Below are 122493 nucleotides of genomic sequence, written 5' to 3'. Positions count from 1 at the left end.
TCGAACCCCGGCCGCGTCATACCAAAAGACGTTAAAAGACGGGAGTTGTTGCTACCTTGTTTGGCGTTCAACAATAAGGGATAGAGCAACGTCGATCTGGCGCTGATCAGTGGTTGCCGGTCTCACGATCAATTGGGCAAAAGTAATTTCCGTTTCGGTTTAATAAAATTTGGAGTGGACTATTAGGCTATTATTATTATTATTATTATTCTTACAGTTGAGGGCACTGTTATTATTTCCATGAAACCCAAACAATTTATTTTTATTTCTAAACTTAATAGGTACATTATTACGGGGTATCCAACTCTCAAGAGTCAATGTTCTTTTCAACCACATCGTCATTTGACGGTTAATCTCTTGAACCTTTTCTTGATAACTATTATTAACCATTTCTGATAATTTTATTGAAAAATCTATGCCCAAGTACCTAAAATATCCTTCAGATATCCAGTTAAGTTTGTACTCGTATAAAATTTCTTTTTGAAAGTTCTTTTCTTCCCAATCCATATCACTTGAGTTTTAGTTGTGTTGATTTTGTAAGTATTGTAAGGGCATATTGTAAATCCTGCATTAAACCGTTTAGCGTCAAAAGGTATCATCTGCATATAGCAACAGTTTAAGCGTGTTTCCATTCATATGCAATCGAACTTAAGAATGTGAGTGTCGTATTAGGATACAAAGTATCTCACTGACTAACAAAAAGAGGTAGGGAGACATCATCCCGTTTCAAATCTATCTGTACAGTGTCCGTTAACTAATACACAAGAGGATGCATTTGCATAAAACAAGTTGATCCATTTCTTTACAGCTGGACCGAAGCAAAAGAAATCCAGGACATTGAATAGAAAATTATGAGATACGGAATCGAAAGCTTTTTCAAAATCAACAACAAGAAGCATGCCAGCTATATCATGTCATTTAGTATAAAGTAGCGTATCATGTAAAAAATAACGTATGTGTTCGCCAATAAAGCGACCACTCAAAAATCCTGTTTGATTTTCATGTATTAAAAAAGACAAAACGCCCTTGAGTCTGTTTGCGATACAACTGGATGCTAATTTATAATCTGTATTCAGTAAGGAGATTGAGCGCCAATTTTAAAAAATGTCTAGGTTTGTTTCCTTTCGGAATCAAAGTTATTATTCCCATTTTTTGTGAGTTTGAAAATTGCCCTGTGAAATACGCATAACTCAATGATCTTACCAGAAAGTATTTAAAATCTTCCCAAAAGTAACAATAAAATTCTACAGTAAAACCATCCTGTCCGGGAGATTTATTGTTTTTCATGATTTTTAAGGTGGAATAGATTTCGTTAACACGAAGTGGGCCTTCCAATATTGAGGACATTTGTGAGGACAATTTAGGGATGTTAGGATATTTTAATAATAATTCCAGATTAATTCCACCAGTTTCTTTTTCTGCATAAGAGTAAAAATTTAACATTTCCTTGCAAATGTCACTTTGTCTGTGGATAACTGACGAATTCTTTATTGGTATTATTTTGTTTTTCTAAATTTAAACAAGATTTAGAACACTTTTCCCGAAACTCCATCCATTTAATCCTGATTCAATCGCAATTCCTTCATTAGATTAAAAACGGGATGCTTCCAGGTCAATGCTAATATATTGTTACGGACTAGGACAATACAAAAAAAAAATCCAATAAAATATATTGAATTTAACCCAACGAAAGAAAAAAAAACGTTTATAATTCATCCATTCCAACCATAACTTTGATTCTATAATATTATAATATGTTATCACTGTTCATCGTTGTGATCTTTCACCAGTATTGATGCTTTGGATGATCGTGTGAGAGTGAGAGAGAGAGAGAGAGAGAGAGAGAGCGGCAAACCTTTTCTTGTTGTTATCCATCAGCTTAACCCACTGGAAAAAGAAACGGTATATTCAGATAAACAAATGAAAATAATGAAAGAAAGAAGAAAAAACGAAAACGTTTAAAACAATTACAAAAAGTAGGTGGCTACATGTACTTGTATCGCTCTTATGCCCCCCCCCCCCCCTTCCCCCTCAGCACTCCTACTTTATATATAATGATCATAGCCCAGCGGCTAAACTATACAGCGCTCTACCATTTTCGATACCCGATAGTAACGCCTTAGTACAGAATGGAAAATGTAGATTAAATGTCTTGCAAAAGGATTTTTGAGAATGGGACCACCAACGTATTGATAAAAAAGTAAACGTACGAGGTGATTATGAACGCATTGGGAGAACTTTCGAAAATTTGTTACAAAAAATAATGCGTTAGATTTTCATTAATCCTAATTTCTGATTAGTTAACGTCCTTCCAAATCAATTTGCAAAGGAATGTGTGGGAGTGGGTGGGGCTGGGGTTGTACTGGGTATGAATGGAAAGTCTTTAACTAAAAGAAGAAATAACGTCGGAAAATCTTTAAAGGTAAAGACCAGTATTGGAAACGCCCCAATTTCAAAAAATGAAATGGAAGCTCTTATTACCAATCATGTGATAGAATATGTTTTTACTAATACAATGATGATAAAAAATTTGCCGGAAACCGCCTACTAATTGATATATTTGGTAAATTAGTTTATCTACATTGTCTGTGAGAGATAAACGCACGTGTCGCGCACGTGTGCGTATAGTCCCATATACATCTTTCTGTGTACAGTGCTTGTAACTTTACGAAGACTGGGCCAAATTTCTTATCATTTTAATGATTCCAGAACCTTGCAGTACACACCAATACTTATATGCTAGATGATCAACCTTTTCTGATCGATTCCACAACGTTTCTTTCACAATGCAATCGCATGACCATAACTGGTCTTTACCTTTAACACAAACAAATCAGAATGGTATTAAAATGTACAACTTACTTTGGCACAAGTTCTCAGAACACCCACCAAGGTAGCCGTTAGGGCATTTGCTACAAGGCGTCCCTTGTTCGTATGGTCTTTCTCCTCTGTAGTTACCTCTAAAGTATCATTTTGTAGAAGAAGCAAAGATATGGATATTTACTGTGTAAAAAATCCATTACTATTAAATTTGAATATTTTGCGTTTTTATCTAATTGCAACCATGGTAGCTCTTGAATCATCATAAGCTAGGAGGGAGTAGTAGAAAATATTGACTACTTTGAGGGGGGTGTTTATCTCTATTGCACGAGGAGATCCTGAAACCATGTGCTATGCCCCGAGAAACAGTACCAGGAAGTGAATGGATTTTTCAGATAATATATACTATTTAATGGTCTGTAGAAACTTCTAAAATGACATGATCATGTAGAAGAAGCAGATATAGGGATATTAACAAGAAGGAAAACATGCAGTATTCCATTATGGAAGTTGTTCGATAATTTTGCGTTTCATTTGATTACAACCATGGTAGCAGGCGCGGATCCAGGGGGGGGCCGAGCGGGCCTTGGCCCCCCCCCCCCCCCCGCAAAAAAAAAAAAAAAAAAAAAAAAAAGAGAGAAGAAAGGAAAAGAAGGGAGAAAGGGAAAAAGGAGAAAAAGGGAAAGAAAGAAGAGGAAGAAGAAAAGAAAAGGGGGAAGAAGGAGATCGGGGGGCCGAAAGGGCCTTGCCTCCCATGCTGTTAACCCCCCCACAATCAAAAAAAAATAAGAGACAAGGAAGGAAAGGGAAAGAAAAAGGGAAAAGAGGAGATACTGGCGTACTGATAGGGGGGGGCTTGGGGGAAATCATATTCAAACGTGGTTTATTTCTAATTCCACAACGGTGGATTACAAATACTGCTGAAATGACATAATTTCCGAAATTTTTCCTCACTTTTTAGTAAATTATACGTTTGTATGTGTTTGTTGGAAAATGACAAATTCCTAAATTTACAACCAGGCAAAAAATATGATTCTTGAGATTCCTACATGTCAGGGCCCGAGGTACGGCGGGGATCGAGAGCCTCGAGCCCCCCCCCCCCCCCCCCCCCCCCCCCCACTTTTCTTGAAAAAGTATTTTAAAGAGAAATGAAATAGAATGAGAGCAAGAAAGTAAGAATAGTTAACTGCCAGTGTTAACAAAATAATAAGGCATCAAAATATGCTCATCTGACCGTGATTAAATGCCTAAAACCCCTAAGCTTCCGGGGGCTTTGCCCCCTGGATTCCATTTAGGGCCCTACGGCGGACCCTTAGATGATCATCTGACGGTAATTTAATACCTAAAACCCCTGATTTTTTGGGGCTCCGCCCCCTGGACCCCACGCCAAATAGTGACTCGCCAGTGTCACAAAATAATAAGGTATACACAAAAATATGCTCATCTGACCTTAATTAAACGCCTAAAACCCCTGAGCTTCCGGGGCCGGCTCCGCCGCCTCGACCCCATCAGGGGCCCTAAGGCGGGCCCCTGAATGCTTATCTGACCGTAATTTATCGCCTTAAACCCCTGAGCTTGCGGGGTCGGACAAGGTATCAAGATGTGTTTATCTGACCGCAGGCGCGTAGCCAGGGGGGGGGGTGGTCCCCCCAATCGGAAGAAGACGTAGGAAGAAAAAGGAGCAGACAAAGAACATATTTAATATTCAGACAAGGATTAAGGGTATAGAGAACGGTCTTTCTTTTATAATACTACGTCCAAGCCTCGCGCAGGAGGGGAGGTGGGGGGGGGGGGGACTGAATTCAGACGAGCATTCAGAGGCGAGAACGGTAATACGAATCTTTAATGATTTAATGAAACGTAAAAGCTTCTGCGCTTCGCGCGGAAAAGGGGGGAACTGAATCAGACGAGGATAAAGAATCGAGAACTCCACAACGAATCGTCTTCTTTCTCTAATAATTTAATAAATCGTAAAATTTTAATACGAATCTTTAATGATTTAATAAAACGTAAAAGCTTCTGTGCTTCGCGCGGACAAGGGGGGGGGGGAACTGAATCAGACGAGGATAAAGAGTCGAGAACAGTACAACGAATCGTCTTCTTTCTTTAATTGTTTAATAAAACGTCAAAGTTTCCGCGCTTCGCGCAGGAGGGGGAGGGGGGACTGAATTTAGACAAGGATTAAGAGTCGAGAACAGTACAACGAATCGTTTTCTTTCTCTAATGATTTAATGAAACGTAAAAGCTATCGCGCTTCGCGCGGGAGGGGGGGGGGAACTGAAATCAGACGAAGATAAAGGGTCGAGAACGTTACAACGAATCGTCTTCTTTCTTTAATAGTTTAATAAAATGTCAAAGCTTCCGCGCTTCGCGCAGGAGGGGGGAGGGGGGACTGAATTTAGACAAGGATTAATAGTCGAGAACTCTACAACGAATCGTCTTCTTTGTCTAATAATTTAATAAATCGTAAAATTTTCCGCGCTTCGCGCGGGAGGGGAAAAACTAAATTCACACGAGAATTATTTTCGAGAACGGTACAACGAATCGTCTTCTTTCTCTAATAATATAATGAAACGTCAAAGCCTGGGAGGGGGAAACTCGCCCCCCCCCCGCATTACGTCACTGTTGGTCACCATAACGTACCAATATTTGACTCGCATAATTTCAAATTTTGGGCCCCCCCCCCCTAAGAAATCCTGGATCCGCGCCTGCATGGTAGACCTTAATGGCATTATTATAGGGAGTTATAAATATATATATTGACATATTGATTGCCTAAGGGGGCATATAAATCAAATATACCATGCACTGAAAGTCTTTATATAATCAAGTACTTATAGTTAAGTTTCTGATTAAACTATGGTACCCTCTGTTCGGTGATGACAGCCATTTTTATTCGGACTGCGCTCGCCTCGGGCACCATAGTTTAAACCAGACCCTCTTACCTCGGCGCAAGGTAAAAATGTCAGAGGTAAAAATGTCATAGGTAATAATGTCAGATGTAAAAATGTCAGAGGAAAAATGTCAGAGGTTGAAATGTCAGAGGTAATAATGTCAGAGGTAAAAATGTCAGAGATACAAAAAAATGTCGGGGTAAAAATCAGTGCCGTCATATTATCTCAGCACTTTATCACAGAAAATGTCGAGACGTAAGCTACTGGCTAGTCTATCATATTTCTTCTTTCCATATCATAATGTATATTTTATCAATTACTGTGTATTGTACTTTGTACATGTCCTGAGGATAAGAAAACGTGGAAAATTAATTTGAAACTTATGTTTTGTGATCAGCATGCATAAATGAATTTCTAACATTTTTCGATATTTTAAATTGGTTGATGTTTTAATGTTTATTTTGGTTTGGGGGAAGTAAATACATAGAACATTAACATTGCATGAGATTTAAAAAAAAACAGTGAATCAGTCATAAAGATTGCACAGAAATTCCACTAATGTAGTCATCAGAGCTATCTTTATGTTCATCCCGGCAAAGAGTTTTATGACAACAAAACATTAAGCAAAAGACATGGATGCATTTCCCCCTCATCAATACTATATTACAAAAGTTTAACAAGCAATATCAATGCTTCGCTTGCAGAATGTCAGATAGTAGGCATACATTTAGTTGAGACATATCTAGCCAGTCATTCTTTCATGTGCTTTCGACTTTTATGCAGTACCTTTCAAAAGGCGGAAAATGTTGCATTTGTAGGGTGAACATAACACAGTTTAACTTTATACATTAAACATCATGTTTGTAATTAAAAAACGTGAGAGAAATGCAGTTCAAGTCCCTAAGATTCGAATGTTTTTTTCCTTCCAAATTCATGATGCATTTTGTTTAATGTGTAGACTTGTAGGAATATGTACCTGCTGGAAACTGTCGTATACAGTGTGTGCCACCACACCTTTTATACGTCCTGCACCAAATATCCTTCAAACATTATTATAATAATAGTGTATACTTATACATCGAACACAGCGTCCAGGGACGCTCAGGGCGATCATGTATACAAGCAATCTCACGATGCTATACATTTTTACAGTAAAGCAATGTTTCTGATTATGTTGCTCATGAATTTGTCGATTTCAGAGTTTGATCTCTCACAGCAAATAAAACTCTCTCATAACAATTATTTTTTAAGAAGAGTTTTCTATTTCTTGTACATAGGAAGATTGGAGGGATGTTAAACCTTACGTACCTTTGAACGTCGGATCCTACCCCCTTGCCCTATGGATAATTTATATCAAGTTTGGTGAAATTCTAACAATGCTCGTCTGAGAAGAACACACCAATGTCACTTTCCCTGAACCTCATCCCCCACCGAAAGGGGCCACCATGGAATCTTTTTTTATTCTTTACCTCTCTATAACTTATTTTGCAAACAATATTTGACTGCACTGTCTGGAGTTGGAGAAGGGGAATGTATATAGTTATGGTCCTTGGGGCCCTGTTTTTGAGCCACCATAAGGGCCATATATCGACTTGGACAACCTTGCATTATCTGCTGCTATATAAGGATAATTCTTGCCACATTTTTGAAGAAATAGATGAAACCAGGGGCGGCGATTTCTTTTCATGACCGGGGGGACGAAATGAGAGGGAGCAGTGGCGTAATGAGCAAAAACGTTTGGGGGGGTAGGAAAAAATCCGCATCACCACCACTTTTACATGTTACGCAGGCCCTGGCAACGTTTTTTTTCAAAGTGGAGAGACGGGGGGCGAAAGTATTTACGATCAGGTAGAGCAAAGCGAGCGAAGCAAGTGGAACGAAAATTGGCGTGGGGTCCAGGGGCAAAGCCCCGGCAGGGGTCAAGGAGCAGAGCCCCATGAAACTCAGGGGTTTTAGGCATTTAATTACGGTCAGATGAGCATATTTTGATACCTTATTTGTGACTTGCACTGACATGCAGGTCACTAATTGGAGTGGGGTCCAGGGCGGAGCCCCCAGAAGCTCAGGGATTTAAGGCATTAAATTAAGATCAGATGAGCATCCAGGGGTCGCCTTACGGCGCTTGGCGGGGTCCATGGACAGAGCCCCCGAAGCTCAGGCATTTTAGACATTTAATTACTGTCAGATGATCAACCAGGTCCCCGCCTTAAGGCATTTGGTGGGGTTCAGGAGACATAGCCCCCGGAAGCCCAGGGAAACATGCAATTTCAGCATCATTTGTAAATCACTGGTATCGAATTAGAAATAAACCACGTTTTAATTTTATTTTTTGGAGGGGGAACTTCCCCCAAGCTCCCCCCCCCCCTCCCATCAATACGCAAGTGCGAGGAGGCATAGTGAATAAGAGGGGTGAAGGTGACGGAAGTGACTACCCACTCACAGGTTTCGAAGTTTTGGCTGTATTAAAAAATTACATTCCTTAGTAAAACTATAGTATAAAAACAAGCATTATACTTTTTCACACTTCATTTTTCTCGGTATTTACTTGGACATTTTGAAGGATATTATGCGAGGGAGCGTAGCTACCGAGTGAGAACATTTTTGCATTTTTTATTTGTCTAAACGCTGCACGGTTGGGCCCTCCAGAGCCTAAAAGTGTGTTGCAGTCTTTAGTCAGTATTTGCTATACATTTTGGGGGCACTTTTTCATATTTTGAGGGGGGACGATCCCCCCTAAAAAATTGAGGGGGGACGTGTTTTCCCCGTCCCCCCCCCCCCCGGGATCGTCGCCCCCCCCCCTGGATCATGAAACAAGTATGTTTTTTCGTTGCACCCCTCCCTATATGTTATCCTCTCGTGGACAGAATTGGGCCACCCAAACTGTCATGGATAATTTGTATTCTTCAGTTATTAAAGGTAGTGCATCCCTTTTGTAGCCAACATCGAATTTTGTAGAACTTGTGCAGGAATTAAGAATATGTCACGTATGCCCTATCTGTGAAATTTAAACGTTATCAGTGTCCTAGTATTCAAAATATGTAGGGAAATCCGTTTATTATCTAGAGTTTACTGTCAGACACTATTGAGTGACTGACTGTCTTCTTTTTTTCTTTGGTAATAACATACATAAAAAATCTGTAAAGGGTACATGAGCATTTTTCTTAATCAATACACAGTAAAAACGCTGCTTAAAAAAGTGATGTTCACTTACAGTTGTACACTATCTTAAACAACAGTTAAACAAATTGTAAACAATGTTGCTCGAAACGAAAGTAATTTTGTTAAACATTCGCTGTTTAAAATTTAATGACTGCTATATTTACTATACGAGAGCTTTTAGACAGTGTTGTTTACATATGACGTCATGTGTCTCGTGCCAGTAAAGTGCGCGTTGGCTAAAAGCTTTATTTCACATTGTTATGTTTAGAAACAGGTTCCTTGAAACTAACATGCAATTGAAATTAACATGCCACTTAGAAATGCAGTGCAGCTGTTTAGGCACAGCTCATTGTTATTCATATTAGATGCATACACACAATGCAAGTGTATGCAAGGGTCTTCTGTTGACTACACAGATTGATACATATGTAAAAGCACATGGATATTGGGTCTGGATTAAACTACCAAGTCAACCACACGTGTTTCTGCAGGCTCCATTTTGTTTGTCTCTATACTTACATTTATTAATAGCTTAATAGTTATTACTTTCCAACCCACAACAACAAAGCCGAGATATGAGATCATTATAATGACCTGTTACATAATTTATACATTGATCCTACAATTACAAGCATTTAACTTCGTACTGAATTTCCTTTACAGCTCACTTCTTGAACGTTTGTAATACTTTATAATTCTACAGCAAGGTTTAACTCATACAGTCTCTCTACCAAGTTCTATACATGAATAATTAAGATCAAGTTGTTAGAAATATGTAATTATATGTTTGATATATTTGCATGTAAATAACATGGATATATTCACATAATGCTAAAAAAAAGAGCATTCCAATAAAACCTTGCCAACCCATGAATACTACCAGTAATGAAATTGTGACTTCTACGTACTGTAGTTTGCTGTTCCATCTGAGTATGTAGCCTAGCCTATATCAACCACAAGGATAAGTAATAAAGACCGTTCTTCACCTTTAATAAGAACCGATGGAAATTTGTAAAATGTACCCCCTAAATAAATCAAAACCCCTCGACCATATTCCCTAAGCAAGGTCTATCTTAACTGAATCTCTATGAAAGTAATTGTTAGTAAAAAAAAAAAATGTATCTCGTGCAATTCGAGGGTGCACGAAGTCCAGGCTAAAGGATTTGGGTTACCGAAATGTCCTTTTTACAAATTAACCTTAAAAACACCCTTTTTCTAGATTTTTGGCAACGCGTCAGGTAACAAGCAAAATTTTTCGTCGCACGCATTCAGCAATATATGTGATACCCCCCCCCCCCCCCACACACACACACGCGTACATGTAAACGCCTTCAATCGGGGAGGTAGGCAAAACACCATGAAACTGTGGAGGTAATAAATATAGGCTTTATAAGCAATATTTTATCAAATTTGAGGAAAGAAAATCACAATAAGCCCATTCCAATGTCAAAAGATACTAAAAAACGTTTACTTCTTCTTACACATGATTCGTCTGAATTTGAGCTATGAAAGTGCGGTGTCTGCATCTAGTCATTGTCAATCGGGGAAGTAGGCATAAGACCTAGCAAACGTGGAGTTTGTCGATTTTTATCTTTTCCTTGTAAACTTCGAACTAACTCATGCAAAAAAGGATATTATTATGTTTGCTTGTATTTAAAACAATGAAGGCAATACTGTCTTTCAAATCTTAATTTCCACAATATAATATCAATCTTAGAAACAAGAGTTATGGTCAACAGTTGACCGTTGTGTATCATGTAAAAAGTCTTGATAAATATGATCTTGATTTACTGTATGGAAGCCAGTGGCGGATCCAGCCGGCGGGAAGAGGGGGGGGGGGGCCCAATCCGTGAGAAAATATTAGTTGCGACTCAGCCGTCGGTGAATAAGCGGGGGGGGGGGTAGGAAGCATTTTTTTGGGGTGCAATTTTTCAGGAAATATTTTGCGCCGACTTAGTCAGCCGGTGAATATGAGACCACTATTTTTTTTTTGTGTGACCTAATTCGTGAGATTTTGTTGTTGTTGACCCGTCACCCCCCCCCCCCCCCCCGTGGATCCACGCCTGCAGAGGATCCAGCCGGCGCCAATGGGGGGGGGGGGTAGCCAAATCTTAATACAAAATTTAGTGCCGTCTCAGCCGGCCGGCGAATAAGCGGGGGGGGGGGATGGGGCGCTTTTGTTTTTTGTTTTATAAAGGTTAACTTTACGTTATTATCCTATTTTTTTTTATCGTTTTGGGGGGCTGGGGGGGGGGCGGGCCGGAAAAATCGCTACGTGGATCCGCCCCTGATGGAAGCCATTACAAATGTAATCCTAGGAATCCCAACATCAGTTCCACTTACTCAGGTTCAATAAAAATGTTGGCTTAGCTTTTATCAGTGTCAAGAGATCAAGGTAATTTAAAGGGATTGCCCATGAACTGTCACACTATATTGTGTGGCTCAGAAAGAAAGAAAACCGGATATTTCCAATTACAATGACATAATGACTCAAAGTTGATGATCTTGACATCATTTTTTATCATTTCGAAAAAGAATGATCTTCTTAATGAAGTAAGAATTAGGTCAATGATGAAGTTGTAATTGTAGATCGCAGGTGTTCCGTTCTTTCTAGCCCCCCCCCCCCCCCCCCCATGTATATAAAAACCATTATTCTATCATAAGGATATTTATATTTCTTTATTTTTGTTTTCGGGGGGAGGGGGAAGATTTCGGCAATTCAAGGAAAGAATACAATTCATATTTGTAAATGTTTTTAAATTAATCGTTATCACTAGTGGTATAGAGTTTGGATTAATATCATTGCTTCTTTGTATGAGATTCCTTTTGTTCTCTTACTATCATCAAAATATGTTTGTAACATTTATTCTTTTCTTATACATGTTTGCATTTTGACGTATCGACTTGTGAAAATGTTATGTTTTGTGAATAACGTTTATGTCTTTTGAAGAAAGAAGACACATATACAAAATAAAGATTGAGCTTGTTTGTACTATATTGCGTACTGATATGTCTTCATTATTTTAACTGTAAGGAATCACTATATCGCAAATGATGTTACAGTGCTTGCACACGTTGAAATTATTAATAGATAAGCTGGGAAAGATATAATGAAGGAAATTAACTTTAATAATTCCATCCACTGTACGTACCAACGGAACTTAATGACACCACCACACAAAAAGTTTGCAAAACTTTCTCCTGTGCTCCTCTCTTTCTCTCTCTCTAACTATATCTTCATTCAATTTAAGGACGAAACTGTCATCTTTTTCAACATGTTTTAACAATTCCTCGATCAATGTGGTATCAAACCACTTTCCCTGAATATTTTCTTTCCTTTCATCCTCGAATTCTATTAAATTCTTTAACACACCTCCTGCAAACATATACATACTTGCCACTATAAAATTGGATATAATTACAGTTTTAAAACTATGCAGTATTATCTAGCAAATCATTTTCTTTCTTAATTTTAAAATATGACTTATGTTAAAGAGGGAAAACAAAAATCACAGAATTATCATGTTATTTCTATAAATATCTCATACACCAGCAGGTGTATTGTACTACAGAGGAAAAAGACGAGATAGAATCAAATAAATGCCAATTGTAATAAACAATAGTTTATCTTCTTTGAATTTCTGTAAAATATACTTTATTTCGATACAATTATTTGACAGTCTTCAAAGGCACATGCACATCATGAAATTTACAAGAGACAAGTTAAACACGTCCAGCGATGATATGCAATTAGGAGTTAAGTCCGAACGTGTACATAAAAAGGGCATTAGTACCAATCAATACAATTGAACCACAGGCATTGCACCACATTTGCAAAAATCTACAGATTAAACATGCATGTAGTAGAAAAATGTCTTATAATTGTGATTACGAATAAACAATTATTTCTAACATCACCTGGGTAAAAGAATGGTGCAATATTGTGAAGTTGACATTGCCACAGAAAATGAGGTTAGAATACAAACGAAGGCAAAATAGATGATATTGATATCATTTACTTGGAGAATTGATCAACTCAGCCTACGCATATTTCATGATTTCTTTGAGGTCTTGTTAAAATAACAGATCATATTACTGTTCATTCTTGGCCGGCCATCCTTAATTTATACACATGTATAGTATATTTGTGTGTTTGGAATGATATGAAAGGTTGAGGCATAAAATGAATTCTGCCACTTAAATAAATGGGGTTTACTACCGTAAAATCCCCAGGGATTCTAAAAAAAATCTAGAATTCTAAAACCTAAAAAACAAAACCCACCTCAAACCATAACAAGAAATTAAGCAACCAATTAATGAAAACAAAAGATAACATCTGTAACAACTTTGAACAACATAACTCATAACTAGAAATGAAGAAAAAAAGAGCCCACTGCTGTAAACACACAGCAAGAAAGCCAAAAGCCCTCTCTTGGATCCAGGCAAACAAAGTCTCCTTGAATATTAAACAAACAAAATAATTAAATGTTATTTAGCAATACTCCCATCAGCCATAATTGAACGCTTTACAAAAAAGGATGCTTTACACACATACCAAACACGACATGCAACATGTACAAACTATCATCCTCCCTAACCAGGGCAGTTTTCGCCATAAAAACTATTTCATACACAGGACCAAACTACTGAAGCACCATTGATCCGAATCTCAAATAGCTTAAGAACTGTTGCAGCTTTAAAAAACATATCAAATTGTTAGTATTAAATTTGTACATGTAATGCACAAGTATACTATTTTTTTCTGGACTGTGAATCCCGACCTTGAATATTCTATTCTAAAAACTTCCTTTTCTCTCTCCTCATTCTTCTCCTGACCCCCATGCTTTACCTTCCCTTCCTAGTTCTCTTCTTTCTTACATCCATCATCCATATCATTTCATTGTTTTATCTGTATACTCTGATTTTGTATCATCATACTTCTACCTTATAATGAATGACACTGTGTCAACATTATTTTGAGGAACTTAAATTCTACAAGCTATATGCTTTTGATTAAGTTCCTTTTTTCACATGTAATTTCGAAATTATTTAGTGTGAAATAAATGAAACTAAACTGAAACTGAAGGTCAAGAGTCACTACTGCTCTCTAAGAAAATAGCAGCCCCTAGGTAGAGTACTAGCACACCACACAGTTTGCTAGAAAGTCCTGATTTATATACCATTTTATTTTCTTTTGTTGTAAAATCATGTGATACATATAAATATGAATGCGTTAGTATTTGAGGGATAATTCCCTTTTCAGTCTGACAAATTAATAATATCCATTTTCCAAGTTTCTCAAATATTATATATGAATATTTGTCAGTGGTAACAATAGTACATTCCAAAGATACCATTTAACATGATGGAGTTTGATTTGGGGGCAAAATGGATGTAAAAGATTCCAGATATTAGTTTGATGAACATAATTACGTAGAGTTTAACAGTACCTAAGGTTAAAAAAGCTACACAGCATATCTGTTTTTTACATTCCTATCATAGCATCATCATTAGTTGTGTGCTATACATTTAACACAAATCTGACGCAATACAAATTTGTTGGAGAAGCCAACTTTTGAACAATGATGAAGAATGAAGGAGAACTCACTGACATCACAAATCCCCCCCCCCCCAAAAAAAAGGGACCAGGGATGAAATTGAATCAGCAAGAAGTAAGGTGAATCATATTAATATTGTAGGTTTATATGATTATACTGGAACCAACCCTTTATTATAGCCCTTTTTATTTGTTTTGTTGCAAAGGTATTACAAAAAAAAAAAGGTTTTGGGTCCCCGACCCCCATCACAACTAATTATTCACATTACAACCATCATCTATAGTCTAGTGCTTAAACACTAAATTGACATATTTTATGTATGTGGGAAATCTGAGAATAATATTCAGATCTGTTCTTATTAATTCACAACAAACATACATTCGGTTTACTTTTTAAAGGGGGCACTGATCATTGACTCCCCCTCTATTTTTTGCCACAATTATACTAAATCTGCAGAAACTACTGCATTGCTAATTAAACAAAAGTGTACAAATTCTATCTCTACACTATCCCATATTAATGGCTTGTACTAAACACTCAGGTCGCGGCTCGTTTGGCCATTTAAACAAAATGGTGTCTTCAAATCGGTTTTTAAGGGGGAAAATATTATTTCAAATTAGTGACTGTTTTTACACTCAGGTCGCGGCTCGCTGGGCCATTTATTCAATGATGTCTTCAAAGGGGATGCGTAGGGAAATTTTCTTAAAAAAGAAGTTGGAAGTTGTGATTATTATTTTTTTAATGATAGACAAATAAGAAGATTAGAATTAAGGCTGGCATTGGGAAAGACAAAATACTAGGTGATTAAAGTGGATTTTAGAGAAAGTGTAATACTACAAGGGAAATGAACTGTATATTTGATAGAAACAAGGAATAATGGATAGAGTGAGAAGATGAATTGTGGGAAATTAAGAACTAACAAGAGAGGATTACATAAACAAAGAATGAAAGAAAACAAATATTTAATAAAAAGGGAATTGAAAGAATTCATTGGTCAAATTTAACAGTGATAAAGATATAAAGAAAAGAGTGGAGGAAATAAAGATTTACATGATAGAAAAAAGATGAGAAATAAAGGGGTAGAATAAAATTTAGAAAGAATATTTTTTAAAGACTGACAAATATGAAAATAAAGCGAGGAATAAAACTTGATAGGATATTACAAGGAATGATGGAAATATTCATTTCATTCTTTCATTCTTTGTTTTTGTATTCCTCTCTTGGTAGTTCTTAATTTCCGACAATTCATCTTCTCACTGTATCCATTCTTCCTTGTTTCTATCATATTAATAGATCATATACCTATGTACTATTACACTTTATCTAAAATCCACTTTACCCACCTAGTATATTTGTCTTTCCCGATGTCAGCCTTAATTATAATCTTCTTATTTGTCTATCATTGAACAAAAAACAATCACAACTTACAACTTCGTTTTTAAAGTAAATTTCCCCACGCATCCCCTTTGAAGACATCATTGAAAAAATGGCCCAGCGAGCCGCGACCCGAGTGTAAAAACAGTCGCTAATTTGAAATAAGATTTCCCCCTTATATTAAAAAGCCGATTTGAAGACACTTAAAAAAAGATGGCCAAACGAGCCGTGACCCGAGTGTTTTTCAGCGCGCCGCGACCCGAGTGTTTAGTACAACCCCATAATAATATCAGAAACAACACAAGTTCTGTCCAAAATGAAAAGGGGCACCCTTTACACATAGTAAGGGCACTCTCCCTTGATGATGATATTAATACACTATACTGAACGTGTTCTCATAATAAATGTTGTTTAAGTTTTAATTGTGTCACAAATGTACAAGCATTACACTAGTCAATTCCCCTACTGCCTTCTTATGCTGCCATTATGGTATGTAAATGCAAATACTTGACTGTTTGATTACAACTTCCACTGATTTATTTCGTTAAAAAATCTATGGGTTTTTTTCTTGTTCAAATAGGATATTTCCAACTCATGCTGCAAAATTCTCATTGTAATCAGTACATGTTGCCTAAACGATATGCTCCCTGTCATTGATATCTGGGAGTGGCCAAGCATAGGTCCACTAATAAGACCCTAACACAATTACAAATTGCCGGATGCCTACAAAAATGATAATAAAACCTCAAAATAACAAATCCTTTGCCAGTAGAGTGGGTAAACATTTTATGAATACATGGAGAAACCAAATATAAAAGAATACACATTTTAGACTGTAATAACAAGAACATGCCTTGTAATTTATGAGCATTTTCAGCAGTTTGGTGACTCAAAACAAAAGCATGTGTGTATTCAATATAAAAATGGTGATTTGATATTAAAGGGAATGTTTTTACCAAGGCTGTGTTTTTCTGCTTTTGGTAACCTTCGAGTTTCTTACGTAGTCTTTGATGTTGACCCACGTTCTGTGTTTCAGCACAGCTTCAGCTTTCAAGCATTCGTCTATCGCTCTCTTGCCAGGTAGCTTAGAATGAACAGTCATAAAGGCTCCTAAACGTCTCTGGACAGCCGACTTTTCCGCATCGCTCCATGCTGTCTTTCGTTTCTTCCTTATTGGCTGTTCATCAACCTCTTCCAGTACATGTTGCGTTTGCCTTTGCCTTTTGGTACCTAATGAAAGACAATAACAAAAAAATGTTGCAATTATACTATGCAGAATAATAAATGCAGTATCACATACTGTTTCTCTGAGTCTCTGACCCATGAACTTGAAGAGTGCATTACTGTTATGAGGATGGAAGGAGAGGAAGAATATTTAAATCCTCTTTTGCAGTGATGCAGAATAGAGTGTGATCCTGGGAGGAATACACTTAAACGATTTTTTTTTGCGGGAAGAAAGCCATCATATAATTTTGTAAAGCTCATATTTCGTGAAATTATGGGCATCTACCGTTTAGGGGAGTCGGGCACAAACAAGTCTTTAAATTATCTGACAGTGTCATGACAGATGGGGTTATGTTTCACATATTCTACCCGGTTTCTATTGGTCATTTATTTTGCTAATCTAGCTCAGTTTTGGGTTTATTTGGGAGGGGCTCCTGGCTGCCTCCATTTTCATCCATTTCCTAGTATATTGTAGTGATTGCTGTGTGCATGAAAAAAAGTACATTTTGTATTACCTTGACAACCCCTGACTCCCAGTCTAGAACAAAAGGGCCACGATCACATAATACTTTCTGAGTCTATATTATTGTATGTACACAATTTTTTTTTAGTTTAGAGAAGTTTAGATATAGAGACCAATTAAATTCACTAATAGATTTTCTCCGTCATTGGCAACAGCCTTTTTTTGTGAGGCTACATTACAATTATAATTGTGCTATAATTTGTAACAATTCAAAATGCACAAATATTGGTACGTGGTGATTTCAACAGGAAAAAGTTTGGTTTCACTTTGGCTTTTGAGGATGATTGAGAGTGCGGTACAATAGGCAAAATTAACATTTAGGTTTGCAAAAAGAATTTTTTTAGATGCTCTCATTGGACTTAAAGTCATACCTTTTTGGGAGCATCCAGGTAGCTGACGTTCGACATCATGATCACCAGAATCAACATCGCTGTCACAATTGTCATCACATGATTCAGGTCCCTGTTCTCCAGTGTCGATCTCTGTACATAAAATAATAATCAATAATATTCACCAAAAAGAAAATCTGGGTCAACTGCAAAGAAAACATACTTGTAATTTAAAACAAAAGAATATAATCAACTATTTCTAAATACAACATGGTAGAATTGGCACCAGGTATATGCTACATATGTGGATCGAGTCAAACAAATGCCTTAATTACCCCTAATCTAAATAAATTGAAACAAACAAGTGAACAATATAGTGAGGAATATTTAACTGCATGGTTCATTTGAAAACAACACTTTTCATTAATTCAATAATGTTGCAGCATGTTTATCAATTTACATATTTTGTATTTGATAATTGTCAAGTTGAGTGGAAATCAGAAATACTTGATTCTTAAAATGAGTACATGCTACATGGTTTGTTATTCATCCCACTCATCCCCCCTCAATGTGACTACCGCATGACCGTTACCAAAATCGCGGAAAAGGGGTCAATTTCAAGCATGTCCGCGGACATATTCCTCGAAATAAAGAAAATTGCACAGGTGTCCCCGAAATTGATAAATAGGGGTCATAAAATTCTCGGAGCCGAGTCTTGTCCTTGTAATATGGTAAAATAGGGGTAAATTTGCGAAAGTGTCCTTACAATCTTATAAATTATTCCAAAGTACGATTTTGTCCTTGTTTTGACGTAAAAAATTAAGTTTCACATGTCCTTGAAATTGACCGCAAAAGGGGGTTATATGCATTGGTGGTAACGGTCATACGTGTCACTCTTTGCAGGGGAGTGACCCCACCGGCTCATCCCTCGCCATGATGTTTCTCATCTCATTAGGGTTTGGATTGAGATCCCCACTGTATAATTCTACCCTCATCACAAATTTACCTTCATCTAACTTGATTTGAAGCTCATCCAGACTTTTTGCAGTGCCAATCAGCTGGACCGGGTTCCCAGCTTTTCCCTCCATGGCGAACAGGATCTTTGATATTTTGGCCACCTGCATAGCAGCATCTGGCAGTCTATAATACTCCCTATGTATCCTAATATCGTGGCCCATGAAGTTTGCTAAGGCGTCCATCTCATGGTCCCTCAAGCTCATTAGTTGTGACATGGTAGCTACATGCTTCCGTAATTTTGTGGATCGAAGTGTTGAAGGATTTTGTGCTCCACATGCTTCTGACAGCTCACGGAGAGCATCTGACCCTCGAACATGAGATGTAGTGTCACTATTGGCTACGGCGAACAGGTATTTGTTGCTTGGGTTTACACCTGCTTCCTCCCTGTGGGATACAAGGGTGTCTACACATGATTTCATGGAGTCTGTCACAAGGATCGGCACTGTCCTGCCACGTTTTCCTACTACCTCAACTCTCCAGAGAAACTTTACAAGATTTTTTTCCCAGTCTTTCAGCATCTCTAGTTGTCCTTCCACCATATGAGATTCACCTTTCTTGATTTTATTGTAGTCATCAAGAGTCATCTTGCTGATTTCCCCTTGTCTCCTCCTATTAAACACAATGAGATGAGCCAGCATGGTCTTGTTGAGTTCTCTCCATGTGCTATGGTTTTCGATTGCGGTCCCAGATGACAGTTTGTCTACACAAAGTTCAGCCTGTACCTCTAGGTGTCTTGACAAAGCCACAACATCACTCGTTAGGGGTAGGAGTTTGGGCTGGTTTCGTTTCCTCTGGTACAAAGTTCGTAGAGCATGAGTAGAGATTTCAGATCCCCAACAAGTGTCCAGCAGCTTGATGAACTTTTCTACAAGTTTCTGCATGTCATCCCCATCTCTGTCCATCAAAGCCTTACTCAGGAGCACAAAGGCAGCCTTTCTTAAGGTATGTCCCAGCTTAAGTGCTAGACTTGGTGTATTGAACAAGTGGTTCTCCTCATCAAAGCCTGCCACTTTCTTGACAGCACTCAAGACAGTCATAAAACCATTTGGTGATATCAGGGAAGTCAGACTTGCCTTGCCATTGCAGCTGCAACGTCTGAACTGAAGTACAAGTCTTCCTAGTTCTCGTAACTTGCATCTGATGTGGTTGTGCTGTTCTTCGTCATGGCCCAATTTCTTAGAGTACACCTTGGCCAATTCTAGAATCAACTGATCATTTAGAATGCAGGCCTTGATTTCATCATCGCTGAGACCACTCAGTACTTTGTGTGTTATAGAATCTCTTGATGTGCAGGGCACTGGTGGAAGCAAGAGTCGACCTTGTGCTAATAGTCTTCTTCGTTTTTTCTTTTGCTCCTTAGCCGGCTCTTCTTGCTTCAAAATGCAGCGGTGTTTCCACAATTCGGCTTTCGCAAACCATCCCAAACAATCTTTGCAAGGCTGATAATCACGGGGCTTTGCTTCACAAGAAGGTCTATATACGACCACAAGCTCTCCATGACCCTTTTCGAAGACCCTGTAGTTGTGCATGTGATTTCCTTTATTTCTTATCAATGTCAATAGCTTATCCTTTTCTTTTCGATTCGTTGCTGCCATGTATTGAGCCACCTTTATTTCATTGGAATGTTGTGACCGCAGGTGATCAGGAAGTTTTTTGTGGGGCTTCTCACACATCATGCAATAAGCTACCTTGTCATATTTTCGCCCTCCTTGATTGTTGGTCTTCATCACAGTTATCCCCTCATGGTCAGCATCAATGCCTCCATATCTTGATGATGCCTCCAATGACTGATCTGATGACAGAGATTTCAGTGATCGAGTGATGCCATTTATTGATGTACATTTAGCCTTAGGCAATGATGCTTGAGAATTATTTAATGAAGTCTTCCCTGAAGAGTCAGAATCTCCTTGAGAATCACAGACATAGTCTGGATCATCATCACTATCATCATTATGGTCAGATAATATGTCCTCATTATCACTTGAAAAAATATTTTGTGAAAGGGTTCCATCTGGTACCATCAATGCTGGTGTGGCAGGCTCAGGGAATGGTTCCCAGTGCTCTCGGTTATTAGGGGGGTTTCTGCATAGATCATCAGATGTGTCATCATTATCAGCAAGAAAATTGGACAGTGAAAGGTTTCCATCTGGTTCCATTAAAGGTTGTGTGGCAAGCTCAGTAAATGGTTCCCAATGCACTTGGTTATTAGGTGGGTTTATGCATGGATCATCACATGTGTCATCATTATCAGCTGAAACATTAAACTGTGAAATCTTTCCATCTGATTCCATTAAAGCTTGTGTGGCAGGCTCAGGGGATGGTTCCCAATTTGTTTCGTTATTAGGGGGGTTTCTGCATAGATCATCAGATGTTTCAGCATCATCAGTTAGAACATTGGAGAGTGGACGGTTTCCATCTGGTTCTATTAAAGGTTGTGTGGCAAGCTCAGTAAATGATTCCCAATGCACTTGGTTATTAGGGGGGTTTATGCATGGATCATCACATGTGTCATCATTATCAACTGGAACATCAAACTGGGAGAGCTTTCCATCTGATTCCATTAACGCTTGTGTGGCAGGCTCAGGGGATGGTTCCCAATGTTCTTGGTTATTAGAGGGGTTCCGGCATGGATCATCACATGTGTCATCATTATCAGCTGAAACACTGAACTGTGAAATCTTACCATCTGATTCCATTAAAGCTTGTGTGGCAGGCTTAGGGGATGGTTCCCAATTTGTTTCGTTATTAGGGGGGTTTCTGCATCGATCTTCAGATGTTTCATCATCATCAGCTCGAACATTGGACTGTGAAAAGTTTCCATCTGGTTCCAGTAGTTCTTGTGTGGCAGGCTCGGAGAATGGTGAACAAACTTTTTCTGGGTCTGGTGGGAGGTTTGCAGAATTTTGCAGAATTTCAGGTTTTTCATCTTGGACTCCACTGTGTAATTGAGTAGGACTTGGGAATACAAAATTATCTCCCACCCCATAATCATATAACACTTCTTCACCTTCTTTGATTTTCTTCAATGAGAAGAGAACCAGTTCTGGTTCATTGTGAGGGTTCTCTCTAATCTTCATTCTGCTGTTGACTTCACCCCTCCAACCATGGTTGACGAGTCGTCCCAGTTGTTGTTTAGTTGGTTCGACTGATGCATCCCTACTGGAAATGAAATTGAAAAAAAATGAAAACATTAGATTCATCAATGTTTAAAATTACAATGAATCACTGAAACATACAAGTATATGTGGGTTACAATTTGTGATTTCACTTTAGGTTTTCTCTGTTGTCAGATATTATTTGATTAACTGTTACTTTTCAAGTAGCTAGGGTATCACTCAAAGAAGAATCGTTACAGTCATGATTTTTGTTAACGCATGGTTAATTTTAGGAGGAAATTTGAAATACAAGTAACATAGGAAACAAATAGGTAACATTACATGTAGGCATTGGAAATCATAACCAATATCATGAACATTAAACATGCATATGTTTACTTTTCATTTGCCTTAAAATTGTAATGCTACAAAATGTCACCGTGCATCAGACAAGAGTACCGAGGCGAAAAAAGACGACGAACTAACCGTGGAAGATTTTTTCAATATAAATACAAATAACAAAAACAAACAAAAAAAACACAAAGGTCGAATAACGACACGCCCTACAAGCCACGGGCAACAGCATTGCGAACAAAATATATCCTCTCAAGACCCTCTGAAATACGAGAGCCAAAGACATTACATGGTATAACAAAAATAACAAAAAAGAGAGAGAAGCGATCAAATTGGGGAAAGGGCAAGGAGAGGCAACAGACTAAAGGGAAAATGTACAATTTCGGACATATCTATCCACAAGATGTTTACACCGGGTGGGAGAGATGGAAGAAGGCTTCGGCAGGGGAGAAGGAACATGCGGAGAAGAAAGATGAGTCCAAGGAGAAGAAGGGAGGGAGAGATGAGGAAAGATTAAAAAATAGCATGGGAAAAAGGAAAAAAAGCATTATGATAAACAAGAACAGACGTGTAGAATGAGGGGGGAAAGAAGAAAATAATCTATCTAATCTTTAAAAGTGGAACGTAGCTCCAAAAAGCAAATAAAGAATACAATATAAAAAGTGGCTACTAGCACAAACCTGAATTCATATCAAACGGACCAAACATGTATGCAGTGTTATATTATTTTAGAATGAGCAAAGAAAGCAGGAAATCCAATGCAGGGTTTGAATTGTGCATTGAAAACTACATCCTCAATGAAGATTATGTTTACCAACTGTATGATTTTTGTTCTCAAGTTTTCAAATGATTTTTCAATAAATCTTACCATTTGACATATGTTGGCCCATCTCAGATCATCTTCCCAGATTATAAAGAAGAGGAAATTTGGGAAATTACAAAATGAATGATGAACATTTAACAAAGAAGGATAACAGAAATTAAAAGCAGAAGATGTATAAAGACAACAAGCAGGAGTAGCGAAATGAGAAATCCAGCTACAATGCGAGGATGACGCTGGACAACAGACATTGAAAGAAATGAATTAGGAGGATGGGAAGGGAGAGGAGGAGACAAAGCAGATGAAGAAGTTGAATGAGGAGTTGATGAGCGAGGGGTTAGGAGAGGGGTTGAGGGAGGGGTTGGGAGAGGGGTTGGGAGAGGGGTTAGGCGAGGGGTTGAGGGAGGGGTTGTGTGAGGGGTTGATTGGGGGGTGCGGGGAGGTGTTAGGGGAAGTAATGAATGAACAGATGAAGTAATATCAGACTGAAGTGAAGATGAGGTGTAGAAGAAAGGGGGAGTAGAAAAAGAGTCTTCCGATGACATATTGCAGGGAACTGATGAACCAGCATCATTTAAAACTTCACTGGAGGGAGAGGGAGGTGGTGCAAGCTGCGTAGAAATTTCCGAATCTGTTTCATCATTTAAAACTTCACTGGAGGGAGAGGGAGGTGGTGCAAGTTGCATAGAAATTTCCGAATCTGTTTCATCTGTAAGATGAAATGTGGAGTGTACAAAAAAAAAACATGGACTTTTCAGTGTAATGCACCTTTCTTTTATATCCAATATTTGTACCAAATATTGTTTTATATTCTCATTTTATGCTCTCCAAAATGGAATATGATCTGTTGGACTGACAAGGTAGAATAATTGTCATTGGTAAGATTGTGTTTTTTGTATGATAGCTAAAACAGGTTTGAATAGATAGAGAAGAATATAAGTTGCATATTTGTTCTATGCTGTCCTTGCCGTATTGATACTTTCTGCAGAAAACTGTATGTGTACTGTATGTGGTCAGTCCACGGGTTTATTCAAAAGCACGGAATAGAATTTGACAGACATGACTAGCTTTCGATCTTTCTCTAGGGAAAAAACAAAAACCACTGGTAGAAAATATGTTGCCCTGTCAACCCACATGTTTACGACTACGTCATAAGCATATAGCCTTAGGTTTGTTTTCAACACCTATCATTACAAAATATACTTTTCAATAAATCAAGTCGTCATAGTATGTAGACTTACCACCATTTCGTCCCTTTCCATGTGAAAAAGTATCTGAAGCAAGTTTCACAGTCTGCATCTCTTCTTTCCCCCACATCTCTGGTTACCAGATCTCCTCTGTACCACAAAAGGAATTCTCCCTCTTCAAACGTTTTGGTGGTAAAGACTGCTCTACCTGTGATTGAAGAAATACATAATCTTCATGAGATCAATCATGCGAGTTTAAACATTGTGAATATGATGTTACAAGTATATTTGTCTGTCATTTAAGATAATGCTCAGGTGTGATAAGTAACTCGGACTCGTACTTGTAAGAAGGCACTTATTTTCAAAATTGGTTGAGTTTTAAATAACATTTGTGTGTCTTTTTGGTCACATTGCCATCAAGCAGACTTTTAAGCAACACACTGTATTTAATATTAGTATGCTGCAGATATTAAATTACAGTGTCATGCATGTCATGATGAACATGACGTTTTCTCTAGATTTTCTAAAAACTTTTTGACATTCAACCCCATGAGGAGGCATTAAAATTCATTTCAAGGTCTAACCTTTAAACACTTAACCAAATCAAGTTTAATACCTCCTGCTTTACAAAAGAGCCCTGTACATACAAATATTTACAAAAAAATAGAATACATTGTAGAAAACATTAAAAAAAAAGCTTTAAAAAAATAAAAACTAGATCAAAATGAACAAAAGGCCTTAAATATTAAATATTTAAGATATTATTGATACAAAGAAAAATGACCAAAAAAATATTTTAAAAAATACACATGCCGTAAAAATAGACTACACAACTGCAAACAGACAAACAAACAAAACTAACTTATGGTAAAAGTCATGATATAACATTAGGTACCAGTGCATGCATTAAAGTGATAGAGGGAGTGACTTAATTTGGTTTTTTAACATTTGGAGTGAAGTTGCCGTGCGAATATGAGTCGGTAGATTGTTATAGATGCTTGGAGCAGTGAAAGAAAAAGAACGTTTTTTAAATTCAGTCTTTGGTTTCAGGATAAATAAGGGATTTAAGGAAGAATGACAAGTAACAAAGTAAACTGGACGATTATGACCAAAAGATTCTAAATAAGGGGCTAGATTATTGAGTATTTTGTAGACGAAAATGCAGTAGTGGTAATTGATTCTATTTTCAACACTTTGCCACTGAAGACTGCTTCACGCAATTAAGTGTTGAATTAAGATTATAAAAACAGAAAAATATGAGGGAAAGCATATCAAATATTCTACTGCATGAAATTAATGAAATATACAGAAAGGGTATAGATTTTACTAAAGAAGTTGACCTGTTTAACTGCGAAGGGTTTCAAAGTTACTCTGAGAAGAGCTGGTGATTTTCAGACAATAGGCGATGAGGTGTGATCAAAGAACCATACCAGGCGTTCCTTGCATAGTCTAGCTCTGAATCAATATTTTATTGAGCATATTAATGTTAGATATCTATGCTACAGTGAATTTTCACTATTAATACAATCTACATGTACATGTATGTAACCTCACTCACCTTTGTCAGGCAGCTGTTTCACTGTAAATCCTTCAGGATCAACTTCACTAAAAATATCTGGAACTGTCTGTCTGGTTTGACTTCTGAGAATCCGATTCTGAAACAAGTCAAGTAAATATTAGTAATATTATGCAGAAACACAGCTGTGAGCAAGCTGGAAGAAAATATCTAAATATTACACCCCCCCCCCCCCCCCACATCCTCCGCCTTATCATACTGGAATTTGCCAAAATATTGCTACTCATATCCATGCTCAATTTTATTATATTATTTGTTAAAATCATGAGGTATTATGAAACACATCCATTATGATGTACATGTACATCAAGGGGGTCATGTAAATACATGGCTCCACATTTCCCATGCACACATCTTATCATATTTGACTCATTTGCAATAGATATAGATTGCTCCACATTTCCTATGCACACATTTATACATATCTAGCCCATATGCAATAATAAATGTGGCTCCACATTTCCCATGCACACATTTATACATATCTGGCTGATGTGTAATATATATAGATATGGCTCCACATTTCCCATGCACACATTTATACATCTTCAATCCACCTTAAGTAGTTGAGATAAACATGGCTCCACATTTCCCATGCACCCATTTATACACATCTGGCCCATATGTAATATATAAATGGCTCCACATTTCCCATGCACAAATGTATAGACATCTGGCCCATGTGTAATATATATGGCTCCACATTTCCCATGCATAAATTTATACATATCTGGGTCATGTGTAATATATATATAGATATGGCTCCACATTTCCCATGCACACATTTATACACATCTGGCCCATTTGTAATATATATATATGGCTCCACATTTTCCATGCACACATTTATACACATCTGGCCCATGTATAATATATATAGATATGGCTCCACATTTCCCATGCACACATTTATACAAATCTGGCCCATGTATAATATATATATATATATATATATATATGGCTCCACATTTCAAATGCACACATTTATACACATCTGGCCTATGTGTAATATATATATATATATGGCTCCACATTTCCCATGCACACATTTATACACATCTGGCCCATGTGTAATATATATATATGGCTCCACATTTCCCATGCACACATTTATACACATCTGGCCCATGTGTAATATATATATGGCTCCACATTTCCCATGCACACATTTATACATCTGGTCCATGTGTAATATATATATGGCTCCACATTTCCCATGCACACATTTATACACATCTGGCCCATGTGTAATATATATATATGGTTCCACATTTCCCATGCACACATTTATACACATCTGGCCCATTCGTAATATATATATATGGCTCCACATTTTCCATGCACACATTTATACACATCTGGCCCATGTGTAATATATATATATGGCTCCACATTTCCCATGCACACATTTATACACATCTGGCCCATGTGTAATATATATATATGGCTCCACATTTCCCATGCACACATTTATACACATCTGGCCCATGTGTAATATATTTATGTGGCTCCACATTTCCCATGCACACATTTATACATCTGGCCCATGTGTAATAAATATATGGCTCCACATTTTCCATGCACACATTTATACATATCTGGGTCATGTGTAATATATATATAGATATGGCTCCACATTTCCCATGCACACATTTATACACATCTGGCCCATTTGTAATATATATATATATATGGCTCCACATTTTCCATGCACACATTTATACACATCTGGCCCATGTATAATATATATAGATATGGCTCCACATTTCCCATGCACACATTTATACAAATCTGGCCCATGTATAATATATATATATATATATATATATGGCTCCACATTTCAAATGCACACATTTATACACATCTGGCCTATGTGTAATATATATATATATATATATGGCTCCACATTTCCCATGCACACATTTATACACATCTGGCCCATGTGTAATATATATATATGGCTCCACATTTCCCATGCACACATTTATACACATCTGGCCCATGTGTAATATATTTATGTGGCTCCACATTTCCCATGCACACATTTAAACATCTGGCCCATGTGTAATATATATATGGCTCCACATTTCCCATGCACACATTTATACATCTTCAATCCACCTTAAATAGTTCAGATAAACATGGTTCCACATTTTCCATGCACACATTTATACATATCTGGGTCATGTGTAATATATATATATATAGATATGGCTCCACATTTCCCATGCACACATTTATACACGTCTGGCCCATATATATATATATATATATATATATGGCTCCACATTTCCCATGCACACAGTTATACAAATCTGGCCCATGTATAATGGCTCCACAGTTCCCATGCACACATTTATAAGTCTTCAATCCACCTTAAATAGTTCAGTTAAACATGGCTCCACATTTTCCATGCACACATTTATACATATCTGGGTCATGTGTAATATATATATATATATATATAGATATGGCTCCACATTTCCCATGCACACATTTATACACGTCTGGCCCATTATATATATATATGGCTCCACATTTCCCATGCACACATTTATACACATCTGGCCCATGTGTAATATATATATATTTATATATATATATGGCTCCACATTTCCCATGCACACATTTATACACATCTGGCCCATGTGTAATATAGACCTATATATATATGGCTCCACATTTCCCATGCACACATTTAAACACATATTGCCCATGTCGATCTATATATATATGGCTCCACATTTCCCATGCACACATTTATACACATCTGGCCTATGTATAAAATATATAGATATGGCTCCACATTTCCAATGCACACATTTATACAAATCTGGCCCATGTATAATGGCTCCACAGTTCCCATGCACACATTTATAAATCTTCAATCCACCTTAAATAGTTCAGTTAAACATGGCTCCACATTTTCCATGCACACATTTATACATATCTGGCCCATGTGTAATATATATATATATATATAGATCTATGGCTCCACATTTCCCATGCACACATTTAAACACATATTGCCCATGTAGATCTATATCTAGTTATGGCTCCACATTTCCCGTGCACACATTTATACACATCTGACCCAGATTATTATGGCTCCACATTTCCCATGCACACATTTATACACATCTGACCCATGTGAGTTATTTACAGATAGGCCTAGACCTATGGCTCCACATTTCCCATGCACACATTTAGGCTAAATCTGGCTGATGTGAAATAGACCTTCAAATCTAACGTTACTAGATATTCCTTTAGTTTAACTCTAAAGTTAGGCCTATGAAGAACTTATACTAGACCTAGATCTACTACTAGTAGCCTAGACTAGTAGTACTAGTCTAGGTCTAGGCCTAACGTTAGGCCTAGAATCTAGATCTACATCTTACTTAGATCTAGATTAGACTTAGATCTAGATCTAGACTAGACCTATGTATGAGTTTTTTGTACCCAATATCATGAATAGAACTAGATCTATAGGCCTAAGGAATTCTTTAAAAAGTTGATAGAATATTAATGGGCCTAGACTGGATTAAAAATGAAAGTAAACTTTCTAGATCTAGACAAGTTCTACTTACTTTTGCCAGTTGTGGCTGTACTAATCCCGCCATGACATGTCCATATACGTTAACAGGCACGTCGCAAGGTGCACTGCACCAGCACTGCGCATGCGCTGCATCTAATAAGATACAGACTGTGCAGTGTGTATCCTCATGCTGGCGCTCTTCACTTGATATTATTCTTGAGATCGGAAAATAATACACATATTCAGGCTGCAAGCTATGACTCCAAAGTGGGAAACCGGGGATGGAGTTAAATCGCAGCCGAACGTTGATGGGGTACTACTGAGATGTCCCAAAGCTGATTTAAATCTCGTTTTAATGATTCTGCAACTGTGGAGCTCCACGGTTTGCTGTGTCTCCACAGTTGGAAGTTGTGTATTCATATGAACCTCCCCGATTGACGGTCATTACAAGTGCACACACACGCACACACACACACACGCACACACACACACACACTTTTTTTTTTTAATAGTTTTTTTATTGATTCCAAACAATACAAATTAATTTTTAGAAATAAGGTACATTTTTTTTTTCCTTGACATAATTCAAAACATTTACATTACAAACATTGTACAATTGATGAACACAAAAATGAAATCAGTTGTATCAGAAAACAAATAACCCCATCCAACCAAACACACTACTACTGCTACCCCCCCCCCCCTCCCCATCGTGCGACACACACTCCACCCGACCACACTTCCACCACACACACACACACACGCACACACGCACGCACACTCACCCTTCCAACCCCCTCCCCCCACCCCCCCCCCTTTCCTAGCTACCGGGTGGAAACTGCCTGTCATTTTAGGTCGGGACCGAATCAGATAGAACGCGACCCTTGATTAATATAACACGATTAATATTAAAACGAATCAATCCAAGGCAATTTAAGGCTCTCTTGCGTATCGTATTCAGACACTCATCATCAATAGTGATCTGTCAGTTTATGACTGGTTCATTGACCTATTATATTAAATTCTATATCAAGTGTCTCTCCAAGTTTCTCTCTAAGTTCCTCGGTCTTGAGTAAACCGTTTCATCGTTTCATACCTTGTTGCTCCACATTGTGTGATTACATCGTCTAGAAAGCCTTTATGAGGTCTTCCCCTCTTCTTCTTACCATGAATAAGTCCTTCTATGACTCTGTCTCTGAGCATCAAGCCCTCATCATGCCGCATTATGTGTCCAAGCCATTTCTTCTGTCTCTCTCTAATCGTTTGAATCAGCACCCGCCTTTCTTGAGCTCGATGCAACTCCTCTTCATTCGAAAATCTGTCCCTCCAAGACACACCTAGTAATTTGCGCCAGCACCACATTTCGACCGCCTCCAATCGCTGCATGTCCTTTTTAATGAGTGTCCACGTCTCAGCCCCATACAACAGTACACTCCATACTAGAGTCTTCACAAGACGCTTTCTCAAACTAAGGTCAATGTTGTGGCTCATCAGGATATCTTGTCTTTGTAAGAAGGCAGCTCTTGCCAGAGCTGAGCCCAAGTTGACCTCTTTGGCAGACTTGCCATCCTCAGTCAGCACACTGCCTAGATACTTGAAGTGGTTGACATGCACTAGTCTGTTGCCATTTAACATGATAGTTATTTCTTTTGTCTTGCCTTTACTTATCATCATCACCTTTGTTTTCTTCTCGTTGATTCTCATGCCATAGCTCCTAACCACTTGATCCATCTGAACCATCTGTCTTTGAAGACCATCGGCAGTGACAGCGAGCGTGGCCTGATCATCAGCATACCGTAAAGACCTAATCAACACTCCTCCAACGATCACTACTTCTTCTAACATTGCCAGAGCTTCTCTTACCATTGCCTCTGCATAGATATTGAAGAGAAGAGGAGACAGAAGGCATCCCTGACGTGTTCCACGTCCAATGACGGCTGGTTCAGAGACCCCATCTCCAACGCGAACGCTAGCAGTCTGAGCCATGTACAAGGATGCAAGCAATCTACGGTCTTTCCAATCAACACCAATGGCTGACAGCACTTCCATCAACCTAGTCCAATTGGCACAATCAAATGCCTTTTCGTAGTCCACAAAACAGATATATAGGTCCTGATCATGCTGTATACATCTCTCACTTAGTATTCTCATCACAGCGATTGCTTCTCGAGTGCCGACCCCTTTTCGAAAGCCAAATTGGTCAATTCCAATATAATCTCTAGACCTCGCTTCAATCCGATGGTTGAGTACCTTTAGTAATACTTTTGAAGCATGTGATACCAGGCTGATAGTGCGGTGATCCTCGCATCTGATTGCCTTTGTAGGTTTTTCCTTGTTGGTTTTTCCTGCCGAGACCCCACTCTTCAACAGCATCATCATGTTTGTGTGAGCTTCCAACAACAGCATTCCAGTCACCGAGAAGAATACGATAGTCATTTCCTTTCCCTTTGTCCAGCTCCTCATCGATCATGTCGTAAATATCCTCCACATCTTTGTCCTCAAAGTCACTTGTAGGCATGTACACAACCAACACAACGATGTCAACCGGTGATCCTTTATTCTGACTGCTAACAGTCTATCGCTTACAGCCTCTATCCTACATACATTCTTTGCTGTATGCTTGTCCAGCAGAAGGGCAACACCACGTTGTCTTGCTTTCCCTCCAGAGTATATCACTCTGAATTCATCACTCATGAAGTCATCACTGTCAAGCCATCTAACCTCAGTAAGAGCAAGCAGGTTCATGTTATAACGTCGCATCTCACGTTTGATGGTTTCTATCTTGTCGTCTCTCATTGTTCTAACATTCCAAGTGCCTACGCGCGAGTGAGAACTTTGCTGACTGACGACCTGACCATCCTCACTGCTGGCCCTGCCGGACGCGACACCCTGGCATCTAGTGTCTAGAGTCCCGTTAACGTCTTTGGCTTGATTTTAATTGACAACTATCATATCATATATATTGGGTCATCCTGAGGATATTACTGCGGTGGGTTCCCGTTGCCTTCCGCAGGCACAATTTTCATCATGGCTGGACTCCATTAGAAGGTTTGCTTTTACTACAGCTGACGAGTACCCTCCACCCGGATTTATGATAAACTAGCCCCCGCTGGACATCATCCCAGTATTTCTATGGTCTCGGGGAAGGCTGTCAGGGGCTACACCTTGCCCAAGGGGGACCCGGAACTTTGCATTAAAGGGTAGGGATGTTCAATGCTCTAAGGCCCTAGAGGCCCGCATACCCAATGCAGACACTGCAATACGTTATTGTAACATTCCTGCCTCTACTCACCCACGCACACATCAGAGGCAGCCCTCCCGGGGGGGCAGGGGGGCACAGTGCCCCCCCCCCACTTTTTCAGATACCCCCAAAATGCTCCTTTTTACATAGGAAAAGTGCCCCTTTTATTTTGTAAGAAGTGCCCCTTTTACATGGGAAAGGTGCCCCTTTTACTTTGACAAGTGCCCCTATTACTTAGTAAAAGTGCCCCTTTCCCCTTTTCACCTCTGACGAGTGCCCTTTTTATTTTTGACACGTGCCCCTTTTCCTTCGACATGTTCCCATTTTCCTTTACAATAAATGTTCATTTTCCATTCTCATGAATCTTGAAATTATCTTGAATAAGTGCCCTTTTTAATCTCTAGTAAGTGCCTCTTTTCAGGTACGAGAAGTGCCCCTTTTCACTTTTAATAAGTGCCCCCTTCACCTCTGATGATTGCCCTATTCAAAACTGAGAGGTGCTCTTTTTACTTTGACAACTTCCCCTTTTTTCCTTTGTAAGAAGTGCCCCTTCTCCTTTTAATAACTACCCCTTTTTAAACTCGGATGAGCGCACCTTTCATTTTAACATGTGCCCCTCTTATTTTCTAATAAGTGCCCTTTTTCCGTATGATAAGTGCCCCCATTAAAAAGAAAGAGCTCCTTCCCCTTCTCATAACTTCCCCTTTACCTTTCTAATAAGTGCCCCTTTTCCTTATGATAAGTGCCCCCATTAAAAAGAAAGAGCTCCTTCCCCTTCTCATAACTTCCCCTTCCCCTTCTCATAACTGCCCCTTTTAAACATCTGATCGGTGCCCCCTTTTCATTCAACAAATGCACATTTTCCTTTATTATAATTGCCCCTTTTACATTTTCATAAGTGCCCCTTTTCATATCTGGTCAGTGCCCCTTTGCAACTCTGATAATTCCCCTTTTAATAATGATACGTGCCCCTTTTCCTTTCTAATAAGGGACCTATCCCCTTTTCACCTCTTATAAATGATCCTATTAAAATCTGATGGGTGCCCCTTTTCCGTCAACAAATGCCTATTTCCCATTCTCGTAAACGCCTCCTTTTCATCACTGGTGAGTGCCTCTTTTCAAGTGAAAAAATGCCTCATTTTCACCTCTTATAATTATCCTTTGTACTTATACACGTGCTCCTTTCCTTTTCTTTTCTAATAAGTGTCTTATCCCTTTCGATAATTGTCCCCTTTTCATGTAATCATTAAACGTGCCCCTTATTTAAAGAGACTAAGAGCAGTTTTCCCCAAAGTTCGCTCGCTGCGCTCGCTCGCATTTAAAGATTATATAATTATGTTACTTATCAAAGGTCTTTTCAGTCTTCCCTTATGAGAATGTGCTTATAACCCCATCAAGATTGGCTTTTTTTCTCTTTATAAGATGTAATGTTTCGCACTGCGACCTCACAGATCTTTAAAAAATTTCTCGCTCGCTTCGCTCGCTCGTAAATGCATATTCAGACATCACACTCAACTGTAAAGTTTGATGCTTAAGCGATATTTTGTATGATGTATGAAGAGAAACAATATTGAAATCATCCCTGATAATGTAATCACAATGTAGGGGTATATACCAATGTCTAAAAATTGTATATTTTCGCTTTGAGATTTCCCACTGTAGGTGCCCTTTTTTCCAGAAAGTGCCCTTTTTTGTTGGTGCCCCCCACTTTGAAAGTCGCTCGGCCGCCCCTGGCACACACACACACACACACACACAATAGCGGAGTTGGTATTCCGCACAACAATGCCTCGTCCTGGGGAATTCCAACTCGAGCCTCGTTCTGGGGAATTCCAACTCGGGCGCTGTACCTGTGGGTGAACTATGAGTTACTGTTATTTATGAAAAATCAATAGACTGTGATGACGCGTTAGAAAAGCACAACACCATCTTTTTACAGGCTGCTATTAGAGCGGTAGCCTAATTTCGAATGCATGAAATATGTCGGTACGTACGGTACGTTGCTCAGATTAAGCCCAACGAACATCTTTTGGTGAACAGCAGACCTATCACGAACTCATCTCCGGTAAGTGATATCATTTTCCTTGTCAAATGTAAAGCTTAGTATAGCAACTGATCATGTGAATACATAGTGAAGAAACTGTTTGGTAGCAGTTGAGAAAATTTGATTATGTACATTATAATTTATGTTTAAAGATAAAGTTCAGTTCTGCTAATGCGATTGCATTGTGAAAGAAACGGTGTGGAATCGATCAGGAAAACTTTATCATGTAACATATAAGTATTGGTGTGTAATGCAGATTCTGGAATAATCAAAATGATAAGAAATATGGCCCAGTCTATTAGATGTAATAAGAACTGTACACAGAAAGATGTATATGGAACTACATAAACATGTGGCATAAAAAGGGGGTCCTCATTATTGCCCAACTCAACCTACTCTTTAAGGTTGAGTTCTGGGAAGAGGTGACAATTTGTGAGCGTTATCATTGTTATTATGCAAATGTGGAAGAACATCTGATAAAAAATGTTGCCTAAAAAGCATGGCTCTTCAAATTCCTTCATATTCTAAATATGGCATGTAACAACATAAAAATCGGGACATATTTTTAATATAACATGTTCGTGTAGTCCCATATACATCTTTCTGTGTACAGTGTTTGTAACTTTACCAAGACTGGACCAAGTTTCTTATTGTTTTGATGATTCCAGAACCTTGCAGTACACACCAATACTTATATGCTGGATGTTTTACCTTTTCTGATCGATTCCACATCGTTTTTTCACAATGCAATTGCATGACCAGAACTCAACTTTGTCTTTAAGCATAAGTGTGAAGTTTTGGAATGAGACTCAATTTTGCTTAAAACCAAATGCAACGCACATAAAAAATGGATTTAATCTTAATGTGGTATCAACGTTTGATATTCAGGCAGGAACTTTAGGTTGACAATAGTTATTAACTTTAAAATAGAAAAGAAAAAGGGATCGGTTCGAAACAGTTAGAGAAAAAATCAGAAAAGGTTATGGATATTTTTCGTAATCATACGGTGAAGTTTTAAGGGAGAAAATGTAATACATCTAGATATAGTGGGTACCATTACTATTGATATTTGTCTAAAAGTAGTGTTCAAATGCAAAGTGGAAACACACATATATGGATCACGTATTTTATACACTATTTTACGCAATGTGAATTCACTGTCAATCCGAAATACACCATTATTCTCACTCGTGATATTTCGTAAACATGAATATGAACACAATAGAATTTCGATTCTCTTTCTCTATTATTTTTCATTCAGGACTTAAGTTACAAAAAGTGAGACAGACATGGAGAGGAAACGCAAGCTGACATTATATCCAGATATGGCTGAACATCTCATGTGCACTATCTGCTCCGACACCTTCGATGATCCCCGCAATCTCGTATGTGGGCATGTGTTCTGCAAGAAATGCCTGGATATTCTTGATGAAAGTCAGCTAGGGTCGCCATTGAAAACATCTATTTGTTGTCCCACTTGCAGTAGAAAGACCAAACTACGAGAGAGTCGAGTGAATGGATTTAGTCGAAACCTACCCATCAGAAAGCTCTTACATCAGGACTTGAGTGAAGAGCCAGGGCCTTCGGGTAAAAGACCCAAAAGAACTCCCACATGCAAAACGCATAACCAAGAGCGCAGAGACATTTATTGCAGCACCTGCCTGGTCTTCATATGCTTTAAGTGTTTCCAAGAAAAACACACCCATCATGTAACCAAGACAAGAAACGAATTTCTGGGAGAGCTCAGTCAAATGACTAAAGATGCCAAACAGCGATATCAGGTTCAATTAAAGACCTTGGAGAACAATCTTCTTGAAGCTGATCAGGGGGTATCTAAGTTGATTATTCATCATAACAATGCAAAGCAATCAATTGAAGACGAGTTTAAGGCTGAATTAGCACAACTCAACAAAAACATAACTTTCCGCTTGCAATCATTGACTAAATCAACAAAGAATTTGGAATCAGATGTTGCTCGGTTCAAAGAAAAGGGGAAACATTTTAAACAGAGTCTGGCGATTGCTGTTCCGAAGTTGGAAAGTAAGACTTTAGAGGAGCTAGATGGCGAAGACCTCAAGTCCTACGTTAAAACTGTCGACACGGTGTTGAACCTTCTCAAGACTGACATTGGTGTAGAACACTTAAAGCTCTGGAATAAACTTTTGGTACCATCTGCACCATCTAGACCACAGCATGGCTGTGTTCCATCAACCAGTGGTGGAACCGCAGGACAGGCTCTCCAAAAGGTTTCTCCTAAGTCGATTAACAAGCCCCTTTAAACAAGGTATTTGTTGGGGTACCAATCGGCGGTGGCTATATAGTGACGCTACGTAACTGTTTGTAGACTAATGAATGAAAAGGGTTTACCCAGAGAATACCAGTTTATATAAATAATCAGAGAAGTGAAAGGTTACTACTACTACTAATGATGATCATGATGATGTAAAAGGGGAACACATTTCAATTCTAGACAGAACAACGGTAATGTAATGACATTGATTACAATACGTGTATAAAATTCTAACACTGAAGAGTTGATTCATAGTGAATGCGTTATAATGACAGTGTTTCACTTGTAGTGCATAGATACATGAACATAAATTAGGAATGGTTTATGACATGTTAAGTTTCCACAGGACATTGTGTTGTGTCTCAGTCAACATGTACATCGTAAAATGAAAACAGTGGCAAATCTATTTACTTTTTCGCTTTTAGACTGCACCTATACACCTCCGTTAAAATAGAAAAAAGGGGAAAACTTTCAAGTACAGGCCATTATCTTCAAGGTATAATTTTTTATTTTTTTTATAAATTTATTTTTGTTTTCGTAGTGATCATTTGAATAAACATTGAGTTGAGTTGAGTTGAGTTGAGTTGAGTTTATTGATTTCACATTTCACATGCAGAAATAATACAGATAACATTGTTTCATAATTTAAAAAAAAATGATTATATTATTTGACAAGGTAATCATACCCAGCTGTGTCTTTTTCTTGAGTGTAGGCTGTATTAGAGAATTAGACGGTGACACAGACAACAAAGGCCGCACCAGGATTTAAAAAGCGAAGGGATGCCAAGTATATGGTGTTACAATTAAATAAGTCTTTGGATTGGAATGCGCTTAATATGTTGGTATCCTCTCTAAATCTAAATTGATATAGCCTTATAATTATATAACATTGGCTGCCCTTGAGTGGTATATCAGATTGATTGTACGAGTCGAAGATGAGTGCAATATTCATGCTAGCTGAATGCAATATAACTGATACACCACGAAAGAAAGCCAATATTATTATTATCATACATTAAAACATCGTACTGTAACAGTGAAATTTAAAGGATTGGAAAGATCAATTTATCAATTCATGGCAATTTTTCAATCCAACAGTGTCTCGACTAGTCTTGAGCAAAGTTTTGCGAGTCAAAATGAAAGATGATTCATGTTTTGAATATAAATGGGTGTTTAAACGCAACACTGGCAACGCATGTGATACTGGGGCCGTATTCACTACAGGACGCGGATAAAGATAGTATTTTATTTAGAATTTTTACTTGGCTAAGGTGTATGTCTCAACTCGTGAATTCGGTGATTTTACCTCTACCATGTTTATTTGTACCATATATCTGTTCTATCCTATACCACAGAATTTCAAAAGTTGTTATCAAGAGCTATTAATGTGTTTTATAAAAATGTACTGCAGTTTAAGTCAAGGGAAATGGTTCATCATATTCTAGAATTGGTAGTTATGTCATTGACAAAGCTCTGTTTGAAAAGAACTAACCTTATGGTAAATATAATTGTAATTGACACCGTTCATTTATTTCTGCTTTGAGTAGTTGATAGTTTGAAGAAAGATTTCTTAGAAATCAAGACATCAACATCATGACATTTATTTAAGTTAGCATGATGCGGAGTGAACAAATAATCATAAAAATGAAGGTTTGCTTATAATTTCATATAAAAACGTGTACCTTGTTTTATTATCAAACTCTTTTAACTGGTTTACGAACTTGATTTGTTGCTTGTAATGACGATTTTTGCTTAATAATTACAATCAACAAATCAAGATCAGGATGTGACTTTTAATGTAATGACTAATTGGACCATTTCATGCGCATATTATACATTGACACAATATATTAATAAGATATATAGATGATTTCCTTTTTGGTCTATGAAATTGAAGAATCAATGTTTCAAATACCGCCAAAAGAGATAACATGTTTTGACAACTCGAATGTAGACAACACAAATTGTTAATATAGAAGTATAACTCTGTGCCAGTATAATAGTGGAAACTCGTTTTAAGGACCTCGGGGCCCCGTTTTATAAAGAGTTTATATTAATCGCAACTATAGGAGACTGTAAACTTTCGATTAAATAAATAAAAGAACGTAACCCTATCTGCAACTAAAGAAAAGGCCATATAGATGTAACGAATGTAATCAGAGCATATGTTTAATTAAATTCAACACAATAATTATTTTATTTTGACAATGATTTGAAGCCAGAGGCTAAATTGCCATCAATCATATTTTTTCAATATCATTTCACTTTGCAACATTATCAATTGCCTTTAAAAGGTTATAACAAATTACATGAAAGGGAATGTTGAGTAGGTGGAAAATAATCTGTGAGCGTTTTCATTGTTATCATGCAAGTGTGGAAGAACATCAGGAGAAAAAAATATTCCCTGAAAAGCATGGCTCTTCAAATGCCTTCATATTCTAGATATGATACGTAACAGCTTTAAAATGAGGACCTCATTTTTATGCCATATGTTTTTGTAGTCCCATATACATCATCCTGTGTACAGTGTTACTTTAACCAAGACATTACCAAATTTCTAATCATTTACACATCAATACTTATATGCTACCAGAACAACATTTTCTGATCGATTCCACAACGTTTCTTTCACAGTGCAAACGCATGACCAGAACTTAACTTTTTCTTTAAGAGTACAATGCTTAAGAAATATGTATATGTGTCGAATTAGACTGTATTTATGTACACGTCAATAATAATAATTAAACGTGTATGTAGAGCGACTGCACTTTACAGAACAGAATACAGAAGGAGTGGTAATTGTCCACTGGGCTCGTAATTGTGAGATTTTACAAAGTTCTAAATAAGTACATTTTGAAATTACTTCTGAAGTCCTTATATGTTTCTATATTGTTAAGCTTTTCCGGCACGTAATTCTATTTTTTTTTTTAATTAAAAAAGGAAAGTGGCTGTATATGAAATGACCTACAGAATTCTGCTTTAATACTTGTTTAGTAAATCTTTAAGTTAGTGCTACAATTGACCAAATTATTTTTATAAAAAAAGAGATGAAGGATTTTTTTTTAATCATACTGTTCATAACGTGCACTTATTCAAGAAGATTTTGTTTCATAAACATCCACGAAAAGACGAAAAGAGATATTTCTATTGTTTTATTCTCTTTTCTTTACAAAACAAAGAGACACACAACATAGTTTACCCCACCAACACATCATGATACTGGAAGTCAGTGGCGGATCCAGCCGGCGGGAAGAGGGGGGGGGGCCAATCCGTGAGAAAATATTAGTTGCGACTCAACCAACGGTGAAAAAGCGGGGGGAGGGGGTGGGTTTAGGAGGCACTTTTTTGTCCAATTTTTCAGGAAATATTTTAACCCGACTCAGCAAGCCAGTAAATAAGCGGGGGGGGGGGGAGGGGGGTGGGTACGACCACTTTTTTGGTTTTTTGGCCTTCTTCGTGAGAATTTTTTTTGTTTTAATAATTTTTTTTAAAAATCCGCGCCTACAGAGGATCCAGCCGGCGACAAGGGGGAGGGGGGGGAGCCAAATCTTAATACAAAATTTAGCGTCGACTCAGCCGGCCGGCGAATAAGCCGGGGGGAAGCACCTTTCTTCTTTCCTTTTTTGATAGAGTTTTTGAGGAAAAATTTAGCACCGACTCAGCCGGTCGGTGAATCAATTAATATTATTTTTTTGGGGGGGGCGCTTTTGTTTTGTGTTTTAAAAAAGGTTAACTTTACGTTATTATCCTATTTTTTTTTATCGTTTTGGGGGCTAGGGGGGGCCGGGCCGGAAAATTCGCTACGTGGATCCGCCCCTGCTGGTATTGTCGTTTGTTCCTTCCCCCATTTGTTTAAAATAGTTTGTGTTGCATTTGTTTATATATATAGTTTTTTTTAGGGGAGTTGCACTTAAAAGAAAAAATAAGATGTTCATCTCAAATGTTTTGGGGTGATACCCAGTGGTCCTATGCACAGGCCACCATCATTATGCTACCATAATCAATTCTGTATTAGTGCCTTATTGGGAGTTACATTAGAGCTATAAAGCCAGGGATTGATATATATTATATCGCAACTACATATATGTACGTAAGAGAGAGGAGACTGTAAACTTGCGATTGATTTAGATACATCGCAACTCATTATAAGACGGGGCCCTGTTTATAACCTGTTTATAAACTAAGGTCAATTTCAGGATCTTTTGCGTATCCTGTATAAAAAAAATCATGCGGACAATGAAATACATCATTGTATCATTCGTATCTCTGCGATGGTGTTATGAGAAAAAAGATACATACCTACGCACACGCTGACACAAACAAAAGCATGTGGTATAACTCCAAAACAATGCCTCGTCCTGGGGAATTCCAACTCGGGTCTCGTTGCGGGGAATTCCAACTTGGGCGTAGTACCTGGAGATGAATGCCCCCCCCCCCCCCTCCTGCGTGTACATATTTTTCGATCATTGACGAATATTGTGCGGTTTAAACTTTAAACGACGGTATTCAAATTCCAAGTTATTGTTGTATTTGCTTCTATGTTTCATCGATTCAGGCTTACAATTGTATACGTTATTCTAAAAATGTATGTTGTCCAGTTTTGAGAATCAAGCATTTCATATATTCAAGCTAATTCCTTCGCATGTTAAACTTTCGTTCATTATCTGTATATGGAAGAATGATGTTTGTGCACATCAGTATGTACCCTGTGATCCTGTTGTTTTACTCCAGTTTTGGCATTCCTAGAATCTCGGTAATATTGGTAAAATATCATCCTAAAATATTTATTTATTCCTCTCTCATGAAATTATAATGATAACCAATTTCATGACAATTTCCCAACTATGAATTTTGTTTAGAGGTATTTGCTTTCAGTTTAAGAACAGCATTTAGGTAAGCACAAGGCTATCCTTTATTTTTAGAGCCTGTCTATGCCCACGATTTACTGTGATGACGTGAACAGAAAAGCACAGCACAGCCTTTATACAGGCCGCTATTAGAGCGGCAGTTATAGCATAATTTCTAATGCATAAATATGTTCGGTACGTTTCTTAGATTAAGCCCGAAACACATCTTGTGGTGAACAGCAGACTTATCAGGAACTCAACTCTGGTAAATATAAAGTTTGGTAAAGTAACTGGTCACGTGAAAACATAGTAAAGACACTGTTTGGTAGCAGTTGAGAAAGGTTGATTAAATACATTAGAATATCGGTGTTTAAGCCTAGGACTAAAGTTTTGGTGTGATCAAAATGAGACTCAATTTTGCTTTAAATAACATGCACTTCCACAATAATGGATATGTGGGTTTCTTTACACATGTTGTATCAACGTTCCTAATTCAGGCAAGTGCTATAGTGAGACGATATAGTATACTACTTAAACTAGGAAAGGAAAAAAAATCGGTTCGAAATTGTTTGAGGAAAGTCAGAAATGGAAACATGGAAATGGAAATATAAATTAATGCATCTAAACATATTATGTACCATTATCATTAATTTTGTACTAAAAATGGTGGGAAACTGCAGAGTGCACACATACTACACATCATGTCTTTTATAAATTGTTTTATGCATCATGTATTCACTGTCATCCATAAAAGAATCCAAAATACAAAAATATTCTCACTCGTAATATTTCGTGAACAAAACTTTTCAGCCTACAGATTAATCTTCGGAATATGAACAGACCATTGGCTCAGATATAATTTAAATTTTCTTTCTTCGTTCTCTTTCATTCAGGATTTCAGTTATAAAAGTGAGACAGACATGGAGAGGAAACGCAAGCTATCATCACATCCAGATGTAAAGGAACATCTCATCTGCGCTATATGCACCGATATTTTCCATGATCCCCGCAATCTCGCATGTGGACATGTGTTCTGCAAAAAATGTCTGGATAAGCTTAATGAACGTCAGCTATGTTCGCCAGTGTACGGACCTATTATTGGTTGTCCCACTTGCAGACAAGAAACCATACTACCAAAGAGCGGAGTGAATGAACTTAGTAGAAACCTACCCATCTTGGGGCTTCTAGACCAGGACTTGCTTATAAAAAGAACTCCCACATGCACTGAGCACAACCAAGAGCGCAGAGATATTTATTGCAGTACCTGCCTGGTCTACATATGCTTTAAGTGTTTTCAAGGAAATCATTCCCACCATGTAATCAAGACAAGCAACGAATTTCTGGAAGAACTAAGTCAAAAGACAGACGATGCCAAACAGCGATATCAGGTTCAGTTGAAAACCTTGGAGAACAATCTTCTTGAAGCTGATCTCGAAATACAGAAGATGCGCTCTGCAAAGCAATCAATTGACGACGAGTATAAGGCTAAATTGGAACAATTGAACCAAAACAGAACTGTCCGCTTGCAATCATTGAATAAAACAGCAAAGAAATGGGAATCGGATGTTGCTCAGTTCAAAGAAAAGGGAAAACAGTTTAAAAATAATCTAGCGATTGCTGTTCCAAAGTTGGAATGTAAGACTTTAGACGATCTAGATGGCGAAGACCTCAAGTCCTACGTTAAAAATGTCGACAATGTGATGAATCTTCTCAAGACTGACATTGGTGTAGAACAACTACGGCTCTGGAATAAACTCTTAGTACCATCTGCAGCATATAGACCTCAGCCCGGCTCTGTTCCATCATCAAGTGGCGGAACCACACACCAGGCTTTCCAAAAAGCTTCTCCAAAGTCAGTTAACCAGCCCCTCTAAACAAGATATTTGTTGGGTGCATATAATTATAGGTGGCTATAATTATTGACGCTACGTAACTGTTTGCAGACAAGTGAAGAGAAATCGTTCCTCTAGAGAATGCTAAATTGTATTCATAATCAGCGACGTGTAAGGTTATTAAGAATGATGATCATGTTGATGTAAAAGGGGAACACAGTTCAATTTAAGACAGAACAACGGTGATCTTACAGCTTCCACTACACGTATAAAATTCTAACACTGAAGTGGTGCTTTACAGTGAATGCCTTTTGATGATAATGTTTAATTTATATTGCATTCATACATGACAAAACTACATGTACATAAATTGAGAATGGCTTATGTTATGTTACGTTTCCACACGACGTTTTGCTGTGTCTCAGTCAATTACATGTACAATGTACAATAAAGAAAGTGACAAATTGATTTTCTTCTTCAATCTTAGACCGCACCTATACACAGCTTCAGTTTAATAAGAAAGAATAACAACTTTCAAAATACAAGCCACTCTGTTCTAGGTATCATACCGTTTTCTTTTTCATAATGATTATACTCAGTTGTGTGATTTTTTACTTGAGTGTGTGTAGGCTATATTAGAGTGCTAGACGGTGACACAAATATATGGTAGATACTTTTGGGCGGGCTAAGGTTTTTTTTCTTTCGTTCGCAAAAAGCGAAAATAACGAGACTCGACGAAAAAGAGCCATTTCCGTGTGAAAAAAAGAATAATTCTGACTAGCCATAAAATGAGGTACACACTCCGGGAGTTGACAATCGAATGAATTTGGATTGGGATGCGAAAACCAAATACCGTTTTTTATGACAAATAGACCCCCAAAAAACAAAAAAAACAAATAAAATCTCTCCCATCATTTGTCCAAAAATCACTTTGTATCGCATTCTATCATGGTCTAACGCTAAAGGATGAGGAGTATGAAGAAAATAAAGAATAATATAAATCTGCACACATGGGACCCAAGTCGGAATCCGGGTTCCGTGCAGACCCTGTTGCATGAGAGTGTCTTAAACTTGCAAAGTCTCTTTTCAAAAGTAATATTTTAAACCAATATTTTAAATATATTATAGCCATAATTTGTATAGCATATAAAACCTTTTTTCGGTGATTGGTAAATTCTTGAAATTGGTGGTGGGTCAGTGTTGCCAGATAATTTAACCTTGTTACCAAAAGAGAATTTCGGTAATTTTTTATTTTGGGTGATTTGGGAGTAAGAGGAAATTTGATTTTTTTTTTTACTAGCTGTCGTCAGTGGGGAGTTCATATGGGTATTGGGCACACAATATCCACGATTAAGGTGAGGGGGAGGCATATTACAAGTGTGACCAATAGCCAAAAGCCAAAGATATGAATTGAAATAAATACTCTATCACGAATATTACCTCTTATTGGCATTGATAATATATATCGAACAGTCTTTGAATTCGGTGGTTTTCGGTGAATAAGGTGATTTTACCTCTACTATGTATATTTGTACCAAAGTAAGTATTTGTAACAAAATTTGTAATGCAGAGCTAATATTTGTTTTATAAATCGGTCAATGGTAATGTTTAACTGTTTTCTAGAAATGGCAGTTATGTCAATAACAAAGATCTGGTGAATATGAACTAACCTTATTGTAAATATAATTTAAATGATACGAATCACTATTTTAGTTTTGAGTAGTTGATAGTTTGAAAAGATGTCATAGAAATCAAACATTAACATCATGATATTTCTTCATGTCAGCACAGTGTACAGTGAACAAATAATAATAAAAATGAAGACTTGCTTCTAATTCTATTTAACACGTAAACCTTTGTTTTATTATCTACTGTCAATACTCTTTTAACTGAATCCTGACAATGCTTTGCAGCCAAAGGCTGAATTGCGTATCATTCACAAATTCTCCAAAGCGTTTCACATTCAAATGTAACACTATCAGTTGCAACGTATGAAAAACGTATGAAAAATTACTTAAGACTACAGTGGCTAAGAAATATGTAGTCTCTTGTATCAACAGTTGTTTTATTGACACTATGTCTGGCTGAGACAGTTATATCCGTGAAGTGTGGGATACATAAAGAATCCTGTTTTAATACTTTGTTATCGTTTTTATCTAAACACTTCAAACATTATTTACAACATCTGTAAATGAACATTTTCATTATATTGTTTATAACGTGCACTCACACAAAAATGAAATGTTTCATAAAAATGATCATTTTTGTTGTTTAATTTAGTTTTCTGTGCAAAACAAAAACACACATAATATGATTTACAATAACAGCACATCATGGAACTTAGCTTTGTGTCTTTTTCTCAATTATTTGCTAGTTGATTGTTGTTGTTTTATGGTTTGTGCTATAATATAAATGAGAGTGCAAGCTTTTTATTGGTATTTGTTAAAGTCATTTTGTATGTGTTACTAAATCGCAAGGCTTCAAATTATTTACAGGAAAAAAAATCATTTTCACACACCATCTACAAATACAATACCCGGCAATCCAGCATATGCGAGTCTTTCATGTGCGTTTTAAGATAAAATATATGAATGTGCCTGTCAAACATTTTGAATCGTGAAGAGACGATAAACGCGACATCCCGCAAATCACGTTCGTATATACAGGGTGAGTGAGAAAAAATGTCCCACTTTTTTAAATTGTATTGTGTGAAGTATGAATATCTAATTATGGGTTTCATGATATGTCTTGATAGAGTTATCCTCCCAGTAGGTACCATTTTCATTAAATCCCTTCATGCATGAATGAACATCGGACAATCTTTACAAGACTGCCATATTTTACTTGCGCCAACTTACTGGGTGAGGAATAAAACAGTGCATTGAAGAAAGACAGTCAGACAGACAGAGAGAGAGAGACACACACACACACACACTTTCACACACACGCACACAGGCACACACTCACACACAAATACCGCAAACGTCGGTGAATAAAAACACAAACAATTTTTGTATTTGTTGAGTTATTTTATTGAGGTACAGCAATAAATCTGTTTCCCAAAAGTTCTCCATCCTCCATACTGAATCCTCCACATGACCGCCATTCCTCCTGATGCACAGTTGTGCACGGTGAAGCAATAGGGACTTTTAGATTGAGTGGACGAGAACACGACGAACGCCGACTGATCATGCGTGTCAACGTACTTAATCTTTTAGATTGCACTCGACGATATACATGCATGCAGGGGCGTACGCAGGGGGTGTTTTTGGGGTTCAAACCCCCCCCCCTTTGGTATTTTAATGTATGTAAACCCCCCTAAAAAAACCTAAACCCCCCCCCCCCCCCACGGCTAACCTAAATAAGGTGACCTTACCCCCCCCCCCCCCCATACGTAAAAAAATGTCAAATTTTGAAATTTTGAGACCCCCCCCCCCCCCCAAAAAAAGTGTCCGCTTACCCCCCCCCCCCCCCCCCCCCCCCACTGAGCGACTTTTCGGCCGGCGCGATTTTCAAATTTTCGGGAGCAAAATATTTTAAACCCCCCCCCCCCCCCTTGAAAAAATCCTGCGTACGCCCCTGCATGCATGCATGAAGTAACACTATGAACATCACGTACAAAGAAAGAGGACAAAATATACAGTTCCTCGGCCTCAACAAAAGAACATCCTTTCACTGTTATTATGTAAAAATGTGTAGAACAGGTGAATATGCATGTGACACCTGTTCTACACATTTTTACATAATAGCATGCAGGGAAGGGATGTTCCTTTGTCTACCTGTTGAATTGTATATTTTATGCGCACACGGCATACTAGTACCTTGAGCATATATAAAGGCGCTATATAAATATCAATATGTATGTATATGTACTAGATTTAGGAAAATCAAGGTTGACGCATTCTCGATCGCCGACTGAGACGACGTAACGCATGCGCAGTGCCTTAAAATGACGTCACACGTTGCACTCTAAGCTGTTGACCTGCAAATCTTAAAGTCCCTATTCCTTGACAAGTACGACGGATCATGTACCCATCTTGGCGTACCACGTCTGTCGCGTCCACGATTCTCCTCCGAAGCTCCTCGATGTTCACAGGTGGGCTGCTGAATATCCTTGACTTCAAGTGCCCCCACAAGAAGAAGTCGAGAGAATTCATGTGCACTTCATGATGATGATGATGATGATTAAGATTAAGATGATGACAATGATGATGATATGATGGTGGTAGTGAATGGGAAAGATTGACAGGGAAATGCCAATTAAACATTCAGGGATCTTTATAAAAATCAAGGAGAAATTATGAGACAATTGTAACCGTGTGTTTGGTCGTGGTGTGTGCGTGTTTGTGTGTGCGCGTGTGTTTGTGTGCGAGAGTTTGTGTGTGTGTGGTGTGTGTCTGTGTATCTGTGTCTGTTTGACTGTCTTTGGTCAATGCACTGTTTTATTTCTCACCCAGTAGGTTGGCGCAAGTGAAATATGGCAGTCTTGTAAAGATTGTCTGATATTCAGTCATGCGTGAAGGGATTCAAATGAAAATGGTACCTAAATGTACTGAAAGGATAATCCCATCAAGAAATATCATGAAACCCCTCATTAAATAGTCACACTTCAAACAATACAACTTTTAAAAAGTGGAACATTTTTTTCTGACTCACCCTGTAGTGGGGTTCAATAGTGGGGTTCGATATAAGTATGTGCATATCGTGGCAAGACACGATAAACGCACCCTATGCCAGATTAGGTTTTGCGGGAAGGGTCATAGAAGCAAAATTGAAGGAGGAATAATGGTAGTGAATAGACTAGCCTAAATCAACCACAAGGATAGAGGATATAGACCATACTCCACCAAGGAGCAGCGAAGATTCTGAGTCCTAACCCCACCCCCTCCATCCCTTCTCGAGGTGTTTTTCTCCAAAAATATGTACCTCCTAAACAAATTAAACCCCCTCGAACATATCCCCTATATAAGCAAGGTCTACCTTAATTATATTTCTATCAATGTACTTGAATGTTAGAAATTGATAACTCGTGCAATTCAATATTCCTTTAGGTCTGGTTCGAGTCAGATAGAACTCGACCCTCGTTGAATATAACACGATCATCGTACAGATTTTTTTTTCTTTACAGATCAATCCAAGGGCCAGCCTCATGCTCTTTTGCGTACGTATCCTATTACAAAAATGATCTTATTCGACATTCGCTTATCTGCGGTTGTGTTATGTGAATAATACCAGGTCCATGGTAATACACATTCACGCACAAACACAACAGGATGTGGTATAACTCTACAATGCCTCGTCCTGGGGAATTCCAACTCGGGCGTCGTTCTGGGGAATTCCAACTCGGGCGTAGTACATGGAGGTAAATGGTACACCCCCCCCCCCCCCCCCTCTCCCCGGCCCGCTGATACATACTTTTCGATCATTGACAAATATTGTGCGGTCTAAACGAGGGTGGGCCTACTTAATTGCCAAGTTTTTTTTTAATATATTTATTTGTTTCATCGATTTAGGCCTAAGACTATAGGTTATTTTAGAAATTCATAGTGTCGACTTTTGAGAATTAGGCATCTCGTAAGTATCAGTAAACTGGTTTGCATCTTATACTTCCGTTCATTATCTGTATCTGTATAGAAGAATGATGTTATAACACTCAGTGTACCATGTAATCCTGCAGTTTTACTCCATACAAAATGTTTGACATTTCTAAAATTAAGGTAATCATTGTAAGATATCACCCTGAAATATTTAGTCTTTCCTTTATCTTTTATTGTCTTTACTTTTATCATGAAATTATAATGATAATCAATTTCATGACAGCTTAATTCCGGCTATATGAAAAAGAAGAAGAGGAAAGAAGGGGAATTCAGAGGTATCTACTTCCACAGGATTTAAGACCAGCATTTAGTTGAGCCCGAGAGGGCGAGACTATCCTTTATTTTTAGAGCATGTCTATGCCCCTGATTTCAACTATGCGTTCCTGTTATTTATGAAAAATCAGTGCACTAGTTGTGACGACGTGGTTAGAAAAGCAAAGCATGGCCTTTATTTAGGCCGATATTACGGCGGGAGCATAATTTCTACTACACAGATATTTCAGTACGTTGCTTTGATTAAGCCCAAAGCACATCTTTCGGTGAACAGTAGACTTATCAGGATCTCATCGATGGTAAGTGATAGCATTTGCCTTGTTAAATATAGAGTTAAACACAGTAACTGGTCATGTCAATACATAGTGAAGAAATGGTTTCAATCGGTATCAGTTGAGAAAGGTTGATTATGTACATTAGACTTGATGCGTATAGTTTTAAAGTTTTGGAATGCATTGAAATGAAATTCAATTTTGCTGAAAATGACATGCACTGCACACAATAATGGATATGTGGGCCTATTAACACATGTGGGATGAACGTTTATAATTCAGGCAAGTGCTCTAATGTGACAATGGTTATTTCTTTTACAATACAAGAAAGGAAAAAATAATCGGTTTCAAACAGTTTGAGGAATGTCTGCAATGGGAACGGCTATGGATATTTTTTAGCAAAATTCGGAGATGTTATAATGGAGAAAAAAATATTACATGTAGATATATTGTGTACAATTGTTTTTACTAAAATAGTGTAAAAATGCAAAGTCAGACATAATACGCATCCTGTTGTATGTATTTTGTTTCACACATCATTGTATTCACCGTCATCCCTAAAAGAATACAAAATGCAAAAAATGTTTCTCACTCGTAATATTTCGTAAACAAGACTAATCAGTATACAGATTAATCTTGAAAATATGAACAGACAATTATATAGGCTAAGATAGAATTTCAATTCTCTTTCTTTATTCTCTTTCATTCAGGATTTAAGTTATAAGAGTAAGACGGACATGGAGAGGAAACGCAAGCTTACATTACATTCAAAACATCTCATTTGCGCTATCTGCAAAAATATCCTCCATGATCCCCGTAATATCGCATGTGGGCATGTGTTCTGCAAAAAATGTCTGGATACGCTCGATGAAAGTCAGCTGGGGACACCATTGAAAACATCTATTTGTTGTCCCACTTGCAAAAAGAGGACCATACTACCAGAGAGTGGAGTGAATGGATTTAGTCGAAACCTACCAATCGTGGGGCTCCTGAACCAGGATTTGAGTAAAGAGCCAGGGCCTTCTAGTAAAAAGCCCAAAGGCACTTCCACATGTACTGAACACAACCAAGAGCGCAGAGACATGTATTGCAGTACCTGCCTAATCTTCATATGCTTTAAGTGCTTCCGAGGAAATCATTCCGACCATATTGTAATCAAGACAAGAAACGAATTTCTGGAAGAGCTAAGTCAAAAGACCGAAGATGCCAAACGCCAATATCAGGTTCAGTTGAAAACCTTGGAGAACAATCTCCGTGAAGCTGATCAGGGAATACAGAAGCTGCGTTCTGCACATAACAATGCAAAGCAATCAATTGAAGACGAGTATAAGACTAAATTGGCACAACTGAACCAAAACAGAACTGTCCACTTGCAATCATTGACTAAAACAACAAAGAAATGGGAGTCGGATGTTGCTCAGTTCAAAGAAAAGGGGAAACAGTTTAAAAGGAATCTGGCGATTGCTGTTCCGAAGTTGGAATGTAAGACTTTAGACGATCTAGATGACGAGGACCTCAAGTCCTACGTTAAAAATGTGGACAATGTGATGAACCTTCTTAAGACTGACATTGGTGTAGAACATTTAAATCACTGGAGTAAACTATTAGTACCATCTGCACCATCGAGATCTCAGCCAGGCCCTGTTCTTCTTAAGTCAGTTAACAAGCCCCTCTAAACAAGGTATTTGTGGGGGTGCCTAGATAGGTGGCTATTTATTGACGCTCTGTAACTGTTTGCAGACGAGAGGATAAGATAGTATTTAGCTAGAGAATGCTAGATTTTATTCATAATCAGTGACGAGAGAAGTAACTACGAATGATGATCACTATGGTGTAAAAGGGGGACACAGTTCAATTTTAAACAGAACAACGATGATGTAATACATTTTACTACGTCTATAGAATTTTAAAACTGAAGGGCTGATTCACAGTGAATGCTTTTCCGTGATAATGTTTAATTTGTATTGTACATACATAACGCAACTACATGTACATACATAGAGAATGGCTTACGTTCTTTTTTAGTTTCCACACGACTTTTTGCTGTGTCTCAGTCAAGTACATGTACAATGTAAAATAAAGACATTAACGAATTGATTTTATTTTGCAATCTTAGACCGCACCTATACACAGCGTCGGTAATTTTAAGAAAGAAGAAAACTTTCAAATACAGGTCATTCTGTTCAATGTATCATACCGCATTTTTAATATACATATATAATGAGTTGTGTCTTTTTCTCGAGTGTAAGCTCAAGAGGTTTAGGCCTGGTTACATGATGGTGACACAGACAACAAAGCCCGCACCGGATTTAAAAAGCAAAGGGATACCAAATATATGGTAGGTAAGTTTGGGCGGGCAAAGGTTGTGTTTTCTCGATTGCAAATAAGGAAGATAACAAGACCCGAATAAAAAGAGCAATTCTCGCGTGAAAAAGGAATAATTCTGACGAGCCAGAAAAATTAGGGGGACAAGCCTGGATTTTACAATAAAATTTGATTGGGGTGCAAAAAAACAAAACCCGGCACTGAAATTTCGATATTTGTTTCATGACCGAAATAAAAGAGAAAAAAGAAGATCTCGCCCAGCATTTGTCCATAGATAGGTGCTTATATACGCGGGTGTCACGTCTTTCTTACTTCCCCCGTGCCACCACTGGTATTCAAGATTTTACTCAATTTTTACCAATCCCTTAAAAAGAAAAGAATTCGAGTACAGCTACAATATATCAAATCAACCTTAAAAGCACTTTATGTCGCATGCTATCATGGGCTAACGCTAAAGGATAAGGAGTATGAAGAAATAAAGAATAATATACATCTGCGCACATGGAAGCCAAGTCCGGCTAGGGTTACATGCTGAACCTATTTGATGAGAGTGTGTTAAACTTGCAAAGACTCATTTTAGAAGTAATATTGAAGCCAATGTTTTACATAAATTATACCGAAATAGTAAGTAATGACGTACAGAACATTTTTTCTGTGATTGGTATAAGTTCTTGTAATTGGTGATGGATCAGTGTTGCCAGATATTTCAACCTTGTCACCAAAACAAAAATGTTGGTAATTTTTTTAGTGATTTGGGAGTAAGAGGAAAACTCGGTTTTTGACTAACTGTCATCAGTGGTGAGTTCATTCAGTATGGGCATGAGCACACAATATCCACAAGTAAAGTTGTGAGAGCGTGTTACATTTGTGACAAAAATTCAATAGCCAAAAATCTAAATTGAAATGAATTCCTTATTATAAACTTAACCCTTATTGGCATTGATATCGGGCATTCTTTGAATTTGGTGATTTGGGGGTGAATTTGGTGATTTTTTTCATCTCTACCATGTATATTTGTACCATATTATTATCTGTACTATTTTTCCTATATTAATGTATTTTAAAAGTTGTAATGAAGAGCTATTATTGGGTTTTATAAAACTGTACTAGAGTTTAAAGCCCCTCTAAAGTGTTGGGAGCCCCAAATTTGGCAAAAATTTGTTGGCAAAAATTAACTTAAATTTTACAATGATGTGCAAGGTTACTGACAGGGGTTATCTCATCAAATCAGCTCTCAATTAACATAAGAACAAGAGGATCATGGGGACCAACAGGCACCGATTAGGCATTGTTTGCTATATAGATGGCGCAAGTACATGTAGCTATAAGCAGTGCAGTGGGGATTTAACAAACACTTCTGCAAGGATTTTTAAAACAAACTTGTTTAAAGACGAATATTGATGAAAAAATTGCATATTTGGGTTTACTCTAGTAAGCAGAAAACCTTAATGTTATATTCTTTGTATATCAATATTCGTCTTAAAACACAATTGCTTCTTGCAGAAGTTTATTTTAAATGATATCCTCTTTCACATCATTATACAATAGTGAATTTTTGCCATCAAATTTGTGGAGCTCCAAACACTTTAGAGAGGCTTTAAGTCAAAGGAAATGGTTATTTGTATTGTAGATATGGCAGTTATGACAATGACAAAGCTTTGGTAGATAGGAACTAACCTTATTGTAAATATAATTGAATAGTGACACGGTTCACTATTTCAGTTTTGAGTAGTTGATAGTTTGCAAAAAGATGTCATAAACATCAATGAACATTAACATCATGACATGTATTGATGTCAGCACAATGTGCAGTGAACAAATGACAATAAAAACGAAAGCTTGCTTCAAATTTGATTCAATACGTGTACCTTGTTTTATTATCTATTGTCAATACTCTTTTAACTGAATCCTGTCAATGCTTTGCAGCCAAAAGCTGAATTGCACACCATTCACAAATTCTCAATAGCATTTCACATTGCAGTGTAACATTATCAATTGCATTAAAAATTGTATGACAAATTACATTTACTTATATATTACAATGGTTGAGAAATATCTAAATATGTTTTATTCAATTGAAAGCTTCAGTCTCTTGTATCAATGCATGTTTCATTGAGAGTATGTCTGGCTGAGACGGTTATATCTGTTTAGTGAGGGATCACCCCTTTAGTAGTGTACTTATAACAAATCCTGGTTTAATATTCTATTAGTTACCCTTAAATTAGTGATACCGTTACCTGAAATATTCTTATACAATTAGAGATGGAATTTGTAGACATGCTCAATCAGCAGTACATATATATAACAAAATACCAAATTACATGTATCTAAATCTAGTGAATGTTTATCTAAGCACTTCAACCATTATTAACAACTTCTGTGAAGGAATATTTTATATCATACTGTCAATAACGTGCACTCCCTCAAAAAAGTCTTGTTTTATAATCATTCAGGAAAAGGGACATTTTTGTTGGTGAACTTTGATTTCTTAACAAAACAAAGATACAGAAAAACTTGATTTACAATTACAGCACACCCTGGAACTAAGTTGGGTGTCTTTTTCCCCAATTATTAATATGCATATTTTATTTTTTCAGTTTGTGCTATCGTAAAAATAATGGTGCTAGTTTCTTTTTAGTAAGTCATTTCATATGTGTTTCTACAAGACTTCAAACATATATCATAATCACTTCAGTATTTTGGCCCAATTTTGAGTTAGATTAGGGCTAAGACCAGTGATAAGAGATAGGTTCACCCTAAACTCAATTCCTGGCTAGTAACAGCATATTATCAAGTCAGTATATAGGCTCTAATAAAAAATATCTAAGTTTCTCATGGATTATTCAGTACCGGTATGATATTTTCTTAACATTTCCTCTCATGTTAACAGCATAACACAATCATCAACATATTCAATAAACCACATTTAGTGTCATTTAAGATGAGGATTAGCTGAAATATGCAGTCACTTTAATGACCTGTTACATAATTAGTACATTATATCTAGAAGTACAAGCATATAACTACTTATTAAATTTCCTCTATAGCTCATTTTTTTGACGTTTGTGATAGTTAATAATTCTACAGCAAGTTCTAACTCATACAGTCTCTCTACCAAATACTATTAATAAATCATTAAGATCAAGTTGTTAGAAAGATTTAAGGTTGTATATATTTGCATATAAATAACATTTCTATATTCACATAATGTTCAATTTAAAAAAACTTTCCAATAAGACCTTGCCATACCCATAAATACTAACAGTAATGAGATTTAGACTTCTAGGTATTGCAGATTGATGTTCTATCTACCAAGTGCTACCGTGTCCCATCTTAACTCACTCTAACGTCAGGACAGAGGTCTGTGAAACTGAACAAAATCAAAGAAAAGAGCAGATTTATTAACATAGACGATGTTAATGGATCAATTGTTCAAAATTTGAAATCTTGCTTAGATTCTTTCCAACAACTAGATTAGCTTCTTGAACAAAAATTTAACTTTAATTAAAAGAACCATCAAAACAAAACCAGGGCAAATCTATGTCTGACATTTTTTTTATACTCCTTTAATCATTTTAAGACAACACAATACAACACAATATTGGCAAGTAACTGATAAATTATCTATGTACAAACAAAATTCAATAGAAATATTTGTTGAATGGTTTGGTGACAATCATTTCATTGACAGTCACATACCCTCAAAACCCTCAAAAATTACCAGAAGTCTCAGGAGACAGACATGTCAGTCTTGTGGGCTATAGCCTCTTTTGGAATTTAACAAATAATCTTACTTGCAAAAGTTCTTGCACAGAAAGCACTCTAGTCATCATCCTCAGGAACAAAGATATCATACTCCTCCAGGAAAGCAGCCCCTTCCTTGCTGATTGTCGCACCAAAATAAAGGAATGGGACTACCACAGCAACAACCTTGGGCAATCCAAACCGCATTGAAAATGGGGCAGACAGCAAACCGCCGTTATCATTTGTGGTTCTATGTCGTACCACAGTGCGCAGACAAACCTAACAAAATTTAGTAAATAAAATGAGAGAAAAGAGGGATTAAAAATGGTCTTCATTTCCATCAGGAAACACAGCAACAGAACCTTAAGCCGCATATGCCTCAGGGTGTAGATGATAACTATGGTATTAGGGATTTATAAGGGCAGCTTTCAAACTTGTTGGTGGATGTCCAAGAGTAAACTCAGTTCATCATAGAGGCTGTAGAGAGCCTTCTACACATGCCCCCCAAAAAATTTTCAAGATCGGTTGAACTTTTTTAGACCCCTCCCCAGGACGTCAATAATACATGTACATTTGTATGTGCGCCCCCCCCCAAAAAAAAAAAAACATCAAACTCTGACTACGGCCCTGCATGTCTGCAAATCACCCTCGTCTTATCCTTAAGGGCTAGGTGATAACATGATATTGATATTACCTAGCCTTCGTTGGAACCCATATACCTCCACATACTGGCTAAAGAGTGATGTAAAAAAAAACTAAATTGCATTGCAAACTACTTTTCATTTGTGTTAAAAGGGTTGCCCGCAAGGAGTTCTCTAAATTCAGCAAACTCTGTGCGTGCACCTTAGTACACTAAAATAATCACTATTATCGAAAGTGAATATCAAATTGGCAACGCAAAAACAGCAATTTTCATGTAAACCACATGTATTTGTATTTAGTATCCATCTCTGGATATGGGCTTCCAACAGAACAAACATCGTGAACTCTGGTGAGAGGTCAGCATTTTTTCAATGTTTATCGCATACTTAGCTTGTTATCATCAGGAACATGTGAAAGGTACCGGTAAGCAAAGTGCTATCACCCCAGTATCAATTTTCATGTTTTAGGTTAAATTCTTAACTCATTTCAAAGTGCTTTGTACGAGTAGAAAAAATAGCCCCAAGATGGTTTGCGAGGTTTGTCGAGTGCGGGCATAGATGATTACGAACATATTTAAGGTATTGTTTACATCACTTTTCATGCACTCCAGCAAAGCATAGAGAGTCAATGCTAATGCGTATTGACCTCTAGCACTGCATACATGCTGTGAGGCAGGGACCTAGAAGTCAATACACAAATACACACACCACACAATATTGCATAGACTGTACACAATCATGTCGATGCAGCTGTAAGTGAAGTTTGACACTAGACTTACAATTTGAATTTTTAAATTATTCTTTTTAACATCAGTAAGTTGAAAAAAATGTATTTTACTGCTATTTAGGTGTCATCAATTGTCACTAAAGTACCGATTTTTAGTGAAATCAGTTAAGTTTTGTACAGTGGTGTTTGAAATGTTGAGAATCAAAAGCACAGCTTTTACTAGACCGAAAGCTTCAGTCTCTATATCGTCGGTTGTTCCACTGAGACTACGTCTGGCTCCACTAGACCTCCGGATATAGAGACTGAACGATCGCCTATGCTATCGTACGTTGAAGATACACTCTACGGGTATACGATAAGAACGATACTGCCCTGACGCTAAGTTAAATCCTTTTTTTTGTAAGAATCGCATGCACTAACATAATAACAATTGGCATTTGGCATTTACAATTGGCATTTAGAATTAAACCACACATGATAAACATTAAGAAAATATGTACCTTGGACCTCTGCATATGAAATCTTCTTCAAAAAAGTGTTATTATCTCTTCCACTTGACTGTCTTCAGACATCAGCCATCTTGAATCAAAGTAATGAATATTCATGACAAAGTTTTTTAGTCTCCACCCCATTGACCTCATTCATAGACGTGTTGTCTGCTTCACGTGACGCGCAGAGGAGCTAGCCGAGGCGAGGTCAACCATCCTCATTATCGTATTTGAATATTCATTAGCCACCATTTTGATTTCTGTCGGTCAGAATGCTTGATGTGGGTCATCGAGAAGCAGCCAAAAGCTCGGTAAGTCCTTTTATTTCTTTTATATTTCTATTTCGTGGGGAAGGGGGGTAAAAAGGGAACTTTTAGGGACCGACAATTGCCTAGAAAATTACTGCAATTGAAGATAAATGATGTATTTCTCCTCAAGTTTGTCATGTTTGTTGGAGGGGCCTAACGGCTAAAATCTAGCCGTGATATCTTCAACATATGATGGCATAGGAGATCGTTCAGTCTCTATATCCGGAGGTCTAGTGGAGCCAGACGTAGTCTCAGTGGAAAAACCGACGATATAGAGACTGAAGCTTTCGGTCTAAGCTTTTACTACACAGCCAGGATAGTAATGCTCCTATGTGTGTTTTCATGCAGGGGAATGGGTGCCAATTAATGCTTCATGATATCAATAACATATTTCATATTATCACCTCTTTGCCTAGCCCTACTAGTAAAAGGGGAAGTTACCCTGATATTAAGTTTTTATACAATAGTATTATGATGGTGGTTATTTTACCTGACTGCTAAGAAAGCATATTTGCTTGTTTTAATAGTCTAGAAGCAGTAAAAAGGGAGGAAGAGGTCAGTGCAGTGAAAGTTTGAGCAAATATCAATTAAAAATAAGAAGGTTATGAGATTTTAAGTTGTCATCAGTAAAATCAAATAAGTAACACTGTAACGCATTAGCATTGACTCTCTATGCTTTGCTGGAGTGCTTTAGGCTTGGCTTTGTAAAAATGACCTTGTCCGACTCAAACTTCAATTTTCAAAGTCAAACTCATTCAATGTTCGAAATTTGAAAGAGATTTGTGGCACATTTACTCTCCAGAATATGAGGATTAAGATGAAATCAAGCACTAGAAGAATACAACAGAAAATTATTGTCAATTTTAAATGAAATGTGAGGTGCGAACTGCAAAGAGCCGAAGACATATAGGGCCTCCAAAAAATGTCTAATAAAATATGGAAACCCACCAGAAATAAATTTAACCAGCAAATAAATCAATACGTGGGATAATGTTGAGAGTGGGCGTGAATGAATGTTGATCATTTCATGAAACGAATCTATGATAGGTATTTTTTCTAATAAGAACTTACCCTGTTTTGATTGGCACGAAGTCTATTTGGTGCATTTCTCATGACAGAAACCAACCCTCTTCCAATAAATGACATTTTGAATTTTGAGCAGAAATGAACGACAAGTAAAACAGAAATAAACAATTTGCGGATGTGTGGCTTCACAGGACCCGCAGAAAAAGCCAAAAATTTAAGATAAGTAGCAGCTCCTTAGCTAGTTGCTACTGTTTGATGTTGTTGTTATATAATTGCTCTTTTTGTTCTCGTTACTGTTTCTTGTTTTTCTGCAGTTGTTGGCTTGTTGCTGATTATTTCAGTTACTGTTAAAAATAATAATCTTCTTCTTCTAGCTTTTTTTTTTTCTCTTTCTTCTTCTTCCTTCAAATTCTGTCAAATGTTAATATAATTACTTAAATCATTCTCTCTATTCCTCTTACAAACTCATTGTCAATTTGTACTTCACTATATATATCACAATTCTCTCTCTCCCTCTCTCTCTCTCTCTCTCTCTCTCTCTCTCTCTCTCTCTCTCTCTCTCTCTCGAGTCGCGAATACTTTATGTAGGGGATCCAAATTATGGAACGTACTAATCGGGTTTCAAAGTGGCGGATTGATGTCAGTGATGGATATCAATATAAATGTCGGACAACCCCAACATTTTCTCAACTATATTGGTCTTCAAAAAATTAGAGTAACAATCATCGGACATCACTGCATAGGCAGAGTCTTTTTCACTGGGGAGGAATGAGCCATTATCCTGACTCAAACATGGCCCTGGGAAGCGGGGGTGCTGGGGTGCTGCAGCATCCCCGGAATTTTTTCAGGGGGGCACAGCACCCCCTGCAAAAAAAATTGGTATGATATGTTTAATGTATATTATTATGTGCTTCGTTTACAAAATTGTCACACAGCCGACAGCTACAAATGAAGATTAGAAAGAAGACAATTATAACGTTTCTTCCACAAAATCCTATAAAATGTATCCCTCGAAGAGATTTTTTTTTTTTTTTTTTTATATGATCAAAATTAATATTAGATAAATAAATAAATGAAAAAAATTGTGATAATTGGTGACCCAAAATAAAAATGACAGACCTTACCCCCCCCCCCCCACCCCAATACCGAACGACCAAATTTTCAAATTATGGACACACAACAACAACAAAATATGTCCTCTTACCCCCCCCCCCCCCCCCCCCCCCGCTTATCCAGCGGCTAGCTGAGCCGTAGCAAAAAAAATTGGACCAAAAAAAAAGAAAAAAGTCCTCTTACCCCCCCCCCCCCCCCCCCCCCCCCGCTTATTCAACGGCTGGCTGAGTCGTTGCGAAAATTTCGCAGTATATATATATATATCAAAAAAATCGTTCCCAGGGACCTGCAGCACCCCCGGTGACAAAATCGTTCCCAGATTTTTATATGATCAAAATTAATATTAGATAAATAAATAAATGAAAAAAATTGTGATAATTGGTGACCCAAAATAAAAATGACAGACCTTACCCCCCCCCCCCCCCCCCCAATACCGAACGACCAAATTTTCAAATTATGGGACACACAACAACAACAATATATGTCCTCTTACCCCCCCCCCCCCCGCTTATCCAGCGGCTAGCTGAGCCGTAGCAAAAAAAATTGGACCAAAAAAAAGAAGAAAAAAGTCCTCTTACCCCCCCCCCCCCCCCCCCCGCTTATTCAACGGCTGGCTGAGTCGTTGCGAAAATTTCGCAGTATATATATATATATAAAAAAAAAATCGTTCCCAGGGACCTGCAGCACCCCCGGTGACAAAATCGTTCCCAGAGCCCTGGACTCAAACCCCAACGAGTATCTTTAATTGTATCATGATTTGCATCAGTTAATTTCAATTTCCTTCATTATATACTAATATTGTCCTACGGTAGCCTACGTAGATATAGAGCTATTCCAGCTAGGGTAGTGGCTTATCGAAAGGAAGTGGGCAGAGGAGACACGTGCCCCAAGTGGCACTTGGAAGGGGCGCGTGCACGGTGCACACACAAACAAAGTGGAATGTGCGCCCAAATAATTATGAAAGTGAACTGCATCAGGTAGGCCCTATGATTTTTTTTTCTCGTTTTGTTAAGGTTTAAAATCCACTAAAAATTCAGTATAACTTTGCTTTGTTTGGTAATCCTCTGCAAGATTTCTCCTTGGCATATTCATTTTGCGTACCGGTATTCAAAATTATCTACCGCTCATAATTATGCAGGGCGCTCAATCTACGCTTTGAGGGTTAAACAAAAAAACAAAATTTTAACCGGGGCATCATAACTTTTTTATACTGTCTATCTTTTCTTGATTTCAATCGTCCTCTCTCTCTCTCTCTCTCTCTCTCTCTCTCTCTCTCTCTCTCTCTCGGATCTTCTTCTCTTTCAGTTCATATCTTAGTCCTCCCTTTCTTCCCGTTCGGCCCCATCAATCCCTTTATAGCTGCATGGAATAGAAGAGAATAGAAATGATAGAATTGATTGACTCTTGCGACCCCCTTCTGGGTATGAGAGTATACATTTACACGTCATGATATTTTTTATACATAATAATGAATCTCTCTCTCTCTCTAAGTGCCATATCGATTGACTTTGGCGATCATGCTGTTCCACAACCCTCAGTTCCTAGCCTTCTGTATTAGTACCACTCCCAGTTCTTTCACTCTTCTCTCTTCCAACAATTTCTGCAGACTGTCCATCCAAAGTATCCTCCTTCTTCCCCTACTTTTTTCTTCCCACAATTTTCCCTGCCAAAGCAAGATTCTCTAGGCCTTCTTTACGTGTAATGTGACCCATGAACTTCAACTGCCTAATCAACATCTCACGTATCATTTTCCACTCCAGCTCGTGTAAGAACTTCCTCATTACTAACTCTGTCAGTCCAGGGGATTTTCATCATTCTTCGCAACTTTCCAAACGCTTTTTAGTATCAGAGGCTAAAGTCCACGGTTCACTACCATATATAAGTACTGGGTAGATCGATGTAACAATCCAATACTCTTATTCTGGTCCTCATACTCATTGTTCGATTTGTCAGAATTTTGCCTAGCTTTGAAAATGATTTAGCGAGAGCTATCCTTCTCTTAATCTCCGTCTCACATCTGGCATCCTCGGTGATCATGCTGCCGAGGTAGTTAAATGAGGAGACTTGTTTAATAATAAAGAATACCAACTTGATAATAAACAAAACAACAATCCAAATGCAATGTATATACGATAAATAGGAATGATCTAAACCTAGACTATGCTAAACATAAATACAATTTTATACAATATAGCAAGACAAATAGTATACATGAAAAGTGGAGAATTCCACATGAGCAAAATAAATACAAACAACAAAAACCTACATAATAATTATTGTCTATCTAAAAAAAAATCATCAGTTTCATTTTGTAGGCTACATCATGTAACTGAGAATGTGACTGTAATTTTAAGATTTATGCAGACGGTATAATATTGTCCCTAGAAACCTAATTCACTCTTTGCTTTCCAAAGGGCATGCAAACAAAAACACAATGGATTCTGGAATATAATGTATAAGAAAAAAAAGAGAGAAAAAACATTATGATCCGCCACATAGTCTATCTCAAGTAGTCATAAAGTTTGCAGGTAGCGGTTTTCATGGCATTCATGCTGTGTTGAAATTCCTATTCACTTAAAATAACTTTGCCTACAAAAAATAAAACACTTTATTTTTCCTTGGCGTGCGTTAGGGGATGCATGATTGGGTGATTTTTTTAAATTAATATACATGCAGACGTGTATCAATCAGATATAATTATTTACGTCTGATTGGTGAAGTCTATATTGGCTTTTATATTCCCTATTTGTATTATAAAATCGCCGCAAAAACGCACACTGAACGGTAATATTGTATCTAGCGCCCTCTTTAATCAAAATATACACAAATTCGATCTCTTTGACAAATAATTATCACGTAGGTGCACCAGATCACAATTTAACGTAACAAAATCGCAGAAATCTGCGCCAATCTTAAATAATGAGGGAATAAAAATGATTTTGTCCTGATATGTCGAATAAACGCTTCAATTTAAAATTGATATTAATTCGTCGAATCCTCAGCATATTTGTTAGTTTTAGAGAAAAAGAAGTCCTCTGGTCATTTCGCACGAACTACATTTACATGTATGAAGTGTAGGCTGTACCGCTGTACTGTAGCGTGTCAGATGTAGCCTGGTTGTAGTTGATGAATCGAGAAAATGATGGGCTTCGTGTGTCCGGACGCTTTTAGTTATACAAATTAAACTTGCTTTTTTTGCTCCGATAATGGTTTGGTATTTTTCTGGATCTGCCAAAAACTTGCTGAAGTTGAAAAAAAAAGCCTAAAAAGAGAATAGACTCTAGTAACACATTGTGACCGTGAACTTTCGATGAAGGTGATGACTCTGGTCTCTGCCTCTGGGAGTCGAGGCCAAGTGCGTAACTATTCTCTTTCCAGGCTTTTTTATTCTACTTTGCCTTTCGGCAAAATCTGGAGAATTACCATGGATTAAGACGAGCTTGTTTCCAAAGTTGCAGTAATTCTCCGGTAGAAAAGTAGAAAAAAATGCCTGGAAAGAGATTAGACCTAGACCTAGATCTAGATCTAGTCTAGTTACGCATTGATGATTGTTGAGACTTGACTGAGTAGGGGCGCTGGTCCGAGAAAATGGATCGTGTTTACGCAGACAGACGCATCCGCATTTTTGCTGGCGATTCTGAACTAGGCCTATGATCATGGTCTGCGTGTTGGTGATGAGAAAAACGGATTCTGCAATGATTTTCTGGATGCATTTTACAGAGACTTTCACGGTTATAATAGGGTGTCTGAACGATTTTTCAATTTTCAATTTGGGATCGTTTTTCACCATTTTTGTTTGATATTTGAATAAAAAATGTTATCAGAATAATACATTTCAAATTTCAAGTCTCACCGATGTTTCTATCAAAAGTTACAGCCCCTCCAACACGCTGGTATATTCATATCATTTTGGTCAAAATCGACGAAAAAGACGTCCACGAAGAGTGATGTTGTTTTGCTAAATTTAGCCAAACAGCTGTATCGCGCGATATGCAAGCGTATGCATATCGTACGCATGCTGCTAAGCCAATCCGCGACTTGCAGCTTGAGCTACGCTGTCTCCGCGACATGTGCGATTGACTAGTATGGTTGGCGTTCGTCGCACAATAAACCCGGAAGTGAATGCACGTTATAGTCAATGGCAATATCGCGGAGACAACGCACGTTGTCTCCGCGATATTGCCATTGACTATAACGTGTATTCACTTCCGGGTTTATCGAGGGAATTGCCAACCATAATTTCAGTCACTATAATTTGGGGTTTCGTTCGTGCGCGGAGATGTTACGCGATGTAACCATGGTTTGGACTGAGCGGAGCGCACGCCTCCTAATTAGCTGATCCACCAAATAGCGAGAAGGGTATTTTTAAACTGTTATCAGTTGTGATCCCTGGGGGCTAGCGAAAATATAATCACATAGAATTGTTCCTTAGGACTGGGACTACTTATCGATCGGGGCGTCATATCTCAAAAGTGACAAACCTCAGAGTTAGCCAGGACACAATGTTTAAATTGCTGTTTTGACCAAGATATTTTTAGAATTTCGGGGGCTACGCCCCTTTGGAAATATTGGAATTCACCTGCTCTTTCATATGACACCTCATTCATTGATTATCACCTTCAGGATCACAACTGATAAAGGTTTGAATCTCGATTTGAAAAAAAAAAATTGACTTTTTTTGCATGGTCGCGCAATGCACGTAGGCTGCATAGGGATGCGTGTAATCTCTATGGGAAGAATTTTAGCACACAACATCGGGTGCGCGATCAGACACCCTAGTTATAATTCCTCGGGAAGACATCCTTCCAACACATAAAAGTAAATGGTGAACTGGGGTATTTTATTACACAGAATCAGTATTTTAGTATAGCCAGCACGCTGATCGGAAAGCTGCAGAAAAAAAAATCTGCAAAAAATGCTGACGATCCTTATTTCTTAGGATGCATTTTGTCCGCATGTACAAGGATATCCTCATTTATGCGGACGATCCTCATTCTCTGGCATTCTCTGAAATGCGTGATGTCACGCCTAATGCGTGATACTTGGTAGCTCTGTTAATGCCAGTTCATGCTTGAACTTAAAAGGTCTTCTGTCATGTCTGTCAACTCTATGTCTGAGAGAAGTGAATGAGTATATCTAATGGGTTACCTAGGACTGTTTCTGTTACTGTGAGACTTAAATTGGACGGGGGGGGTCCGACTGCAATTTGGTAAAACAAGATTGTGGCGATACGCATCACTTGTGTGAAATGTATCCTTTATCTTTTGTATAATAACGCTGCAGTTCAGAGTAATGGTCATGGGCAGAAATATGAAAATTATAGCAATCAGATTTCTGCAAAATTTACCTTTTGAAAGAATACTCTCGATTGTGTTAATGGGGGTTAAGTTAATGGGACTCTTTATTTATGAATTTGTATTTAGCAATGGCGGACGCAGCACCAGACGCAGCAGCACCAGCCGGTGGTAGAGGAGGTTTCCGTGGCGGCTTTGGGTCAGGTGACCGAGGCAGGGGTCGTGGACGTGGTCGCGGACGTGGCCGTGGACGAGGTCGTGGAAGGGGCAAGCCAGAGGACAAGGAATGGCAGCCAGTAACCAAGCTCGGCAGGTTGGTCAAAGGTGAGAAATGTTCACACTTTGTTTGCACCTTTAGCTTTTTGCGAAAGAAAACAAAACGCCTAGACAGCCATATTGTACACAATTGTAGGTGTGATAAAAGTGGACTCTGGCAGTCTACTGATTGTTCCAATGGACGACGGAAGCCAGGAAAGAGTAAATTAGTCGACAGGTAACTTTCTCACGATAGATTGGTGGTTCTAAAATCAATTAACAACAAATTTGGTTAAACCTTGGTAGATGTTGGAAAGACTGTTCTGTCAGTTCATAGTCAAAGGGGAAGTCCACCGTGATTTTAGGTTGGTTTTAATAAAAGAACATGTTGTCAACTTTCATTTTCTTAGTTATTGATAACGGAATAGATTATGTTTAATTTTTTTAATGAAAGTTTTAAAAGCCTTACTGAAGGGTACGAGGACATCGACTTGGTATGAAAGTTTAAAATGCCTTACCGAAGGGTAAGCACATCCACTTGGTATGGAACCTGGGCCTCCAGGTTATTAGACCACTGCTCTAGGCACCCTTTCTCCTTGCATACTACAGAGATGCTGGTCTTCAGGCTTTTTCAGGCTTTATATTGTACAGCACATATGGGGCTTGAACGTGTTCAGGCATCTTGTCAGGCCCAGTGAGTAAACCCGACTGGCATCCCTGATACTAATCAAATTCTTCTCACTTTACAGACCTGAAGATCAAGGAACTGGAGGAGATTTACCTGTTCTCTCTCCCCATCAAGGAATTTGAGATCATTGACTTCTTCCTTGGCCCCGCCCTCAAGGACGAGGTGCTCAAGATCATGCCCGTCCAGAAGCAGACCCGTGCCGGACAGCGCACCAGGTTCAAGGTACATACATAGCTCACTTTTTTCTGGTCTTGTTAAAGATACTATATCCCTTTTGCAGCCAACATCGAATTCTGTAGAACTTTGCAGGAATTATGAATATGTCTTCTCTGTCCTATCTGTGAAATTTAAACGTTAGCAGTGTTCTAATATTCAAATTATGCAAGGAAACCATATCACTCAAGAGATTAATAACGGACGAGTTTGAAAATCAACAAGCATCCAGTCCGAGTTGCCCACATGCAGCTAGTGTGCAAGTGTTGTGATGGTGAATTAATGAAGAGAAAAAAATTGTCATGGTTTGGCCCAATGTTGCATTTTAGTCTGTAGAAAACGTTTCTTTTCATCGTATCGGACATTATGTAACTAGAAGATATTACTGAGACGCTAATTAAGGTCTTGGAGATCTGCATTCAGAGAAGTATATAAAGCCTCCTCTTTTTGGCAGTTTGTCAAATCAACTGTCTAATTCACAGGCATTATTCACTCTTTTTTATATGCACATATTTTTTTTCTTTGCAGGCTTTTGTAGCTATTGGTGACCACAATGGCCACATCGGTCTTGGAGTGAAGTGCTCCAAGGAAGTAGCGACAGCCATCCGTGGAGCCATCATCCTGGCCAAGCTTTCCATCATCCCAGTCAGGCGAGGCTATTGGGGTAACAAGATTGGCAAGCCTCACACAGTACCCTGCAAGGTGAGTAAGGTTACCTCGGACGACATCGACCATTTGCTTCTAGCTTTACTTTCTATAAATATAAAATATATGGTTGGGTGATGGATCTTTTGCCATGTTAGAAAGATGTACAATATGATACTTTCTTGATGGAAAGTGTTGTGAAGAAGTTGACCTTTCGGCTTAAATGCAACCTCTTATCGATTAGAATCAAGTGTAAAGGATTATTTTTGCACAAGTTGGGAAGAGGAAAATATTTAATTGTTGCTTTGGTAAGTTTTTTCATACAAAAAAGAATACTATCTTATGAATTAATTCTTTCCCAGTGATTGTGACTTAAACTTGAGACCTTTGCCTTCTATTACTAGGTTACAGGAAAGTGCGGCAGTGTATTGGTGCGTTTGATCCCTGCACCCCGTGGTACCGGTATTGTCAGTGCCCCAGTACCCAAGAAGCTGCTTCATATGGCTGGTATCGAAGATTGCTACACCAGCGCTTGCGGACAGACCGCTACCCTTGGCAACTTTGGTAAGTACACCAAGTTAGAGGTGCCAGTTTTTATACTATCTTTCAATTGTGTTTATTTTTTTTTTTTTTTTTTTTTTTCTTTTTCAGGCTTCATACTGTTCAGAATATATGAAGCTTTATCATGTATGGGTAGAATAAACCTTCACAAGCTCTAAACATGACATGTAAACGAAGAGTGCTGGAGAAGAAATACTACAGAATTATGTATGATTTTCAACTTTGAAATATAACGCGGACTTTCAAATAAATTTCTCTCCCCCCCCCCCCCCCCCCCCCCTCCCCTCAAAAAAATTGAACATTCATTTACTTTTCCTAGTGAAAAGGCTTCTCACTGGTTCCCTTTTCTTTCCTATTTTGTAATTTTTCATTATTTTTTTTAATCCTCACTCCTACAGCTAAGGCTACGTTCCAGGCCATCTCCAAGACGTACAGCTACCTGACCCCTGACATGTGGAAGGAGACAGTCTTCAGCAGGTCACCCTACCAGGAGTTCACCGACCATCTGGCCAAGAACCATAAGGGACAAGCCAGCAAACCCGTTCCGGAAGCCTAAGTCACACCCCTACCTCCTACCCCCTCCTTAATCTACCACCACCATCAGGGAGGGGGCTAGGGGGAGTAGCAGCCTTTGATGATCAGGGCTTGTGTGTATTCACCTGTTACAGGTGGATAGGCATCTCTTTGTGAAGCAGAGAGATCACTCCATCTATGATAGATGGAGAAAAAAAAAATCATAAACTAGCAATGCAAGATCAACTTCATTCTTTCTAATTCAATTGATTGTAGCCTGTAGAGTTCTTATGATCTTAACTTTATGAAGGCTTAGTTTATAGGACAGATATCACTCCACCAAATCTGTTAACACACCTAGTCAAATGATCCAGAAATGTAATGAAGTATGCATCAAGTGAAAAAGCAAGTAAAAAAAAACAGAAAAAAATGTATTGAATTTGCCCAAGATGTCGTTCTTTGGTTGTTATTTTTGGAAATGAGTGAACTTGTGAAGTAAAGTGTATGAGGGGACTGAGTAAAATTTGAAGTAAACGGGCGATCTAACCCTTGTGATCGTTTTATTTGTAATTTTGTATGAAAGCTGAAAATTAGGGAAACTAATGGTGAAAGTGTGAACAAAATCGGACCAATGATAAGAAAGTCGCGAGTGTTTGAAATATGAGATTACGAAAATCTATGCAAGTGGAAAAATTCTTGAATTTGCCCAAGATGTTCTCTGGTTGTTATGTTTGGAAATGAGTGAAGTAAACTGTATGAGGGGACTGAGTGAAATTTGAAGTAAACGGCCGATCCAACTCTTGTGATCATTTTTATTTGTATGAAAGCAGAAAATAAGGGAAACTAATGGTGAAAGTGTGAACAAAATCAGACCAATGATAAGAAAGTCATGAGTGTTTGAAATATGAGATTACGAATATCTATGCAAATTGGTAGTTTGGCCACTGGATTATGACATATTCAAATTGGTTTCGAAAAATGAGAGAAACAAATTGGTGACAGTTTGAGCAATATTCAATAAAAAATAAGAAAGATATGAATTTTTGAAGTTGACATCAGTGAAACACAAACTGGCAAATATCCTGCAAGATCCTCTTCAATTTGCTCTGTACAGAAAATGTCATAACCTTTCATTTTCTTAATTGTTGATGACAGAATAGATTATTTTTCATACAGGGGTGTATAAAAACATACTTGCAATAATATATTTAGGGCGAATGTATGATTGCATGAATGATTGAAGTACTGCCTAGTACAGTGGAGCTCAGATATAACAAGGTAATTTCCTTGGTCCCAAGGGCTTCATTATAACGAGTTTCCACCGTATTGGGCAGTTCTAGTCTAAAACACCTCCCTGGTAGTACTGGGACCTCGCAAGATATACGGCACAAAGACCATCCCGTTTCTCTCTTTTTTTCTGCTTCTAATAAAACCAACTTATTATCAGGGTGGTATGGGGTCATGAAGTTGGTTAAATGAACATATTGGCATATGCGATCCCACATTATTCAGTGATCGTTGTTGCGGTTGAAATCGAGTCTAAAGTTATGAAATTGTTAATAATAAATTTTCATGTTGTATAGCTCCCTCTCGAGGTCAAGATATAAATTAAGCCATATAACAATGTTTCTTGACTAAAATCGACTGATTGACTATTTCTGTTTGGAAATTACATATCACAACTACAGGTACATATTCTATTTAAAATTTACCAGGAGCACCGGTAAATTGTTCTCAAAAGCAGAAGTGATTTAGAGGCTAAATTTTCTAGTGCTTATCCTAAGGGGCATCCAAATACAGTAAAGAATCTCTATCCAGCCAATTTTCAAAATTTCCCAAAACTTTGTATTACCTTTAAACCATCTAGATTAGATTGTTTGACCAATGTTGAACACAACATTGCACTAATTGTATTGTGTACTAAAAATGATGACGCAACTTGCTGATACCTGTGCCGTATTGTGGTCAACAGGAATGGACCTTGCCAAACTATGTCCAAGTGGTTCATGCGAGGATGTTGTGTGCTTGTGCAAGGCTTCCATGGAAGTATGAGATGGTCTTAGAAAGGTTGGGACTTCAATATTTATTTGGTGGTATTCTGAGAACAATGTCACCTTGGTGTTGGTTAAACCATGTTAAATGTCATAACAAATCAAAATTAGATCAAGTCATTGGTTAAAGAGAAGGTTGAGTTCTGGGAAGAGGTGAAAAATAACTTGTGAATATTACTCATTCTTATTATGCAAGTATGGAAGAACATCAGTTAAGACATGTTCCCTGAAAAGCATGGCTCTTCAAAATGTCTTCATATTCTAAATATGCATGTAACATCGTAAAAATCGGGGGCCGGCTTTTTACGCCACGTGTTCGTGTAGTCCCATATACATCTTTCTGTGCAAGTGTTTGTAATTTTACCAAGACTTGGCCAAATTTCTTATCATTTTGATGATTCCAGAACCTTGCAATACACACAAATTCTTATATGCTAGATGATCAACCTTTTCTGGTCGGTTCCACACCGTTTCTTTCACAATGCAATCACATGACCAGAACTCAACTTCATCTTTAATGTCTGCGCAAAACTGGCTGTATTTGTATATACATGTAGTTTAAAAAGAGACATCTGCACAAGCATAAGACAACCGACATTGTTTTCCTTTACAAAAGACAACATAGTTTTCAGAATAAGACCAAGGAGGAGCAGAGAGAGTGCCAAATGATGTATATAATAATAATATGGAGAGACATTAAAAGATTAGTTGAGTTCTGTTGCAGAGGGCGCTACACAAAATAATTTTGTGTGAGATAATAAAAATCTGAGTGTCAAATTTGAAAGAACATACAATTATAAAGCCCCACTGTCCTACTTGTAGCTACTTGCTCCCTCTAAATAGAAAACTTCCCCAATTGGTGCCTGTTGGTCCCCCATGATACTCTTTGTCTTATGTTAGTTTAGAGCCGAGTTAATGAGATAGCCACCTGTCAGTGACCTCGCTGTGTGGTCTAATCTCTTCTGGCCCAGTAGTATTGACGGTCTTTTAATGACAAAATCATCTTTGTTTGATCAAAATAGGTTCAGAGATGGCTGAAATATCCATAAATATAACAATTTCTAATATTTGTGTACCACCACAAATATTCAATAATTTGTAAAAGCCGTTGAAAAAACAAAATAGCGCCTTTTACCTTGTATTTCAGCCAATGCCAATGTTGGATTTGTTGTTAGCTTTGTCAGGTTGGTTATCTCCCTGGTTATATTACGCACAACCAGCCGGCCCATGTATTGTTATTATTAATTAACGGTCACCATATTTTTTTGAAAGTGGAGCTGAATTGGTATGATTGGCTAAATTTTTACACATTTTGGTGTCTAGAATTACCTCCATAGCAATTTTAGGTCCCAAAAGGGCACTAGAAATGTCAAAGATAAGAATAAGAGCAATAAGCATGCACTTTGAAGGCAATAGCAGTCTGAAAACAGAACTAAACTATCTCTTTAACCGAAAAGCAGGAGTTGGTGTTTATTATACATACTTATACCAAATCTAGACTTCTGGAAACTAATACTTCTTACTACTAATTTGCCTCTATATTTTTCCATTAGAGGTGAAGGGGTGGGGGAGGGAAGGGGGAGGTCAAGTTAATACTATCAACAGGCTGGGAGTGAATCCCTTCTGAATTTTCTCAAACTATCACTGATCTATATCTCTTCTTATCTATTCGTTATTAAAACCAACCACCAGGTCGGACTCTCTCCCCTGGTTTGTCATATTCTCTCCCATCAACATCCGCACTTATCTTAATCAAAGAACAAGAAAATGATAACAGAGCCAATGCATGCAAAATCACCGTTACCCAAGACTTAGTTTTAATGATTTCTTAAAACTTTCTCTGTGTTTAGAAGTTATCTTCAAAGACATGGAGACAGCCAAGAAATGTGGCCTTCATACAAGAGAGACACTAATGCTACCACAAAGCTTTCAAATAATTCAAAACTACCTTGAGTAGGAGTAGATTTCAGTATATGGCTGATTCACTACAGAAAAGTACCAGAGCTTGGGAGTGCATGCCCAGTGCCCTATGCCTCAAGTCCTAAATATAATTCTACAATAGTTGCTCTAAAATATTACACTTACATATACATACAAAGACACTCTACTTATGTACTGATAATAAGAGATTAAAAATATGTTTATCCATCAAAATAATAAACATCCATAGGTTCTTGTCCCCTTAACGGAGATCATTTTCTGTTACGCCCTCAAAATTTTATTCTACGCAAGCATCAAACTCATTCTGTTTGTCATTTTTTCTCCCATACATGATTTCCGCATCACAAGCTTGCATAGAAATGTAAACATATGGTTTCTGTATACAATAATATATATTTATATATAAAACAAACTTGAAGTGATGATGGTTCAAGAAATGAATAGTACAATTACGTATAAATGTATTCTGTGTAATATAAACATGATGAAATCTGGCACTGGATCGTCACATTAGAAACGTACAAGTAATAAACAAACTTTTTCCTCCATTTCGTCAAAATGACAGCAGAGTATATACAATTATGCATGTTTAAAAAAATGAAGTTAACAATTTTATTTCACTGAAATTTTAAGTATTTACTCTTGTTTGTTTTACATAACAGGTATCAAAATTGAATGTAATTTCAGCTTTTACAATGCTCCTTTCTTTCTGTTGTGAATCTTTTCTTTCTTTCTTTCATAATGTACATAATCGGAAACACACATAAGAAGTGTATAACTACAGGTCTGAGCAAATTATTTCTACGCTGTGCAGCAAATTGAACGTTTCCACTGTCATTCCCAACTCACTATAACGGAGTCATGATGTAACGGTCAATAACACTCACTTCTTTAAACAAAATCAAAACTACTACATGAACTTCACTCAAAGCCAGTTCCCAAACAAAGAAAATCAGGAGATTTACTTTAACACTGAATTGCCTGTGTAACCCAAGAAGATATCTGATTTATCTGCCTTTAACAAAACGCCTTTTAGAACCCAACAACCATCATATAGTCTACATGGCATGTTTAAAAAAAATGTGAATTTTGACAAATGAAAATTCTTTAAAAAATGCAACTGTTAACACTTACAAAAGAAAGCAAGTACATCTACAATAGTCTGAAATTGAAATAAAAATATAAATTGAATCAATAACATTTGAAAAGGAAGCTTTCATACAAATTACAAAATAGAGTAACAGTTTAAGAATTGGAAGAATACATGTGCATCCAGAGTTGAAAGATTTACTAACTGAACAAAAAAACTCAATCAAACCAATTGCCAAAGGAAGAATATTCATTCAAATCATATAAACAAAACAAACTATTTCATCAAAATATAATATAGTTTTTAAAAAGTAAATTAAGATTCAAATGTCATGCAGTTACTTTTCAGAAACCACATGAAGTGAAGAGGAATCTGTACATGTACTTCTGGATAATCATGTTTACACTTTGAACATCTAGTACACAGCCAATCCGTTAACAAAGATGTGATGATGTTCTGTTTACACAAGAACTAGTGTATTAAGGTTGAGTTTTAACACTGGCAACACAATGGGAAATATACATCAAGTGTTAACCCTAGGTGTTGACATTAGCACTTAAAGCAATACAAATCTACAGATGTTAATCATAATATAGAGAGACAATGTAAAGAGAAATTGTGATTTGAATCGAAGTCCATATCCATTTTAGTTAAAATATTCATATTTGCACACCGGTAAACATGTGTATTTGTTTATTGATGAGAAGTGTTATGGCCCTTGACTTTTTTAAGGACACACTAGCCATTTAAGATGTCATTAGTTCAATCTTCCATACACACCTGCAGCAAAAAGGAGCCTGTATTTCAAGCGAGTGTTGAAATTGACCACTTGGCACTCAACTACATGTAGTCAAACCAGTCGTGGTGGCCACATCTCTATTAAGGCCCCCTGTCTTCAGTGGTCTCTGTCTCGGAAGATGTATGTATCGAAGAACCTGTCTAGAAAGGTCACCAGTCTACAGTGACCACTTTTCCTGTGTCTCTTGGGTGGTCTTTATAGACAGGTTTGACTGTACATGTAACTGAATTTAGAAAATTACCTCACCATGCCCCAACAAACTCTACTACGTCGAGATCCAATGGAGGGAGATTGACTTGATCAATACTGGATGCTCTTCACACTATAGCCATCAATGTAAGCACCTGCTTTTGACAAAAAATATTTGTGCGGATAATTTTTTCAGTGTGGCCCGCAGTTCGGGTGGAAAATTAATAGACGTAATGGAGTGGAAAAGAGGGATAACCTGGGGAATCAGATTTCACACATTTCAAGGTGATGTCTCTGCACAATACTTGTGGACAGTATTTGTAAAAGCGTAAAAATTCCAGTTAAAATGGATAGAGTTGGTTCATGGAATTCTTTAATGCAGTGTCAGCCTCTTCATCCATTAAAAATCACCATAATTCTGTAATGAAATGAATTTAAATCATGTCAAAGAGTAAACCTTTCCTCATGACTTTTTTATTTATAGAATTACAGTCATTTGTATAGGAAAAGAGGTTGACATTTGACACTCCAAAAATCATCTGACTTTGCTGTGCAAGGCCTAATTTGGTCTGTGTTTTTCTTCAAATGTGATGTTTAAATGTGAACAACCCTGAATGTTTCCAAAGGCACGTCCACAATAATTAGTTTCCAAACATTTATCATGACAACGTGCCAATGACTCTCAGTGGTGGCGAAACATGAGGAATATACTTATTACTTCCTGGGCACTCGTGATCAATAGGCCTGTCCTCATCAGCTCGAGATTGCCAAAAAGCCCGCTATTTCTGATTTGGGAAATAATCCAGAAGTTACAAATTGCGTCTTCATCAGCTCGAGACTTGACCCCGAAACTTGAAACCCGAGCTCGGGATATTTTGCTCAGCGTTCGCTCATAGTGCGAGACTTCGGACTGGTAAAGACACACCGGACAAAGAACGGGATATTTTGCAAACTAGCCCAAGATATCTTGGGATGATTATCTTGACCAAATATCCCGGCAATTGCAACTTCGGGCTGATGTAGACGCAAATTAACTAGATAATTTGGGATTGGGATAGTTCAAATAGCGGGATATTTGGCAATCTCGAGCTGATGAGGACAGGCCTATTGTGTCAATTTCTCTTGACCACAATGACCATAATAGCTAACATGTTTGATCACCTTTTAGTAATGAACAAGACTTTCCTTTACCAAGTGTATATCACATAGGTTTGTTCACATTTTCACCTACATGTAAAACTACTAAAATCACACAAATAATGTAGTGTTATTTTAACAAAGGCAGGAAATATCTCAGTATGTGAACAGAGAAAATACTTGTCATGAGAATTCTCTAAGTGTGAATATTTAAAATAGTGGCCATAGTAAGCAGTAAGCTGTGCAAATGTTTTATAAATGCCGTACTTGAATTATTTTCTTGATCATGGAATTATTTTCTTGATCATGGAATTAAAAAGTTTGATCTATAGAGTTCAAAGGTAATTAACAAAGAAATATGAGTGCTTTAGAGTGCTCTAGATTGAACAAGAATTAAGTTTAAAAGCTGGGTGTGTTCCAGTAATAATGAATCTTATATTTGACGATCATTTTTAATAGCCTATATACACAGACAAATACAATGTCTAAATGTAACAACAGCATTTGACTAAATATACATAACACATTGCAACAAGGGTCTAAATATGTGCAAACTACACAGCAACTATACAGGTACTAATGACAACTAACACTAGCAGTTTAATGGTTACATTACTCGAGTACAGGTAGCAGCATTTTGACATTTATACCACGATATGCCAATAAAAAGCTTTAAAATTGCAGGAAATTGCTTACAAAATTGCTTACAAAATTAGGAGCAAGATAAGAGAGTTACTACAGCTATACAGGTACAGTGAAGATCAAAATGGCACGGCATATGACCTTTTTTCTTGTAAATCATGTCTTGTTTAGATTAGACAATGTGGCTGCCAACTGGATAGAACGTAAAGACTCAAGGAAAATGGAGTTTGGAGACATCGTTACACATCTTTGTGAAATCATGTACTAGTATTCTACGATGCAAAAGTAGCACTATTTTTTTTTTACCAATTGCCATTTCCAAGAGGTTGATGCCCTGTAAGCATTTAAGATAAAAGAACGAGCTCCATTTTCCATTTGTGTGCTTCGATCATATCAAATCAAATACTCAATATACTTGTCATGTTCAGTTTTTCAGACTAGGTTTCCAAAGCTCACTTCTTCAAAGTATACATATGGTTGTCACTTAATTACCAATAACAACTTGATCACACTGATTTTCAAGAACGCACAACTGTATACATGTACACTCATTATTGCTCAATGAAGTAAATTTTAGTCTTGTTGGTATTTAAGTGTCAACCCCATAAATATCGAGCATAAAAGATGTTTGCTTAAGGGAGCTCTCTTGGGATATGCTGGAGTAATTATTTAAGATTTTCATCTTTACACAAATTCTATTTTTACATTTTACTTTCCAGAGGTGATATGCTTGCTGCTCTCATGTGCACGCTTCACTGCTAGGCATTTCTTTTGAATTGCTAATCAAAAAGAAAGATCTATGGACTGCGGCTCTTTTGTTCCTTTTTGTTTGTTCCATTAATCCCAAATCTTTCAATTTTAATATTCTACTTTGTTCCATCAAGTGAATGTACATAGACAAGAAACCACACACAGAAGCCAAAGTCTACAAAGCTAAGCTTAATTATATATCTTTTTTTGTCTTCCAATATTTTTTACATTTCAAAATGTACTTGAATTCAGCAAAAACCCATTATCGCACTTACACACTACAGCCACAGCTAGAATCATATAATAATCATTATGCAAAAATATATATAGTTGGCTGTACAAAATATTAATAATTGTAGGCTCAAATTTCTACATCTTTACAGCTCAAATACTACATGTACATATACAGAAAGATTTAAACAGCAACAACAAAAATATGATTTGCGAGTCCAAGTGGTTGAGACTCAAAATATAACAAATATTCACAACAATAGCCCCTGTACAGCTTATGTGAAAGATTGTGATCTCATGTCATGTGGTGACCTTTGACCTCTGGCTTCGACTCCCAACTCTGCCGTTCAATTATAAAAAGGGGCAGGGCTATGAAAACATACAGCACATGTTTATTGGCTTGTTATACTCTCTGAGGTCATGTATTGAAAATAGCAGCAGAATAAACATATCTATTTTATAGCAGTTACAGCAGTATACCAAAGATGACGTGATACTTTCTAGATTTGACTCAAATTTCATTTGTGATGATTTGAGCAATGTCACCTTGAAAACATATGCATTTGTGAGTCATAACTTCATGAAATTATGCCACTGCAATGCAGTGATCACATGCTTTTATGCAAGACCAGTGTTTTATATTCATCCAAGATGAAGAAAAACTTAATCGAATGTTTTGACTGGATTCCAAAGGAACTGGAACTTCCCTGGCCTTGTGTTACAAAACAATTGTGAGCTTATTGAAGCATTTGAGACTGTGCTAACACAAAGTGCATACCTATTTTAAAGAGAATTAAAAGGTTTCTTAGGGTGAATAGAAGGATTATGGGGAATCTATTTAATGTTTATCACAGGAAGCTAAGGGGAGACAAAAAAGGGGGATGGAATTTTAGAATAATTAATCTTTTGAATACATATTATTTTAAGATTCAAGATAACAAGGCAGAGCTTGAAAACATTTCAAAAGGCTGTGTCATTAGACTCATTGAAAATGATAGGGGAAAATGGAACCGTAACAAGTATAAATAAATCTTGTGGAATTATAGAATAATCAAGCAATAATCAAGCAATAGACAAGCAATTAAAAGCATGTTTCAATCTACACTAACATGTCTGGTTTATGAGAAAGCAGAAAGATCTTCACCATGATTTGCACAATGAACTGTACAGTATAGATTTTGAGAATATCAAAAGTCAGTTTGACTACTGGAAAAAGTACTTTCACATGTCTATGTCTGCCTTGGTGCAAAATCATCAAACAGCTTCCTCCAAATATTGTGTTTTGTGATGGCTTTCAAGAGGTATTTGAAAGCATGCTCCTCAAGCTGAACTCAGCAAGTTATTTTTCATTTAATCCTCAGGTGAGCTCTAAGGACGACCACTAGGAAGGTAAGAAAGTGGCATTTCATTTTTCAAATCTTAAGCGAACACCGGTTCCGTTTCAGAATGCTGAGTCATTACGAGAAGATGATGATTATCTCTGGGCCATGTTTAAGACAGCGAGAGAGAAAGGAGAAATCAAATTTAGCTGGATCATTGATTTCATCTCGGGGTGAGGGGATACGAGGAGACTAATCTCGTTACCTGTGACATATCCAACCCGACGTGAAGGAACTCTTCGGCACCCTCCCAGTGAGAGGGGACAAACCGTCTGGACAGACATGAGAGAGAGGTGGTGAACTGTGAGGAATGGCACTACTTAGTGGGTGTCTGTCTTGATACTGAGGAGACCCGGCCCTATTCATGCAATATTAATTCAGAAGAAAAAAAACTTGTAGGCCTATACGTGTAAAATCAAACCAGTTTCAGCAACCATCTGTACCAAAAAACCACCTATTTCTACAAAGACTACAGTTTTAGATTGCCTTGTGCACCAGAACATCAGTATGACTGAAAACTATAAGAGGAACCACTTGCCTATAAAGAGCGCTTTTATCATCTCCCTTGACTTTAGTGGTCTTTGTATAAAGGTATTACCGTATTAACACTCCATAGGAACATGAATAATTGTCTCTGGATAAGTGTACAGGTTCCTCATGTAGGTTTGAACGAGGAATACTCTCCAAGAAAAACAAGAACAACAGTTTGTGTTGACAGGTTGTCTCTATAAACAGGTCCCCTTTACTACAAGCTTCACTGAGAAATAAACCAAAGAGAGAAGATTGGCAGTCTTCATTAGCTGGTGGTCTTTACAAACAGGTCCACCTCCCCCCCCCCCCCCTACCCAATGCAATACATATTTCAAAAGAGAACACCACTTTTAGTATAAATTGTTGTTGTCAGTATAATGAAATTACAACTGTATATTCACACCAAAAAATACCCTACAAATATGCATTCATGTTGAGGTGAAAGGCTCAACTCTGTGGAATATAAATAACCTACTTCCCTATAACCATCAAAAAAGGGAATTTCAATTGATCCAGTCAAACGCTGTGATTCAAACTAGCACTTGATAGATATGTTTTCATAACGACTGTCATCACATGATGAGGAAATCCTGTCACACAGACCAATACCATCACGATGGGATAAGTATGTACGCTACACTGAGAACATTATCATAGTCTGTGTCTATTTTATTTCCCCTTTTAAGCTTATCATGGACTACTTTTGGAAATTCCCTCCTGGAAAGAGACAAACGGTAAACCAAATGTAGCGATGCAATCAACCCTGCTTTAGCACCCACCTATATATAAACTTTATAAAAGAGTAGACCATATACCGGTATTTTGTTTCCTTTGATCAGTGTTTCTCACTAAAACCCACACTAAAATCCGTACATCCAAAAGAGGGGAATAACCATTGATTAAGTTTACAAGAATTTAGGAAAGCTGCAGAGATCATGATGAAACGGCATTCATACATGTGCTTTGCACTTTAAAAAAAAAAAAATCAAGTTTTGAATATCTTTGAAATACCTTTCATATCTCTTCACATTCTCAGGGCTCCACACGGACGTTTTTTGGCAGGGGGTCCAGATCTGACTTTTTAGATGCATGTGCCCTATGAAAAGATTTTCAACATTTTGGGGGTCCCGAGTCCTGACCCAAATTTTGGCAGCCCATGTGTCCATGCAAATGATCAATGTAACTGTTATTGTACAGCCCAATATTTCAAACAGAATCTTTTATTTCCATACATGTACATTCATCAAAGAGCCACTTATTGACAGCTCCACATAAATCCCCCATTGTACATGAAGATGGCATTGTAATCTATCAACCATGTATATGTACTCTACTTGAATGAAGTGAAGTGGATCTTGGCCGTACCTTTACCAGCAAATTTGTGTTCATGTCTACCGTCTAAATATGGAATACTTTCCAGCTCCCACCAGCCAATATGGATGCCCTTGATAAATATTATTGGCATCATATACAGACATATAGGTATCGGTGTCAGTATTTAAGGACTTCTCTAAAACCTTGATACATGTACATGTGATGATTATACTTGAGTTGTAGTGTGTTGACGTCATAAAATATATATAAGTGGGTGTAAATTATGTCCTGCTGATGTTGTGGTATATTTTACTGTTTATTTTAGTATGCACAGCTATCCTAAGGAGTTTTTTTTTAATGGGGTTTTGAGGATAATATAAAAAATCATTATTACAATTTGTTTTTCTTATAAATTAAAAATATATTGAAGATTAGCAGTGTCATGCAATCAACTGACTTTGACAAAAAAAGTTTATATTTCAGTTGGGTTCAAACTTAATGCACTTTCATTGAGTCTTAAACTTATTTGCCAATTTGGATAGTTGAAAAAAAACAAAATCTATTGATTCAATTTTCTAAACCAAAATATCAAATCTGATTTCTGAAAACTATGAAGATCTACCTGTATATGGTTATACTTGATTTGTCAAATTACATGTACACCAAGCTGACAAATAACTGGATATAAAGATTTGATTGCTAATTATGGCATACAGTGTACACTACATTGTATACTCTCTCTCTGGGCATGCAAACTTGTATTACCAGTTACTGAGAAATTGATCGATAGGGAAACTACATGTACTTTACATGTATATATACAGTGTATGTTTATTTTGAATAAGTACCATACATGTACCATACAAATCTTTTGACATAGCTGATCTGACAAACAAGTTTTTGAGTGACGTTACCCTTTAAGACCATTCCTCACATTCACACAGTTCCTATTCAATCTCACAGCCCCAGGCTTCAAACGAAACACTGATATCCGCTTCCCTAAATGTTAGTGCGATGGGGGCGTAATGCCGCAGCTCTTCAAATGAAAGTCCATTTTCACTCAGCCAACTGTATCTCAATATAGATTAGGAAGGAAATATAGGTCAAGTTTGACGGAGTCGATTCAAATTAGAACCTAGAAAGACTGATTTTTACAAGGGTACACGTATATCTCCAGGGGCGTCCACTAAATTGGCATGTTCATGACATTTCTAATGAAATTGTGAGATTCTACACCAATTGCACAGGATAAGCACCTACGTGTACATACACTAAAGCACTGCTCAAACATGGACATGTTTTGTGGGGCAAAGAGGAAGGAACCTGGAGAAAAAAATATTTGCCCATAACAGTATGTGAATGTCACTCAATGTTATGCATGATATGTTTCCAACAAAGCCAGATGAGGATATGCAATGGCCCGGCTGCCATGTTTTTGTAGTACAGGGGTCGGAATTACAACATGTAAACCTTATTCTAATATGAGAACGCTAGAAAGTTATCTGCTGAGAGACATGACCTCAATTTGGGAGTGTAACATGACTTTTTAACTCACATCTTGTCATTTTACTAGAAAGTCATCTGTTGAAAGCCATAAGTTTGTGATCTTGATTGAGTTAGTAAAACGATACTTACTTGTGTCATTTGACATTATGTACCTGGCTAGCTAGAGTATGAATGCTGGTACATGCAGGTATACATTGACAGCTAATGCACATGTACTGTACACATTGTTATACATTGATGTTACAAACTACATGTATAGCATGCTACTGTGCGTTTAGTCTGCAGAAGTTTTAATGACTTTCTTCAGATGCAAGAGTCAATTCAACCTACCTGTCTAGCTTCTACAATTGAAAACAGTTGAAAATGCAGCATACATGTACAGTATACATCTAATTGATCACATTTCTCTGAAATCAAATACACTGAATGATTTTAATCATGATTTTTCAATCTTTGGAGTCTGGTCACCAACATGACATGAGAGCAACATCTGTAGTTTCCCACATGCGACACTTAGTATTAAGCAGTACAGAAAATTGCAAATTTTTTTCGTAAGATATAATACATTTTGATATAACAGCAAAACAAAAATGAGCAAAAAGATCTGAAAGCCGATGCGATCCTCAGAATGGATCAATCAGCGCTGATCTTCTTTACAACTTTATGTTTGTTCCAATCTTGTTCCAATCTTGTTCCAATCTTCTTTGACAATAACAAATTCCAAGCTCCTCTGTGAATGAAGGTATAAAAATTGCCAGATGGACTCCACCGAGCTAACACAGAGGGGTATTTATGGGACTAGGCACTAGGAAAAGAAAGGAGAGTTTGCATCACTGCAACATCAATCGCTTGAGGTTCTCTTGAAGGATAGTGTCCCGTACTGCTTGAAACACATATCTGATGTTGTTAGTGTCCACGGCCGTTGTGAAGTAGTGGAAGAGTGCCTTGCTGCCGCGTTCCCTGCGCCTTACGTCAAACATCTTGAGGATGAAATTCTGAACGTCGTTCATCGAGTGCGGGTCCCCCTGGAAGTTGGGGAAGTAGTCCTTTATGCTAACATGCTTGATCTTCTCCTCTAGCAAGTCCGTTTTGTTGAGGAAGAGGATAATGGAAATACTGGCGAAGCACTTGTGGTTGACGATGGTGTCAAAGATGTTGCACGACTCCAGGAGACGGTTGGTGATGCGGTCCTCCATGAGGACCTGATCAAACTCACTTGACGATGCCAGGAAGAGGATGGAGGTCACGCTCTCAAAGCACTGGAACCACTTCTGCCGTTGCGAGCGCTGGCCGCCGACGTCAACGAAGCGGAAGGGCACATTCCTGATGTCGATGACATGCTCCTGGAAGGCTTTGGTGGCCTTACGAGAGTGGAGGATATCAGTCAGGCTTGGTATGTAGTCCTGGAAGGCAACAGATGAGAAATAAGCAGTTTTAGAAAGGGGATCACACAGATGCTTGCAAGAGTACAGTACATGTACAATATTGTCATGTGCTCAGCAGAAGGGGACGAACGGATTTTCGTCACATTTCTAAACTGTTTCATTTTTATTGATGAATTATTATATAAAATCAATGTTAACAACTTGGAAAATGCATTGGTATAGACTAAAATGGTTGCAAAAGAAGTTGAGAAACAATCATATTTTTTTCAACATCCTAAAAGTATATCTGCTGTCCCCACATCTAATGTACATGTGCCCTTCTGCCAAGCATGCAACAATATTCTCAGAAATGGTCATACAAAACAGATGAGACCGAGACAGAATCAAAACAATAATCAAACATAAAAGTTCCAATGTACAATTATAGATTTCAAAATTCAAATAGATATTGTACAGTTCCCATAGATTCAACATTTGATCAATAGGCACTTGTACTCAGTACTTGTTGAAGATCAAATATGTACCTCACATTTATTCTCCTACTGGCCTCCTACTGACAAGAGCAAAGCATCATCTACAGGTATTTGTATAGGCACATTGTACATGTACACCTGTACATGTACATGTACGTTGGCCCGGCAATGCAAAGACAGGTGAATTTGTGCATACCGTAAATCTCTGTGTATAAGATGCACCTTTTTTCCGCCGAAATTTTTTTTTTGAAAGTCGGGGGTGCATGTTATTCACAGGTACAATTTTTTTTTTTTTTTTTTTTTAAGTTTTGATTTATGCCTCTCCACCTGGCATTGTGCCTGGCAATGTCTCCCAGCTCAGTCATGGAAACAAGAACAACACTATACCTGAATGTTTGGATTTCTGTTTGGACTTAATAGAGAAAAATTTGTCTGTCATCTTTAGTTTTAAAAACTGTATTGTTACTAATATTTGTGACAAGTTCATAAGCAAAAATCAGCACCTTCAACAGCACCTCACAGTAAAATAAAGGTCCTTCACGCTAGGTTTTTTTAACACAGACCTGACTTGCTGCCTACGGAGTCGACAAAAAAAAAAAATTCTCAGCTCCAAAAATAGGGGTGCGTCTTATACTGCGTGACGTACGGGACCACAGCGTCCCGTACGTCACGCAGCACATTAATTACATTTAAAATTAATTAAAAAATTGGTCAGAACTAAAACTTTCCACAAATGAACTAGCCCATAATAGCCACAGACTCATACCAAAAGATAGCCATATAAATAATTTCATCTGTTGTTATTTCTTGTTTAAAGTCTCTAAATGTCCCGTACGTCACAATCCAAATAGCTTGGACCTGCCCACTTTAGAAACTACATGTACATGTACATGTACATACATTATCAATATTAATATGGAAACATTACGTACTACCCTTCATGTCTGGTCAGTAATAATATAAAAAATGTGCCGAAACTAGAAAATTGGCAATAATTTAATATCTTGTCATCCTTTAAATCACATAATCCTAAAAAGCGGAATATGAATGCAATTTCCCACACTTCGGTAACCCAGTTCTTTGTGGCTAACAATAAAACATCCAAGTGCAAGTGCAAGTGCATGTGTAATGTGTAGTGTACATGGATTTTGGAAAATATCCAAACTTTGGATCAATTAAAGATTATGATAATGCTAGTTCTCAACTTACCTTTCTGCCTACTCGATCAATTTCATCCAAGAAGTACTTAACAGAGTCAGCCTGCAAATGGGAAGAAAGAAAGGCATTCGATAGTGACGTATACATGTACATATAAGTAAACAGAATTAGAGACACAATAAGGAAATATTATTCTATTAATACTCTCAATGGTTTCATTTTTTTTTCCATTTCCCCATAGGTCCATAACACAAATACTGAATAGTGAATACATGTACACAGTATATGCACATGTACATGCCGACCGAAATGCACATGTACACATGTATACAGTTGTACATGTACATGTAAATAGTGAGTAATTGTAAAAGAATATTGTTAAAGGTAAAGACCAGTATTGGAAATGCCCCAATTTCAAATAATGAAATGGAAGCTCTAATTACCAATCATGTGAAAGAATATGTTTTGACTAATACATGATGATAAAAAATTTGCCGGGAAACCGCCTACTAATTCATATATTTGGTAAATTTGTTTCTCTCATGGTCTGTGAGAGATATAGGGTAGTCCCATATACATCTTTCTGTGTATAGTGCTTGTAACTTTACGAAGAATGGGCCAAATTTCTTATCATTTTGATGATTCCAGAACCTTGCAGATGCTAGATGCTAGATGATCAATCTTTTCTGATCGATTCCACAACGTTTCTTTCACAATGCAATCGCATATCCATAACTGGTCTTTACCTTTAAAATAGTCTGTGTACCGTATATACAATGTAAATGTTCATATAGTACTTCAGCAACATTTCAAACAAGAAATATCTGTTGTATCAAACTGTATGTACAGTATATGTACCGGTATAGTGTTATCCTACCCATAAATCAATTCTTCGATGGATGCACAAAGTTAATCATTTCTTTGGGGAAACAGCGATTTGCATACAAGTATCAAACGCGTGCCCAACTTAGAATTTCACACAAGTACATGTACAGTACTTGTAGTACTAATGCAATGATTCTTTTTTATTTCATAGCAGATGTGGGTAAAGGAAAGTTTATTAGCGCAGTTTGCACCCAATAAATGACATCCTGAATGGCTGAAGGGAACCATAAGTTTGTCATTTCTCCTCAATACATGGAGATGATGCAGTGGGTGTCTGTTGCCATAGTAACAGATCAGTCATGTCGTAAACAAGCTTTCCTTGCATATGGGAAGTAGAGAAACTATGGTATCACAATGGAAAACATGTTATGGGGAACTGACCATACATGTATGTAATATTGGCATGCTCTCTCAATAAATTAGATAACATGACATACCGAGTTTATACTAAATGTTTGTTTTTTTTCAACAAGAGTTTTACATGTATTCATTTTAAATGTGGACACTCACTGCACATGCATCGTACAAGTTACAACACAAACGTTGAAGGCCTACAGTACATTTGTACATGATCTAATGGCCAAATGTGCATTTTTACTGTACATGAACTCTTGTATATTTAGTTTAGACAATTTATCTAAGACGATGTGTTTAAATGCACAGAGCCACAGAATGAAGAAACGATATGTTTTCTGTATTGCACGAGATGTTTTGTGTGACACCTTCCATTATTACACTGCCCTTTAAGTTCAACCTACACGTACATGTATCCTGGATACTCCACCGCACAAAGAGGAAGTACTAGCTTTAAATCATATTTCTATGTCTAGAAGCACTTCAGTTCAAGTATAAATCTGCCAATGCTTTAGAGGTCCCTCCTCCCTTTAATACTGCACATGTACACATGTACATCTTCATCAAAGATTGGAATTGATTTGATTTTGATTGAAAATATTCATGAAGCATACTGCAGTTTGGATAGTGCCATAGTAAAAGGAGCCTGAACATCCATAGTTTTGTTCGTTTCCAGAATTCAAATTTGATTGTATGTTGGTTTAGAACATTCTAAATTAAAAACTATTCTGTATGATATGACTTTCACTCATGTGTGTAGTGCCAGGTGGTGGACAGCTATTATATGGATAAACAACATGAGAAGGTATAGTATTGCAACATATTTGTGTCTTTAAAATGTGAATAGAATATCCCCCAAAACAATCTAAGAAGTTATTGGATATAACAAATAAGAAACATTTTTAAGTGTAATTGATGAAATTTCAATAGTACGCCTGTCGAGTATTTCCCAATTATTTCCTGGGAAATTGCCAGCCCTGTAAAATGTACATGATTGATTTCTCACGATGATGACAGACTGGGCATCATGTTTGAAAATGTTGTTTTAATGTATTCACTTCCCTGTTCTTTAGAAACTTTATTTACTGTATGTACAACACATGTAATGGTAATATGGCACATGAACAACCCAAACAAAGGCGTCATAGTCGAGTGGTTTAGAGTTAGACACAGGACTGGAGATGTGAAGGTCGTGGGTTCAATCCCGGTGCAGCACTAGTGTCTTTTGGCAAGACAGTAGTAGGATAACAGGACTACAAGAACTAAAGATGTATCCGCATCCTGTCTACCTGTAACCCTTTACAGTATGAGTCGTTAAGTACTGCATAGAGCTGGTTTCGATTCTACAGTATACAACTATACATGTAAAATGTAGGCAAAATCTGTTGAGCCCAAGTCCTACTAGCGGAATTACAAAATATTATTCATCAGGATGAAAGATAATGGCAGTAAAGAGCAAAAGAACTACATGTAACCCTGTAACCGATCATTGAATCAGGGGCAGATCGTTGGCCGATCAGGTGAAATCAGACAATAAATTCCTATCACCTATCAATGAAAATGATTGGAAAAAAATCTGCAGATTTTTTATTTTTATTTTAATGTCGAAAATTTTGGGCTATCAAATGCCAAAAAAACATGCATAGAAGGGATTATTTTGTCATTTGGATTTGTTGTAGACCATGTTTGTTGATATTTAGTGCCTTTTCATGACTTTGAAATTAATAATATTGGTCTAAGAGAAGAGGCAAATCATGCGAGCCGCCATCTTGGATTATAATGTAAGCACACATTTGTTGTCCATTGTCATCAAAATCCAAGATGGCAGCTCGCATGTTTTGCCTCTGTTCTTAGACCAATACATGTAGCCCCCCCCCCCCCCCTCCCATGTATGTTTTTTGTATGTTGCGTCATTTGTAAACATAAACAGCTGAAGCTAAAATGATAACCGGCCAGATATTTTTGTAACTTGTAATTGGTTGTCATTATCCATTTTAAAAAAATTGCCCCTGGTTCATCAGAAATTGCTCGTTGATCTGGTTAAATCCCCATGGGCAATAGGCAACTTTTAAAACTAAATGCCCCTTGCTCCTGGTCCCTTATTTCAGGCTTGTGTACAAGTACATGTACATCTACTTGTAGTATGCCGTCTTTTGAGAGCCGGAAGGGTGTTAACTCTGTGGAAAACTATCCTCCTTCTTGCTCTAAATAGGCACTGTTAAGTAGTGTTGGTAATAGTCCTGTCTAGGGGATTACCGCTGAAAAGACACAGCCTGTCACAGACACGAGTACATATTCTACCACTAGTATAACCACTTGTTGGAGCAAAGGAAATCAACCTCTCAGCTCTCACCTTCCTGGTCCTACACTGTACTCACAGGCCTGCATAACCCACATTCTACACATTGAAGAAAGTCCACAGGGCCTTGTGTGACACCTGCAGGCATTCAGGTCACGATGAAATATGTGGCAAAAGTCAAGTTTCATTGACAATGTCAAAACACAAACTTCAAGTTCAGGTACCTCAAAGTTGGTTGGAAAGACTTGTTAACATATCACACACAAATTTACTCTTATTTGGGATGCCTCTTCCTAAAGTGCCTTCTACTAGTACTTTCATAGCCTAAAATAGTGTACAGGCGTACATGTGTACAGTACATCAAGTACTAGTACATGTAGGTCTACATAATGAACAGACACCTGTTTCACTACTACATGTACAAAGGTAGTCCATTTGTTGTTATGATAGGAACACATCAGGCAAACCTTTGTCAAACTACTCCAATTTCGCCAAAATCTAAGTCTGGACTCTGGAAACTCTGCATGCATTTACCTGTACCTGTACTGTACATCTACAGGTACCTGTCAAAACCACACTGAGGCTGAGTCAGTGGTAGTGCTGATTCACAGGTAATCAGTTAATCCATTAACATGTACAGAGGTGAACCACTGCTTAAACCAGAGCTGATCTTCTAGATAGTTTCCATTCCAAGGGCTCTTTCACACAGTAAAAAATAAAAGTTAAACATAGCCAAAGCTGATTTTACAGAGGACTGTCGGGGACAAGTTCGTTTTCAAAGCAAAAATACAGAGGACCCACAGTGTATGAAGAAGATCAACTCTAGCTATTAAAGCATGCTAGAGTTGATCTTCTCCATACATGATTGTAAGAGCAATGGAAGTGGAAGGGCTCTTTCACACCATACAGGTACAAATGTAATTGAACCACCGGTTAACCAGAGTTCATCTTCAAGAAAGTTGTCAGAATGTAGCTTCTTTCACACCTCCATGAGAAAGAATTACAACATGTACAATACAGGCACAAAATCTAGTAGAAAACCAACAACCAATGCTTGTAAGCTTAACCAGAGCCTATCTTTTCCCCCTACCCCCCCCCCCCCAAAAAAAAATGCTAGTGTTTATGATACATGTACATGTACTGTACGTCAATTGATCTGTATAACCTTTGACCAGACAATCCCAAAATCTCCTCACTTTGCTCCCTACAGTGATTTTCACAACACGTAATTATAGGTTATAAGTTCATCGAGAGTCATGTGACCATTCACAATTGTTATGAGAGCGGCATTTACACTGCAAAAATCAGGTGGATTTTTTCCCTTTTAATTTCAGTTTTTCCTCGTGTTTGCCGGTAGATGGTTAGCGACTTCTGACGAAACACCGGAATGTGAGAAAAATGGATGATTTTTGCTTGCATTGTAAATGTAGCCTCAGTTCTGTGGTGATGATACACACCAATTTTTTTATTAGTGTGCATCACCATATTGCATGACTCAAATTAGTAATTCACACATGGCAATAAAAGGGCTTAAACCCTTAGATTTCATTGTACATGTACATGTACATGTACAATACCTAATGTACAATGTAAATTAACTGTTATGATCCTTGACCTTTCACCTATGTACCCCCCAAATCAGATTATCTTCATAAGGTGATACATATATTGTAACAAGTTTAAAGTTATTAAGTGGTTCTTGACATATGGCGCGATAATGAGACTAAAACCTGTATTTCAGAAATTGACATCTATGACCTACATTGTACTATGTATGGCCTTTTCCCAAAATCTTAACAGATCGTCTTCCTAGAGTGATTACCACCAAGTTCAAAGTTCCCACCTCAAGTGGTTCTAGAGAAATTGCGTTAAGGAAAGGCAGGCTGGACAGACAACCCCAAAACATAATTTATGCCAGTCTAACACCACCTTCGATGGGCGGAGCCAATAAAAAAAAGGATGGGAATTTGACGATACTTTTCAGTTCATTTCACTAAGCTATCATGGTCAGTGACTTCAAGCTTTGCTACCCACTGAACTGATCAAATAAAAGATACAAGAGCTCTTCTTTTTCTAGGATTCCTTTATAGGGTTTAAGGGGCTATTTCGCAAATTGCTACTATATACATTGTTTAATTTTTTCCATGAGTGCACATAATTCGCAGATCAGCAGATCAAAGCAGGTTTATTTTGAAACAATTTACTTTTTACCAGGTAAAACTAATGTATTTTACTCTTAATAAAATGATGTCACAATTTCAAACAAGTGAAAATGCCTTCCCAAAAAGTAAAGTGAACAAAAGTGTGTATGTCTGTCGATGCATCTTACATACATCTAAAGCAGGTTTAAAAGAAAAAGAATATTTTCTTTTCAATATTGTACAGTGCCTGCAAGAGTCAAAGCACTGAACTGTACATGTACAGTGTTCAAAGCATACTTTATAGGGACTGGGCGAATGATCATAAAGAAAGGATTAAGTACTCATATAGTTTTTAACTGGGAAAGATTGAATAGCTGTGAATTTCAGAGTTAAAGTAAAAACACTTCAGTGCACACAGACATAGTGACATACCCATGTGGGTACATTGTATATTTCAACAATACATGTAATGTATAATATATGGGACTATACACACACATGTGGAATGAAAATTGTTCCAAAAGTTTTGAATCATTATTTGAAATATCTGGGAAATAAAGAGCAATGCTTTTCATACAACTTGCTGCAATGACATTCTTCCAAATAGGATTAAGATAACGATGAAAACATGGAATTCTTTTTCACCTTGATCCGCTGTACCCAACCATCTCTTTAAAAAGGTATGGCTATAAGGAAGTGAGCGAAACCCATGCTTTAAAGCAAGCTCAAAGTTCACCATTTCTACCCGTGTTTGTGTTCAACAGCAAATTAAACAATATACAGAGCCATAGATCTCTATGCATCTATAACCACTGAAATGAGCATACATGTACCTGCACACAATACAATCTTTGCAATTGAACCACTCTTATAGTCTACTGCTGAGCGTGTATGCCTGGCTTTCAGTTATTCAATGACAATTTGGGCTGCAACGTCATGGTCCTGTAATCATGACTCAAATGTACACTACAAGTACAACCACAATGCATATCATTGATATCAAGCACATATCAAGCATGTGAATCAAAAATGTAACTGAAACAAATGAAAGCACAATTTCCAAGCCGTTACACATGCACAGTTGGTGCATAAAAACTGCGTTCGTCCCTGTCTTAATATGTTCTAGTACTGCACATAAAGCATTATCAATCAAGGTTGATGCTGGGAAAACACAGGCCAAGGTTTATCCCTGAACTTTTCCTTTATTTGGTGTGTACAAAATGTGTATTTAACAAACCATGACCGTGCAGTGTGGATGCAGCACTTACTTAATGTTACAAGTCATGTACATTGTGCCAGTTCTCTATAATCAATAAGTTGAATTAATCAACATTTACTGTATTCACAATTGTACATGGAGTCATGGACATCTACAATGTACATGTACACTGTATCCATTTCTTTAATTCCTATAAATGTACATGTACAGTGTACATACATGTAGATATTGATTATCCCTGCTACAGGACTGCAGTATGTTAGGCCTTTATTATGCTAAATGTACGGTACTTGTGTACATTTTATATACAGGGACTCACAAGTCAAAATACAACGAAATGTGATACAATCTTTCTCAATGCATTGTAACAAATGATTGAACTCTGATGGAAGTACACTGTACCAAGATTACCTAAACAAGCATATCATAAAGATACGGGTATGGCCACAGGTGTGTAGTATCATGTTACACTTTACAGTCTACAGTGTACATGTAGTCTATTAATCACAGTCTGTACTCGACTACCATCTTTTTAGTCATAAAAGTCATTTACAACCGAAAGATATTCAAATTTAATTGCATAAACAAAATTATGAGCTCTCTATGGCCTATGGGGTGGATCCTAGTTACTTTGGATATAAAATGTATACATTGTAGGTCTTTGTGTACATGTACTTCATCAATGCATTATTTCAGTGAAAGTGATTGGTAAAATCATAATAACAGTGAATACTGTGCAAGATGCAAAATACAGAAAGAGATTCGTTTCCATTCTTTTGTTTTGGGTTGGGGGGGGGGGGTTCTGTGCCACCAATAATTAAAAAAATTAGTCAAATGTAGTTGCCATGTTGGGCATTGAGCTCTGACTATGGTGTACTCAATATTCTACATAAATGGCATCTACATGTATGAATAGTGTACATACATTGTTCAAATCCATTTCATACGTACAAATGCTGATAGACCAACACCAGGAAACACCTTCTTTCCAGAACATCTGGTTTTCAAGGATTTCAACTATGCTGCAATGTTCACCATAAAACAAACTTTTGTGCAATATAGTATTCACTTATGGATTTTAAAGAGTCAGGTTATGATGGAAAACTTTATTTAATCGTTCAAGTGATGCTCTATTGACTCAAAACAATGACAAACCCTTGCTACAGTGTAAATGGCTCAAGTTTTAGGTTGTGTATGTACACTGTACAGTACAATGCAACTGAGTTTTAATACTCCTACAGGACATGGTGAAATAATTGATCATTTTTGTGTTCAAAGTGCCAAGTTACAACTTTTTTCATTTATCTATTACAGATAATTGTGACGTGAACATGTACATTTTAGATGTAGCCTACATCAAGCCATACGGTTTGTCAGGCAATGCAATTTGCATTCTGACTGATACACGTACAACTAAACAGGTGAATGCTATACATGTACAGTGTACAGGTGTGTACATGTATCTCATCAGCTAGTAAGCAAATATTAATCGACTACGAGGGTAATGGTGCAAACTATCATCGCCGAGCTGATCTCGGGGCTACTGTATCTTCTCGAGCCGCAAGGCGAGGGAAGATGGTAGCCCCGAGATCACCGAGGCGATGATACTTTGTATCCATTGCCCGAGTAAAGGAGGTTAATATTTGTTTTATATCCCACATCGGCAATAAGGTCTATTTAAAGTGAATTTTATATACCGGTAATAATAAGAACTGATTCTGCAGACAGTTTAGCTTCAGCTAGATTTTACAAAGCGCAACATGCATACATGTAATACAGTCGATGCGCGCTCATTTGACATTTACATTGACTTTGACATTTCGCGTAACCTACTTTGCTATGCGTATTCAATGGGCAAGGGTGGGCAAGTGGGTAGCAGCAAAAAATTACTTTACAATAAGTACAATCTCAGGTAGATAGTACTTATCCATACCATTTTCGTGCTCTGTACAATCGCAATGCAAACAACTATACATGAGGGATATAATAAACTTTATTGCATGTACCAGCCGGTATACAGATTGAAAATGGCAATTATCAGAGAGAAAGATATCTACAAGTACATCGTCTACAGTCTAAACGCTGTACATTGTACATGTAGAGTACTAGAATCTCAAAGCATACTATCGCGTGCTATGCACTTGTAATTGTGCTGGCATCATATCCAATTTGCAAAATGACCAAGATTCAATTTCAATTTTCAAACCTTACTACCATCAGTCATGTCAGCTAGAGACAAGATTAATCAAATAACCACAAGTCTACCCTCTTATCCTCTACAATTGTTTCTTCCAAATACAAAGTGAGAACCAGCAAGTATTATACAGACAATGTTGATGTGTTCACTATTGTGGGACTGCAAAGAATTTTTTTATCTTACAGGGACAAGAGTTCGTTGGCCGGGTGGCAGAAGGGCGTTAGCCCGCAAGCGAGTCGAAAACTACTTTTTGAATTATTCGCATTCAAAAATTTGTTTTATATTTAAACTGCTTTCCGTCCCAAAATTGGTTTATAACATAATAGAAATGTTGTAGTAGAACACGGCCACAATTTTTTTCTCAGAAATAATTCAGTTTTATAAAAGCTTGAGGCAATTTAGTGCTAACGCCCTTCTGCTTAAAGTTTCATTATTGACCTCAAATTCCAGCTAACTCCCTTCTGCCAGCCAGGTGACGAGTTTATGGCTTCATTCAAGGTTCAGTTGTGTACTTTTTCTATAAACAAGCATGTTTCTCATCCTTCATCCCATTCTTTGCTGTAAGTAGTACAACCTCATCTACATGTACATTAAATGCTGTTTCTAGGCATAATGTGTCTCTAAAAAAAGAAATTAATACAAGTGTGTATTGTACTACCAGGAAGAACTCTCTCTGTTATTTTAAAACATGGCTGGGTTTATTTCTCACTTGAAAGTTGAAACCGAGCATTGTGGGCGACAGTGGCCTAGGGATAAAATTTGCAGAGTCTAATGGATTTTTTTCTTCAGAGCAACACTATATGAAAATATCTCACTTGAAGTTTCTAGTCATACAGTAGCCATTTTTTTTATTACACTAGTAAAGACCACTGAGAGTTGATCTAAAAGTTTAATATTGATGATGAATTTCATTATAGCCTGGGCTTTTCTTTCCTCATGAGAGAACCATTAAAGTTGGCCGCGCTTGGCTGTGACACTGCTTGTATAACAATATCATCATTACAAAGTGTGCAATATCATTACTGGAACATCTCCAACTTCCTGATATGTTGTGTGCTTGGTTGAAGGGATCCTTGATGATCTTGGCAAAATGGTCTGGACTAAGTATGAGACTCAATGAATGAGGTACCTGTACATGTACATGTACATGTACATCACTTTGACTATCCATGGACGATCTTCAGTCCTTTTTTACTACGAGTTTTACTACGAAAACAGTCAAACCAATTTTACACAACAAAATGACAAAATACAGGCCTAAAGATACAGTGTATCGCACCAGTTCTGTATGCTCTACACTGTTAATGCAAATGCATGCAATCATGTGGCAGTTTAATAAATGTCCTCAAATAAGGACAACGTTAGCCTTCATCTCTCTCTCTCTTTTTCATTTATAAAAAACTATCAGCGAGAGGCTTGGTCACTCTTTCATGTTTTTTGATGTTCTGCTTCTGGACTGGATCCTAGATTTGACAAGGACACTGGGGCTGTACCTGTGGAACCTAAGACACTGGGGTCATTAAACCCTAATATCAGTGACTGAGGCTTTTAAACGATGGACCTTAAACACATTAGCGCCACAAACTCCTGTTATGTGCACTGTCAGAGGTTACAAAAACCATTGAAAATCAGGGAAAGCTAATGTACAAATGTACATGTAGTGCAATCAAACTTTAAAGAAAATGTTTTCACCTGTCTTTTCAGGCTTAATGAATTAATAACCCACCCATAGTTTATCAAAATTACCACTGCCAGTCCCATGGTTTCATTTTCTGACAGAATAAGTCTGTACTAGCTGGATGATGACCTTTCTTACTTACTTTACTTTACTTTACTTTAATACACAATGTTGTAGGTCTAAGCCTGTTCATCGATCCAGGATTCTTCCATGGTAACTGCGATTTGTGGAGGGCGGAGGTTGTGGAATAATATGAAACAACAGACTCAACAGGATTAACACCTACTGGGCCTGTGCAGGTAACAAAACTTGTTGAGCTGAGCTTCTTGATAAAAAAACATTTGAACTCTCTCCATAATTGAAGTGATTTCACTGTGAACAAGCACCATTCAGAGATTCCATGATGATTTTCATGAGGCATTTCACAGTGACTTTGTACAGAGACTTTCACATTTATGAGCCATAAATCCTTGGGAAGACTAACAACCCATAAAAGTAGACCGTGAACTGGGGGTATTTTATCAAGCGGAATCCATTTTTGCATTGCCTGCGCATGGATCGGGAAACCGAAACCTGCTGAGAGCCGAAGAAAATAATTGTCTGAAGACATTCCTTTTTGTAAAGGATGCGATTTGTCCGCGTTTCCGAGGATATCCTCGTTTATGCGGACGATCTTCATTCTTTGACCAGCGCCCCTACTAATAGGAGGCTAGTTGGCTCGGTTGGTAAAGCGTCTGCCTGTCTAACTAAAGATCTCGGGTTCGAATCCCAGGGGGTAGGGGGCAGGGTAGGGGTAGGGGGCGGGGTAGGGGGCGGGGCAAGGGGCGGGGCGGCGAGCCGGAGGGGAGGGTAGTGACCGATCCAGGTAAACACGGCCCCACTAAAAAGACAGACAGTTTTTCGTCATTTTACACTAATCCTAACCATAACCCTAAACCTGCAAAAACTGACCGTTTCTGCAGCAGGGCCATGTCCCCGGGTCCGAGTTAGCCAGAGGAGGGTTGCTAATTTTTCTTTCATAATTAAGAATAAGATTAGATATACGGTCTAGATCTGTGGCCTATGGGCATTGCTATATTTTCTCTTGGTCAGAAACTCTTCTACATCCTTGACCCACAAAATTATACTCACCAGTTGAAATTCTCTTCTTCTATCAAACGCACTTTGAATCCCACTGTCTTTCCACAGTTCCACACAGGGTTGCACGTATTGGACAAACAGAGGTGGTTCGAGCTGGGCAGCTTGAGTGTTGAAACTCATGACAAACTCGGCATGCTTTTCGTTGCCTGAATCACCCCATGGTATACCCAACTTGTCACGGGCATCTGCCAACACTTTCATACCCTTGATAATATTTCCATAGATGATGTTACGGAACTCTTTCACTTCTTGATCTGTAAATTGTTGTTCATGGATGATTTTCATCTGCTTCAAAAACGTGCTTTTCCCACTCTCGCCTGCACCGAGGAGCAACACCTTCACTTCTCTTCGAATGTAATTTTTATCTCTCTGAAGCTGTTTGTCGATATCTTTGCTGTGATTCAAGGCCTGTTTATCCGTTGGCGTAAGACAGCAGGTCAGTAGAGTGCCTGCCATCTTGATAGGTAGACAATTATTGCAAGTTCTTTCGGAGAACTTTGTGTTTCTTTCGACGGTCACTGACAATCCAGCCAAGCAGCTACATGTAGCTCGCTAACAATTATACACGGGAAACATATCGCGATCGACAGCGCGTTTTTGACCCATCCATATCTCCGAGTCGTGGAGTGTACGAGTACGAGTAGCTTCACACACACACAGCCTGTGTACAGTGTGTATGTATGGAATAGTTCATACCACACCCATGACGTCACGAACCGGAAGTAAAACTGTGCGATTCCTCATAAATGGAAATTTCGACATTTTCGGGTATGACTGGATAATCATAAAAAATAGACTCGATAATTGATAGATAAAAAATGACAGTTATATGCAAAGCGAAGAAAAACTTTGTTTGAGTCATTTAAAACGTAATGAAAGCTATCGGACACCTTCGAGCTTGCGAGCGCGACACGAGAAAAATCCTTAATATCTAAAAACTGAAAATTATTGAAATACAGCAGGTGTTTTAACCGTGGTTAAATTACATAAAACAAACAAAATTAAACTAAAGTCACCCCCTTTACTGAGGTTTCTTTCCATAGCCTAATATCATTTTCTATTGATTTATGTAATATTTTTTTCTTGCTCTTAGAGGTATACTAGACATAAAATAATATGAACATGTAGTGCTGCTATTATTAACGAAACCATTATGCCTTTGACCTAGTTATTTTACTGCCAGTTGCTTATATAAATAGACCTTAATATAGGCTTATGTTTAGTCGTGAAAATATTATCTATAGACCTATTTAAATTTAGTACCGTTCTGACCATGCTCATACATATCCAAGTTTTATAAATCAATGTCGATTGTGCTAATTGCGATCCCCATTCTATGATTTATTATAATTGGTGTTTTGCTTTCAATTCCACCTCTCTTCTATTCTCATTATATAACTTCTCCAGTTTTTATACTTCTCCAGCGGTTCATTACCTGATATCTACACGTATTCCATTTGTGTTAATATAGTCATTTTGTCTTCCTTTCTGCATATAATGTCCTTCTGAGTTCTGAGTATATATAAGCACTTTCTTCCTTTAGTTTTTTATACTCTTATACGAACATTTCTTGGCTCTCCAGTATTCCATTCCACTCCTTAAAATAATCTTGCTATTTCCGACCAACATGAGTAGCAACTTCTCACATCTCCGTCCCCCCCCCCCCTCCTCCTTCTCCGTTTTTTTTCTTCTTCTTCTTTTTTTCCTTTTCTTCTTCTTCTTCTCTTCTTTTAATCATCATCATCTTATTCTTCTTCTTACTCCTCCTCTTGTTCTACTCTCTTCTTTCTTCCACTCCGTCTACTTCGGCTTCTGAGGGGGGGGGCACTTTATCTGACTCTCGTATATTCCTTTCCTTTGTTTTCTTATTTTGTATATAGAACTATAAACTACAAAACAAGCGTCTGTTTCGAGTCAAAATAATAACTCCATAACTGCAGGAGTTAGCGCCTTTGTGGCTCTCTCTGCATGTCTCTATACCCCCTCTCTCTATGTATCTTTCTCTCTCTCTCTCTCTCTCTCTCTCTCTCTCTCTCTTTTTCTCTCTCTATCCTTCTCTCTCTCTCTCTCTTAAGTTCACTTATGGTCAAACACGGCGAGTGGAAAAGCATATGACGCACCTTGGGCGGGAGGACTCGGATTCACGCTTACTTTTGACATCTCTTCGTATACTTTTTCTGAAATCTTTCCTTACCTATTCGAATCTGCTATAGTCAGGGAAAAAGGAAGAGACTAGCATGAATGTTTAGTTCTGGCTTCCTTCCCTTTATGAGGAGGTTGTTATATGTAGGGGCGGCCGAGCGACTTCAATAGTAGGGAGGCATCAACAAAAAAGGCACTTTCTGGAAAAGGGCACCTACAATTGGAAATCTCAAAAGCGAAGATATACAACTTTTTAGACATTGGTTTTTTACCCCTTAATTGTGATTACATTGTCAGGGATGATTTCGTTATCATGTTTCTCTTGACACATCGACATAGTCAACGCAAGTGACAAAGTACAAAAGTTAATTATCAGAGGTGGGAATGAGGCACTTCTTACACCTAAAAAGAGGCACTCACCAGGGATGAAAAAAAGGGGACTTATGAGAATGGAAAATGGGCATTTGTTGACGGAAAAGGAGCACTCAACAGATTTTGATAGGGGCATTTATCAGAGGTGTGAGGGCGCTTTTATGAGAAGGGAGAAGTGTCTCTTATTAGTAAAGAAAAAGAGGCACATGTTAGAATTAACGGGGCACCGTTATCAGAGATGAAAAATGGTAATTATGAGAAGGGGAAGGGGCAGTTATAAAAAGGAAAGGGAGCATTTAATAGAAAGGAAAAGAGGCAGTTATTAGAGGTGAAAGGTGGACTCATTAGAGATGAAAAGAGCAATAATCGGAGGTGAAGGGGGCACTTATATGAAGTGAAAAGGAGTAACTTATCGTACCCTAAAAATGGTCATTTACCATAGATGAAAAGGGGCACTTATAAGAATGAATAGGAACATGTATGAAAAGGGAAAGTTTTTTTAATGGGGGCACTAACCGACACTTATCATAATGAAAAGGGGCACATTTTTGTTGTAAAGGTACTTTTACACGAGTTAAAAAAAGAGGTAGTTATTAAAAGGGGAAGGGGCACTTCTTACAAAGTAAAAGAGGCACCTCTCAGATTGGAAAAGGGCAATTATCAGAGGTGATGGGGACACTTATCAAAAGTGAAAAGGGGCACTTACTAGAGATTTTAAAAGGCACTTATGAGAATGGAGTATGGACACTTAATGCAAAGGAAATGGGAGCTTGTCGAAGGAAAAGGGGCATGTGTAAAAAGAAAAGGGGGCACTTATCAGAGGTGAGAAGGGAAGGGGCACTTTACAAAATAATAGGGGCACTTTTCCTATGTAAAAAGGGGCACTTATTACAAACTTAAAGGGGCAATTTTCATATGTAGAAAGGGGCACTTTTAGGGTACTTGAATAAGTGGGGGCACTGTGCCCCCTCCCGAAATCGAGAGTGGGAGATAGAGAGAGAGAGAGACAGACAGAGAGAGAGGGGGAGGAGGAGGGAGAGAGAGAGGGAGAGAGAGAGAGAGAGAGAGAGAGAGAGATAGAGAGTACTTAATTGGGAATATAAATCGCTGTGAAATAAGAAAAAAATAAAGCTTGGCGAAAGAGAATAGCAGCCAGTGTCCTAATTTGATTCAGAGTACAAGCCAGGAATGGAAGAAGAAAATGCGTGTTTATAATATATAGAAGAGTTAGAAGAAGATTCTAGAAGAATATTAGAACAAAATTGTTTGGACCCCCACATATCGATAAAAGAATATATAATTTAGGTTTCTGTTGTAGGCCTACGCAGAAAACCTCAATTTTGTATTCTTTCATCAATATTCAACTTCATACATATTTGTTTTGAAAATCCTTGCAGACATGTGTTTTAAATGACCTTCTTTTTCACATTAATATGACACAGTTTTAGAAGGAGTAGAAGAAGAGGAGGAGGATGGAGAAAAGGAAGATGTATAAAAAGGAAAGGAGATGTAAGAAGGAAGAGACTCTAAAATTAGGTAAGAGGAAGAGGATACACAAAAGGAGAGAAGACAAGCTCCCAAAAAGTGCCCTTTGAACGGTTTGAACTGCTAAAATGCAGCAATTTTGATTAACCAAAAATGTCAATTTCAATCAAACCTTTATCATGAGTCATAAATGGTATCAAAGAATTAATTTTTTTTAAAGAAAAGTTTCATACATGTATCATTAAAAAAATTAAAATTAAAAATTAAATCATACCTAACTTATGATCGATATATTTGGCATGTGAGGGCGCTCGACCACTATATTGAAAAAACAAGATGACACATTTCTTGTCAGTAAATTCGAATATGATTAATTTTCTTTAATGGCGTCTTGAAATTGTCCATTGTAACTAAAGAGACAGCAAAATAATTTTAATGTGAAATACATTTATAGGTCACACAAACAATCTCTGTGTGCCAATGTATACATCATGGGACAGATGTTATAGCAATGGCTAGATCATCAACCGTTTTCAGTGCAAGATTCATCTACATAGGTGTCTTTAAAGTTTTCTACCTCCTCTTATGCCTCTTTATATTTGATTAATAATATTCTTTTTAAAGATCAAATTCTAATGCTCAACTCTGTATTAGCCTTACATATTCTTGTTTTTTCTTATATAGTGTACAGGTATTTGTGTTTCTCTCTCACGTAAACTCACATCTGGAGAAAAAATTAAACATAAAATAAAACGTAGTAATACACCCGTTTGATCTTCTTAACTTTCTCTTTTACCATCTGAATACATGTATGTTTGATGCATTCAATCAATGTCAGCCTGGAAACTTGTTTTCTTAAACTCTGTTAACCTCTCTCCTCTTTCTCCATTGTTGTGTTTCTCTCCCTCTCTCTCTTTCTCTCTCCAGTTCTCCTACAATGCTCATTTTTCAATACATGTATGTCAAAATGTTCTGTTATGGCCTTACCGGTATGTTTAAATGTACAATAATGTTTAAATGTACAATGTCTAACATTTGATAAATCACACAAACAATCTCTCTGTGCTACATTGTGTTTATAATGGGAAAGATATTAGCAAAGATTATTAAAGATCATTTAACCATTTCCAGTGCAAGATTAATCAATATCGGTATCAAATGAGCTGTCATGGAACTCAGACCGGAAATATGTAATTTTGCAGAGCTATTGTGTTGCACAAAGCACACATTGTGTGCGGGTAAGCCTGAATCCGATGACCGGGGTAATAATGTATCTGTAAAGCGCTAAGGCACATCGTTGGATCGGTGTATTGAGCGCTATATAAAAAAAACAGATTATTATTATTATTATTAAAGCAATCTTTCTGTCAGTCAGTGCCTATTGTTTTGTGCAAAATTGCACAGGTGGCAAACAAGCTACTGTGCAGAGAGCTTGCAAGGCAAAACAAGCAATCAAAGTGTTAAATCTCATCATATACATTTACCGGTACATCAAATTTCTCACACAACATCAACACTTAATATTACATCACACATTTATTAAAAGAAATAAGGAGAACACAGTTTAAGTCCATTCAGCTGAACCTGAAAATATATATAGTCTATGACAAAAAAAAACCCCACCATATACACATGGTGGCAACTGATGAATCCCACATATAGGTGATACATATAGGCACACAATGAAGTATAATAGCCCGATATACATGGTGATCTCACATTTGCTCCAGGCATTTTCTCATAAAAATATAGGGTCAGTGTTGCTTCTGACTTACTATGATGTTAGGTTAAGACCTAGAGTTAAGGTCAGCTTAATTAAGTTCTGGGTCCAGGACTGAAGTTACGATTTTGATAAGTGAAGGAAATTGACCGTGGAACAATTGTCGCCTAAAGATGTCTCGTAGAACCACAACCACAAAATATCAATGATAAACACAGGTGGAGAAGACAGCATCGCCTATGTGGCAAAGGAATACCTGTTGGCGTTTGATCAAATGCCTGAAACCCATCAATTTTTCTTGGCATAAAGTCTATCACACAGTCATAAAATAGCCTCACAAGGAGTCAAAAAGCCTGAAGTTGGACAACTGTCTCAAAATTAGCATCTCTTGTAGCAGCGAAGACAGCTTTAACAGATAACACTACTCAATATAAACAGGATATAAATGACTGATTAGAAATTAAATCTATCTTGAAATATCATTTAGAATCAACATGGTACAGCGGTTCATTGATTTGATGTTCACTGAAGAGTTTGAAGATTTTAACAAATGAGAATGTCCTAAGGTAATGAATTTTTTGTACACTCTTGCCTGTCTCAACCCAAGAGTTAAATGGCAACCAAGCAGGATTTTATTCAGAAAATTCAATGTGGGCTGATAACAGCTAAAAAAAACTACTTTGGGAGTACAAGGGGTGTACAAAAATGGAGGAGGACGACTGTGTTATTATTATTTTTTATTATAGCATAAAGATCAAATTACCAACTGTGCAGCTCCAAAGCAGACATAAGAATATCATTATTTATATAATGTATGGTATCAAAACATGATTCAAAACTTTGTATGAATCAAGTACTAAAGTCACAGCTCTTGCTATACAAAGATGTACATTACATTATTTGTTTCTGTAAGGTGAAGAGCTAGTACACATATATATATATAAAACTCCCAAACTTGGAACACAACTATTTCCTTGAAGAAAATACTACCACAAAATCACTTCCAATCCTTGTGTAGCTGAATCAGACTGGATCATCCCATTAGAAATTACCAGATATTCACAATTAAGAATAGTGATGAAGACATTTGCTTATAAATGAAATACTAGAAAATCTGATGCATGAACATTATCTTTCTTACTCTCATAATGCAGAGGAATGGATATCCACTCTTTTTCAGGGGTTATGAAAGATCATCTGCTTGGAGTTGAATCCACTCCAAATGTAATAGAATCCACTCTAAAGTAGTGGTAGAATTTACTCTTTTATTAGTTAGCCACTATGTTTGAGCATGGATTTCCATTCTTAACAAGATCATACCTAATATGACCCCCCCCCCCCAAAAAAAAAAAAAAAAAAAAAAAGATAATAAAATAAAAATAAATAAATAAATAAATAAATAATAATAATAATAATGATAAATAAATAAAATAAAAAATAAATAAAACAAGGGAAACGCTCTCGGCGGTCTCGCCTGCATAACGCAATTCAATATGATAAACCAGAACGTCAATGACGTAGCGCTCATCCGCATCTCACAACAACAAATATCGTAAATTTTATGTGGTACACTTTTGAACTGGTCAAAAATAGAAATTTGATGCCCTGGAAGGGACATAATTTCATTTCATTTGCATAAAGTACCATAAATAATCAATGGAGCAAAATCTCACAATTCTGTGTAGAAGTTTATTGTTCCAAATTTAGCTCTACCAGATAAGGCAAAATCGGTCAAGAAATGAGGGAAAAGAAGCAATTTTTGTTATTTTTGGAATAAATTTGCATAAATTACCATAATTAATTAATGGAGAACAATTTCAAAATTCTGAATAGAAGTTTAGTGAACCAAAGTTAGCTCTACGATATAAAGCAAACCAAATCAAAATCGGTCGAGAAATGAAGGAGAAGAAGCCTTTTTTGCGATTTCGAATAAATTTGCATAAATTAGCATAGATAATGAATTTCACGATTCTGTGTAGAAATTTTAAATCCCCTCCTAGCCCTATCATATGAAACAATCAGAATCAAAATCGGTTGAAAAATAACGAAGAAGAAGCATTTTGAAAATCTTAATGTTGATGCCACAACAAAGTCTAAGTTTGTTGACCTTAAATGGCCTTTGACCTTAACTTAGTGACCTGAAATTCTACTCACATGATTGGAGAGACTTGATAACCCTATAGTCCAAGTTTCATTGACTAAGAACTTATACTTTCAAAATTATATCAAAAATTCAAAAACTTAACCTTAGGTTAAGTTTTCGATGATGATGCTACAACATAGTCCAAGTCTGTTGACCTGAAATGACCTTTGACCTTGACTTTGTGATCTGAAATTCTACTCACATGATTGGGGATACTTGATTACCCTATAGTCAAAGTTTCATTGACTAAGAACTTATACTTTAAAAATTATACCAAAAATTCAAAAACTTAACCTTAGGTTAAGTTTTTGATGTTGACGCCGTCGCCGCCGCCGTCACCGGAAAAGCGGCGCCTATGTCTCGCTTTTTGCTACGCAGGCGAGACAAAAATGATTTCAACTCCTATACATTTAGAGAGTATACCTTGGGAACTAGCAATTGTGTTCAATCACAAAATATAACATCAGAGTCTTGTCAAATCACATAAATGTCCAGATAATTGCCTCTTCTTCAATTATCTATGATAATTGTCTCCAGCTCATGATACATACAGGTGTGTTAGATTTATATGTAGTGAAAGCCTTTCTCATGTGAGCAATTTTTCCACAAATGCCTCCACCTTTTCCTGGCTCTGATTTCCGATGAACTTTGACACCTTCTGACCTCCTTTGAAGGCCATGATGGTGGGGACGGAGTCAACTCCAAAGCCGATGGCAAGGTCCTGGAGTTCATCAATGTCCACCTTGGCTAGCTTGACCTGGCCCTTGGTATTCTGGAGGACTGCATCGAGGACTGGGGCCAGAGCCTTGCACGGGTTGCACCATCTGTGGACAGATTATGCAAATTTATGCTAAGAATGAAGTAGTTTTAAGTGGATATGAAGGTAACGATACCAGGTGAGTTCCTTTGTGGAGTCTGAGCCAAAGCAAAAACACTTTTTAATACTTTTCTAGCCACTGGTACATGTATATCACTCAAAAGAAATCAAACAAAGCAAACTTTAGAATGACCCCTAATTTTACAAACCCTTGTCAGTCCTTGTGTGAAACACTGTCTGCACTGTGAAACTATGCCGACGGCATACTGCATAGGTTCTGTACTTTAGCTGCCCTGGACAAGGAGCGCCAGCCAGAGACGCCTAAAGCTAGGCTCTGCTCAAGGCTTTAACAATTTTAAAGTGTCAGATTAGAGTTTGTGCCTGCAGACTAATATATACCAGTCAAGGTTATCAAAGACCCCTTGCTTCTATGGGGAAAAATAATCACAAAACTACTACATATTTAATCTCTGCCCTGAACATTAGGTAAATCAACAAAATTACTTGAGGAAATATTTGTTATCTTACTCAGCATGGAAGTCGACTATGACCGGTGATTTGCTGTTGAGAACCTTCTCCTGGAAGTCATCCCGGTCTTGGATGATGAAGCTATTCTCATCTAGACAATGGCTGCTACTGTGAAATGGCGCTGAGGAATTGATGAACTGTGGGAACCTGTGCAGGGTTAGATGTTAGCAAAGAGGGAAATTATGTGACTCAAATCCAATTCCCAATTCCCTATTACATACTTCACACAACAGGTGTTGAATTCTGACAACCATCTAACCCCGTAACTTGGGCAAGCTCAAATTTGACATATTTCAGGAAAATGGTCGGCGTTCCACAATACAGCTCCAAGTGTATAATTTTGGGATTTAAGTTGGTTTTTCAGCACAATAGTTTTACTTTGGTTTTTGAAATATTGGAGACCGATGGATTTCCCATTTTCCCCTCCTACATGTACATTGAACAGTTTCCAGAGCAATATAAGTTATAACAATCAATCAAGCATATCAATTAATGTTAACTGGATGATAATGTTACAAGATTTTGCAGGATGTTTAATTGGTTACATGTCATTTTTCAAAAAATATGATATTCTGAAGGTTCGTAACTTCCAAGGTTCATAATTCTGAAGCTTCATATTTCTGAAAATGAAATAGATTACATAATATCGAAAAAATGAACTACAGTTCATACTTCTGAAGGCTCAAGTTACCAATCTGACATAGAACCTTTTTAAATTGAATTAAATTATAAACCTTATAAACGGAATATTAACCCTATTTCATTTTCAGAATTAGAAACTTTCAGAATAATGAACCCTATATCACTTTTGGAATCATGAACCTTCGGAATAAAGCAACAAATGTTTGGAATCATGAACCCCCTGCTAAGTGAAATTCGTTTTTCGGAGTCATGAACTTTCGGAAAAACAAATCTTCAGAAAAATGTTTAATCAATGAATATAGGATGGAACATAGGATAGAATGGAAATGGTTTAGTAATTTAGTTTTCTACAATGGCTCTAAGGCTTTTACCTTTGCACAACAAGCACTACCGATGCGGACTTGAGGCCTGTAACCATAGGAACAGGTCCCTGACAAACCTTCCTCCCAAGGGTCCATGCGGTTTGTCTCAATAGTCCTCTTTGCAGGAGCTGTCTGGCAGCCATTGTTGAACTTTTCCTGTTTAACAATAAAAGCCTGAAATGAGCATAACAAATGAAGGATGTTGGATTTAATTTTAATGTTAAAGAGTAAAAAAAAACAATTTAAGATGACAACTGATAGGTGTACAAAATGATCACATCCTAATATTGCCTCTGTAAAGTTACCTGAGACTGTGCTAATATGCACATCACATTTGTGCTATATACAGGCCTATCTACTTAAAAAAAAAATATTCTTCTGTCTGTGGGTTTGTTGGGTTTTTTTAAACATCATGACTTTTATGTTCCAGTTCCTTTTGTATAATATTTGAAACCCAACATCAAAATGTATGTTTTAAATGACAATGTGGAAATAATAGTTTAAAATCATTTATTACTATAGTCTAGTATAGAGTATAGTACAATGGAAAAAATAAAGCCTCATGAACTTGACATTTATCCTAAAATATTCACAGATGAAGACAGATAAATCCACATCAACCAGCATATCAACCGAGCATCAAATTCACCATGGGGACCGAGCAAAACACCCTCCCTGCACTCACCCCCCTAGGGAGCGCGCTTCGTGCACTCTATAAGTGAATCGCACGCTTTGCGTGCTCACTACCCCCCCCCCCCCCCTAACATAAAATCCTGGCTCAATACGCGTTTGCCTGCCAGCAGTGACCACGCAGGAAACTCCTTCATCCATTAATACTCCACCCGCACCAATTATTTTAAACACTCTTATATTTCACGTACCATCATGCATCAGGGACTTGAAATCACTACCCCTGACATCCAAGGACCTCAAACATCGACACCTTCAAACTACAACTTACAAGTAACCAACCTTCTGCAACCAAGACTCAAGCAACAACTGAACAAGGCCTAATTATACAGTGCAGTGCGCACCCCCTCATCCTCCTCGTTTGATTTCTAACGGGACGTTGAGGGGTATATATAGAAGAAGAAGAAGAAGAAGGTTTAATTTAATTCCTCCTTGCCAAACTAATGCAGCTAGATAGGCTTTATAAATGTCAAAAACTCAATAAAATTTACTCCCATACCAAGGCAATGAAAAGGAAAAAAAAGTAAAATTTAAAAAAGGCATGAAAAGGTAAAAACTCACAAAACTACTTGACACACGACTTGATTATTTAGGCTCAGTTTTACCATGTCGAAGCTTAACAGAAAAAGACTTTTCGCCTTCAGCAACTAAAAATACAGCTACAGAATGCAGACAGAGAGAGAAGAGAATTTTACCTTTCTTTCACAGATAGCAGCTTGCAGCTCACACTCACAGGTTGTCCAGGCGGAATCGAGGTTTTCGCTGATTACGCAATAGATGTTAGACTTATTTTCCAGCTAACATATCCACGCCCCCTCGTTCAAGAGCACGTACGTACGTAAAATTACACGTGCAATCATTTTAATTATAGTAACGGCTGGGTACAAAGTCTACAGAAAGTGGTGTTCAGAAGTTGATAGTTTATGATTGTAAGATGCCTGCGGAAAAGCGAAAAGTGAGCTCTAAAAAGCTGCCAGATGCAAAGGGAAAGAAGAAACGTGATTTGAATGAGGAAACTGGAAATTCTGACGTGGATGCACACCAGAAAATTCAAGATGAAAAGTGAGTTTGATTTGCCGCAGCCCCATACGTCCAATTTGATGTTTGGCCAAATCACAATCTACATTATTAGTAGTGTAATGCACATCCAAAATCTAATTCGAAAACGTGCACGTGACATTATCCACACATAGCTGCATTACTATCCTGGCTGTGTATTAAAAACTGTTCTATTGATTCTCAACTTTTCAAACACCACTGTACAAAACTCAACTTAGGGATCTATTTTAGATCTAGGTCTAGACTACTCAAAATCGTTTTTTTTAGTGTCATTGATTAAAATAAATATTCCAGACTCCTCTAGATCTAGACCTCTAGGTCTAGTCTAGACTGAATTTTCCGTCTCTTTCGTTCGTTAAGCCTCTTATTTGGGTAGGGTCGGCTCTCTTATTTGCGTAGGGTCGGCCCTCTCTAAAGAGAGAGCCGACCCTACCCAAATACGAGGCTAAAGAGAGAGCCGACCCTACCCAAATACGAGGCTTAAAGAGAAGGTTGAGTTCTGGGAAGAGGTGAAAAATAATTTGTGAGCGTTACTCATTCTTATTATGCAAGTGTGGAAGAACATCAGATAAGACATGTTCCCTGAAAAGCATGGCTCTTCAAATGCCTTCATATTCTAAATATGCATGTAACATCGTAAAAATCGGGGGGCCGGCTTTTTACGCCACGTGTTCGTGTAGTCCCATATACATCTTTCTGTGTAGGTCTACAGTGTTTGTAACTTTACCAAGACTTGGCAAAATTTCTTATCATTTTGATGATTCCAGAACCTTGCAATACACACAAATTCTTATAATGCTAGATGATCAACCTTTTCTGGTCGGTTCCACCCCGTTTCTTTCACAATGCAATCGCATGACCAGAACTCAACTTCATCTTTAACGAACGAAAGAGACAGAAAATTCAGTCTAGTCTAGATCTAGATGAATTAGATCGAGGCTTTAGACCTACAATCTTTTCAATAATATCAACCAATGTTAAAAAGAATAATTTTAAATTCAAATTGCGATTTTACTGTCAAGTACTTGCCGATCAGCCACTTCGTAATCATTGTGTGCATTAGTGTGCAATTGTGTGCTATGTGTGTATTGTGTGCAATTGCTGTCTCTCAGCACGTAGTACAGCGCGGCGCTGACTCTAGTCCAGAATCTGCACGGTCCTTTATAATTTCCCTACACACTTGATCAAGCCGTCAAAGATGGCGTTATCAACAAACTCATGATTATGCTCACTATAGCCCAGCCGGGGATCCCAATTTAATGATCACGCCATCATCGGCTGGTAGCAAATAAGTAGGGAAAGTTTGCGTTGGTGTGGTGGAGATCAAAATTAAATAGGCCAGATTCTGGACTACGCTGACTCTAGCAATGACTCTATGCTTTGCTGGAGTGCCATTACCAGCATACAGATTACAATACGGGATCAGGACAGTGCCTTTCTCAGTTTCTGCACACGCATGCACACAAGGTCAAGGCCAGGGAGGGGGAGGGGGGTCACTCCCAACTGGCTACGCACCCGCGCCCACATCCAGGAAAAGCATAGAAAGGGCGTCTTTTTCAGCTATACAGCGGCGTCAACGTTTTCCTTTAAAGGGGTGTTTTTCAGGCACTGATTGCACACAATCCAAATAAGGGTACCTATTTGGGTTCACAGGTTTCAATTTTTTAAAAAGGTCATTTCAGAAAAGGTGCAATATGCCATTAGGGTCCATTTCAGAGGTTGATGGACCCAGGTGGGTAGCATTTGTGTATGAGAGTGACGTACCTCTGGGGGGAGGGATTTACTAGCCGAATTTCGCCGGAAACCTGGCGAAAAAGTTAACTCAGTTTTTCTTTATCTAGTAATTACACTAATAAATTTAGGAAATATTATGATCTGATGATTGGAAAGAAGTCCTATATAATTCCCATAAATTATGATAAAATATCAAAATATATTGTAATTTGTAAGGACAATTCTTTCAACAAGTAATCAGTGGTAATAGTAATCACCATAAGCAATAAACGGTCTGTTTTCTTGAAGTAATTATGTGTGCAATGAGATCAGAAATCACACAAACTGCATTGCGTTACCGCCCTTCACCTACCCATATGATATTGCTCACCTAGCCTTAATCAGCATCATTCCATATCTCAGATCTGCGTGAAAAGTGATGTTAACAAAACCTAAAATGCGTTTGTAAGCACCCATTCCTGCATCCCACAAACCCTCCATGCTGGCTTCATAGATCGTTAGTAGACTCTTCTTCCTACTCACAGAAAGTACTTTGAAATCTGTCCAGAATTTCACTCAAATTGTGAAGATTTGATACCGTAGTAATAGCAATTTGTTTACCTTAATTGCTTCCAACTGTTCCTGATGATAATGAGCTAACATGTAATTTACATTGCATGTAAAAAAAAAGCTGACCTCGCACAAGAGTTCGCAATGTTGGTACTGCTTGAAACACAAATACACACGATGTACACAAAAATAACTGTTTTCTCATTGCAAGAGGTCAGCATTTTTGTAATGTAAATCACATGCTAGCTTATTATCATCAGGACAAGTGCTTGGCTATCATTCATGCCCATCAACTTTTTAAGCATGAAGATTCAGGTTAGAGAAAGGTTGAAAAACCAAAGTGGGCATTTCTATTCACCCTTGTTTATTTTTGCTATACACCCCTGAATTATCCAACATTCTTGCAATTATTTGTAATTATATGGATTAATAGTTATAACAATTTCATTTCCATTGTGCCACTTCTTTTTATCATTTGTGCAATTTTGTAGGAATGGTCCCTCGGCCAAGTACAGGTCTACAGGCCGAAGGATCCTCATCAGGCTCTCAACCATTGCAGTACTCCTGGTGGGTGCTCATCTTTACTTTGGCCAAGGACAGAGCGTCCTGATACCATTGGCCAAACAGACAGAGACCCTCCCTGCTAAATTTATCTACGTCAAATGTTCAGAGGACTTTGAAGCAGACAGGGCAAAGTTTCCAGGTGAATACCTGCTACAGAAGACCATTCGAGAGGAATAGGAAAACTTCTGTTTAAACTCTAATAGTCTTTACACACAAGTGCATTTTAATTTGAAAGTAAACAATGTTCATGTTGGGAGAGGGGGTGGCCCAAGGGGCATGGTTTCTATATGTTTTATGTTTGATGGTTTCTATTTATGTGAATTATATTTGTCCATGTTCTTATATAATATTCACTGAATTATGGTCCCAATTTTCTGAAATTTGACAAGCTTATATTATCGAGCAGTTGCTTTCTGACTCAAAAGGTATCATTCAGTGATAATAAAAATATACTGTAAGCACCTTAGTAGAACTTGAATCACCAAGAATGTCGGGAGGTAAAAGGAAATTATTTAAGATTTGCAGGGGGTACAGGTGAAGGGCCAATATCAGTTCGTATAAATCTAAGAGTCAATAAGTCATGTTTATTCTAGCTAAACAAAGTTTTCATGGTGAAAGTATTGTATTTGTTGCCTTCATATGTTTTTTTTATTTTTATTTTTTAGAATGTGCACCCAAGTTATGTGGCCGAGGCGTGATGGATACTATTGTTTCAGAAAAAGAAGCCAAACAGCTTGTAGAGTAAGTATAACACCAACAATTAGATTATACCAGATTCTACAGGGGTTTTTGTTGTTGTATTTTTGTATTTGACACTGTCATTAAAGATTTTGTTTCTTAGTAGGGAGGCCAATGCCAAAATCTAACTTTTTAATTACTAATTTGTTTATAATAAAACAAAGATTAAAAGAAAGCATTTTCTTTCACTAAGAAAACTCACCCATCTGCCGACTCCAGAAGTTCCATAAAAAAGGAGATATCCAGCTATTTTCAAAATGTATGCAGTTTACCACAAGAGTCTAAAGATGCATGTAGATCCATTCATTTAGTATTCAAGTGGTATTGTGGTAATGATTTATCTTTAAACACCACAATATTTAGTATCAATTTTGCTCTTTATCATTAGTTCTATTTATCTTCCATTCCTTGTATACCATTTTCTGTCTCATTCTGTCTATTAACGACTGTATGTTCTCTCTATTCTTGACATGGCAGAGTTGCCAAGAAAGGATTATCGTATGGAGGATCCAATGGAGGAGTAAGTGCTTATTGATCATATCTTATTTATGTAATGCACAATTATTTAAATTGTTCTTTTAAATATCTGAGTCTACAATTACCTTACATTCTTAGAAATATTACTTGGACCCCACCCGAAAGAAATATGAAATTGATAAACCTGAATTTATTTTCTTTATAGTGAAAAAAGGCCTGTCATTTTACATTCAATCATTAAGAATCATTGGTAAAACTCTGTATGTATCTGTATGCGTCCTATGGGAGAAAGTTCTCCTTCAAGCAGTAACCCTAAAAAATAAATAACTATAAACGATAAATGTCAGGCAGGGCATTCCAGTGTGAAATACACAATTGCCACATTGTTTTGCAACTCCATAATTACAGTTTAACATTTCCTCCTTTTGTTTAGGCATCTATTCTAGACCTTCATTCTGGCGCTCTGTCAAAAGGAGATTCTTTCATCAATATTTACCAGTAAGTTGTATGCTCATGTTTTGTCATTCAAAGTCATTCAACTCATTCATTTTATGGCTTTCTCTTTCTTGATTATACATATATTATAGTTTGGTCTCCCATATAGGCTCTTTCTCCTGAGGCCACCATCGTGCTCAAGCTCTAAACTTGAGATGGTGGTCTCCTGCATTTTTAAATTTTGAAATATGTCAACCATGATTTATTTGATTTGTATTATGATATGATTATGTAAATGTATTTAAACTTTTGTTAATAATATAAAAATATAAACCTAGTTTTTATATTACTTTTTTTTTTATAGAAATGTTGAAAAATGCAGAAATGAAATACCCCCACCCCCCCCCAAAAAAAAAAAAATCATATACTTGTATGAGATACAGGTTTAGGGCTGTTATAGTGTTTTAGGGTAGTTTATTATGTTTAGGGTTCTAGTACTTGACATCTTAGAAATGATTCATCTGACGTTCTGACCATATATTTTGTATGTGTGTATGAAGCTGATATTGCTCTGATTTTACATTTTGGTTATGATTTAAAAGAATCCGCCTTCACCTCTCTCTTTGTCTCCTCTGTGTCCGCAGATACATCGAGCAAAAAAATCTAGGAAATGTGTTCAGTTCCGAGGATATAAGGCTGTACAGGTATGAAAAGTTGACAACAGTCCAAGTTTTTAGAATGTGCTCTTATGTTCACAGTGTTGCCATTATGTTCTTTCGTTCTTCTCCCAGTCCTCTCGACTGAGGGTCAGGGGTCATGGATTCATAGTTTCCTCTTTCACTGTGTTATTGTTCATTCTGCAAGGGATCTACCTGTCCGTCTGATGCTTTGAATCCATAACTCTCATCGGAATCAAATTTGGTCAGTGAGTCCCGAATCCTCTTTTGGCCTCTATGCAGCTTTTCTGACCCGTCGTTGCTATTTCAAGATTATATTTCCATGATTTTACATGATGTACAATTATGACAGTAGAGTACAAAATAAAGGAAAGTGATATGCTGAGGTTTGAACCCTCGACCTCAGCATCCTCAAGTCAAGTGATCAAACAACTCAATTATAACACTTGTAAATGTGTAAATACAGGATGAATTGTGATCACAATGTTCTAATTTCTATGGACAGATTATATAACCTGGTTTCTTTGTTTGGTAGATATTCATTTTATTTGAACAGTCAATTGATAAACCAAACAAGCAAATGACAAGATGATTTGATTAAACACCATACAAAACATAGAGACTGCTCATTCTTGTTCTAACACAGGAAAGTAGCGGATAAGATCAAAGTTGCTATCTCAGCTCGGTTCCAGATCCCTGGCCAGAAGATCTACCTGACCCATCCTACATTTTTCTCCAGGATGAACAGCAAGAAAGCCAAGACACTCCATGATGAATACTGGCATCCCCATGTTGATAAGGTGAGAACAAGGGTGCTGAAATTGAAGATTGAGTTCTGAAAAGGGTGAAAATGATATTTGAACTTATCTCATTGTATTCACATGTGAAACGATACAGTGGCAATGTCCTTGGAATATTTTATCTTTGACGAGAAATACTTGTCACCTTTGGAAACATTTAGATGCCATTTGTTTGTGTAATCCCATGTACCCATACAGGTGCAAAGTTTCTTTTCTTAATATTTTAGTAGCTTTGATACTTTGTTTTGATTGTGATGATTCCAAAATGTCATTATACAATTACGTGACCCTGTTTTTTATTGAAACTGCACCAAATCACGATCTTTGATTTGCTAATTTGCTATTGCTGTATATAACCGTACCACAGAAACACAAGTAATTTAGCGATAAAAATCACTTTAAAATTGGATGTTTGTTAAATATAATTACATACCAGGTGAGCAAATTGTCCACCCCATTGTGTGTCATTCTGATTATAATAGATTTATATTTGATTAAAATGTCGTGTAATTCTCTTATTGTCTTTATTTTATTCCAACCCGTTATCTGTTTCTCTCTCATTTTTGTGCTTTCACCATGCATGTAATTTTTTTTTTTTGGGGGGGGGGGGGATGGAGTTCTTGATAAGGTGACTAAACGCTATTGTATTTCAGCCTTAAACTTTCCTATGTCTGAAACAAAGAACTGACGGAGGTGGAGGGGGCGTAAGATGCGACTGTCGTCATGTGCATGGGTTCAAGTGCCCCGGTGAGCAGGCAAAAATGATTGTTGCTGTGTTGTGTGTAAGAGCACCCCTCCCCTCTGATCTCAATGCAGGTGGATTCAGGGGGAAACACTCTGTTCCTTGGACAGAACATTCACTGGAGGCCCCATGACATTACCCCATGTGTAGGAGAGTCACACCCTATACACATTTTACGTTACTCAAACCAGGGGGGTGTTTCACAAAGATCCTAAGTTGAATTTATCTCTTAGCTGGACTTAACAATTATGGAAAGCTGCTAGCACCTTTGAAAATATTTTGTAAAAGTTATTTTAAAAGGCATATAATGTTGATTCAAATCATTCATATTTTCTATTATCATGGGATATTTCATGTTCTTGATGTGGAATTTATGAAAAGTCTAAAATACTTGAATATATGCTTTTGAATATATTTCATTTTAAGGCTACAAATTGCTCTCCATAATTTTTAAGTCCAACTTAGAATCTTAGTGAAACACCCCCCTGGTGTTTACTGTGCCTGCATACACAACTGGCAATCTTCCCAAAGACCCTTGTGATAGGCTGCATGCATAGCCCTTTGAAAATTAACACTAGAAAAAGAAGAGCACTCTTGTTATACCAACCCATAGCACTATTGCATTGAAACCAGACATTCCAGTCTGCAATACATGGTTAACGTTTCTCTACTCTCTTTCTCAAACAGAAAACCTACGAGACATTTGACTACACATCCCTGCTCTACCTGACAGACTATGACGTCGATTTTAAAGGAGGACGCTTTGTATTCATTGATGATAAAGCAAATTCAACCGTTGAACCAAAATTAGGTGAGGATTTGAACATATTTATTCAGAGAGATGAAGCATCAAGGCACTTTGGCAAGATGTAGATGGCTAATTTCATTTGGCATTACAAAAAAATTCAAAGATTGGCAATACAAAAGGGGGGGGGGGCTTGGAAATGGTTCAGAAATGTTGTGGCACAGGAGGAATTGACTGAGATGGAAGAGACAGAGAAATGAATCAGGGATTTTGAAAGTGCTATTTTGGGTGATCTAATTTTTCCTCTGGGCTTTCTAATCAGGTCAATATAGGTTTGACGAAAAAAATGCAACAAAATGTTTCTCAACAGTTTCCCGTAGCGTTTGACATCAGAAACAACATACTAAAATTACAATAAAATCGTACCCCTGAAAATAGGTTATTTTTCAAATTGGCCGCCAGTACCTATACTTGGCCATAAATCGCGATATATCTTCGAGATGTCTTCTTCGAGTCTATATCTAGGTTTTGGGGATCGGATGTTCTATTTATGTTAGAAGTGAGTTACTATTTACATTAAAGCTGTTAATACCAATATTAAAAGTACCGGTATTAGATGCTGCTTGTAAATGTCAGCTTGCATGGTGATGTAGATATACAGTAGGCTTGCGGGTGCACCCGCAAGCCTATGTTATGTATGTTAGATATGTTTTACAGATCAAGATAGTCACTGGTATGCTTTAAATAACCATTTTGGGTGTCTATACCTTGCCAATTTTTTGTTGCGTTGGGGTAGTTTTTTCAATGAATTGACCCAACTATTCATCAAGGATAGACAGGGTCAAGTAAAGTATTAAGTTCTAGATTTCATTTAACACTAGGAAATGACTAGGCTGCAATTGTTGCCAGAGTATATGTTGTAGAATTCCTTTTATATAATTTTTCTTCCAGGTCGCTTGTCATTTTTCACATCTGGCTCCGAGAACACACACTTCGTAGAGAAAGTCACGAGTGGAACGCGATATGCCATCACTGTCTCTTTCACCTGCGACAAGAAGCATGCTATCCAGTATCCGAAAATGGGCAGCTAATCATCTGACCAATCACATGACCTTACAACTCACCGAAAGCAATAAATCGCCTGGGGCTCAGTAGCTGGGTATTTTTTATCCTTATTATTATTATAAATGAAGAAGTCTTTTCATATCATCTTCTTGAAGCCAGAAAGGGTATAAACTCATATGATTTGACCCTGAGTCGATGCCCTTTTGACTCTAAACAGACAGTATGCCATCCCCCCACCCCCCCCCCTCCCCCTCCCCCTCCCCATTCTAATCACCATCTCTTCTTTCATTCTTCTAATTATGTTGCTAAATTTGTATGGACTTCATACTTTTTTACCTTGGCACATATTCTATTTGCATACATATTTTGTGCCATATGTTTGTCTAATAATTGACATTTAGATGTGAAGATGTTACTGACCTCTATTTACTGATTAATATTACATTGACATGGAGCAGTTGTCATAAGAGTGAGTGTCATACAACCTCTGTTTTCTCCTCAGTTAAGTAGAGTTGTTTAGAATAATGTGATATTCTTGACTTCCATACCTTCAATGTCCGGAACCATATTTCATTTACTTGACATATGAAAGTGAAAGTCAAGACTTAATGGGGGGGGGTGTTTCACAAAGATCCTAAGTCAAACTTAACTCTAAGTTGGACTTAAAAGTTATGGAGAGCCATTTGTAGCCTTATAAACTTTTTATACATTCTTTTTATAAATTCTACATCAAGAACATGTCATTTCCTTGATAATAGAAAATATGAATGATTTGAATTAACATTTGATGCCTTTTAAAATAGCTTTTGCAAAATATTTTCATAGATGCTAACGGCTTTCCATAATTATTAAGTCCAACTTAGAGACAAGTTCAACTTAAGATCTTTGTGAAACACCTCCAGGCCTTCTGAGTTCTGACCCTGGTGGACCAACTACATGTATATTAGAGCAAAAGTGTTGAGGTTTTGGATGCTTTGATAGAAATACCTAAAGATATCGCCTCTTTCTCTCTTCTATTAGCAGTTGTTATGCAATCTAGGGCTAGTTGGGTGAGCTGTGTTTTTTTCTCGCATATACTATAGGATCAGTTGATATTTTTTTTTTTAAATAGAATACATGTAACTAAACAAAATTTTGAAATGAAAATAATGATGGAGATGAATCCTGTGCCTTAGAGAGGTGAGAAGAATGATTTCATTCCACAATTTTATTTCTCATTGTACTACAGTCGAATCATACATGTTATAATCGCGGTAGAGGTTTACGGTACACCATGTGTAAAGTCCTAGAAGGACTAAGGAAAGTGGATAGAAAATAGAAGTGAAATGGAAAGGCGAGAAAGTGGAGGTTGGAAGGAAGAGTATCTTTCGGAAGTGAGTATAGTCCTGAAAAGGACTGTAAACCAGAAAGTTGTAGACAGGATGAGAGGTTTGAGTAGAAGACTGGATTGAGTTGGAGAGTTGAGTAGAGTTGCAGAGCAGGAGCAGGAGAGTAGACTCGACGTTTCGGACAGGTTGACTGTCCGTCTTCAGGAGTGAGTGTTCGCTAGGCGTGCGGCGGTCCTTATAATGGCGTGAGTGCGGACTTGGGGGAAAGCACATGGTGTACCGTAAACCTCTACCGCGATTATTCATACCACCATGCAAACCTTCAAACATCATACCATGTTACTTGACAAAATGCTTAATCTTTGCCAATTTTGTATTTTATAGACTAGACAAGTTATTTAAATTGATATTTCCACTGAAGAGATTATGGATGTGGAGAAATTTGCTTTTTTCTTTTTTAATTTGTTTATTGTTCTAATTTTAGTGGTAGAGAATTTGATTATTTCATTTAAGAGCATCATGTTAGTGCATATTCGTTTAGTGTTTTGACCATCTTCTTTTTACTGTTGACCATTCCAAATTCAAGAGGCATAGTAGATATCGATAAATTGCATGCAGTATTTTATCACTTTCTTTAGCTATGTTACATGGTAAAGTCTTTTCCGTGGCCACAATGTACTTGGTAGTACTCTAATATGCAGTATGATTTTTTTCTTGCAAGGACATTTTGTGCAATACATGTTAGTAGTAGTGATGGGTCAGATTGGACATACATGTAAGTATGTTTATTGTAATATGTGTACTTATATGGATATTCAACAAATATCTGACATCACCAAGACAGTCAGTGATTGCATGGGGTTGTAATGACATCATAAATTGCATGAAAATATTCATGTATTCACTATATTAAAATGAAAATGTGTTTCATTTTGAATTTTTGTGTATATTTTGACAAGAATAAATTATGATCAGTGCCAATTATTTTCAAGCAAAGATTTGTGTATATTATTTGTAGTTGTCACATTTGTGTATCTCCCAGTTCTCTTATACTGTGCAATTTAAATGTTTGGATTGTATTAACAATACAAGTTTGTTTGTTTTTTGCTTGAAAACAATAATACTAAATTATTCAAAGCCAAATAAATTAGCTTAGAATGTTGGCAATGGGTAGGGCTTTTTATGCCTCTGCTGCAAATTAGCCGGAGGCATTAAGTTTTTTGGTTGTCCGTCCGTACAGCTGTACGTATGTCCGTACGTGCCGTTCTTGTGATAGCGTTATCTCAAGAACCAATCGATGAATTCCCGCCAAACTTTTTTCTAATGTAGGGATTATCACAAAATAACAGATGAGGCATTTCCAAGATAATTTGCAATAGCTATTCATACTTTTATTCATGCGAATTTATATCGTGAAAGACAAAGAAGCACTCCTTACAACTTATACTCATCCATTATCACTTGTTTCCTACATATATTTTTCTAGATTTAGGAGTAAGATCATGTTTGCCAACTCAACCATCAAAATTAAATTTATTGACATTTTTTCCATAAGGGGACCAAGCACCCCCAAAATTGTCAGTAGACAACAACAAACACCCACTACCCTCAGGAGTTTTAACTCTGCATTGGTCAGTCAACTTCCATGAATATGCCTGGGTACATCAACATGTCTACCACAATCTCACCTTCAATAATAATAATAGTGGGTTCCTGTATATAGCACTCAAAGTTGTAGAGAGATTATTTGGCTTGTGATCATTCTCTATAGATAGTTGATCCAAGTGGCATGTCATTTAACAAATCGACATATTATTATAATTCCCCGCAACTAGTAATTATTTGCCAGTATCATGATAAATGAATACGTGCAACAGTATTCAAAATAATGATTGACTAAAAAGTAAGGTTTCTAGGAAACAGCTCTAGTCGCATCTCATGATTTGAAAAATATATGATTTTGAGAAGCAAAATTTATAAATATACAAAGGCAAGCATGGAAGGCATTTATAAGAAGAAACCAATAGAACCCGACTTTCAATTCACTAGACATCAATTGCATAATTTGATTAATAAATCAATTAATTATCCTGTTGCATATGATTCTACTAATGTACAATAATGAAAGAATGATATAATAGTCTACAATACATGTTGACCACGAACAAATTCATAAAATTGAGAATAATGAAATATATTTTTGACAAATGAAGATTTAACGTAAACAATTTTAAAACTAAAATCAACAAAGTTTCTGACTACAGTCAAACCTGTCTATAGCGACCGCCCAAGGGAAACACAAAAAGTGGTCTTAGTAGACAGATACATTTAGTACATGTTTCAATGAGAAACCAATTCCAGGGAAACAAAAAATGTGGTCTTTGTAAACAATTGGTCATTAAAGCAGGTTTGACTTTACCATAAAAATGAGATAAGTGTGAGTGCCTATGACAATATCAAATTGTATTCATTTAATGATGAACAATAAAATCTCATTAATAATGACAAAGTTTACATGAAAATTAATCAACAAAATAAGCTATGAATCCACAAATTTAATAAGATCATGATTGGCGATTCTTGACTAATTGTTGCACAACACACATGCAAATTAAACCAGTTTTTGATTATCTTCAAATCCCCCCCCCCCCCCCCCAAAAAAAAAAAAAAAAATGAAAAATGAAAAATGAAAAATAATAATAACTTTCACAGGTAGAAGTGAAATACAACTAACACAAAGCCACATAAATCTTCCTGTTTGAATATGCAAATTTGTACTTCAAAATGGTTGGGTATTCAAGTCAGAAATGCCCAACTGGTCTTGGCTCTATAAAGCAGGTTATAATAATATTAAAGAGAAGGTTGAGTTCTGGGAAGAGGTGAAAAATAATTTGTGAGCATTACTCATTCTTATTATGCAAGTGTGGAAGAACATCAGTTAAGACATGTTCCCTCAAAAGCTTGGCTCTTCAAATGCCTTCATATTCTAAATATGCATGTAACATCGTAAAAATCGGGGGGCCGGCTTTTTACGCCACGTGTTCGTGTAGTCCCATATACATCTTTCTGTGCAAGTGTTTGTAACTTTACCAAGACTTGGCCACATTTCTTATCATTTTGATGATTCCAGAACCTTGCAATACAAACACATTCTTATATGCTAGATGATCAACCTTTTCTGGTGGGTTCCACACCGTTTCTTTCACAATGCAATCGCATGACCATAACTCAACTTCATCTTTAAGCCCATAGCACAACTGAATATCTGAAAGAGAGTTCTTGTTCAATAGTTTTGGATTCTAAGGCATGGTTTGGGTGAAAATAAGTCTGTGAAAATCTAGATAAGACCAAATAAATGGTTTCATTTTTTGGTCAGGCAGTGGACCCTTCTCAAATTCATTTTCAGATGAGCTCTGAGAATAAATTGTATCAAAATAAAAAAAGATTTCTGGTTGGACAGTTCTCACAACACAACTTCAAATACCACAAAAAGAAAGCAATGAAACCAGCGATGACACACCGTCAGCCTGGAAAATAAAATAAACATATACTGTACGGTACGTATAAGTTGCAGTTATGCTAAAAACTACTAACAAATAACATGAATTTGGAAGATACTACCAATAGATGTAGTTGAAAGAGGGAGTACAGTACTAACAATTTCCTTTCAACATGAACATAACAATCCCTCTATGCAGCATAGTATGAAATAAGGTCTATATCAAGAGCATTTTTGTGCTTCACATTTCAAGATGAGTTGTATATTAAGGTACAAATTTAAAAGATTT

General features: G+C 37.3%; 7 protein-coding genes across 7 annotated transcripts; 3 read left to right on the top strand and 4 right to left on the bottom strand.

Annotated features, from left to right (window-relative positions):
* Positions 1–13424: 13424 nt before the first annotated feature.
* Positions 13425–21296, bottom strand: LOC115923559. The gene is made up of 3 exons (XM_030984525.1): positions 18888–21296; positions 17924–18034; positions 13425–17035 (listed from the first exon to the last, which is right to left on the bottom strand). Exons 1-3 carry the CDS (start codon positions 21187–21189, stop codon positions 16758–16760), a joined length of 2691 nt encoding a protein of 896 aa, XP_030840385.1. The 5' UTR covers positions 21190–21296; the 3' UTR covers positions 13425–16757.
* Positions 21239–29921, bottom strand: LOC115923811. The gene is made up of 5 exons (XM_030985156.1): positions 29518–29921; positions 25913–26009; positions 24409–24562; positions 21292–22057; positions 21239–21250 (listed from the first exon to the last, which is right to left on the bottom strand). The coding sequence occupies exons 1-5, from the start codon at positions 29548–29550 to the stop codon at positions 21239–21241; spliced, it is 1062 nt and encodes a 353-aa protein (XP_030841016.1). The 5' UTR covers positions 29551–29921.
* A 4700-nt stretch (positions 29922–34621) lies between these two features.
* Positions 34622–37106, top strand: LOC115923756 (tripartite motif-containing protein 2-like). The gene is made up of 2 exons (XM_030985052.1): positions 34622–34771; positions 36012–37106. Exon 2 carries the CDS (start codon positions 36040–36042, stop codon positions 37027–37029), a length of 990 nt encoding a protein of 329 aa, XP_030840912.1. The 5' UTR covers positions 34622–34771; positions 36012–36039; the 3' UTR covers positions 37030–37106.
* Positions 37107–63055: 25949 nt separating this feature from the next.
* On the top strand, positions 63056–68836 carry LOC100889509 (40S ribosomal protein S2). Its single transcript, XM_030984524.1, has 6 exons — positions 63056–63089; positions 65657–65851; positions 66532–66692; positions 67212–67385; positions 67733–67892; positions 68288–68836. Exons 2-6 carry the CDS (start codon positions 65659–65661, stop codon positions 68443–68445), a joined length of 846 nt encoding a protein of 281 aa, XP_030840384.1. The 5' UTR covers positions 63056–63089; positions 65657–65658; the 3' UTR covers positions 68446–68836.
* A 7688-nt stretch (positions 68837–76524) lies between these two features.
* On the bottom strand, positions 76525–97564 carry LOC115918012 (guanine nucleotide-binding protein subunit alpha-13-like). Its single transcript, XM_030984523.1, has 3 exons — positions 96883–97564; positions 85030–85080; positions 76525–83365 (listed from the first exon to the last, which is right to left on the bottom strand). Exons 1-3 carry the CDS (start codon positions 97345–97347, stop codon positions 82793–82795), a joined length of 1089 nt encoding a protein of 362 aa, XP_030840383.1. The 5' UTR covers positions 97348–97564; the 3' UTR covers positions 76525–82792.
* Positions 97565–105152: 7588 nt separating this feature from the next.
* LOC585245 (probable thioredoxin-2) lies at positions 105153–108533 on the bottom strand. Its single transcript, XM_785078.5, has 4 exons — positions 108488–108533; positions 107112–107276; positions 106099–106245; positions 105153–105577 (listed from the first exon to the last, which is right to left on the bottom strand). Exons 2-4 carry the CDS (start codon positions 107243–107245, stop codon positions 105340–105342), a joined length of 519 nt encoding a protein of 172 aa, XP_790171.2. The 5' UTR covers positions 107246–107276; positions 108488–108533; the 3' UTR covers positions 105153–105339.
* Positions 108534–108662: 129 nt separating this feature from the next.
* On the top strand, positions 108663–117784 carry LOC115923558 (2-oxoglutarate and iron-dependent oxygenase domain-containing protein 3-like). The gene is made up of 9 exons (XM_030984521.1): positions 108663–108854; positions 111626–111837; positions 112364–112439; positions 112914–112956; positions 113347–113411; positions 113993–114052; positions 114672–114825; positions 116255–116378; positions 117264–117784. Exons 1-9 carry the CDS (start codon positions 108727–108729, stop codon positions 117401–117403), a joined length of 1002 nt encoding a protein of 333 aa, XP_030840381.1. The 5' UTR covers positions 108663–108726; the 3' UTR covers positions 117404–117784.
* Positions 117785–122493: the final 4709 nt, after the last annotated feature.

Source organism: Strongylocentrotus purpuratus, unplaced genomic scaffold, assembly GCF_000002235.5.
Source record: "Strongylocentrotus purpuratus isolate Spur 01 unplaced genomic scaffold, Spur_5.0 spur5_scaffold_14, whole genome shotgun sequence".
NCBI classification, from domain to species: Eukaryota; Metazoa; Echinodermata; class Echinoidea; order Camarodonta; family Strongylocentrotidae; genus Strongylocentrotus; species Strongylocentrotus purpuratus.
Note: the sequence above shows the minus strand (reverse complement) of the source record. Positions and strands in the feature narration are given on the sequence as shown.

What these genes read in the sequence shown, in the direction of transcription:
- LOC115923559 (XM_030984525.1), bottom strand. Translation starts at nt 21,189, where the DNA reads ATGGAATCAGATGGAAAGATTTCACAGTTTAATGTTTCAGCTGATAAT. An exon ending in TCAAATCAAGTTAGATGAAG is followed by an intron (nt 18,035 to 18,887) that starts GTAAATTTGTGA and finishes TTTTATGTACAG; the next exon opens with AGATCGACACTGGAGAACAG. An exon ending in ACCTGGATGCTCCCAAAAAG is followed by an intron (nt 17,036 to 17,923) that starts GTATGACTTTAA and finishes GTCTTTCATTAG; the next exon opens with GTACCAAAAGGCAAAGGCAA.
- LOC115923811 (XM_030985156.1), bottom strand. Translation starts at nt 29,550, where the DNA reads ATGGCGGGATTAGTACAGCCACAACTGGCAAAA. An exon ending in TACAGCCACAACTGGCAAAA is followed by an intron (nt 26,010 to 29,517) that starts GTAAGTAGAACT and finishes GACTTGTTTCAG; the next exon opens with AATCGGATTCTCAGAAGTCA. An exon ending in GAAACAGCTGCCTGACAAAG is followed by an intron (nt 24,563 to 25,912) that starts GTGAGTGAGGTT and finishes CTTCAATCACAG; the next exon opens with GTAGAGCAGTCTTTACCACC.
- LOC115923756 (XM_030985052.1), top strand. Translation starts at nt 36,040, where the DNA reads ATGGAGAGGAAACGCAAGCTGACATTATATCCAGATATGGCTGAACAT.
- LOC100889509 (XM_030984524.1), top strand. Translation starts at nt 65,659, where the DNA reads ATGGCGGACGCAGCACCAGACGCAGCAGCACCAGCCGGTGGTAGAGGA. An exon ending in GCTCGGCAGGTTGGTCAAAG is followed by an intron (nt 65,852 to 66,531) that starts GTGAGAAATGTT and finishes CTCACTTTACAG; the next exon opens with ACCTGAAGATCAAGGAACTG. An exon ending in CTCACACAGTACCCTGCAAG is followed by an intron (nt 67,386 to 67,732) that starts GTGAGTAAGGTT and finishes TTCTATTACTAG; the next exon opens with GTTACAGGAAAGTGCGGCAG.
- LOC115918012 (XM_030984523.1), bottom strand. Translation starts at nt 97,347, where the DNA reads ATGGCAGGCACTCTACTGACCTGCTGTCTTACGCCAACGGATAAACAG. An exon ending in GAAGAAGAGAATTTCAACTG is followed by an intron (nt 85,081 to 96,882) that starts GTGAGTATAATT and finishes TCCCATTTGCAG; the next exon opens with GCTGACTCTGTTAAGTACTT. An exon ending in TTGATCGAGTAGGCAGAAAG is followed by an intron (nt 83,366 to 85,029) that starts GTAAGTTGAGAA and finishes GTTGCCTTCCAG; the next exon opens with GACTACATACCAAGCCTGAC.
- LOC585245 (XM_785078.5), bottom strand. Translation starts at nt 107,245, where the DNA reads ATGGCTGCCAGACAGCTCCTGCAAAGAGGACTATTGAGACAAACCGCA. An exon ending in GTAGTGCTTGTTGTGCAAAG is followed by an intron (nt 106,246 to 107,111) that starts GTAAAAGCCTTA and finishes AACCCTGCACAG; the next exon opens with GTTCCCACAGTTCATCAATT. An exon ending in ATAGTCGACTTCCATGCTGA is followed by an intron (nt 105,578 to 106,098) that starts GTAAGATAACAA and finishes ATCTGTCCACAG; the next exon opens with ATGGTGCAACCCGTGCAAGG.
- LOC115923558 (XM_030984521.1), top strand. Translation starts at nt 108,727, where the DNA reads ATGCCTGCGGAAAAGCGAAAAGTGAGCTCTAAAAAGCTGCCAGATGCA. An exon ending in GAAGCCAAACAGCTTGTAGA is followed by an intron (nt 112,440 to 112,913) that starts GTAAGTATAACA and finishes TTGACATGGCAG; the next exon opens with AGTTGCCAAGAAAGGATTAT. An exon ending in AACCGTTGAACCAAAATTAG is followed by an intron (nt 116,379 to 117,263) that starts GTGAGGATTTGA and finishes TTTTTCTTCCAG; the next exon opens with GTCGCTTGTCATTTTTCACA.